The 137,458-nt window shown below is 51.0% G+C and overlaps 3 protein-coding genes across 6 annotated transcripts in view; 1 reads left to right on the forward strand and 2 right to left on the reverse strand.

Moving 5' to 3' along the window:
• The window catches only part of Cpz (carboxypeptidase Z), a gene marked incomplete at its 5' end in the record, with an annotated part of 21,656 nt that extends 14,964 nt beyond the window's left edge, over window positions 1-6,692 (reverse strand). Inside the window, 3 exons of the mRNA XM_036200323.1 lie at window positions 542-916; window positions 3,009-3,041; window positions 6,494-6,692. Of these exons, the coding sequence (XP_036056216.1) occupies window positions 542-916; window positions 3,009-3,041; window positions 6,494-6,692 (607 nt within the window). The remainder of the gene's footprint in view (window positions 1-541; window positions 917-3,008; window positions 3,042-6,493) is intronic.
• Window positions 6,693-32,763: 26,071 nt separating this feature from the next.
• Window positions 32,764-53,924, reverse strand: Trmt44 (tRNA methyltransferase 44 homolog). 2 transcript variants are annotated; one of them, XM_036201495.1, is made up of 11 exons: window positions 53,407-53,924; window positions 50,562-50,676; window positions 49,221-49,440; window positions 47,414-47,482; window positions 46,356-46,463; window positions 45,690-45,761; window positions 42,676-42,782; window positions 41,048-41,231; window positions 39,764-40,193; window positions 37,767-37,883; window positions 32,764-33,448 (listed from the first exon to the last, which is right to left on the reverse strand). In XM_036201495.1, the coding sequence occupies exons 1-11, from the start codon at window positions 53,903-53,905 to the stop codon at window positions 33,219-33,221; spliced, it is 2,151 nt and encodes a 716-aa protein (XP_036057388.1). In that variant the 5' UTR covers window positions 53,906-53,924; the 3' UTR covers window positions 32,764-33,218. The 2 variants fall into 2 exon arrangements, with proteins under 2 accessions (XP_036057388.1, XP_036057389.1); XM_036201496.1 differs by lacking the exon at window positions 53,407-53,924 and having other exon boundaries at window positions 49,221-49,411; window positions 50,562-50,623.
• Window positions 53,925-60,436: 6,512 nt separating this feature from the next.
• Window positions 60,437-93,649, forward strand: Acox3 (acyl-CoA oxidase 3, pristanoyl). Of its 3 annotated transcripts, XM_036201112.1 has the most exons (19): window positions 60,437-60,591; window positions 61,232-61,395; window positions 65,032-65,187; window positions 65,539-65,772; window positions 66,195-66,269; window positions 66,655-66,744; window positions 68,239-68,382; window positions 71,323-71,411; window positions 75,465-75,561; window positions 77,493-77,675; window positions 79,135-79,257; window positions 80,551-80,671; window positions 84,372-84,494; window positions 85,012-85,125; window positions 86,651-86,766; window positions 87,626-87,800; window positions 88,408-88,475; window positions 89,119-89,205; window positions 91,746-93,649. In XM_036201112.1, exons 3-19 carry the CDS (start codon window positions 65,044-65,046, stop codon window positions 91,863-91,865), a joined length of 2,103 nt encoding a protein of 700 aa, XP_036057005.1. In that variant the 5' UTR covers window positions 60,437-60,591; window positions 61,232-61,395; window positions 65,032-65,043; the 3' UTR covers window positions 91,866-93,649. The 3 variants fall into 3 exon arrangements, with proteins under 3 accessions (XP_036057005.1, XP_036057007.1, XP_036057006.1); XM_036201114.1 differs by lacking the exon at window positions 89,119-89,205; XM_036201113.1 differs by lacking the exon at window positions 61,232-61,395.
• Window positions 93,650-137,458: the final 43,809 nt, after the last annotated feature.

Here is a 137,458-nt window from a genome sequence, read left to right on the forward strand (position 1 = left end):
AACTACGCCCTTCTCTCTGCTGCCTTCCTCACACCTCCTGCCATCCCACAGAGTCACATAGCCTGTGTCATCCTTCAGGCTCAGCTTTGGCCAGCAGGGCTAGTGAGAAGTTCCCTGCCCAAGCCAGCCCAGTGGCATGGCCAATGCAATGCAGTTTTCTGAAGGAAGCCAGAGCTGAGCACTCTGCCTACCATGTCCATGTCCCATCTGTTTGCTGGGCAAAGTCCTCTCTATAGGGAGCCTCCTTCCCAGCCCTGGCTGGGACACTTCCCTCTTTGGATAAGCTGCCCTTCACCCCCTCAATCTGAGTCCATAGATGCAGGAGCCTTTGGGAAATGGTTCCTCAGCAATGAGATAATTTTTCATATGACCCTATGGTCCCCTTCTATAGAGGGCAAAGACAGCACCAGGATGTGGCTCCTCTCTCTTGTCTGTGCCATCCTTTGTCACCTGGCCCTAGAGGACCCCTGACACCTGCCTGCCCACACAGTAACCCCTAGAGCTAATGTGAAGCCTGGAGCACCCTAAAGCCTTGGCTTACCCCGGAGCTGTTCCAGAGGATCATAGCAACCTTCCTCCTCTGATGCGAAGTATCGGGCACAGTCTAGGAAGTAGGGCCACGCCATGTCGATGGCATCAAAGGCCGGCTGGCAGGCCTCCTGAAGGTTCTCACAGACATGTCGGCAGGGCCTTTGGGTGTGGCCTCCCTCACATCGGGGGACCAGCACTGAGCACCCCAGCAGCCTCAGGTCAGGGTTGCACTGGCCCTCAAGCAGAAAGTGCAGCACACCCAGAAGCATGTACTCAGGGCTGGACTCCACCGCCTCCCACGACCGGTGCTTCAGGGACGTGGGGAACGATGTCTGGTTGTAGGATGCATCGGCGCAGGTCCTGAGATGCAGGTCCACACAAGTGGCTGGAGAAAGAGAGTCAGCAGGTCACATGATGACCCATGCCCAAGTAGATACTACCTAAGACCAGGGCCTGCAATGATGGAGCACTCCATCTGTGGGGAGAAGTAAGGACAGGGCTACTATGGAAAAAATAGGGTCTATGGGAGAGCATGGGCAGGGTGGCTCCTAAACTGACTGCACCCAGCCACCTACCAGCAAATGGACCAGGATGGCAAGAACACCAACAGAATGGGAGCAGGCAGCATGATGAGGCCAATAGATCAGTAGAAGCAAGGATGAGCCTCAAGACAGCTCCAAAGGAGAGATGTCCATGAGAACACATCACACATGGGATGTCCTGTCCTCTAGGGACAAGGTTAAGTCCCCTCAGAAATGCATCCCCAGAACCGGCAGGCCTGGTTCTGTTTTCCTCTTACAAGGACATTGTAAGTGCTGACCAAAGGATGCTAGCTCCTCCGATATTGGACACTTTGTGCTGGACCAGCATGGATGGTTCCAATTGTCCTTCCTCCTTCAGCCCCCATTTGCCAGACGGGGCCTTCTAAACTTCTCCAGGAGCACAGGAAGCTGCTTAGCGCAAGATTGAATCCTCATTCCAATCTCTTTCTCTGCCACCTGTCACCTGTTCCTCCACCCCCATCAGAGACATCATGTGGTGCAGACCTAAGATCTTGCCACTTCACCATATCACAGTGTGCAAAGGGCACAGCTGTTCGAACTCAGCTTTTTCCTGCTCAAAGCATTTTAGATATGTTGATTTTTGTCTTATTTTTTGGCCTTTCGATTTTTTAATTCATTTATTTAGAGGTGGTTCATACCTCAGCAGGATGTCATAGGACAACTTGTAGAAGCCAATTCTTTCCTTCTACCTCTGGGTAGGACCCCGGGGGTTGAACTTGGGTGGTCAGTCTTGTCAGCAAGCACCTCTACCTACTGAGCCATATTGTCAGCCCAGTTTCTTGTTTTGTTGTTTTTGTTTGTTTGTTTGTTTGTTTTTGAGACAGCCCTCACTTTATAGCCCAGGCTGACTTAGAACTTCTATGTAGCCCAAGTTGGCTCTAAATTCATGATAATTCCCCTTCCCCAGCCTCCTAAATGTTGAGGTGACAGGCATGAGCCACCAGCTCAGCTGTAACACGGGTTGTTCTGGGGGGAAATGCTCCATGGTTTTGCAAATCTTCTCCACATAGAATACACCAGATATGCACATCTGGCATCAGGGAGATTTGCCTCTTCAAAAAAAACCAAACTAAACCAAAACAAAAAAAACCAGCTGTGTCCTCAGACCCGTCCTGAGCATTTTAAATGCATAGTTTCATCGAGATGCTCTATACCTCATCATCTCAGGAAGGATGAAACCAAACCTGGGGGTTGTGGGAAAAGACATATCCAAGTCCACAAGACCAGCTGGGCCTGCAGAGCCAGAAGCCAAGGACAGCTTCTCTGCTCTGGGGTGTGGATCAGAACAGCCTGTGCTTTAACATGCTAGAGGCTGTGGGCTCCGTCCTGAATAACACCCCCCCAAGAAAAGAAAAAGAATCTTATAGCAAGAAACAAAAGCAGGACTGGCCTTGGAGGACCCTGAGCATGCCCTGTGGCAGAGCTGGGCAGGCAGGGCGGGCAGGGCAGGGCAGGGCAGGCAGGGCAGGGCAGGCAGGGCAGGGGCAGGTGGGGCAGGGGCAGGTGGGGCAGGCAGGGCAGGGGCAGGTGGGGCAGGCAGGGCAGGCAGGGCAGGGGCAGGTGGGGCAGGCAGGGCAGGCAGGGCAGGCAAGCAGGGGCAGGTGGGGCAGGAAGGGCAGGCAGGTAGGGCAGGGAGGCAGGGGAGGCAGGGCAGGCAGGCAGGGCAGGGTGGGCAGGGCAGGGGCAGGCAGGGCAGGGTAGGCAGGGCAGGGCAGGCAGGGCAGGGCAGGGTGGGCAGGGCGGGCAGGGCAGGCAGGGCAGGCTACCCTTTTGTTTAGTCTAATTTTGCTGCATCTGCTGAGCCTGCTCTGCTACCCACAACTGAGGCCAGCATCTCTGCTTTGACAGCATGGAAGCCAGGGGACTGTGGAGTTTCTACAAAACAAAGCAGGGGTGGGGTGGGGTGGTACCTACCACTGTGTGTGGAGGCCAGCCTCTGACATTTACCTGGGAAGAGAGAGAATCCTAAGTTAGCAACAGACACATCGTCTCTCCCTTCACAGCCTTTGCAGAGTACTCACTGGGCATTAGCCCTGTTCCATTCTCTATCACCTTCACCCTCACTGGTCTGCACTGTTGACATCTAATCTCAAAGCAGCAGGGGCACCTGTCTCCCAGGTTAGGAGCCTGAGTCTGGCGAACTACAAGACTTGCCTAAGAAAGCAGGTGCATTGGTATTGTTCTGGGCCAGCCTGGCACCAACCTAGAGGGCCCTGTGGCCACATCCCCATGGCCAGCCATGCATCAGCTCCCACAGGGCCCTGAGCCATCAGCCTCAGAGTATTCCCATGACTCCCACCACCACCATACTCAGACTGAACATTATTCAAAGAGCCATCCAAACAGACTTCCCAGTCCCAAGGACACTGAAAGAGTGTGGGGTCTCAGAGCTGTGAGTGTTGGGGACTGCCTTTCTAGAAAAGAAAATCAACACACAAAACTATGCTTACAACTGTGGGGTCTCAAGGTCTTCCTAAGAGCCAGGCCTCATGAACTCTCCAGTAAGAACCAGGAAGGGTCATAAAACCCATTTGAACAGCCATGTTCAGCCAAGGCCTTGTTGGGTACCCTGTGCACAAGGAGAAGGTGCCAAGGAGGAAACTCTGCATCATGTTTCAACTGGACTGGCCCTGAGGTAGGGCCAGAAAGGACTTTGATGGCTTGGGAAAGGCCAGAAGTGTAGTGGGTTGACCATGGCCAAAAGGAGTCTCACAGGAGCATGCATGGGAGAAGAGAGAGACTCTGCTAGCATAGGAACGGTGGCAAATGCCTGGACTCTGTCCTGTTCAGGTGTGACCTGCCATGACCAGGAGCCTGGCACAGCACCGTTAGGCTTCTCACAAGATCCGGAGTCATGCAGCCGGTGAACACAGGAGTGAGCCATCTGTGCCTGCTACCTACAGAGAAAGCCGCAAGAGCTCAACCCCACTCTGGTTACCAGAACCCACTGTGCTCAGTGTACCTACTGTGAGTCAGGCTGCCTCAATACTGATCCTACTCCTGGGCTGTCAGGAGACAGGCAGCCTTTGAGACACCGTACCTCTGCCTGGCACGCACAGGGTAGCTCAGGTTTTTACCATCTTTGAGTTTGGGGATTGTTCTTGATAGTTTGGGGCAGGGTCTCATGTAGCCCAGATGGCCTTGTACTCTCCATCTGGCTACAGGTGATCTTGAACCCCTGCCTGCCTCCCTCACACATGCTGGGATTAAAGGAGTGCACATCATGACCAATTTCTACTCTCTTAACCAATGGTGAGAACTCACAGGTTCTTTTATAGTGTGGATCTGGGAGTGTACCCAAGCTGCAAGAAGGCCCTGGCACCCCAGGACATACTCTCCTCCTCCTCACACTAATCATACTGTACAAAAAAAAAAAAAAAAAAAAAGCATCCAGCCCCACGGCTCTGGGTTCATCTGCCCATGCAGTGGGAGCCTGGACAAGTCTGCCTTTACTGTTGGGCAGGTGAGCCTAGGATATATAAGATCAAGCTGAGCAAGCCATGTGAGCAAGCCAGTAAGCAGCACTGCATCAGCTCCTGCTTCCAGGTTCCAGGCTGCCTTGAGTTTGTGTCCTGACCTTCCCTCGGGAGGTGTAAGCCAAAGAAACCCCAAGTTGCTTTTGGTCATGGCATCTATCACAGCAACAGGAAGCAAACCAGAACATGCTCCACTCACATTTTTATTCCAGTGAAGGAATATTGAAGTCGTATTCCTGATTATTGAATTAAATTTTGTATATTTAAAATCAGTCTCACCCGTTTCTTCCCATCCTTGCAGTCCACATGGCTGACCTATATCAACCACGAGGTGGCAGCATTTCTTCAAGGCTGGGTTGGAAGTCGCCCTCAGTCCCACCTTCCCTCTTCGACTGCCCAGCAGGCTCTTGGCTAGAACCCCTCGAACAGAGCTGTCAGAATGCCCCGGGGTACAACAGGGCAGCTGCCCCAGTCACACAGCCGAGGAAAGAAGTCAGAGTAGGAACCCAAACTTAGGTTCCGTGAAGAGCCAGAGTTCTCTGTCAAAGAAAGACCTCGCAGAGAGGTGTATGTCAGGCTTGCTCCAAGCCCCTGGGACATGGAGACGGGGTGGGGATGGGGGGTGGAGTTGTGGCCATCCTTAGGTGTGAAACCTGGGCTGAAACCGTCAGGCAGACTCAGAAGCTTCCAGGATCTGAAAGCCTACTAAACTTCCATGCCTGTCCCTAGGGAGGGAGCTGGACCTGAAGAAGTTACTCCCTTCCTCCTGAAATACTCCTATTGTGATGGTGCTCAGCCCAGCCAGGGACAGAGCTCACCTGCGTGTTCTGCCCCAGTGAGGAAGCAGGTGTCTGTAAAGGAGCCTTGGTCTGGGGTCTGGGGGGCAGTGCTCCTGGCATGGGGCAGGCCAAGGAAGGCTTCCTGTAGCAGTGGTCCCAAACAAGCTTTTAACTCTATGCATTTTCCGAGACACCAGGAGTTCAGAGAAGGGCCCTCCTATGCAAGTTTTAGCAGTGCAATGCGGGCACTGGCTGCACACTGGTCCACACATATGCACTTGCCCAGTTGGCCTGCACTGTCCATTCTGCAGCAGGATGGATCGAGGGCCAGGGGAGACCAGGGGTGGGGTGGAAACCCCAGACAGCAGGCAAAGAAAAGGAGCATTGTGTTCCCAACATCCATTTGGCCAGAGCAGGCAGGCTCTCAGGTGACTATAAAAAAAATCCTGGCTCTTAAAATTCTGCATCTGATATCATGGGCTCTGAAGACCCTGGGGGCTCCAGTTAGACTCAGGGGGTTGCTGTTGAAAGACCCCGAGAATGTGAACTAGATGCACCCCCAAGTAAGAGGAAAACTGGAGCCCAGCTTCTGGAGGGGCAGTGGCACGGGAAAGGAGTCCAGGACTCCAGACCCATCCTCAGGATCCTCAGTTGAGATCCCTGGGTGTCCTTGGTCCCTCCCTTATCCCTGCCCTATCCCTGCAGAAACATTCCACCCTTCTCTGGGTCACTTCCAAAGACAAGTTATCCACATTGCAGCCAGGAGTTTCGAAGGAAGGGTCAGGAATCCGCTGTAGCCAGCACCTCCCCATTCCTGGAAGGACATGGGGACTCAGACTGCCTTGTCCTGAAGTCCTGGCACCTGCTCACGCTGACCTATTCGCAGATCCCACCAGCCCAGGTGCCTGCTCTGCACTGAACTGACCCTCCCAGCTCTGCTGTCTCCCTAGGGTCTCTGGCTCAGCTGCTGAGAAAGCCTGTAGCCCCAGCAAAGTTCTCTTTACTGCCTAAGGGTCACACAAGGTGGCACCCTTTGGACATTCTACCCAGGTGGTAGTTCTGAGACCCACAGGGAGAGAAAAGATCCCAGGTGGGCTGAGGTGGGTTTGTCTAAATCTACCCAGAGGGGTAGCTGGGACCTTACCGGAGGAGTCGCGTCCAGGCGAGCAGCTGGGGTTCGCTGCAGCGGCCAGCGTGGCCAGGGCAGCCAGGAGCAGCAGTGGTGTAGGCATGGTGGGCGCAGATGCGCTGGAGGGTGCAGTGATGTGGCACTCGCGGGTGGCGCTGCTGGGCCAGGCGGCTTGGGGGTGGGAGGGGGGCGAGGAGCAGGCGCAGGAGTCGGGTTACAACCGGCAGCGCCAGACACTGGAGAAGGGATGCTGGGGAGGAGGAGGAAAGACAGATAAAAGCCAACCTGACCCCTACCCTTCTGGGAGCCCCGCCTCCTCCAGAAAGGGACTTGCCTTCCTGTGGGAGGCTCTGGGGAGCTGATCGTCAAATCCCTGAAAAACCTTGATTTGTGGGTGGGTGGAGACTGCACCAGAAGTGGAGATGGGTCCTGGCCCAGAGTTGACCCCAGCTGGAAGTGAGCCAGGCCCTTGGTCAGAGCCAGTGAAAAGAGGTCCGTCAGGCCTCTCATTCCAATCAATTCCCAGTGTAGATTCTCTCTCAGGGAAGCTGTTTGCAGAGCAAAGGTGGTGGTACCATGGCACCCCTGCCTGGGTGCTGGCACCGCTCTGATCCTCTATGTGGGGCTGTGGTCCAGACAAGTTCCCCAGACTTTGAGTCCATCCCTTCCAGGGCCCAGCAAGCACCTGACTCAAGGACCCTCCTGGAGGATTGTGTATCTACCCCTGAAGGTAACCTGTAGGCAATGTCATGAGATGGGGAGGCAGCCCACTGGTGACCAAACTCCGGGTTATTATCTGGGAGAAATAGTACCATCCTTCCTATACACCTGGTCCCCCGGCCCATGCCTTCCCTACCTGTAGCTTCCTGGGTAGATCCCCAGGGCTGCCAGCACACAAGTAAAAAAAAAGATGGCCTGGAGTTCCATATGCTCTCCTTCTGGGCCTCACCATTTGGTGCAGGACAGACCCGGGTGTATCTATATGCACATCTACCTGCCAGCCACTTCTCACCACCCCACTGTCCCACTGCTGTGGTCCAGTCAGTGTGCACATGTCACAAGCTTGGGGACAGCACCTGTGAGACACCAAGGTAGCACTTAGCTCTGTCTGCAGCTGAAGGATTTGGCCCAGATGACTTTTAGGGGCCATATGCCTTCATGGACATCCTCTATCAACCCATCCTGGACAGCTGGAGGCTTGGACAAGCCACTTAGCCTTGGATGAGAGGTTTTAGTCCCTCTATGGAGCAGACCCACCCCTAGGGAGCACGGACCACTTCCACAGCTGCTTAAGTCAGAGCCCTGCAAGGCAGCATGAGTGTCCACCTGGGCTCAGCCTTGCCCTTCAAGGACACTCGGGTCTGCCCACCAGCCTCCTGAAACCCCACCTTTGGCCTTCCCTTTGGAGGCTCCTGGCTCAGTCTCTTGTCTCTGAGTCCAGCATGCAGGCTAAATGCTATGGGAACTGTGGGTCTGCTTCTTTCCTGTTCTGCCAGTAGGTTTGATTCTCATGCACACAAAGCATGCAGCTCTCAGTGGGGGCTTATTCTTTATCCTCAGTCATGCATAGGAACCCACGCAGCTTAGTGTCCACAGCCATTCAGACTTGAAATAAGTTCCATTGGGCTACCACCACTCTTCCGACCCCAGTTGTGCTGGGGCCAGACTCTCCCCTTTAATCCAACCTTGGCTCATCAGCAGGAGACAGCCCAGTCCTCCACTAGGTGATTCTTCATGGGGAAGTCACAGACAGGGATGCACCTTTCCAATGGGGAAGAGGCTGCCTCCTCTCCATCTGCCAGAAGCCCTGGACCAGACCGGGCAGCCACAACAGAGGCCTTGAGGCATAAAGCTGCATCACCAGGATTGAGCTGAGTAGCCAGATGCTACACAAGACTCAAAGCCTGGAGCAGGGAGTTAGATCCCACAGAGAACATTGCCACTGATCTTCCAGCTTAGTCATATCCCCAGTGAAGGGACCCCCAGTCCTGCTTGGCCAGCCTGGGCACCGTCCACTGACAATGGCATTGGTGGCCTTCTCTGACTTAAAGTGATGGGCACAGCAGCAAGTAGGAGCACACAGGTGGGATGGGTCACTCCCTGGCCCCAGTGATGCTGGTGTGATGTGTGACCTCCAGAGTGCTCATATCAGGGCAGGTACCAAACAAAGCCCTGGGCAGGGGGGTGCAGAAAGCCCTTAAACAACAGCCACCAGGCGGCAAGGGAGGTTGTTAGGGTATAGGTGTCCATGAGAATTGCCTGATACCGAGGTTGGGGGCTCTGAGTATGGCCAGCTGGGAAGGTGCTTGGTACACACAGGAAGAAGGGAGGTGGCTCCTCCAAAGAAGGCCAGAGTCAGAGCCCCTGGAGAGGACTGAAAACCCTGACCGCAAAAGCTTTAGTTAGAGAAGGGCCAGGTGATCAGGAATGGAGTGGGGGAGGGCTCCCCGTGCACAGCACAGCTCTCTCCCCAAAAGCAACAAGAGGAGGACTACACTGGAGCCACACTTGAGTGACCATGACCCAGACCGCACATCTAGCTAGGAACAGTTCCATGATGTTTTTGAAATTACAGAAAGTCACCAATCAAGGTTCTCACCGCATGCCTTGACAGTAGGTGGGGAAGTCTCTGCTGTGGGTCTCAGATGCTGTCTGGCATTAATAACCCTATTACCTGAGGGCTGGTAGAAGCTAGTGGTCTCTTAATACATTCTAGAAGGTTTCACTGGTAGTCACAAAGTTGCTAGGTCAGACACAATTGGGCAACCAATAGCCATCAAGGGAGCTAAAGATAGTTCAAGATAATTGGGCTCGGCACTTGCAACAGTCCAACTCTCCAAAATCAATAATTTTTAATCAGTAAATCATCCTCTAACCTTTAACACAGGTGTAGCTTTTTTCCCCCTGGGGACTTCAGTTCACTGGACAGAGAGGAAGGGCTTTCAGGCTGGGTGATGGAGTGGGGCCAGAACTAGCATCTTGAAGGTCTCCAGATCAGCTTATATTAGCTGAGTCTCTGTGGAGGCTGTGACTGTCCATGGGAACCCCAGATGAGGCTCAAGGAGGGCTGGAGTGAGGTGCACCAGGAGACAGGGTGAGACGTGCTTGCTATAGGCCCTGGTAGCACTGGAGACTTGGAGAAGGGACTGACAGTCTCAGAAGGCTGAGACAGCCTGCATAGGAAGAGTGCCTCTGGTTCCTCGGTCCTTCTGCCCCTGACAAGGAGATTCAGTGGCAATACCTGACCCCCAAATAACTGAGCATGGATTCTGTGAGGCCTGTGGGTCTCTGCTTCCTGCTGTCAGCAGTGATAGGAAGGAGACCCAGTTCTGTTGCCCTCAGCAGCCTGAGGAGTGTTCCCTTGATCTTTCAGGGACCTCAACTCATGTAAAACTGGATCCTTGGCCTTGGCACAGAAAACAGTTTCAGCTTAAACCAATGTGAAGCAATCTGGGGGTTATTAAAAGTGGGAAAGCTAGAGAGATGGCTCAGAGGTTAAAAGCACTGGCTGCTCTTGCAGAGGAGCAGGGTTTGATCCCCAGCATCCACATGATGGCTCATAGCCATGTGTAAACTCCAGTTCTAGGGGGTCCAACACCTCCACTTAGGGAAAGGAGGGACCCTCTGAATGAACACTGCAGCGCAACACACATGGGTACTGTTCTAGTCGGTGCTTTGTTGTTTTGTTTTTTCTTGTTTGTTTTTGTCAACTATATGAAAGCTAGAGTTTTCTGAGAAGAGAGAACTACAATTGAGAAAATGTATCTGCAAGATTGGCCTGTAGGCCAGCATGTGGGGCCCTTTCTTGATTGCTGTGGGAGGGCCCAGCTCATGGTAGTCGGGTTGACATGGGGTTCTATAAGAAAGCAGGCTGAACAAGCCACAAGGAGCAAGCCAGTAAGCAGCACTCCTCTGTGACCTCTGCATCGGCTCCTGCTTCCAGGTTCCTGCCTTGAGTTCCCGCCCAGGCTCCCCTCCGTGATGTTACTTGTAAGTTGTAAGATGAAATAAACCCTTTCCTCCCCAACTTGCTTTTGAACATGATGTTTCAGCCCTCACTAAGACATCTTTTGACGACACTGATCATATGGAAGGGTAAGTGAAACCCTTTCCTTCCCAACTTGCTTTTGGTCACGGTATTTATCACAGCAATAGAAACCCTGGCTATGACCAATGTGCATGCAAATGGGGTTTTCAGGTTAAAAGAAGAGCCAGCTTGAGAGAAGGAATTACCAGGTTCCATGTGAGGAACATGCATGCCCATGATCTGTGAACTTTGCTCCACGGTCCTAAGTCTGGTGAATTCTGATTGTAAAGAGTTAAGATGGAGCCCAACAGGACAGAAGATCCTGACATGTTCATTAGAGATCCCCACAGGAGACACGTGTCCCCTCCCAGCCATAGGTAATACACCAGTGTCCTAGGGAGACAGTACCGTCTGAATTCAACAATCTCAAGAGAAACCTGCATGAAGATGCCTTGGAACCTGCCTGGTGCCATGTCCTGGGTGTGAGGTCAATGGGGCTGAGCCCTGTGACACATTCCTCTTGAGGCACATTAACCCAGCTCCGTAGGCTGAGGCCTGCCAGCTTTCCAGGAGCAGCTTCTGCTAGGTAGTCTTCTGCTGTGGGCAGATGTGAGAGAAACCACAAAGGGGCCTGGCTGCTGCATGGGCCTGGTCACAAGCAAGAATGCCAAGAGTCTAACATGGAGAATCAGAGCCATGCTGCCCTTGTGGGCACGGGACAACAGCACAAGGCTTGTCTTTAGCTAGCCCCTTTTGACTCTCAGATAGACCTGGCCTGAAAGGTGTGTAGGTCAAGGGCTCCAGGGAAAGGAGCCGGGGAGTGCCATTGTCCCCCTCAACATGGCTTGTCTCTGCCTCCCACCCACAGTCTCCCAGTGCATGTTGGGAGATGTGGCCTTGGAGGCATGCTAGCCCAAGGTTACCTGATTGACTCTGGAAGAATCCTACCTTGCAAAAAGCAAAGTGCTTGTCCACACAGACTGCACTGACCTGTGCTCAGCAACACATCCCTGTACAGGGAGGTTCCTCATTTATGAGCTTGGATATGGGGCTCGTTCTGTGACCAGATACAAGACAATGTCTCTGGCACCTCAGACATGGAAAGAGACCCGTGAGTGCCAGCTTCTCTCCAGATCCTTGGCTGGGAACCCCCTGAGGCCTGTCATCTGAGCCTGAGCCCTCTGCTGCTCTGAGGGCTCCCAGAACAGAGACCTTTCCGTTGGGACGCCCCTGGTCACAATGTAGGGGCAAAGCAGATGATGAGCCAAAAGAGGTGCTGATCTTCCAGCCACTGGTTGGTGGTACCTCTTCCACTCACTGAGACATCGTGGCTGGAACACAGCAGGGACAAGAGGCAGCAGTCAGGGTGATGGGAAGGGACTAGGCAAAGCCTGGGCTTGGAGCCCAGAGATGGGAGTATGAGGGGCTAGGGAAGATGCCCAGACTGAGTCTGAGGATGGCAGACACCAGGATGAGAGGAAGCAATATAGAAAGGAAGCATTAACTCTCTTCTTGTTACAAAGACAACATGGGGAAGGCCAGCTCCCCCTCTTCACACTGGACACACACACACACACACACACACACACACACACACACACACACCCTGTTCGCCATACTGGCCAGCCCTCTACTCATTCTCTATGATCCACCTGTAACTTCTCACTTCTTTCGCCTTGTGCAGAGAGACATGCTGGGCTGCCATCCCCTGGGAGGGAGAAGCCACCTCAGAGCACCCCCTGGGGCAGGACAACTAGCAGCACACCCAGGGAGACAACTGTGAGCAACAGTGACACCTGCTGGAGAGTCTGTAGACCAGGGCATGCCAAGAGGTGAGCAGACCTCCCACACAGACCTTTGAACGGCTTGCAACCTCAGGCTGGCAATGACAATGGGTGAGCATCTGGCAGCAAAGATGAGTGTTCAGACCCATCCCTACACATACCAGGAAAGGAATGGCTGACTGCCTGAGCCCCGGGAGGACTCCTGCTGATCCAGGCCTCTGCTTCTCCTGAAGCCCCCTGTGTCATGTGCTACGAGGCACTTATTCCTCCAGTATGTGGTCAGAAGCAGAGACCAGAAAAGAGTCAGCATGGAAATTCATGGTGGCCAAATGACTGGAGTAGGGTGATACTGTCAAAACAATGCCCACCAACTCTTGCAAGCTGGCAACCAGAAGGTTTCAGTGCACAGACACAGTCCCCGGGGTGACAGGCCACATGCTACCTTGGGTACTGGTCCATGAGTAGTACCGGCACCTCCACAGCCACAACACTGATGTGTCTGCCAGTGGCTGTGCCCCATCCACCACACCTTGAGTGGCGTGAAGCAGAGCATGACCTGTGGCGACACAAATCAGGTGACAATAAGCACAGTAGCAAGGGTGGCAAGGCACAGGGCTCAGCGCCAACAGCATGCACAGCAAACAGGACAAGAGCAGGTGGGTGGGGGACTGAAAAGGGCAGAGACTGGCCCCATGCACAGTCCAGCAATAGACAACTATGAGCATGATGAGAAGTCCACAGTCGGCTCCCCAGTGCTCAGCATAGCAATGGATGCCAGTCAAAGTCCAGAAAGCCAATGAACACAGCCTATGCAGCATTATGAAGGGAATGTCCAAAGCAGCCAGCAGCAAGCGTCTCAGAGGCAGCATCTCCTGAAGCTCTGCACTGTGGACCCAGCAGAGCAGCTCTGGAGCATTGGATAGCAGCAATACCACCAACGCCAGGTTGCCAGGAGCCCCACAGGGGGTAGCAGGACTGTGCTCCTGCTTGGAATCCAGGAGCTGTCTGCAGTGGAGCAGACACTGCAGCTTCCCAGAGATTCCGAGCCAGGCAGAGTCCAGAACAGCTCAAGTGTGGGGTCTAGGAACCCAGACAGGATGCTGCGTATACTATGTGGTGTTAGGTAACTGGCACTGCTGGGAACAGCCACAGGTTGTGGCGCTGTCCTGGGTGCTGAATGTAATGCCCATCCCTTTGCCCGGGGCACTATCCCAATGTGCAAGGTAGTGGGAGGATGAAGGGAAGAGCTGCTGGAGAGCCTCTTTGATGCCACCTGTCTTTTTGACCCCTCTGACATCCCAGGGAAAAGATCTCTGTGCCCTTCTACTGTCAATCAGGCTGGCCCCTGAAGTAATCATGCCTTCCCCACCATTGGGCTTGTTGGGTTCTGAACATACAGTTGAGATTGAAGCTGGTAGGAACAGCAGTTGGATGCATCATCCTTTCTTCTCATATTCCACACCTTGACTTTCACCAGCTGGCACCAAACCTCAGCCACCCAGTGGTTCGTTGTCCAGTGGTTGGAGAGAGAACGAAGTGGGAGGTTTGAGAGGGACATTCTCAAAGGGATACCACATGGGGACAACCCTGGGACACAGAGCCTTTCAGCTCGGTAGCTCTTGATGCCTTGTGTGTGGGAGAGAGGGTCTCTCTCCACTCACTGTCCTCTCTTCCTGTTCCTGAACATAGCCCTTTGTGTCTTCCAACTCCTGGTGGCCAAGTGACAGAACTGAGAAAGATGAAGGTCTGGAAGCCGCTGGTTGCAGAGAGATGTTCGGATGCTTCTAGCATCTCCTCCTTATATACTTCTTCCCCAATGCCCAGTCTGGCCTGCAAGCTCGTGCCTGCCTTTCTCTTCCTTAGGAGAAGATGGACTCAGTGTCGGGGAGAGACTTCCCTGTGCCAATGCTTGATGGCTGGACAGAAGACAGATGGCCCTGGAGAAGGACAGGCTGGATGATCTGATCTCTTCCTGTCCCTAGTTGCATGGCTTTGAGTATATTGGTATCTTGAGGGCAGATGTGGGGGGAGGCCAGGGTGGCATCGGACCCATCCCAGTCTCCTAGGAGAAACGATTATGGAAGAAGAGTAAGATCCAGAGGAGCCAGAAGAGCTAGTTAAATAAGAAGGATGAGGGCTGGAGAGATGGCTCAGAGGTTAAAAGCACCGACTGCTCTTCCGGAGGTCCTGAGTTCAATTCCCAGCAACCACATGGTGGCTCACAATCATCTGTAATGAGATCTGGTGCCCTCTTTTGTATACATAATAAACAAATCTTGGGGAAAAAAAGAAGGGTGAGGGTAGATGGACCAGATCTCTAGGCCGTGGGCTGTGTCTGGGGCAGGCCCTAGAGTGCTCTGGCTACGAGACACCAGGAACTAGATAAGGTTCTGGGAGCTTTGGAGTGCAATGGGGGCTTGGCAGGACTAGCAAGGAGTGGAGTGGATCCTCCATCTTCAGATGTATCCCCAGCACAGGAAGCTCAGACCCCAGGTGACATACCCTGCTGGCCTCGGCAGTAAGAGGCTGGCGGGGCGGGGGGGATCTGGAAGCCTCCGTTGGGAAGAGACACTGGATGCGAGACCCTTGGGACTGACTCTTCAGTCAGGGGCTATTGGTAGGGCCTATCAGGAGAGAGTGCTCGATGCTTCTGGCTCTTTCCTGCTCCCTGTGCAGGCTTTGACTTTCTGAGCCTCACCATCTTCTTCTCTGAAGTGGAACCGTGGTACCCGTTAGGAGGATTAAATGAAGTCATGAGTATCAGCACCTGCCTCAACACTCACCCATGGGCAGTGAGGTCAGAGGGGATAAAAAGGAGACTCTTCCCTTATTCCATAGGCACCTGCTTCCAGGAGGGGCGCTGCCCAACGCCCTGAGGACAGCAAGTGTTCCAGAGGGTCAGGAGGAGGGTAGAGGGTGCACAATCCTCATAGGCCATATTGCCCTGAGGATCCACTGAGAAAATGTGGATGTCATGGTCTGGATTGAGTAACTGTTGAACTCTGCAGTGGGAGCAGCTATGGACACCAGTGTGTGAGGACAGACATCACCCCCTTCCTCCCGGGAAGGGAAGTAGCAGTGAAGCTGTGGGATGAGGCCCTGTGGAAACATGCTGTAAATGCTAGAGGCAACTCGGACCTGGTCACACATCCTAAAGGGCTCTGCAAGGATGGAACGATGCTGTCTATCCCTTGCAGAGGCTTGGCTGGAGGGAAGTTCAGCATATGCCCTTCCTTAGATGCTGCCAAGATGGCTGCCTCGATGATGGCCTGGGATCACGTGGCAGAACCTGAGCGCAGATGGAAAGTGGTGTGAGTCAGACGGTGACATCAGCAAGCGGGTCCGTTTCCATGGAAATGAGTTCATGGAGGGAGCAGAGACAGGGTGGGCAGCCCTCTCCTGCCCTGTCCCTCCACACTTTGGAGACAGATGCCACAGAGTACCACTGTGGAGAAAGAAGGTGGCACAGTTGGTGGGAGGGGATTTCTTAGGACCCTCACCCCCCCCCAGCTCAGTTCCCCTGGAAGTACAACTTTAAACACATATCCCCTTTGTCCCCTTACCCACTCAACATGTGTGGCAACATGTGTGGCTGGGCTGAGGGTAGGAAGGAAAGCCTGTGGGTTGGGGTACACCTATGCCCCATGCCCTGAAGGATCCTGCCAGCCAGGGCCAGAATGAGCAGGCCAACACAAGCAGAGGCCCCTTCAGCATAAAGTCTTCAGGCACCCCAGACAAAGGCACCCCTGCTTCTCACCCTGTTGACAGTTGTTCTAAAGGCCATAGCACCAGCCAGCCCTTCCTGGGGTTCAGGTAAAGTGGGTGAATCAGTGTCTTTCTGTGGCTGTGATAAAAATACCCTGACAAAAAGCACCTTGGGGAAGAAAGTTTTTATTATTGTTTCTTTTATTTTTAGCTTAAAGTTCCAGAGTGTTAGAGTCCCTCCTGGGGGGGGGACATATATGACAACAGACAAGGAAGATGTGGCAGCAGGATCCGGAAGCTGGCTAATCACACACAGGGGTCAGAAAGAGAAAACCGGAAGTGAGGTGAGACTACAAACTCTCAAAGCCCATCCTCAGTGACATACTTCCTCCAGCAAGGCCCCTCCTCCAAAAGGATCCATAACCTCCCCAAACAGCTCCACCTACTGGTGATGGAGTGTTAAATCATGCGTTGATGGGGGACATTTCTCACTCAGACCACCACAGAGGTCCTCCGCTTCTGATTTTGTCAACAGTTGTTCTAATGGTGATTACCTCAGCCAGTCCCTCCTGGGCTGCTGTCTTGCCACATGTCACGTTGTCCATCATCCCAGAAGCCAGGCAGATGTGGGCTCCATCTGCCCAGGCCCCAGGGCCCATCCCTAGGAAGTAGATGCTATGATCTCTATTTTAAAGTTTGGAAAACTGGGACACAGTGGCTAAAGATTCAACCAAGGCTGCCCTGGGGTAGTCAGAGCTGAGACAGAAGTTGTTTTCTTCCCTGGGTTGTTACCAGAATGCCTGAAGCCAGCAGGGGAAGAACAGGGTACATGGCACACCTAGGCAAAGTTCATAGCCCAGGGCACACATGGCTGCTCCAGAGAGGAAGCAGATCGGGAGGTGACTGGACAGCAAGCATAGGCCAGACCTCCATTCATCATGCAGGGAGCACTTACTGAGGGCAGCTCAGGGTAGTGACTCCTAGGAACAGAGTTTGGCCTGTGTCAGTGAGCGGCTCTGGCTATGGACTCCTAGGCATGGAGGACCTCTGCCCCACTCACGCCAGGTGCCAGCTCTTACTGGGAAGAAGTGCAATATGGTGTAGTTGTACCTGTCCCCAACAGCTCAGAGATCAGTGACCTTAGTAATTTGACATGGGCTGGAGGAGTTATTTGCCCACCCAGGTTCCCAAGTATACATTGACAAGGCCCACAACAACTCAGTCCCCAGCTATCTTAGGGTTCCTATTTCTTTGATAAAACACTATGATCAAAAGCAACTTGGAGAGGAAAAGGTTTATTTCACCTCATAGTTTCTAAGTCTCTCACTGAAGGAAGTCAGGACAGGAACACAGGGTAAGAACCTGTAGACAGGAACTTAGAGACCACACAGAGTGCCGCTTACTGACTTGACCCTCATGGCTTGCTCAGCCTGTTTTCTTATTGCAGCACCCAGGACCACCTGCCCAGCGGTGGCACCACCCACAATGGGCTGGTCCTCCCATGTCAATCACTAATTAAGAAAATATGCTCACCCACAGGCCAGTCTTATGGAGGCATTTTCTCAGCCATGATTCGCTCTTCCCAAATGACTCTAGCTTGTGTCAACTTGACAAAACACTATCCAGCACACGGGCCCTCCCTCCAGCTGTGGCTGCCTCATGTCTCAATCCCATGCAGCCCTAACACCAGCAGGCTACAAGAAAACTGGCCCCAGACCTCATCTACAACATCAGAAAGCCAGATGCTAGCCTCGAGGCTGCTCAGCTGCTCAGCTGTGTGGGTGGGAAGGCAGAGAGAGGCCGTGCGTCTACCACTTGCCTTAGAGAGCCTTTACTTCAGTGAGGTGGTCACCCCATTACAGACAACGGGGAAGTGCACTTCAGGTAGGAGAGAGGGAAAGGGATTTTCAGGGTGTGATAATGAGTCCTAACTGTCAACTTGAGGGACTCACCATGGAAAGTAACCTCTGGGCCTGTCTGTGAGGGAATCCATAGATTATTGACTCTAACTGTGGGTGGTACTGTTTCATGGGCTAAGGTCTCAGTCTGGGGAAAAAAGGGGGGGGAGGGAGTCATTTGAGAGCCAATCATCTCCCTCCACTTTCTGACTTTCTGACCACGGACATAGTGTGACAAGCTGCCCTGGGCTCCTGCAGCTGAGGCCTCCCTGCCTCGACAGACCACCCTCCAAACTGTGAGCCAAGACAACCACTTCCTTCCTTCCGCTGCTTTTCTCAGGTGTTGGTCGCAGCCATGAGACAAATAACTAATCCACAGGACCTGAATGGCTGTGACCTGATGCCGGCCTCCTAGGCAGCTCCCCAGATATACTCAGAGTTAATCTCAGCCCCCCAGACAACATAGTGGCTCTTGCCTGTCCCTCACCCAATGACTGCTGGCTTGCTTAGTCATAGACTGTTCCCTGAAGTAACAGTGAAGGCCGTGAACTCCTTTTTTTTTTTTTTTCTTTTAAGATTTATTTATTATGTATACAGAAGAGGGCACCAGATCTCATTACAGATGGTTGTGAGCCACCATGTGGTTGCTGGGAATTGAACTCAGGACCTCTGGAAGAACAGTCAGTGCTCCCAACCTCTGAGCCATCTCTCCAGCCCAGCCGTGAACTCTTACCTCTGTTGAATTCTGGGCCCCTTCAGAGTCTGCACAGGATAAACATGAAACAAAAGAGCATTTTTAAGGTGTTCCCACCACTCAGTTCTGACAACTGAGACTCTGCACCATCCTTCCTTCACCTGAGGCGAGGGGCTGCCACCATAGTCGTGGGTCAGCTGGAGACAGACCTGAGGTTATTTGAGGGGTCTAGGGCCAGGTGGCAATCAGAGTCTGTGGAGCCAGCTGTGGAGCTAACTGGAAAGAAGTCTATGACAGCGGTGGCTAGAGCAGCTGACCTCAGACTACTTCATCCATTCTTGAGGCCTCTCCATAGGCTCCTCCCCCAGTGGTCCAGAGTGACTCCCTTTACTGAAGCCAACTATTTGTAGGCCTTACCCACACCCATGCATGGACGTGTGATGGAATCTGAAGTACCCTGCTGGATGACCACTACCTGCCAAAAGTGTTAGAGAAAGTCACCGTCCCAGCCATCACCAGGCATAGCCAGTTATGGTGTTACTGACATTTTACAGGACAAGTGGGATATACATCTAGCTGTCTATCATTTGTCCTTCCCTCTTTTCCTGGACTTAAGGGGGTGCCAGAACACATAGCTGTCCCAGAACATATGGGCTGGTAACCTCTGTCTGAGTCCCTGCACTAGCAGGCAGCAAGGACTGAGGTCTCTGGCTTGACTGACCCTAAAACCATCACCCATCAGATGAGGGGGCCCTGAGTACCTGCAGCATCTATCCACTGCCCTTTACCAGGGCCCACGAATGCATTCTGATCTCCAGGCCAGGCCTGGCTCTGCCCACTGCTTGAAAGTTACAGTGAGCCTGTGGCCTGTGCACCTTCGCAGAGGTTCAGGACCCAAACCAGCACAAGGTACAGATGACCAGCTTCAGGCAGGGCTCTGTGGCCAGAGAGACTCTCAGTGCCCTTATTTCTGAAAGAAAATGGCCCACAGACCACCCTGCCCAGCCTTCACCCAGCATGCCAGGAACCTGCAAGATGCTTGTCTAGAGAATCCTCCTCTCTGCCCTTCAGCCTGGCAGTGGTCAGAGCCTGGGCTGACTGAAGCATTCTCCAAGCTGAGACGCTCATGACCAACCACAGCCAGTGCCTACTGGGTCAGTTCCATCCCCTCAGGTCAAAGTCCGGGTGGGACGCAGCCAGCTCCATGCTCAGGACTCCAGGTCAGGGACAGACAGCTGTGGTCTGGTTCTCTTCCAGGCTCCCAGGGCTATGGGCAGTATTTAGTTTCTCAAGCTTGTTGCCCAGAGCTTGCCCTCAGCAGCAAAAGCCCTTTAAAGATCCTGGCCATGGACCCCCTTGCATCCTTAGAGCTGGGCACAGAGAACACCCCCCAGGTACGTTCCTCTTGGGGTGGGAGCCTGGGCTCTTTGGCGACTTGACTGATTAGGCCAGACCCACTCAGGATGGACCCCCACCTTTCTTAAAGTCAATTGTAGCACGGGACATGTCCTGACTGAAGGAGAATTCCACCAGGGCCATGGTTCCCACCCACAGTCCAAGGGAGTTGGTAATTCCCGGCACACATGGGAGGGCACAATTGTGGGACTATCTAGGAATTCTGCCTACTCCACTCTATGCCTCACTAGCACTCTCAGTCCCCAATTGTGGGACTATCTAGGAATTCTGCCTACTCCACTCTATGCCTCACTAGCCCCACTCTCAGTCCCTGTCAGGGGAGACCCACAGCACCTCGAACCCCGACTCTGAGACCTGTCTGGGTTTGCTGCCACATGGCCGTGACTTGCAGGGCTGTGGCCAGGACTCTTGAGTCTCCCTTGGCTGGTCCCAGCTGCTGCAGAGCTGCCCACACAGTTCCATCCTGCCAAGATACCAACTGCTGCCAGTGCTGAGCCCGCCCAGGCCTGCCAATGCCCCACAGTGGGGACCCAGGAAGCCAGGGAGCCAAGGGGAGGCCAGGCCCCTCCATGAGGACTTGCCGGAGCCTCACTTCCCACCACCGGCAGCTCATGGCCACCAGTGGCTGCTGGGCCAGCCTGGAGCTCCCTCCCACCTCAGGAGCTGGATGCTGTCCCAGAAGAGGGAGGGCAGCAGTCAGCACAGGAAGCAGCTATTCTGGAGACTCAGTCATGCTGGGCACAGCTGAGGTGGCAGCCCGTGCCACATGGGCAGCCTGGCCCAGACTCCAGGTAGTTGCTCAGTCCCTCTACCAAACTCCACAACCCTGCTCTGCAGCCCAGAGCTAGACCACGCCCAGCTCTACAGTACTGTTATGGAAAGTCCAGGGCCCACAACTCAATTTGCATACAGGGAAAATGGAGTCTCAGCATTTCTTCCATGCATTTTTCCCATGTAGACCCCAAAGGAGAAGGGGTCCTACCCCCACCATGCCTACTTGCTTGCTTTTTTGGTGTGTGTGATGTGAATGGGTGCTTGTATGTTTGTGTGTACAGATACACATGTGTGTGCAGTGTTGGTGGAGGCCAGAGACAACCTCAGGAATCATTCTTCAGGAGACACAGACCTTGTTCTTTTGGACAGGGGCTCACTGGTCTGGAATTTTCCAAGTGGATTAGGTTAACTGACCAGTGAGCCCCACATGTCTGTCTCTCTTTGCCCAGTACTGGGTTAACAAGCATGTGTTTGGTATGTATACAGTATTCTGCCTGCATGTGTCCCAGCAGGCCAGAAGAGGGCACTAGATCTCAATACATGTGGTTGTGAGTCACCATGTGGTTGCTGGGAATTGAACTCAGGACCTCTGGAAGAGCAGTCAGTGCTCTTAACCGCTGAGCCATCTCTCCAGCTAAAAAGCATGTGTTACAACACCCCACCTAGTTCTGTCCACATGGTAGAAGGAAAAGAGCCAACTTCCTCTGACCTACACATGCATGTTATCACACACACACACACACACACACACGCACGTGCTTGCACACACACACACATGCACACCTGTACTCACCCACAATGGATAAATGAATGAGTGAATATAAAAAAAGACATTTTATGGGGTTGGAGAGATGGCTCAGAGATTATGAGCACTGGCTGTTCTTCCAGAGGTCCTGAGTTCAATTCCCAACAACATGGTGGCTCAGATCCATCTACAATGTGATCTGGTGCCCTCTTCTGGCATGCAGGCATACATGTAGAAAGAACCCAGTATACATAATAAGTAAATCTTTAAAAAAAAAAAAAAAAGACATTTTAAAACCTAGGCTTTTGGCTCAGGGGTCAATAGAAGGAAAGATACTTGGAGGGAACATGATCTGTGTCAGCGTCTCCCAGGCCAGTCCTGTTTAAAAAGTGGCTCAGCATTGGCCATGTGCATCATTTTAATGGCTCTCTGATTACATCTCCAAAAATTGCTAAGAATTCTGAGACCACCCAAGTGGCTCTGGGAGTGTGTTAGAGGGGACTCAATCTGATAAGATGAAACCATGGTCACCAGAGCCCACAAGGGACTTCAGACTCATTGTTTTCGGTAAATGGAGTTCCTGGTGTGATTCCCCTAGACAAGGGCAGCTGGGATGGAGCAGAGCACAGCTCGGGCTGTAAGCCTGGCCCATCACTGTTTACATTCTTAGAAAACAGACACCGTGCCTGTGTTGGCAGCCCTGACAGCAGATGGTGCTGATGTTGTCTTCCTTGATGCTCCGCCATGAACAGAATTCAGCCAGACTCAGGGATGAGGGGCTCTCTTCTTTCTCCTGGTCCCCAATTTCCCATGTCTTTCTGTCTGCCTCACTCACACTGCTGAGTTCTACTCACCATCAGCAGCCAAGACAAGATGACCTGTGGCCGTTTAGAACACCTTTGGTGGGCCAGCGAGATAGCTCAGTGGGTAAATGTGTTTGCTGCCAAGCCTGATGACATGAGTTCGATCCCTGGGACTCACAGTAGGAGAGCATGAAATCCTGGAAGCTGTCCTCTGACTTTCACACACATACTGTGGCCTTTATGCACTCATCTGTGTATGGTGGGATTCACACAAATAAATAAACATTTAAATAAAATAAAATGCCTTTGGCAAGACTGTGATGTGGCTCAGAAAGTAGGAGACACACACATGGTCACAGTGACTTAGGCAGCAGTTTTTCTGCCCCTGAGGTGTGGAAATGAGGAAACATCTGAGAGGAACCGAGTTCAGGGCTAGTCACAGAGCAGAGTGCTTCCCCAAGATTGTGCTGGTCCCCAGGTCAGAAAGGAATGAACTGGTCCCCAACCTAAGTGCTTATGGTGGGACAGCTGTGCCTGGCACATGGCTCTTGGAGGAAGGAGTGGGTACAGGGCCAGGAGGCCCAAGGGCATCAGCCAGCCTCGATGATATTTTCCATGTGGCGCTCCACATCCCTGCCTCGCCTGCCTGATTTGCAGTGTCTGGATGCTGCCGACTGACCCATTGCCTTTCATCCTGAACCTTGTAGGAATTTGGTTCAGACTGGCCATCTCAGAGGCTTCTAGCTGCTGGCTCAGAAGGCCAAGTCCACATTCCTCACACTGGAATGTTTTGGATTCCATCAGGGACTCTTGAACCTCTCAGAAAATAACTGCCTACCCAGCAAATTCTTGAGCCTCCTTTGAAATGTTATCTTTTCCACTGTCCCGAGTTCTCTGCGCAGAAGGGCCTCTGAGCTGGGCCCCTGGGATAGATTCTCTGCCTCCACTCCAGGGACCCTGGAGGTGGGGAGAGGCTCCATGAGGAAGGACCCTAAAGCATGTCTCCTAGAGCTACCCCTCCTTGGATACCTACATCCCAGCAAGCTGTCCTGGGCCAACATCCTCCTCACCCCTACTCTGTCCCCTCTCCATACCCATCCCTGGCACTCTCTGTGAAACTAGCACATTCTCTCAGCAAAGTAAGTGAGCTTGTGACTATTTCTAAGCACAGGGTTCCCCTGCAGTAAACAGGGGCTAGCAAGCTAAGGCCAGACGTGGCTTTGTAAATAGTTTCCTTAGAACACAGGCATGCTCATTGGTCGGAGTTATCCACACAAACAGATGTGTACAGGAGTTACAAGAAGATTTCCAGTAACTAACGTGCAACAGTGTGAGACCTATAAGTGTCTGCATGGACTCTGCCTTTGTTGTGGTGGTCCTGTTATGGACATTATGCAGACAGGCCCATCTGTGACCTGGATTCACACTGACAGGACACCTCACTTGTGGGGTGCCAGAGTCATGCCCCTTTCCAACCCATCTTCCCTAAGAGCAGCAAGGAGATTGCTGAGGAGCATGGTGGGAGAGGGAAGATTCACATTCTCTGGCTCTCTACAAGTACGCTGTAGCTCTGTGCTTAGACCTGTCTGTCCCCAGCTGTGCGTGTGGCAGGCCTTCTCCACTCCAGGGCTGCCCGTGCATTTAGCTTGGAGGATTCACCACATTGTGGGGAAACGCTGGAAGATGACATTTAGGTCCTGGATGGAAAATTGTACTTTGGGTCAGGACTGTGAGAACTTTCTCCAATGGACCTTTCTGGATTCATTTTTAGTTTCTGTGTATGAGTGTTTATCTGTATGTATGTATGTATGCATGCACAACATGTGTATGCAGTGCCCCAGAAGGCCAGAAGAAAGTGTCAGATCCCCTGAAAGTGGAGGTACAGATGGTTGTGAGCACCGTGTGGATGCTGGGAGGAGAACCCGGGTCCTCTGCAAGAGCAGCAAGTGCTCTTAACCACTGAGCCAGCTCCCAGCCCCCAGTGCATTTTTAAACATTTGGCTTTTGCCGTTACAGTTAGTGCTTTGAGCCATCCAGAGGAGGCAGAGGCAGGCAGATCTCTGAGTTCGAGGCTAGCCTGGTCTACAGAATGAGTTCCAGGACAGCCAGGGTCACACAGAGAAACCCTGTCTCAAAAAACAAACAAACAAACAAAAGTTTTAAGTCCATTTTATTGATGGCCAGACAAAGAGTGGGTTTGAGCCTCCAAAAAGTCTCCTGGTGTCTAAGTTCAGGGATACAGCATTTTTTTGTTTTGTTTTGTTTTGTTTTGTTTGTCCATGGGCTGAGGCAGGGAGACGCTGCCAGCTGCCGCCATGAGAAGACGTTAAGATACCAGTAAGCCAAGAGCCACATGGCAACTTATAGATTAATAGAAATGGGTTAATTTAAGATTTAAGAACAGCTAGCTAGAAGCCTGAGCCATTAGGCCAAACAGTTTAAATAATATAAGTGTCTGTGTGTTTATTTTATAAGTGGGTTGTGGGACTGCCAGAGCTTGGTGGGAGCTGGAGAGGAACACTCCAGCTACAGTGCCCAGCTTTGCTGCAACTCATCCATCCTTTTATTTGCTCTGTGCCTTGATTTCCCCATCTGTAAGGTGAGCAGTACTCACTGCACAGCAAGGCTGTGTGTACTATGGTGTGAGGAGTCAAAATTAACGATGCTGTTTGTCCTGATAAGATTGAGACAGGCAGACAGGCGTGAGAGGAAAGCCCACCCACTTCTATCCTCCTCAGACTGGTCCACCCACATTCAACAGCCTGGACCATGCCTTTGTCCAGAGTATCTGTTAAGTCATCTAAAGTTATCACTGCTTCCATATCCTATGCCCGTGTTCACATACAGGATTGGACAGTATTTGTGGCTTCTGGTGCCCATTAGTGTCTTGGCACACGCTCCCATGGATAAGCAGGGACTACCATATCAGCCTTATTTTTTTTATTTTTAAGTCAGGTTTTGGAAACAGCTCAGATGCTTCACTAAGGTTTTCTTAATACTGGCTGCCAGGCTAGATCACAGGCAGTTCTGGCTGCCGTGCTCCCCATAGGGAATGCCCATGAACTTGGCCCTGGGCTTAAATGGTCTCACTGGACTCGGAGTGCACCAGCTGCAATGAAGGAGGGGAACTAAGTCAAGCTGAGAGGTGGGGAGATGGCTTAGAGGTTAAGAGCACTGGTTGCTCTTGCAGAAAACACAGGCTTGGTTCCCAGCATCCATATGTCAGCTCATAACTATCTGTAACTCTAGTGCCAGGGAATCCAATGTTCTCTTCTGATCTCCATGGGCATTGCATCCATGTGGTGCATAGACATGCATGTAGGCAAAATACCCATGTGCATAAAATTAAATCTTTAAAAAAATTTAAAAAAAAAAATAGAAGTGAAGCCATTGTCACCTGGCAGGTGTAATCCCCTCCCAAAGGGGCTAGCAGCGGCAGGGCTGGGGCTGGGAAAGTTTAGGTGATCTCTCAGTAGGAACCCCTGTCCAGAGGAAGGCTCATTCCAGCAGGCTCTGCCCACCTTACTCCATGCAAACAGGGCTGAATTAGCCAGGGTGGGCTGGTGGCATGGTTCGGCAAGAAAAACTGTTTGCTTCCAAGCCTTAGAGAGAACTGACTTCACAGATTGTCCACAGATGGTCTTATGGTTCCCAGTACTCCAGTCCCTGCTCCTCCCATGTCAAGTTCTTCCCTAGGTGCTGTAGTTTCAATGTGAATCCAATGGCCATTTCAAGTTCCAAATTTACCGATCCCTGATAGCAGATAGAATCTTGTTTCTGTGTGTCTCTGGCCATAAAGACAGTGTTCCTCCTTTGCATCTTTTTGGTTTTCTTATTTTATTGTACCGCCTGAGCCTGCAGTGTGATGTGAAGTGCTGGGTGCTCACACCCTGGGCTCACCCCCACCTCTAGGGGCACTGGGAAAGAGGAAGTTCTCTTCCACTCCTGGTGAGTGAGGGGGAGCTTTGGTTAGGGGCAGATGCAGAGCTGGATGTGGTGCTGCAGACCTGTGGTCCCAGTGCTTGGGAGGCTGAGACAGGAAGCATGTGTCCTCAGGTCATCCTGACCCACATAGTGAAACGTTGCTTCAAAAACAAAACGCTAAACAAAACAAACCACAAGTCAATATTAAGAGACAGGAGGACTTCCAACTCAGGCAAATCAGGGGCTTACAATGAGAGCCTGTTTGAATTACAAATGTGTACAAACATGTGGATGTCAGATGAGGCAATTCCATGGAGCCTATCTGATAATCAAAGGGGTTTATTTTGGATTAATTTACAACAGGCCAAAGGGAGTTAGTTGGCCATGGAGTCCAGGAGGGGTGAGGTGCGGTCCAATGAGGTTCTCTGGAGAACTCTGCCTTAGTCTGCAGTACCAGCATCCAGCATCCAAGACCATGAAGTAGCAAAGAGAGCGAGCACATAGGCATTCCAGGTCTTGAGGGGTCCCCCCTTGGCCACACTGGGGCGGGGGGTACCTGCTGCCTGCTAGGGGTGGTGCTTCAGGGGTAAAGCACAGGCAACCACCCCTACAGTCAGATTTTATCAAATCTTTTCTCATGATTATTAAAGTGATTTTGTAGATTCTTGCCTTTAATGTATTAATGTAGCAAATTATATTGATTTTTAATTTAAATTATTTATTATTACTGTGTATGATGGGGATATCATACATGATGGGCACATACATGCATACGTAGAGGTCATCGGACTTTAGTCCTAGTATGATCCTTGTCTTCCTTGGGCTCAACTGATTCATCTGAAAACTGGGTCAGCAGTGCTTGTGGCAGATGGTTGCCTTGGCAACTCAATGAAGTAGTGTCTTAGGGTTACTATTGTGATGAAACACTAAAACCAAAAGAAAGTTGGGGAGGAAAGGGTTTATTTGACTTACACTTAGACATCATTGCTCATCATTGAAGGAACTCAAACAGGGCAGTGATAAGTTTTAAATCTCCAGTTGCTGGGTTCCAGCCGCCACTGATGTAATAAGCCAAATCAAACTGAATTAATAAATGCAGGGTTAATGAGCAAAGCAATTGAGAAGGCTGGGGAAGGGTCACAGGGGAAGAGCTACATGGCAAATATGGCTACCAGCCTTAAGTACATTATAGGTGTGGTCTTGAGCAGCCCCAGACAGGGGCTGGCTTTTGGTGGGCTTTGAGGGTGCGGGGGGGTCTAGAATGGGAGGGCAGCTCTAGGGGAGGAGCTGTGTTTGGTGGGCTTTGAGGGGGTGAATTTGGGGAGAGAGATGGGGGAGGGGAGTTGAGGTGGAGTTTCCACCAGAACATTCCAGACTCCTTGGTAACAGGGGTGCTGGTTCAAGTCTAGCTACTTCCTGTGGGCATGGGATGACGTAACCTGTATGTGTCTGTAAAACAACTGGAACGGACTTACATCTCGGTGTAATAGGGCAAAAGGGCTAAAAAATCCATAGAAATTTAAGGGCTCCTAAAAACTGTGGTCAGTGCTCTACCAGTCTATCAAAACTGCATTTATAAACCAGTTATCCTGTATGGAGTCTGTGAATGAGGCATACCTGTCTGTATTTTTAACAGGAAACTTATTAATGAGCTATCAGGGTGCTTGCAATCTTGGGATTGGGCTGTTAAACTGTTACTCTAGTCATCAAACATCGTCGGATCTGAGCAGGATTGATTTAAGCAGAAGTGAGATAGTCTTCCAGGCACCCAGGCAGCAATCCCAAGTCTCTCTGTGGTCTTTGGGGGACACAAGCCCCTAAAGCAGTATTTGCCTTTAGCTAGCTGCCAAGCCCAGAAGACCTGACAGAATTTTTGTAGGGTAAGAATTTGGAAAGACTGGCCCACCTTGACTTTGTAGCATGGGGCAATTGATGCCCCACTGTTCCATTTATTTAGTCTGGACAGGATCTCAGCAGCGGTGTAAGGCAGCTTTTCACTGCATGGCCCAAAGCAATGCCCCAGGTGTAAGTTCTTCTGTGGCCATCCGTCTTCTTGGAGAAGATACAGGATGCTGCCAAGAGCTGACAAGTCTCTTTATCATAAAAAGCTTTTTTAAATGCCATATTCTCAGGTCTCTAAAGGTGTTTGACCGGGGGAACAAAATCTGCTAGGTATATCATCAGATTCAGCAAAGTAATAATCAGCTGAGCTATAACCAAGACACACAGAACACACAAATCTGGACATCCAACACAAGTTAAAACAAGCATGCAGTGACCATATATTTATACATTTCCATTCAGGCAGGAACCTGGAGGCAGGAGCTGATGCAGAGGCCATGGAGGAATGCTGCTTACTGGCTTGCTCTTTGTGGCTTGTTCAGCCCGCTTTCTTGTAGAGTCCAGGACCACTGGCCCAGAGGTGGCCCCACCTACACTGCACTGCACCCTCCATCAATCACTATTTAGGAAAAAGTCAGACCTTATGGAGGCATTTTCTCAATTGTGGTTCTCTTTTCAGGAAACTCTAGCTTGTGTTAAGTTGATATAAAACTAGCCAGCACAATTAGTAAAGCTTAACCCCTCACAGGAAGAACACTTCCTTCACAAGGCAGGAAGAAGGAATACTCCAGCAGTGAGGTCTCAGTCAATCTAGAGTGACATCCAGCCCGTCTCCCTTCCCTGTGGCTGGAGGGTCATTTCAGCTGGGGATACAGCCTCAGGTTCCCCGCCCCTGGGAGTAGGAGACCCAGGCTGGCAATCCTAGCTCAGATTCTTAGAGGTCCCTGCCAGCCAGGCCTAATTCCCTGTCCTGTCTGGAGCTGCAGCTCACCGGACTAGGAGGACAGGGTCAAGGCAGTAACCCCATGGATACAGACCTAATCCCAGCCCTGTTCCCAGAGAACTGCCTGTGGGTTATGGGTGGGTCCATTCTAGTGCCCTTTCAACTCAGCATGTAGGAGGGAAGGAAGGGCGGAAGAGAAAAGGAGGGGAGGAAACATGGAGGAGGAGATGGCTTCAGAACTCAGCCTCCACGGATGGCTCTGGATGGCTCTCTGGAGTCACCCTCTGCCTCTGGGCCTCCTCCTCTCACACGCCTCCTTTCTGGGCTTCGCCTTGTTTGCCCTGGCGTGCTCCACAGCAGAACAAATCATTGCCACATGGCCCAGGATTTCTGAAGAGTCGAGCAGCTAGAGACATTCTTCCTTGTTCACTTCCCAATGGAGATGCTGCCTGGCTGGTGGTCAGGGACTCCTTCATGCTCAGGGAGGAAGAAAGGCCATAGAGCACTGTGGAAGCCAGCCTCACTCATGGGAAGGCACGGCTTGTCTCCAGCTCCTTGCTGGCTCGGTGCTGGAGGTATCACCAGGGTAGTGGGTAATTGCTGGTCCTGCAGGTTAGACAAGAAGCTGGTGTGTCCTGCCAGGCCACAGGCTGACTCCTTGACGGGTTGCCATTTGGGCCCTAATGTGGAAGCTCCTTCCCAGGCCGGTTCCTGTTCCTCCCAGCTGCCCTCTGCAGGGGAGCTTCAGTGGGCTGGGCAGGCAGGCATGCCCCACCCAACCAGGCTAGCATCATCTCCATTTGGAGTTCCAAATGTTTCACTCATCCAAAAACTGGCTTGAGGTCTGCAGACGTGGGCCCATTGGAGCCTCCCTGTTGGAGAGGCTAAGAGCCAGGCCGGCAGCCCTCTTCCGCCTTGGCCTCTCTGCTCACACAGCAGAATTGCTGTGTCCCTGGCCCTGGCCGAGGGAGTAGAAGGGACTGGCCAGGTCACATGAGGACCCTGGGATGTAGCAGAGCCCAGAATCAAAGGCAAGCTGGGTCAGTGGGCACCGAGTAGTGCAGGATCCTGTCCATACTGTGTACTCTGGACCTGTCTTGCTTCTGCCTTGTGTGGGAAACGGCCCTGGCTTGCACTTTGATTTTAGCTGACCCAAGGCCTGGCCAGGATGCTAGCTAATGGGAACAGTTAGAATGCCCTGAGGAAGCTCTCTGGTTGGTCTGCTCTAAAGCAATCTCTGCACCCAGTGCCTGCATGGTGTTGGGGCTGCTCAAAAAGGAGGCTTCACAACCCCCTGAACCTGTGAGTCTCAGGCAGGCCCTGATTCACTTGAATGCCAGAGCACATGGGCCTAGGCAGGCTTGGGCTCCAGCTCTGGTGATGTAGGTTACTGTGTGGCCTTGAGCAACTGCCTTGCCATCTGTGTCTGCAACTTCCCGTCAGATGAAAGGGTAACAGCAAAGACACTATACTACCTCTCAGGCCATCCAGCTGGTGCAGGATTAAGTCTGCAATGGCAAGGGCAGGTCTGCTTCCCACCTCTCTCAGAACCTAAGATCCAGGTCCACTGACACTCTGCTGGCTATCTGGGGCCTTGACATTGGGTATTCTTGCACTGTAGGTCTCCGAGGCCATGCTTGTATATGTGGGGAGGACAGATCACTAGGCCATAGTCCCCGATACTGGAATGACCTCTAGTCCCCCACTCAAGTCTCAGCAGATGGTATTCTGCCCCATGTGATCTGCTTGTGCCAGCTCAAAGCCAGCCAGTGACTGATCCCAAGTGACCTCTGAAGCTGTCTCAGGTTCTAGGGTGTCTTCCCACCTCCTCCAGCTCTTGAGGGTGTGTGTGTCAGGATCCCTGGCTTGTAGCCATCACTCATCTGTTTCCACAGCCTCTTCCTGTATCTGGATTCATCCCCAGGGAGACTCACTTCGTTAGGATCCACCCTAACCCCACATAACACATCATAATCTACGAAGGCTCCATTTCCAAACCAGGTTATTTTTGAAGTTATGAGCATCTGAGCTTTGGGGGGACCTGATTCACCCACCTGGGAGTGAGGTGGTGTCAAAAGGAGACTGTTATGTGTGAATGTGCATGTCCCCAAAGCTTGTGTTTGACAGGTGGTCACCACTGACAGATCCTCAGGTGCTTGGATGTGGGACAGTCTGGATATGGGGTGTGTTGGCAGACACTGGGCCTCGATCCTTACTCATTGGTACTCGTGTTTGACCAGCCTGTCTGGTTGTGGGCAGGGCCTGCCTCTCACCAGTAACAGGCCACTCATCACCCCTGTGATGTGACATGGGTGGGAACTGGCCTGCTGCTGCCACCAGCTGGCCTGTGGAGAGGGCCACGAGAACACGGACATGGATCCTTCCCTAGTCTAGCCTCTGCTGAGACCTCAGTCCTGGGCCTTAACTGGTCTGCAGCAGGAGGGACCTGAGCATGGAGGCCCACCACGGCTGTGCTTGTCCTGCTGTGCTGCTCTAAGTCCCCAGGTTCACAGCCATTTGCTGCACATCTAAAGACAAATCATCTGAGGGTCCCTCCTTGCTGACCCGAGGCAAGGAAGATGCCCAGGGCCCTTAGTGGTAAGTGCTCTGAAACACAGCAGCCCTCACCACCAACGCTGAGTTCTCATCTTGTGGGTCACAACAATTTTTGAAGACTCAGAAGCCAAACGTCTTTGATGGACCTAAGGTGGTCACACTCCAGGCAAACCCTGAGTTTATGCACAAGTGTGTGTTTGTATGCAGGTAGCCTGGGATGCATGCTCACCAGCCATTATTGCATCATGACTTTGGGCATTTCCTCTTCACCTCTGAGCTCACTTGCTCGCTTACCTGCCCCTCTGGTCCTGTCACTAATGTGGTAGAATATAGGTTTAACAAAAAGTCCAGTGCAGCAGGCCTGTCAAGGGACACAAGCATGGCCCACCTCCTCCATGCACACTTCCCTAAGCCTACTCACATTCTTCCCATGCAGGGGCTTCTGGAAGCTGTCCTCACTGAATGCAGCCATGGGGAGAGAGCGAGCCCATAGCTCATTCTGAACGAGTTCTGCAGTATCTTCTCCCCAGAACCCAGGCATCAGCGTGAGGCTTTGTGAACTAGAAAAGGTGGAAACCTAAGACTGCTGTTCCCCCTCTCAGTCTACCTGCCTTAACCTGGGGCTCCAGTAAAATCTGAGGGAGGGCCAAACCCACTGCCAATGGGGGCCCTGCCTTACTACATCCTTGAGGACCATGGTCAGATTTCCAGGCACCTGCAAGGCCTGAGACCAAACGCTGCCTCCTCAGACACAAAGCCAGGCTGGGAAAGGGCTCCACAGCTTCTGGGCCCCCATGGACCAATGAGGACAGAGGCTGCCCCGCTTTGAGGGAGCCCTGGTTCCTGAGGACACAAAGCCCAGCCCGTCTAAGAGAGTGGTGGCGATACTGCCTGGGTGCAGATCACCATCTCTGCTCCAGGAGTTGCGGCTGCCAAACTGGCAAGGAAAGAGGCAGGAGCAAGCCCTGTGGGTTCTCATCAGCTGGGCTCAAGACTCCACGGTGGCCGCCCTGCCCCAGGACGCTGCAGAGCCCTCAGCTCTCGGAATAAACTTCATTCTTTTCACTCAGATGACACTGGGATAATAATTTCTACCACATCAAGTTTCAGAGGCCGGTCCCCAGGACAGTCAGCAGAGATAAAGCGAGTGCCACCTTTTGTGCAAGACCAAAAATAAATTTAAATGGAAATCATTTTTTTTTTCTCAAAGGAAAAACTGTCCAACACTTCTGGGGATAGGGTGCCAAAGAGAAGGGTACGGACGAGGCAACGCTCACTGAGTCCTGCCTCGGAACACAGGGTGGCAGAGTGTGACTCTGGAAGCTGTTCTCTCTAGGACTCTGCTAATGGCCTCACAGCAAGTCTTCTACCTCTGCTTACAGGAGCCTGGGATCACCCTGCAGCAAGCTCCCAGGCAGAGGGAAGCTGGGGCACAGAGCCCTGAGAATAAGGCGGCCATGGGTTTAGAAGGTGACACAGTGGCTCTGGCGTCAGGGCGGTCCGAGAAGGGCTGAGCAGGCTCCACAGCCTGCAGAAGTGTGTCAGTGACTGATGGTGGCGATGCACAATGACAGGGGAGACAGGTAGCAGAGCCACAGAGCCACCAGCTAGCGATCACCGAGAAGTGACTCAGGGAGCCTGCCTCTGCTTCTTCGAGGTTTGAGACAGGCGCAGCTCCTCGGGGCCATGGGCAAAGGGGCAGTGGGCAGCAGGCAGCACGCAGCCATCAGGATGGTGAGTGAAGAACCAGCAGATGCGCGTCTTGAACACCTCTGCAGGCAGGCTCCGCTTGGCTTCAGGAGGCTTTTCCCTCTGCAACTCTCGCTGCCAGTCACGGATGTGAACTCGCCCATTCCTAACTGAGGGTTAGAACAGAAGGCCTGAGTATCATTAGTGTACAGAGACTGAAGAGCACCAGCTTGTGGGGAGTCCTGACAGAGGGGTGCAGGGTCAAGGGGAGGACTTCCAGCCATGAGTCCTGCTGGACAGGATCTGGGTGTACAGAGTACAGTATTCAGGCCAGGGTGGCCCACTGCCCTCAGCCACTCCATTGTGAGAAGCCAACGGCTCCATGTGAAACTCTGCCAAAGCAACCAAACCTCTGGCCTCCCCAGTGCCATAAAACTACCCAAAACTACCAGCATGGCGGGGGAATAAAAGTGCCTCATTGAGGAAGTCTGGCTCACCGACTTCCAGAACTGAACTGAACTGAGTGTCTGAGTGAGCACAGCTTCCTGTCGGCTCTGAGATCCCCTGTGGTATGGCCCCAGTGAGCCTGGCTGCTTCCATCAGCAGCCTGGGAGTAAATATTTCCCTTGGAAACCTGAGCAATGAGTCCTGAGAGGACCCTATGGACCTAGAACACCGGGAGGGGTTCATCATCAGGAATGGATTAAAGCCCCAGGGTCAAGTGGCACCACACGCAACCACCTCCCTCAGGCTGAGGTTGATCTTCCCTGAACTAAAGCCCAGGTTAAAGTCACTTCAGGACACTTAGAGACGTTTCCCAGAGAAGAGCTTCCCAGTGTAGCACAGGATACAACTTGAGTTACTGCGGGCCCAGAACTCTCTGAACTGTGCCCAGAGGAGCCTCAGGGGCATCTTCCAGAAACAGGACACCTGACTATAAGTGGCCAGGAGTCCCTGTCCCTGTTGGAAGTTTTGACATGTTTAAACAATCTGAAGCCAAGCCACAGTGGTCATGAAGCCTGCCCTCAATGCTGGTTTAGGCCTTCTCTATGGGCATAGTGGCCAGCAGGGGAACCTCCCCAGATGGCTATGAGCTAGTAGCATGCCTAGGCACACTTTTGGTTGCTATTTGCAGGGTTATGTGATCAGGCCCAATCATAGGTATAAAGACCAAAAGGGAGCACTAATAATAACACAGGAATCTGGAGAGGGCAGTAGCCAGGCATCAAGTATACACAGCGTGCCAATGTGCCCAGTTTATACCAGGATGCCAGGCAGCTCCCTGTTGGCCCCACAGCCATCACTCTGGGAAAGATGGTGTCAGGCGCCAGAGGGGTGGCCCTCCAGGGCACATGCCAGCCATTCAAGTCAGACCACCAACAGCTCTCCTCTGGGAAATGTGCTACTAATTTGAAATGGAATCACAGGAACAAATTTGCTGTCTTCCCAACCCTCTAACTCCTGCCTCCTGCTGGGAGCTTGTGGGACTGCAGAGAAACAGAACTCTCCACCCATTAGCTGCTGGACAAAGCAGCCTCTGGCTAGAATGTACTGAGACGCAGGGGACAGGAAGAGCATTGAGGGTGTGCCCTGTCTTCAGGAGCATCAACGCCAGGGGCTCAACTGGCCTGGATTGTCAGCCTGGCTGGAGATCTTGGGTAAGTCACCAACTCCTCTGAGCTATGTCCAATCCTCTAGATGAGGAGGCTGCTTCACCAGCAGACAGGAAGAGACAACTATGCAGGCCCTAGGAAGGGGCGGAGCTGAGGCGCTCAGTCCTGACATGGCATGGACACGTAGTGTTCACAAGAGCTGACCTAAGCTATCTGAAAGCTGGCTTCCTCTGGAGCACACACTCCTCCAGATGACCCAGAGTCATAGTAGCTAAAAACAAAACAAAACCCCATCCAGAGATAAGCCCCAGCTTCAGCACATACTTTCTGCATGACTGCAGAGAGAATGCTCACGTGGCTCTGGATCCCTAAGTCTTCTACTCAGAAATGATTCCAAAACTAACTGTCCCCCAAAGGGAACTGCACAGAGAAGCAGTTAACCCCACACATACATATTTACACTGGACAGGAGCGATGGTCCTTCATGAAATCAAAGAAAACATGTGGGAAACAGAGAGGCCCCTCAGGCTATAGTATTTTAACTGATTAAAGCTTTGTAGGTAAGCACAGATTCCAGGCACTGGGCAGCTCATCTGGACATCTGGGTGTGGGGCTCTGGGTTTTAGCAACACCTCCAAGGGGACTATGTCAGGCCATTCCTGCACCCGCCCGTGAACAAAACTCATCCAAGTGAAGGCCAGTCGGCCGGACAGAACCATATCCAACTTCCCAAGGACAATTGGACCACCAAAGGGCAGGTGTGTAGACCTACACAGCCATGCCCTGACATGGAAGAGCACTTGACACCAACATTCCCAGGTGTACACACACAGGCAGCGAGTACACACATGTTCAAATACATTATTCAGGAGCACCTGACCTCCATGTTCTCATGTGGTTTTTTTCACGTACATGGGACAGCACATATCTGTGCTTGAATATGAGGCAGCACATACCTGTTCTCACAGATGACAACAGAGAGGAGCATGGGACCCTCTAATCCTTAGTCTAAGATCTAAGGTAGAAACAACTGTTTCCAACACCTGTGTCCCATCAAGGTCCCATCCACATTACCATCAGTCCTTCGTGGATACAGATAGGGCTGACCCCAACCTGCCTCAAGTCCCAGACTGTTAGGATGAGGTGCACAGTGCTGGCCTCTAGGCTTCTGCTGACATACCAAAGAACCAGGGCTGAACTGACTGCATCTCATGCCATCACCTAGATCCACTGAGCTCAACGCTGCAGTCTGGGTGCTAATGGGTCACAGGTCCCAGAAGCCGAGACTAGAAGCCTGGCTGCTCCTTCCCAGGCCTCTTGGGTGTCAACCCTCTCTGCTAGTCACAGAAGCCACAGTTCTCTGGCCACTGCATCAGCAGCTTACTACCTAATCCAGACCCTCACATATACCATCCCACTGACCAAAACTCCCCTGGACCTCTTCACTTCTCAGACTCCTCTCCTCCTGGTCCCAACAGGAGCATCACCTCCTAAGGAAAAGCCTTTCTATGTAACTAAGTCCAAGTGGATACCTGTGCCGAAGGCATACTGGTGAAGCAAGAAAAGACAATGCCTGTTGTGTTTAATGCTGTACAAGGAAGCACCTGGGGTGAATGCACTCCAAGTGGGCTGTGCTGGCTAGTCTTATGTCAACCTGACACAAGCTATGGTCATCTGAGAGGAGGCAACCTCAACTGAGAAAACGCCTCCAGAAGACTGGGCTGCAGGCAAGCCTATAGGGCGTTTTCTTAACTAGTGATTGATGTGGGTGGGCCTAGTCCACTGAGGGTAGGGCCACCCATGCACTAGTGGTCCTGGGTTCTATATAAGAACGCAGGTTGAGCAAGCCACTGAGAGCAAGCCAGTAAGCAGCAATTATCCACAGCCTCTGCATCAACTGCTGCCTCCAGGTTCTGCCCAGTTTGAGTTCCTGCATTGGCTTCCTCAATGGACTATGATACGTAAGGCAAACAGACCCTTTCCCCCAAGTTGTTTTGGTCATGGTGTTTATCACAGCAATAGCAACCCTAACTAAGACATGGAATGTACTGTAGAGGGAGACGCACACTCCATGAAGCAGGAGTGGCCGTGGGAGGGCTGGTGGGAGGACTCAGGCCCTGCAGCTCTTCCCGTCTTGTGTTAGTCCTACACGCTCATGACCTCATGGCACTGTCTACACTTCAGGCTTCTGGGAGGACACTGTCATACTCCACTCCCCATCCTTAGACTGAACACTCCCACAGGGCAGGGATGGAGCCATGACAAATGAGAGTGCACCCTTTTATCTCTGGAGCTATGGAATCCGGTGCTGAAGCAGAGACAAGCCTCAGTCTACCAGGAGGGCCACTCAAGAGTCCCAAGTCCCTGTGCCAGGCCCATAAGGTGGAGGCATCAAGCAGAGACTAGGAGAAGGCTCATGTCCCCAACCTGCCTGCTGGACTCTACAGCTCCACATGCTTCTTGTTGCAGGAGACAGAGGTAAACAGATATTCTTGTCGTGACACAAGATGCAGCCAGCAAGCTTTGCAACTGACCATCAGCCCTATATGAGGAACAGGCATCACAGAAGCAACGGGGATTCAGGAGCACATCCTAGACAGGAGCCACCTGGACAAGGCACAGGGAGCCTGAGCCGAGGCCAGAGTGTGCCTAGAGAGAAGGATGGCTATGCTACGGCCTCAGCCTAAGATACAGGCTAGTGGTGGCCTAGGTGGGCACAGGGCCGCCATAATGCCCACTTGGTTCTTCTGACATCCAGGAAGCCCCTAAGTATCACAGCCATTGGGGATGGAAAGCAGAATTCTACAGAATACACATGGAGGAACTGCTGGGGACAAGCAGGATAGACAGTGTATGGTGACCTCATAGGTTTTACCTTCAAACACCTGGTGGCTGTTCCTGAGCAGGGTCTGTAGGCCTCCACACTCCCGCTTCAGTCGCTGCAGAGTCTCTGGGTTCAGTTCCGCAGCCACTTCTGCCAGGGAAAGGCTCCCTGTGGAAAAGTAGGTATCCGCAAACAGCACAGATTACGAGCCTGTAGCCAGCATAGACTGTCAGGTCCCAAAGCCAAACCCTATCCTTCAGCTTCAAGGCCCATGCGTGCTTCAGGTGCAGGATCCTGGTGTACAGTTTAATGAAACCACGTCTTACAACCACAGGACACGAGGTGGCAGTCACCCCAGTCACAGTGACACAGTGTGCCAGCATGCAGAACCACATGCTTCCACTGCGCAGGCTGAGCGTCAAGTAAGTTCACCAACACCTGGTGGGTGGTCCAGCCCCCATATTCTTGGTACAATACAAATGAGATATAGCCCAGAGCTGAGGAGGCAGGGCCAACGGGCAAGCCTTTTGTTACGTCTCCTGGCCAAGCTGGCATTAGAGCTTTGCAGGGCACTGCCCACATGGTGGGCTGGAGTGGGAGGTGTGACACAGAATCGCAGGTATCAGTGAGGTCTCTCCCATTCACAATGCTGCTCAAGACCCTGCTCACGTGGAAACACTCTGATCAGACACCCAGTGACAATGAAGTCTATTCCGACTAAAATAACAATGGGTCTCCCTGGTGCTTTTGCCAAGAATCACCTTCCTGCACCTAGCAGCTCATCTATGTCTCCCAGTAAAGCTGGAGGCTAAAAACAGCCCTGTCTCCACAGCAGTCAGGCAGTAGCAGCACTACCTGACCCAGACCTGAGGGACTCCTGCCCAGTGCCCAGCAATGGCTTCCTGAGATGCCCAGGCCTCCAACAGGCAGTGGGGAGAGGCTGTCTGTGGGCTCAGAGGCCCAGGACCACTCCTTCCTTACAGAGATGCTTCTCACCCAGGGGCACCTGAGAGCCTCCAATGAGCCCAGGCCTCTGGACACCTGTCAGCGAAGGTACCCTGGTATTCCACCTGGTACTGGATCTAGGTCAGAAGGAGGGTCCAGCTAGCTCAGGGCTTTCCATCCCAGGCACAGCCCAAACCCCCCCAGTTCCCATCATTTGTTCTGTTAAACCAGGAATCCTGCTACACGGCACACTCAAGAACTTCCACACCATCCCAGTGCCCTGTGTTCTTCCAGCCTTGCTGGGAAACCTTGCCTGCTGCCCTCTGCAAAGACCCCATATTAGCATCTAAACAGGGAAGCTAGCCCCAAACCACAGAGTGATGGTTCTTCAAGTTACACGGTCCGCTGAGCCAAGGCCATTCTGGCCAGTGTCCCAGAGGGCCTCCCAGGATTGGTTAATTCTGAAGGAGAACATACAAGAAGGTCCTGCCATGTCACATGTGGGAGATGAGAGGATAGAGGGAAGAAACCTAGACCCAACAGTCACAGATGTGGATGTGGCATGGGGGATGAGAGTGTTGCCACTCTGCTCTAAGCTATGCTGGGGGCTACTTGCTCCCGTGCAGGGTGACAACTAGACAACATCCACAGCTTCTGGGACAACCCTGGGTCTAGTCAGCAGATGGCCCCATACTGCCCTCTGGTGGTCACAGGTGGAAGGAAGGGGTGCAGCTGAAAGCTTTGACAGCCTCAACTTTGCATGTAAGAGCAACCCTACTCTGCCTGTTTCTCTCTAACAGGCAGGTTCCAGCCAATGAGCAATCAGATGCAACTGTCCCTTCCACGGCAACAGTCTTGTATTTAGGGATTGCAGAGAATGAAATATTGAATTTGCATTCAAGGAAGTGGGGCTTTGGACACTTGGTGACCTGTTCTCTGGTTGCATCATTTCTAAGGATTGAACACCAGCAGCCCTGGCCTCCACCTTCCTCCCCTGAACAGCAACTATGGAGGGCTGTTCACTCCCAGCCTCGGGGTATGCCGAGCTACAAAGACCCACAGTCTACACTGTAGTGAGCCTGCCCTGGAGGGTGGGGCCTTACCTCCTCCATTCCAGGTCTTCAGACCCCCATCCTCAGAGCTCCCCATGTTTAACTTCTTTCCATCTAACAACAAATTTGCCACTTGTAAAACCACTTGGTCAATGAAGTCTCGAGGGAGGGCAGCACAATTCCTCACACGCTCGGCCTTTTCTCTAGGGCAGAACCCAGGCATCCAGAGCCCTGGGGCTGGGGCTGCGCCTCCCTCAGCAGCCCGGCCACCAGGCATGCACTCAGCTTCAAGGTCAAAGGTCCTGTGACTATCTTGATGATCAGCATCATGGGCAGCAACCTGGGGTACAGAAGGCGCATGTCCCTCAGCAGGCGAGCTCTGGGGGTGGTCCTGTCTGCTGTGGAGGTACCGTGTCCTCTGCTCATCCATCCAGACCTCTGCAGAAGGCAGGTATGTTCTGGATTTCCCAATGAGGCAGACCTGTGTTTGAAGAGACGCTATATATTACAACATATGCCGTGGAGCACTTTTGTGCTGAAGAACAATTCACACTAAAGTTTTAGCAATCTGTCACAAGAAGAAAGAAATCCTTATTTTAGCCTTTTGGTTGTACTTGGGATGGACTCCAAGGCCTTGCGCATGCTGGGAAACATTACCCACTGAGGTCTACCCTAAGCCCTGAAATACCAACAGAAATGATTTAAAAATAAAAAAGCTAACAATAAGAGCTGGTAAGGAATGTGAGTGCAGATGTATGGAAGGTGCAAGTCAGCTCAGGGTTTGAAATCCTTCACTCTGGTGGTCTTTACTAGGCTTGCCTTTGCCCCAGGGGTGACACAATTTACCTCTGAAAGGCCCCAGGGATCTGTGCGAGAACAAGCTGTATGTTAACCTGCTAGCACGACACTTGGAACAATGCAGGTGCCCAATGCATCTAAGGAACTTCCTCTACACTCTCCTTCTGGTCATTAACTCCAGAGTTAGAGTGCACACCAGCAAAGGGAGCCAGTGGAATTCCATTAGGGTCACCCAGCCCTGCCTGCCATGTTCTCTGGGTTTTGTTTAGTCCCCAGTCCAGCACTTACTGGGCACCTCCCATACCACCCAACTGTAACACTAGGTCAGAGACTGCATGAGCTTCCTTGGTTATTCATGGTGAGCAGTGAACACAGGTGCAAAACACAGGTCTCGACACCCCAGGCTGAACCTTCTCCAACCCAGAGGAGCAAGGCTTGCCAACATGGTGCCAGCCTAAGGATAAGCTCTGAAGGAAACTTCTGAAGGAGCCCCAAGCAGAACCTACTCCCTGACCCTGCACATGCCCTGGCACATACCCGCTTGGTGGAAGGAATCCTGAGGCAGTCCTCCTGCACGTGGAAGCCACAGGAAAGCCCCACCTCCAGCACGAAGTCCAGGTACTCTCGGTACTGTGTCTTCCTGCTCTGCCGCCGGCAGTATCGCCCCACAAAGTCAAAGAAACAGCAGGGCAGGACGAAGAACCGGCAGGTGTAGGAAGACCTGGAGGAGGAAGAGACCCAGGAAGTCCTCAGGAGCCCAGCACAGACCCAGGAAGACCTTAGGAGTCCAGCAGAGACCCAGGAAGACCTGAGGAGCCCAGCACAGACCCAGGAAGACCTTAGGAGTCCAGCAGAGACCCAGGAAGACCTGAGGAGCCCAGCACAGACCCAGGAAGACCTTAGGAGTCCAGCAGAGACCCAGGAAGACCTGAGGAGCCCAGCACAGACCCAGGAAGACCCTAGGAGCCCAGCAGAGACCCAAGAAGTCCTCAGGAGTCCAGCACAGACCCAGGAAGACCTCAGGAGCCCAGCACAGACCCAGGAAGATCCTAGGAGCCCAGCAGAGACCCAAGAAGTCCTCAGGAGCCCAGCACAGACCCAGGAAGACCCTAGGAGTCCAGCAGAGACCCAGGAAGACCTGAGGAGCCCAGCATAGACGCAGGAAGACCTTAGGAGTCCAGCAGAGACCCAGGAAGACCTTAGGAGTCCAGCAGAGACCCAGGAAGACCTGAGGAGCCCAGCAGAGACCCAGGAAGACCCAAGGAGTCCAGCAGAGACCCAGGAAGACCCGAGGAGCCCAGCAGAGACCACAGCATGCACAAACAGCAGAAGACCGAGTATCTAAGCTGCTCCTGGCTATTCTTACATCTAAAGCAATGGGTCTTTCTTATTTACTTTTTGAGGCCACAGGGCAAATGCACTCAAATGCACTACTTATTCCTGACTTCTGGTCTCCACCTTCAATGTACTGGGGTTACAGTCACAGTCATCACACTGGGATTGTTTCCCATAGATCTCTAAAAACCATGCCACACATTGTACCTTTCAACAAAATAGAAACTGAATTAATAAAAAATAATTTCCCTGTGCAGTTACTCTGGCCCACTGTGACATTAGCTTTCTGGAGCTGGAACTTCAGGTAGGAATCAGAAACCAAGACAGGCACAGCAAAGGTAAGTTCAGACTTGACCTGGAGTGGAGCCAGGAGCACAAACAGCCAGAGTCCTGGTGGCAGGAGAGGCCCGAGGGCAGACTAAGGGAGGTGGGGCTGAAGGTACACGCGTGTCTCACACTCGTCCAAGAGCCGTCTAAAGGTGCGGACTGCTGCAAAGGATCTAAGGAAAGACTTTTCCTTGAAGGCAAACCCTCTAAAACCAGAACACTTTCCAAAAAAGTATGTATCTTTCGACATGGGATAGAAATAGTAACCGGGATCAGTGTTGGCTGACAGAACATGAGAGGAACCACCTGTGTGGTTCAGGTTTTCAGTAGTCCCAGTTTCAATAGAAAAGCAGGTAGATTTAAATTTACTCAATGTATCTATGCTACTGTCATTTCAAGACTCTGAGTTACCATGTCAAATGCCACACTGCCACAGTGGTGAGGGCTGCCATCGTGGACATGATGTGCACAGGAATGCTGTGCCACCTGCCTTTCCTACTCACCTGGCTGCAATGACAGGGATCCAGGGAGTGAGCTCATCAGAATGGTTACCAATCAGCCAGTCAACACCAGGGAACAAGGTCTTGTCACTTGGGGTGATGGAACCTTCCTTAAGAATGGCACACAAGATGACCCAGTCAGTACATGCACCAGAAGCTCTGAGCCATGATTCACAGTCACAGTCCACCTACCACATGATCCTTCCAGGCCTCCACTGTGCCCAACTTACTAAGAGGAGATGACTGTCCTAACCATAGTTGGCCTCCAAGGATACAAACCACTGGCAACTTTTGGGACCCCCAAAAGAGCACTTTTTCTGGGTGATGACTAAAACTTGCCCCTGTATAAACACAGAAAGCAACCAGCAGAGACACAGCTGGTGACTGGTCTCCTCTGAGAAGAGAGAAAGTCCTCTCAGTTCTGGGTTATTCTGTCACTATGGTCAGGGGACTCTCAGCAGTGACACCTTACCCACCCTGCCCTTCTGAGTTTCTGCACATCACCCTTCCTGGCAGTCAGCAGCCACTCTCGAATAAACAAGTGACATCTTAGAGAACTGACTGGAGAAACAGAGAGGAAGGAGGTGCATCCTGAGATGGTGCAGGATAGACCCCAGGGGATGGCGTGCCGCTCTGACCATGCCTGACTCTCCAGCCCTGCTCTCTGCACCAGTCCTTACTGTAGGATTGTTAGCGCCCCACAGCAGCCTTCACGGAAGAAGCGTTACAGCAGCTCTGGGGCTGTTGACAGACACTGAGACACTGAGCATACACTGGCCAACCGCTAAGTGCACAGTCACATGGGAGAAGAAACCTTTAACAACATCTATTATCATTTCACTCACTCTGCATTTAAATCTGCCCATGTATCTCTTCATGATTCAAGACCTTAGTTATACTTTGGACTGCCATTATCTGGCTACATGGACCTGGAAATAGTCAGACTTGCTTCACTAAAGGCCTTCTAATATAGCAAATTGCAACCGTGCTGTTTGATGCACAAACTTAATACAATCTGAGATCATCATCACAGCACCATATTAACAAGGGATTCCAGACACACTTGCACTGAATAGGGATTAGAAAGAAGCTTAAGCCAAGATGGATGGGATTTCTAGGCAGAGCTATCACAGACATCACACAAATGCAGCTGGAAACAAACTGTTTACTAGAAATATACCAGCAGCACGCAGCTTCCAGAGAAGCCTCAAGGCCACAGGCTCAAGCAGAAAGTGGAACAGAATCACAGTCGACTTCCCCCTGGAATACTCAACACTAGAACCAGTGGCCTGTGGCCACTGAGACTAGAAGGGGTTCCTGAGTCAGGTGACTCACTGACAGCTCTGAGGCAGGTGCTGGAGACCCCTAATCAACAGCCAAACCTCTATACAATTCCTGAAAGCCCCTCACACCAACTAGCCCTTCCTTCAGTCAGGACTTACTAGACGGACAGTCTGAAGTTCATCCCAAGCAGGGTTAAGACCCGGGGCACAGGGATGCTGACATCGCCAAATTTCTCCAGCTGATTATCGTCTCACACACAATCAGAGCCTTAGGCACCAGGCATGAAGATCTATGGACTTAGATCTCACCCAGCCAGCTGCATGACTCTATGAACCTGCCAGCTTACCAACAGTTCTCAAACTCAAGACACTACAAGCATTTCTTTCTTTTTGGACATAAGGTCTCACTCACTATTTAGCACTAGCTGGCCTAGAACTTGCTCTATAGACCAAGATGGCTTAGAACTCAGTCTGCCTGCCTCTGCCCCACAAGAGCTGAGATTAAAGGCTATCTCACCATGCCCACTCCTAAAAACATTTCTCAATTTTCTTTCCTTTTTGTTTTTTTTTTTTGTTTGTTTGTTTGTTTGTTTTTTGAGACAGGGTTTCTCTGTGTAGCTTTGCACCTTTCCTGGAACTCACTTTGTAGACCAGGCTGGTCTTGAACTCAGAGATCTTTCTTTCCTTTTTTTAAGGTCAGGGTCTCATGCAACCCAGGTTGGCCTTGAACTCATTATATAGCTGATCCTCCTGCTTCTACTTCCAAAGTGTTGGAATTACAAAAGTTCACCTTCTTGCTTGGCAAATTTTCCTATAACGTGAATCTACAAGCAATTAAGAATCCCTGGGAAAGCAACCATGAACACAGAAGGAAGGGCTGAGTTGCGGGGCTGGCAGGGAGCTTCCTGACCCTCAAGTCTTTGTCATGTTATCTCAACTTGAAAAAGAGATATGATGACAGAAAATGCAAGTCTCTAAAGTTGTACTTTTTGTTGGAGATGAAGCAGTAACAACTGTGGGCAGTGTCTGGGGGTAGGGAGTGGGCAGTCACTGTGGCAGCTGTGGGCAGTGTCTGGGGGCAGGGAGTGGGCAGTCACTGTGGCAGCTGTGGGCAGTGTCTGGGGGCAGGGAGTGGGCAGTCACTGTGGCAGCTGTAGGCAGTGTCTGGGGCAGGATCTGGGTAGACAGTACTGCAGCAGCTGTAGACAGTGTCTGGGGCAGTGGGGGCACACAGGCATAGTGGTAGTTGCTGATGAATACCTGGTGCTCATCATGTTGAGATGGTTAATCTTGACTGCCAACTTGACAGGGTTTAGAGTCACTAGGAAACACACTTCTGGGTCTGTGAGGTTATTTCTAGAGAGGTTTAACTAAGAGAAGACCTTCCTGGTAGGCTGCTGTACATCATCACTCAGAGTGGGTATCTGAACAGACTCCTGCAGCAGGCTTTGAAAGGGGGAAAAAGACATCTCCACCCTGCAGACCTCATGGAACATCTCACATAGGTGCACAGCACAGCTCAGGGAAGAAGGCCTCCAGACAAGGTCACCATAACCAGAGGCTGTGCTGAAATCGTCCCACCTCTCTCCTTCCTATGTCAGAGCACCCAAACTAAAGTGAACACTTGCAGTGAGAGCTGACGGAATCCAGAGCGCTCCTGCCAACAGCTGACTCTAGGGGACAAGTCTTGCTGGAGCTTCAGAGAATGCGTGGAGTTACGGGGGAAGGCAGTACCTCCAGCTGAGTTTGGGGTCCGTACATGTCCCAGATCTTTCTTCTTCGGACATCAATCCCTCTGCCTGGATGCTGAAATGAGCAGTTTTGAAATCGTGGGTTAAGTTCAGGCAACTAAGTTGCCATAAGTTGGCATAAATAAATCTGCAGGCACCTGCCACTGCCACATAGGAAGGGCAGGTCGTGCCCGGCATCTGTGGGAGGCACAGCTCTCAGCTCTTGGCAACACTACACATCTGCATGGCTAGTGAGAACTTGCACCCTACCAGTGATCACCATAGATCTTCAAAAGGAACCACAGTGGCCTGTGTCCCAAGACAGTGCCCAGGGAACATGCAGGGGAAGGCAAGCTTGGATCCGCCCCACCAAGGTCCCTGAACCCTGGCTGCAACCTTATTCATTCCCCTTGGGTAGAGGGCTATGGAATCTTCCTATCAGCTCTACACCCAGCTTCCAGGTCTTCACAGGGATACCACTAAAAATGCCTCCTTTATAAACACCAGGGAAAGCTCCAGCTTGAAGCTGTGGGCACCACTCTGAGCCAGGCTGACTCTGAGTCCAGGCAGTTGGAGCTGGGTGTGGCTGCATACTCTGGAGAAGAAACACAGGGGCCCCCTTCGTTCAACCTAGAGAAATCTTAAGAAAAGACAGCAGAGCCATGCTCACCCCCTCACTGCTCAAGATGTGGACCAGGAGGCCATTTCCGCACCCCAAGTCCACGAAGGACTGCTTGGTGGTGACTCCCATTTCGGCCCTCTCCTCTTCCCATAGGATCTGAGGAAAGAGACAAAGTAGAGACAACCCACGTTAACTCATTCTGTTCCAGAACAAACCTAACAGAGCAAAGGCACATGCCTGTGATCTTGGGAAGTCGAGGCAGGAGGGCTGCAAGCTCAAGGCTTGCCTGGGAAAGCTGGTGGGGTCCTGGTGGGGTCCTGTCTCTAGACTTCAGAAAAGGAGTTGGTGACGAACGGCTCAGTGGTAGAGCACTTGCCTGGCATGGGTGAGGCCCTGGGTTCCAGCCCAAGTATACAAAAGAGAAGGACCCAACACTAATGCCACTGGGGGAGGGAAGGATGGAGAGACTTCTCCCAAGGCCCCAGGGATCCCAGGCAGGTGACACAAAAGAGCAGAACAGATGGGATCTTTGGCCCGAGGGCACTGCCCCTCCACCCCCACTGTTCTCCCCTGATGCTGCATTCATTCAGGCCTGAGACAGTCCAGCACCAGAAAAATGGCATCCATGTCCAGTGGGCATCTCTCCTCATCTGTTAACTTCTGCATGCCTTGACAAGCAAAGTAACCCTGTTTTCTAAACTAAACTAAGAGAGCTACAAGTTTAATGGAAACTGGGAAGTTCTAGTTTAAACACTTTACAGATAAGAAAATCAAGAGTACTGAGTTAAAGAAGTGTCCAACTGAGCTGGCTAGCTAGCAAGTTAAGGACAGACTGGGGAGAGAGGCCCAGCCCACAGCTGGCGGGCACTGGATTGCCGGTGCCTCCAGACAACTGTGTCTCAATGACTCCTGCCCCACCTGCCCTCTTACACCCCAACTTCCAATTCACACATGCTCTGTGCTCATGCAGGAGCCATGCAGGATGTGAAATCATTTCACAGCAGGGCAAACCACAAGTCCTGACTGGTGAATGCTCTACCTCCAGCTAGTAGCGTCTGCCAGAGGCAAGCTTCACATACTCTCTGAGTGTGAACAAGTGCTCTTACCAGCAGGTATGTGGCAATGGCCACGTCTTCATACACAAACTTTTCAGGATCTGTTACTTCAGGCCAAACCTAAAATGTTTTCAGGGAATCAGTAAATAGCTGTGAAATTACCTTGAACACCTTAAAGTGTCTCTAAACAGCCTAAGTCAAACCAAACTAACCATATAGTAAATACACAATTTTATTTCAAAGGCACGAACTCACAGTTGATCTCTTATAATTAAGTGCTTTATACAAGAACGGAGTTACTACACTGCATGTACGGGACAGAAAATGTCCTGGACAAAGTGATCCAAACTATCAATGATATAGTCTAAGATGTTTGACACAGAAAAAGTCAGCTTATCTAGATAAAGACAAGGACTAATGAAATAAGGAAGGAGGGCAGGGCTATGGAGGAAGCTCAGTACCAAAGTGCTTGCTTTGCATGAAGGTAAGAGTTCAAATCTCAGCACCCACATAAAAAGCCATGTATGGCCATGTGGTTTGCTGTAGGCCCAGCCCTGGGACACTGGAAACAGGAGGGTCACTGGGACTTGCTGACTGCCAGCCTAGCTCCAAGTTCAGTGTAAAACCCTAGTGATGGAGCATGGCACATGGCACTCTCCTTGGACTCTGCATGCGTATGCACTGGTGCATTCATCCTCACTCACATACATGTGAGCACTGACACAAAGGAATGATGTGAGTGGTTGAGTGGTGCAGACAGACACAGACTGGGTCTCAGGAGCTGGGCCAGCTGCTCAGAGCCAGGCTCTGACTGACAGGCAGGATGATCAAGGCACCTTGAGAGTCAATCATGTACAGAACCGACAGGTCTGGTGAGTGATATAATGGATAAACCATGTCCTGGGAACAATTTAAAAGCTGAGAAATAGGAGCACCTTCTTAAAGGTATGGAGAGTCCACAGGGGCACAGAAGACCCCCCGGGCCAGGGTCTTCAGGAGAATGCAGCTCAGCTGTGTCCAGACAGACCTGAACCACATCTCTATAATGAATCACTATGGCTCCAAGCCTGGGGCTTTGGCTACTTTGCCTTATAAGCGCAAGGTCTAACTCAAGGTCATCTTGTCATGAAGCACGCTGCTTTTTGGAGCACTTGTCGCAGAGACAGCTCAACGGTTAAGAGAGCTTACTGCTCTTGCCAAGAACCACCCAAGGCAGGCAGCTCACCACTACTGCACATAACTCCAGCTCCAGGAACTCTGGCACTATTATGTTTCTGTGGGCAACTGCATGCCTGAGCACATATTCCCACAGACAGGCACACATAAAAAAAATAAAAAATTTTTAACTAGGCAGGCCCACATGGTGGCATATGCTTGTAATCTTAGCACTTGGGAGGATAAGGCAGGAGGACCATGAATTTCAGGCTAACCTGGGCTACAGAGATATCCCATCTCAAAACAAAAATAAAATTTAAACAAAATGTACACTTTATAATACAGTAACTAACACAATGCTTATTATTTATTATTTTTAGAATAAAAATTTAGAATAAAATTTCCCTTTTGAGTTCTTGAAAAATATAAAAACTCCTGGGTTTAAAAATGTACCAAAACGGGTTGGGGATTTAGCTCAGTGGTAGAGTGCTTGCCTAGCAAGCGCAAGGCCCTGGGTTCAATCTCCAGCTCAAAAAAATAAAAGTACCAAAACATACACTTGGCTTACACTGTCTGCACCCACAGTGGGTTTTCAGTGTGGTACCTTAACTTGATAAGAAGTCTATAGGGAAGAGTCTCCCTGGCAGGCACTGGCCATGTCACTTGTTAAATGGGGGGATGTCGGACGCTCCTTTGCATTTACCTTTACCATGTCTCGGTACTTCTCTTTGAGCTCCTGGTACATCCTGCTGTAGCGCAGGATGGACACCAGGGAAAGCGTGCTTTTAAATTCACTCTTCCTGTTCTCCACGGCCCACCTGGCCAGCTTGGACAGCAGTTCTTCTCCAAGCCAGGCAGGTTTGGGATAGACAACGCCATCTGAATGCCACATCTCTGGACAGAAAATTAAAACAGATATAAACCTTCAAAAATAAGAGAAATACCAGTGAGAAGAGCTGGCTTCAATTCTTATTCTTTTTTTTTTTTTTTTTAATTATAAATGCTTGGCCAATGGCTCAGCCTTCTTATTACTAGCTACCTCTTAATTTAAATTAACCCTTTTCAATTATTATTCTTGAGTTACATGTTTATCTCCTAGAAGAGGGCAGCAACTAAAACATCCTTTCTCTCTCACTGTGTGTGTGTGTGTGTGTGTGTGCGCGCGCGCACATGTGCTGCTATGGTCAAGCCCTGGGTCTGTAGAGGCACACAATGGGCAAGAGTTCCACCACTGAGTAACAAGCAGGGCTCCAAACTATGACAAGACATGCCACCCACTCCTCTGGACCAAGCTATACAAACAGCAGCATGATGATGGGATTGGAGTTCCTATCAATTTGGTCTAGATGTGAAAGGCCTTCCGAAGGCTCCTGTGTTCAAGGCTTGGTCCCCAATTCAGCCAAGCTCAAAGGTGGAGCCGTTGGGAGGTGACTGGACCTTGAGAGGACCAAGCTCATCAACCGGCTAACTCTTCGAAGGACTCAGCTTATGGGCTACTGGGAGTGGCGGGAGCTTTAGAAGGTGAGGTTTTGTTGGAGGAGGTAGGGAGCTGGGGGTGTACTCCTGAAGGGTATAATCTGTCCATGGCTCCCTCTTGCTGACAACTTCCTGGCTGCCCTGAGTGAAAGGCCTGATGAAAGCACATGCTCCTCACGTCAGGTCCAGATACCAAAGAGGGGAGCGACCACAAATTAAAACCTCTGAGACCTTTGAAAAATGATATACGTGTGTGTGTGTGTGTGTGTGTGTGTGTGTGTGTGTGTGTGTGTGTGTTTGCATGTGTGCATGACAGAGGACAACTCACAGAACATGTTGGTTCTCTCCTTCCAACATGTGGGTCCTAGGGATCAATCTCAGGTTGTAACATTTGAAGCAAGCACCAACCCAGGACCTGCACCAGGAACCAGCAGGGTGGTGACTACAGTACACATCTGAGAGCATCCCACCAACACAGGACCTGGGCTCTTCTGCCCCCCAGAACCTTCCAGCTGCCCAGGGATAGGACATCACATAGCAGTGCAACAGAGCGGAATCCGGCTCTTACCATTCGCCTTCACTGTGATGGAGCCGGAGCTGATACACGTTGCTCACCTTAACCTCCAAATTCCCCTCATCATCCTCTTCCAAGGGTAAAAAGGTGACACTACCATAGGTGACATCTGAGGGAAAAGACAAAGCCAAGAGGTCACAACCGCTCTAAACAGCTCATTGGAAGTGGAGCTGAGCAGCAATGAATATGAGGAGGACGCTTTCCAACCCTCAGTGGCTGTCCAGTGCTGTGGAGAAGGGCTCTGCACTTGGTACACTATTCAGCCAGCACTTAGAAAGTACAAGGCCTGAGTCAGGTGGTGGTGGGGCACTCCTTTAATCCCACCAATTGGGAGGCAGTGGCAGGCGGATCTCTGTGAGTTCGAGTCCAGTCTGGTCTAACAGAGTAAGCTCCAGGACAGCCAGGGGTACACAGTGAAACCCTGTCTTGAAAAACCAAAACAAACAAACGAATGAACAAAGAAACAAACAAGGCCAGGACCAAAGGCACTTATTGCCATGCTTGAAGTTCTATCACTGGGACTCACGTAATGGAAGGAAGGAACTGACCCTTACAAATTGTCATCTGACCTCTACAAGGGTGATTTGGGACACACATGCACGTGCACATGCACATGCCTACAGCAGAACCAGTGAAATGTCTCAGCAGGTAAAGGTGCCTACTGCACAAGCCTGGAAACCTGAGTTCAAGCCTCAGAACCACATAATGGTGGAGAGAGAGGAGCGACTCCACAAAGTTGTCCTCTGACCTCCATATGCATGCCAAGGAGATCATACATACACAACAGCAATAAATAAAAGGCTAAACTGTCCACAAACAATCTGACAGTGACAAACTCCTGGAGAGCAAAACTGTCCCTGGTGGAGACCCTCTGCTGTAGACGAAGAACCTGGAGAGCTATTGTACACCGGGGGCCTCCTGCTTCACCAACTGGTAACCTTTGCTGGCTGTCTACATCAAGATGTCTGTCTCTCTTTTCTTGACAAGGTCTCACCATGTAGTTATAGCTACAGCTGGTCTAAAACTCAGAGATCTGCCGCCTGGGTACTGAAGTTAAAGGCGTGAACCACCACATGCCGTGAATTGTTTCTTTTGTTTTGGTTTTTATTTTATTTTATATTTATATAGAGGTTTGTATAGTCCAGACTGGCCTCAAACTTGCTATGTAGCTGAGCCTGGCTTTGGACTCCTGATCTTTGTGCCTCCATCTCCCAGTGCTGGAACGACAGGCTTGTGTGCCGGGTCCATACTGAGAAGTATGTATCATGTACCACCAGCCGTTTCAAGTACTTTATAGTGAGCAATTTCACTACACTATCAGTATTCAATTTTGCAAACGAAGAAACGGAGGCACAGAGTTATACAGCTAAAAATGGCACAGCTGAGTTTAAAGCCATGCCATGGGGGGCCCATGAAGTTGAATACTGTGATGAGTCTCCCTGCAGAAACCTGAGGAGAAAGCAATCCTTATACTAGCACTGCTGATGGAGGGGTGGTGCCTCTCTGAAAGAAAGGAAGGTTAAGTTCTGTCTGGCCTCCCCCTACTGAGCAGCCAGCATACTTCCCTTCCAGACACCTCCCACTTAAGCTTGCTCAGTAAAGATAGTTGGGAGATGGAAAAGAATTAATGCTCTGACATTAATGACAACAGGTGGAAGAACTACGCTCGACCAGAGGGTCCAAGGTCCAGAGCACAGCACTTGGGATGTCTTGGGAAGGCAGAGAGACAGTCAATAGTATGTAGGAAGCAACATGCATCTCCAGTGACTACAGCCCAAGAGAGCCACAGGGGTCTCCCAAAGATGTCCACACCCTAAGGCTGAGTACTCAGGAGTATGTGGTATTATGTGGAACATGACAGACATTATAAAGGAAAATACTCTGGGCTACCAAACTCAATCCCATCAGCACCAACTGGCAGTGAACTATCTTCAGGTGGATGGATGTCAGAGAGATCCATTCAAAGCATGCAAAGGGCCACGCACTGCCACAGGCATAATGATGTAGCGGGCAGGACAAAAGAATCAAAGAGGCCTCTAGGAGCAGAACACTGCCCCAGTTCTACCACCCTAAGCACTGGACCCTGACAGCCTGGATGTCCGGTCTTTCCTTAAGGTCTTGGAGGCCCCGTCTTTCCCATAGACTCCCGGGAAGAGCCCTGTCAGCCAGCTTGTGGATTTGGACCTTGCGAGAGTCCAGTGCTTGGAAACCAGCAGAGTCCACCAGGATTCTGACCCATGGAGCTTTGAGCAAGGACCAATTTGCCTGACCAGCCATCACATTTGCAGTGATCTGCTACAAAGGTAACTAGAAAGTCAACACATTGTGGCGGTTAAGTTCAAAGCAGGGATCCCCTGACATCTCAAGGCTAGGAACACTCAAAGTTCATGTCTGAAGTACAACCACCACTGATGAACAACAGGCTGCCATCCATCCAGGCTCAACTCAGGAATATGTGGTATTCACTGGGCTCAGTCACAGGTCATCTGTCCAGGAACAGCTTCCCCTTCAGCTACCTCTACAGATGCTAAAGTATCCTCCAACACCCAGCCCATCCTTCACCTGTCGCTGAAGCCTTCCAGACCCACAGCATCTGCTCAACAATCCCATTCTCTACTGAGGACACACACTCCCACAGATCTCTTAGAGCCACGCAATGACCATGGCCTCTGTACGTTGCACACGTCATTAATCCAAGCACTTGAGAGGCAGAGGCAGGCAGATCTCTGTGAGTTCAAGACCAGCCTGGTCCACATAGCAAATTCCAGGCCACATATGACCCTGTCTAGAAAAGCGAACGCTTTTCAATCTATTCGCGCTCTTCCCACTACGCTCCCACCTTGCACCACCAGTTCTTTCTTTGGCTCTGTAAGCGGGCAGTGAGGGCTCGCTTTCGGGATGACGGTTCTGAGAATCAAGTCGAGCTTCTGCGGGGCTTCAGGCTGAGAATCCAACGCGGAGCCAGAGAGGAAGGCCAGCATTTCCGGATTGTCGTGGACGAGGCTTTGAGAGACTCGGTCCCACAGAGAGTCTAGGTCAGCTGCGGAGGCGCCGCCTTCGCGGCCCGCTCGAGGTCCTAACCCTGGCTCTCTCGCGGGAGGAGCTTGTCCGGGTTCTCCGGCATCATGCTCCTCCAGCCCGGGTCCCTGTCCCCGCTGCGGTCCTTTCTCCGTCTGGGCGCGGGGCCGGAAAGCGCTCCCGCGGGCCTCCGTGCGGGCGCCGCACAGCCGCTTGTTGGCCACCTGCGGCCTCTCCAGCCACACGGCCACGGCGGCCCAGAAGCCCGTGGGAAGCAGAGCACCAGGGTCGCACAGCGGTACTCTGCCCACCTCCGCCATCTCTGCGTGCTCGGCGCGCAGGGATGACGCATAGGCAGCGCGCTGACGTCACGAAGTTAGAGCCGGAAGCCCACGCTGTTTTGCACAGTGGGCGGTACCCTCTGGTGGGGCACCTGCACCTGGCAGTGATGAGGGCTGAGAGGAGCATCCGCCTCCTTGAACTGAATCTCTAGGGATCCTCTCCAGCTGAACGCTCAGCCCAGGCCCTCTCCTTGTCTTGCTCTCTGACATGCTTTCCTGGAGCAGTACGTCCATCTTATGCCCCCCAAATAAAATTTGGCCCCATAGGTCCTACCTCTCCCAGGGCAAAGCTAACAGTAACACTGAGAGAAGTATGGGGAGGGCGTTGTTCCTTTAGCAAACAAGACGTAACAGAGACTCACAGCAGAAAGTCACACTTATGTGGAGGATTCTACAAGGCTGGGTGACTAGAATTTCGTGATTGTTTAGAGTTGGAATGCAGATCCGAAGCCAGCATTACCTAGAGTGATTATTTGGTCCTTTCATAGCCATAGATTGCTTATCTCATGTCTGAGCCCAAATCCTTGACTAAAAGTAAAAGCTCTGAAATATATTAACTTGGCAGAACATTAGCTTCCCAAAAACTAAGGCTGTCATCCAAAAACATAAGAAATCAACAGCAGAGGCTTGTCACCTGAGGTCCCCAACAAAATATTTGTTAAATCCTTTTGGAATATACAAACTATTTATTAGCTTACACCGACTTGAAGGCTAAGAATGTCATCAGCGATTTCCCCACATTGTTTTAACCCACCTACCTGATCATACTCGCAAGTGTATTTTAAAAATACTTTTTGGAGTCTGTTACTATAAAAACGGCATGAAACTCATCACGTTGAACATGGTATTTAAACCATAGTCACTCATATTTGACTCCAGACTAAGCTATCTCTTACCCCTTTAAGGTGATAGCTGTGTTTTTGTTGGAACACATTCAACAGCGTGCCTTTTGCTCTGTGGTCCAAAGAGCTAAGCTCTCACCCCTCAGCCTCGCCTCTCAACCTGTTGGCAACACCCATATGGGCAAATATTTCACCTTGTTGCTGCTCCTGAGTTTCATAATGACCCTCAGGGAGCCAGGCTGATCCATGGAGGCTTTGAAGCAGCTACACAACAGTTCCAATTGCTAGCTGCTGAAGCAAATTGCAGCTCCTGGAGGAGACAGTGGAGCAGCAGCCATGACAGCAGCAGGGGAGCTGCAGGAGTGGTGGAGTGGAGCTGTGGGAACAGCAGAAGGGTGGCAGGAGCTGGCAGTGGGTGGGTAGCAGAGAATTGATGGTGGTAGCAACTGTAACAGCACTGCAGTGGCTGCAGTCGGGACAGTGGTCATAGGAACAGAGGTATCTGAAAAGTCAGAGGGTAGCTGGGGCAGAAACCAGAACATCAGCAATAAAGAGTGTGTGCAGAGTTGAGGCTGAAGGGTGGAAGGCTATAAAGAGCCAGAGGAAAGCTAAAGGCTGCTTGAAGAATTCCAGAGAGCTGTTGAGACTTGAGAGCGAAGGGTCTCAGACACCCTACACCCAGGAGCTGTAACACTAGTGCTAGGAAAGATGTGGAATTCTGACACTCTAGACCTATATATAAGGCTATATAATACCTGTCATTGTAAGACTCAGGGTCCCAGTCCTACACATATGTAACACTAGAGGGCGCAACCTGGTGCTGCTCATGCTGTGTGCTGCCATAAACTAACTGTTAGCATAAACTAAGGGTATACAAAAGTGTTTAGTTGTGCTGTAACAGCCAAAGATCAATGGTGACCAATGGTAGCTGTAGGTGTGCGTGGGACTGAAGAGACAGAGCTAAGCAGACTGTCCCTGGGAAACTTCCAGCTGGCAGAAGAGGCTGACCCACAAGTCAGGATCCATTGAGCCTGGAAAGTAAGGTGTAAGGTGTGTGTGTGTGTGTGTGTGTGTGTGTGTGTGTGTGTGTGTGTGTGTGAAGAAGGGATGCAGAAACACAGAGAGAAGCTAGTGACTCACTTTGGCTCCCCGATTTTCAAAGGTGCTGAGAGAGACAACTCAGTGACAAGTAATTTAAAGAGAAAGCTGTGCCTTTTCCCAAAGTCCAGACTCCAGAATACCCGACTGTCCAGGTCACGGCAGCTTTCACAATGGGGAACCCCAGCTCATGCACATATTTGTTGATATTGCCAAAAGTAAAGGGCAAAGCTTTCTGGAGGGAATGAATGTTTACAGAAAAGGCTTCACTGGTGTGGGGCTGCTGGTAAAATTGGCCATCACTTCTCATTTTAGTTGCTATTAGAATATAAATCAGTTATTTGTTATTTGGGGATTTTGTCTGTCTGTTTTTGAGGCAAGGTCTTTCTGTTGCCAAAGTTTCCTAGTAACATAACAGGCCATGTTACTAGGGCCTGGATGTCCTGCTACCTCTACCAAAACAAATTAAAAGAGACCAAAATTGGTGGATCCCAAGTCATGGTTTGGGAAAATGGGACAGAGGTTAGATACTAAATAATATAATATATAATATGACACACAGCAAAGCAAAGTGTGGTGCTGAGGGTGAGCACCACTGGCAGAATAAACAGACACCCAGTTCAGTGGGATAGTTTCCCATAAGAAACCTTCCCAAGACACCAGCTCACATCAATTGGATGGCTTTTCCTCTTCCCCAGACATTGACTTCTAAATTTCCAAGCCTAAGCCTGCAGGGGTCTCAGAGCTCTTTCCCACCGTTTTGACATGCAGCAGAGAAATTGGAACTAAAAGATGGTGTGGTGACACACCTAGAAGCCCTAGTTGACAATTGTTATTTTGAGATGGAGTCTTCCTGTGTAACTGACTGGCTTGACACTCACTATGTAGAACAAGCCAGCCTCAAACTCAGAGATCTGCTTGCCTCTGCTTCCTGAATGCTGGGCTTAAAGGACCATCTCTTCCGTTGTCTGATAGTCAAATGAGAGAGCACAGATTGATTGATTGATTTTTATTTATTTATTTTTTTAGAATATCTTCACTCCTAAGGGATGATGAAATGTTTTAGCTGTTAAGAGCACATGCTTCTCTGCAGGGTCATGGTGGTGCAGGCCTTTAATCCCAGCACTCAGGAGGCAGAGACAGGCAGGTCTCCAAGTTTGAGACCAGCCTGGTCTACAGAGTAAGTTCCAGGACAGCCAGGGCTACACAGAGAAATCATGTCTTGAAGAACAAAACAACAACAATAAAAACAAAACAAAAGAATATTTGCAGCTGGGCGGTGTTGGTGCACGCCTGTAATCCCAGCACTCGGGAGGCAGAGGCAGGTGGATCTCTGTGAGTTTGAGGCCAGCCTGGTCTACAAAGCGAGTTGCAGGACAGCATCCAAAGCTACAGAGAAACCTTGTCTCACAAAACCAAAAAAAAAAAAAAAAGGAATATTTGCTACTGAATCATGAAGACTGGAATACTGGAATACAGATTCCAGTACCAATATCTAGCAGCTCAAAAACACCTGTAACTCTAGCTCCAAGGGATTGGATGCCTTCTCCTGGCTTCCATGTGCACTTGCACTCATGCATATGTGCATGCTCACAGGCACAGACAAAGGCTCAACAATACATAAATGAAAACAAAATACCTTCACTCCTGCCAGGCCCATTGCATTTCTCCATAAGCTGACCTCAAACTAGTGAGCCTCCAGCTTCCTCCTCCGGAGTGCTGGCATTACAGATATTTTACCATCATTTAGCCCCTATTTCACTGCTGCATATCAAAACAGTGGCAAAGAGACCTGAAAACCCTGCAGGCTTAAGTTTGGAGCAAAGTTTAGAAAGCCAGAAGCCACCCCCTGGGGAAGAGGAAGAGCCATCCAATTGATGTGGGCTGGTGTCCTGGGAAGGTTTCTTGTGGGAAACTATCCCACTGAACTACATGTCTGTTTAGTCTGCCTGTGGTTCTCATCTCACACAGTCCAGCTCCCTTTCCAACCCTGCTCCTGGGCCTTCTTTCTCCACCTGCTGCTGAGGCCTGCCACATGGTCTACGGTTCTTCAAACAAGCCAGGCACACTCCAGCATTGGGGCCTTCCTTCCTTCCTTCCTTCCTTCCTTCCTTCCTTCCTTCCTTCCTTCCTTCCTTTTCTTTCTTTTTGGTTTTTCGAGACAGGATTTCTCTGTGTAGCTTTGGAGCCTGTCCTGGAACTCACTGGCCTTGAACTCACAGAGATCCACCTGCCTCTGCCTCCCGAGTGCTGGGATTAAAGTTGTGTGCCACCACCGCCCCTTTCTTCTAGATTATACGTTTTTGGATCTTCTGTTCCATTAGGAGTCTGCTGAACTGACCCTCCCCTGGCAGGGGCTCCAAGCACCAACTAGACACCTCCCAGACACTTCTCCCACTGTTGTGCTCTGTCTTTTTATACCCGATTTTGTTTGCTTCCAGTCCCCTCCTTCTAGAAGGGGCACCATTAACTTGCAGCATCACAGAACTAGGATGCTTTGTGGTACACAGGAAGTCACCAAGGTTAGGAAGTGTAACGGGAGAACTGCAGAGCACAGAGATGTCCTGCAATGATTCCTGGGGAAGTAGGTCCTACCCTTTAGGGGAAGAAAACCAGCAAGGCTAGACAGGGGTCTGAGTACTGCCTGGCCAGCACCAGTGTGGCCATAGTGGTGGTGAGGAATTTTTCTGTCTGCCCTCTTAGGATGCCACTGGCCAGGCAGGCAACACATTCATTCTTGGATCTTCTTTCTGGGCCACTTATCAGAAAGTGCCCAGAAATAAGGAGATCCATGTAAGACAAATTGCTGAGTGGTCTTATTAATAAAAAAAAAAAAAAAACAAACCAAAAACAAAACAAAAACCCAGAGCCAGATATTAGGGTGAAACTTGGAAGATCAGAGAAACAAAACAAGCCACAGCCAACCTCACCATACCAACTCCTCAGCCTCCAGAGCAAGACTTCCTGTTTTCTCATGCTCTATATACCTTTCTGCGTCCTGCCATATTACCTCCTGAGATTAAAGGCCTGTGTGTTTCCCAAGCAAAGGCACGAGATCTCAAACCATCTGTTAAAAGAGCTTGCTGCAGGATTTGGCATTAGCTCATTGGTCAAGATATATGATGTGTTTGTGCAGGATGTTTACCTGGATTTCTGCAATCTTCTCCCCATAAGCCATGCTTCAGGCAAACTCGAGCAGGGAGGAGGGAGGTGGGAAGCCATGCCTTTTGACATAGAAGTGATAGGAACTATGAGAAAGCCCAGAGCAGCATGGCAAGGATGGTTAGGCTTTTGGCCAACACTCAGTGGAGAACATGGGGTGAGGATTCAGCACCAACCATGGCTGGTGACAGCTCTGCCAGAACCAGCCACACCAGCCCTCTTTTGTTGTGAACTCCTGTACACTAGGGTGGCCCAAAAGGGTTCTGGGTTGTGAGATGCACACACAAGTGTTGAGGTGCACAAAAGAGAAGGAAAAGAAAGAAATGCTTTGTGCCAAACCACAGATCCGAGTTCAGTGAGTTCTTGTATCTCAGGACCAAGCGTTGCAACAGGGACACAAGGCCAGAAATGGAAACAGAATCAGTGTATTTTAAAAAGGGAGAAGAACTGGAGAGATGGCTCGGCAGTTCAAAGTGGGTCTGTGGTGATATTTTATTTGTGCACCCCAATAAAACTTATCTGGGGATCAGAGAACAGAGCCAGTCACCAAATTAGACATAGAGGTCAGGCAGTGATGGCACACACCTTTAATCCTATCATTAATGTTATCGCTCGGGAGGCAGAGATCCATTCACATCTCTGTGAGTTCAAGGCCCCACTGGAACAGAGCCAGGCGTGGTGGCACACACTTTTAATCCCAACACTTGAGATCTCCTGTAGGTAGTAGACACTGCTAGGTTGCTCTCAGCTTAATCAGCCAAAGAGTCATCCCACCTGCAGCAGGGGGGGGGGGGGGGGGGGCTTATCAGGAAGTAGCTAATGAGGCAAGGGAAAAACCCTTTCTTTCCTTCTGATGACCTTAGTACTGTCTGCACCCGAGGAAGGCATGGTCCAGTTCCTCCTCTCACCACCGTCCTGCAGGCTCATTGTCCCTCGGGATCAACACAGAGGTGTCCAGTGAGTTAGTTCTCTGTCACACACAGGCTAGGCAGTGTCCTAAGACCCAGGAGGGGACCACAGAGTTGGGAAGAGCTGGAGGACAGGTGGGTAAATGCTACCAAGAGGTCTTGAAGTAAAACAGGTCAGAGCTGAGAGACACAGACTGATTTATTTACTTGACATGATCTTGTCAGCCAGCCTGGCTTGAAACTCATGATCCTCCTACCTCGGCTTCCCTGGCGCTGGCACTGCAAGAAAAGTTAAAAATTACACTCTCAAGGGCAGTTTCTGAGTAAGCGCGGGGGCTCTAAGCAGGTCGAGGACGACCGCGACGAAACCTGTAACTCCAAACCCGGAACCGCTGCTGAGCGGACTTCCAAAGAACCCACATTTCCCTGGCTACGGGTCGGCACCGAATGATGACGTAGCACGAGCCTGCCGCGACTTGGAGCGAAGGGAGGAGAACGGCTTAGAGGGATGACGTCACGCTCCAGGATGGGTCGGGGGAGGTGGGGCCGGCTTCTCCAGCCTGCCCCGCCTTCAGACACCAGGACACTCCTGATCCACAGAGTGCGCTGGACGCCGGGGTGACTAGCACCGCGGACCCCAAGCTGGATCCCGGCGGTGAGGACATGCGGGACCCGGGAGGTTCAGGACAGGACGGGGGCCTGCTGGAGTTCGTACTCTATCCGGAGGTCATGCTCTCCAGTGAGAGAAAGAGCTGACTGCAGCTTTTAGAATCTGCAGGGGGCTATCTTAAGACAGAATTTGAGCAAAGTTAAATGTAGATTGAATTTGTTTGTAGTGTTTACGGACTACACTGGGCCTGGGCAGGAAGTACTATTTGTACTTCTCATGTGCATTGAACTCTGGACTTGAATTCTTAGGAAGTGGACTGCCACTGTACACCCGAGACCTTAATTCTCCCTAATGGTCTCAGTTGCCCAGGCTGGCCTTGAGCTAGATCCTCCGTGGCCCATGAGTCTTGGCAGTAGTCAGGACAGTAGACTAGTCCATTATGCCCAACATGAAACTGAATTTTAAAAGCAGAAACAAGAGGAACAGGATAAGGAACAGACTGGTGAAGGTGGAGTCACCAGCTACTTTGTTGAAGAGTGAAGCACAGAGGAATCTCCCAGGCGGCCTGAAAGTTTCAGTCTGATAATGCATCGTGTGATGTTAGTGTTGGTTGGGTCTGTTCTGTTGGGGCTGTACATACAGGACTTCAGACCAAAACTAAGGCCTCATGTTTTATTTTAAATAGAGGGAAAGACTGGAGGAAACTGAGTCAGAACAATGATATCGAAGCTGCCATTTATCCCAGAAAGCATTCCCAGTGCCTGACTTGCATCCCAGGAAACTTCTAGGCAAACATTGCCCTGTGTGCCTATATCCTTGCTTCTGAGAAACAGGTGGTGAAGAAACTCGGTAAGGTCACTCACTGTATCATTGGGATTGGAGCCAAGGCAACCTGGCTCCGTGGGCTGTGTTTGTGACAGCTGTACCACAGTGTAGCTGTGTTGGTGACCTCTGGTGGCACGGGACCTCTGGGACTTGGCCAGGATCTGGGATCTAGAGCAACGCATGTTGTTCCTTTGTCACAGATGTTTCTAATTAAGAAATCCACTTTCTCTTGTTGCCTGTGATGGCCTGTATCAGTCAGGGTTCTCTAGAGGAGAATAACTGACAGCTTTAGCAGACCCAAACGTGGCAAACGTGATGCCAACAGGTTTTGCCTTTTACCCTTCTCCCTGTTGCTAAAACCCAAGGTCTACACTTCTATTTGGCCACTTCTTCCCCCTGAGGTTGACTACCAAGGTCCAGCTGTCAAAGTATTGAAGTCCAGCAATCAAAAGCCCCCTTTTGACTACCCTAATTAACCTGTCCAATCAAAATAAACACCTCATCCTAACACAGGGTTTCCCTTTTCCAAAACCTTTATAAACTGCCGTTTGTCGGTGGGCCACATCTGTATCCTCTCCATCTAGAGCAGTCCTTTGTGCAAATATCCCTTCCCCCTCTCTCTTGCCCATTTTCTTCCCTCCCCCTTGTCTCCTATCCCCTGTCTTTGTCCCTCTGGGGCAAATAAACCTCCTTTGTGTTGAGAACTTGGTGTGTCCTGTGCCGAATCCAGTCCTTTAAATAGATATTCATGTGTGTGTGTGTGTGTGTGTGTGTGTGTGTGTGTGTGTGTGTGTGTGTAATTTATTAGATTGGCTTACAGGACGTAGCCTGGATAGTATAACAATGGCTGTCTCACTCCAAGAGGCCAAGTATCCAGTCGCTGTTCTATCCACAAGGCTGGATAGCTCAGCAGTTCCAGTTTGGGGTTGTAGTCCTGGAGGATTCCTGGGGAGCTCCTGGTCTTTAATCTTTGTTGGGATTCTGAAAAAGCTGGTTCTAGTACTGGGGAAGAAATGCCTCAGCAACAGGGTAGATGAACTCGCCAGTAAGAGTAAGAGCAAGCAGGGAAAAAGAAGTTTCCTTCCATGTCCCTTTATCTGGGAGGTGCACCAGAAGGGCTTCTCTTGCTTCAGATGATCTGAACAAGAACATCCCTCACAGGAATAACCAGAGGCTTGTGTTTCAGTGGATGGTAGATGCAGTCAAGCTGGCAATCAGGATTAGCCATCACGTGCCTTAGCCAAGATATTTTGTAAAGCTGAAATTGCAGAGATTGGCTTCCCCATCATCTTCTGAGAGTTTGATGTGTCTAGTTTGTACATGTGGATCTGTGCCATGGCAAGGTAGTGTTTGTGTCTGTGAGACCCTTGTCCTTTCACATGGAGCTCTCCACAGTTGTTGGAAGGACTGCTGCTTCTCACTGAATTACTGTGACGTGCTAGGCCAGGAGCCAATGCCAGCATGTGCAAGGGTTGCTTTTATTGAGTCATGGTCTCATGTAACCCAGACTGACCTTGGACTCAGGTAACCAAGGCTGGCTTTTAACACCAGATGATCCTGCCTCTGCCTCAGAAGTGCTGGGGTTACAGGTGTACAGCCCATTCCTGGTATGGGATGTGTGTGTGTGTGTGTGTGTGTGTGTGTGTGTGTGTGTATGTGTGTAATATATATCATATATATCATCATATATGTGTGTGTTCACCTGTGTGTATGTATATACACCATGTGGGTAAGACATCTTTTGGAATGATCTCTGTAATGTGCCATTTACCTATGTTCCAGACTTCTCTGGATTTTAGTATATGTCTCTTGTTTGGTGTTGTTCTTGTTGATGTATTTCATCTTGTCTAGGTCATTATCCCTTATTCCTCCTGGACAATATTTGGTAATCATTCCTATTGTATATAGTTTTGTATTAGGTCAGAACTTATTTTTTAGACAAAAGGAGGGAGATGTAGTGAGTAGCTGTTCCAGCCTTGACCTTGACCTTATACTACCCAGGCTATATCCTGTAAGCCAATCTAATACATACATACATATATATACATGGAGAGAGAGAGAGAGAGAGAGAGAGAGAGAGAGTTTACATATATATTTAATGCCCCTTGTGTGACAGCAAGTAACTGCCACACCTGCCTATGACCTACCCCTGGGGGGTGGTCGAGAGGAGACCCCTTAAGATCCAAGGTACATACATGCTTGGCTCGCTCGCTCTCTCTCTCTCTCTCTCTCTCTCTCTCTCTCTCTCTCTCTCTCTCTCTCCTGGATCCTGTAACCGACCCCTTATTGGCTGTAAGCTTCCCCAGAAATAAACCTCTTTTGATTACCGGATAAACTACCTGGAACTGCCTTGTTGATTATAGCAATACTGGAAACCAAATCTATGTCCTCTGCAAGAATAGGAAGCACTTTTCAATGCTGGGCCGGCCACCTCCCAGCCCTGGCTTCCTGTTTTAACCCATACATTCCCTTTTAACCTTGTGTCCTTTTCCACATAGCATATGTCGATAACTGGTACATATTCTCCGTGGCCTCTTTCCTCTTCCTGTCTCTGTGAACTAGCTCCTACTTCTGTGTGCCTGTCATGCCTCCAGTTTGTGATGGGTCCTGATGTCCCCTCTGTCTCCTGACCAGAATCTGAGCTTTCTCTTTCCTGGGAGCAGATGGTGGAAGCTTTCCGTCCTGTCAGTCTTTACAAGGACATAGTTTTATCCCTGGACTTACTCTCTTCTCGCCTTGCCTCTCCTTTGGGCTTTTGCTTGTCTTTGACTGTGTTTCCTCCCTCTGGCCTTGGATTGAGTGGCTCATGTTTCTGTGGGGACCACCTTCTTGGCTCAGAGTTGGGGAGGGTCTTGTAGGACTTGATCTGTGAGGGCGGGTGCTCAGCCATGCTATGTCCCTGCTCTCTCTGTCACATGACCAGCACTGTGACCTCCCCTGGCATCCAGCCCTGGATCATTTCAACAGTCCCCTCAGTGGATCCCAAAGGTGCTTGGGCCTCCTTGCCTGGATTTGACTCTCAGATTCTCGTTGGCCAGAGCATAGGTCCTTTGCCTCTGTGCTATGATGAATCAGATTTCTGCAAGAGGACCCGGTTTATCCAGAGAATTCCAGAACAGTCCTTTGGTGCAAAGCATCTGCCTGCTCTGTGAGTGGGATGCCTAAGTATTGAGTATAGACTGACAGGAGTCCCAGCTTCTGTGTTCAGTGGCCTGTGTCCGAGTGAGCAGGGACATTGTGTGTTATAAGTGGCTGGATTCCAGAGGGAAAGCTCCCTGGCTCTGAGCCTAGTGATCCATGAGGGACCTGAACTTCCTGCTTCCCCAAAGACCACAGTGTCCTCAGGCAGGCAGTTGTAACAAGAGAGTGAGCTGCAGGCGGGACTGTCCACAGCTACCTGGCTTGTCACAGCCTGTTTACCTGGCCCTCCTTCCCACTCCTGCAGGTGGCTTGGCTCTGCCTTGTGTCCTCACTGCCTATTCAGGAGTGCGGTCCAGGAGAGGAGTGCTGCCTCACCCTCCCTTCTGGACATCGGTGCCTCCATGCTGATGCTCTGCCACCCCTGCTGATGTTGCTTTGGAACTGCTGGCTTGGCTCTTGTTCTGACATGGTGTGGCTGTTCACAGTGGTGTCACACGGCAGGTTTGGTTCTCTGTGCAGGTTGACAATACCATGGGATCCGCCCCAGAAGGAAGAGACAGTGCTTCATGGCCAGACATCCCCAAGGGCCCTCTGAGTGCCTACCGAGCAAGAGCTTCCTTCAGCTCCAAGGAGCTGCTGCTATTCTGGGATGGCGAGGATGTGCTCCAATTCAAGGTGAGGTCCGAAGGGAGTCTGGTTGTGTCTTTATTCCCCACCAGAAGTGACATTGGAGTTCCGAAGCCTGGTTGCTTTTCTGCCCTAATAGCTCTGTAGGATGGGTAGGTCGTGGGACAGTGTGGGTCTGTCTCCTCTTACCCCACACTGAGCCCCAGGGTGCCAGAAGGAAGGAGTGGACAGATTTTGGAATTCCTGTGTCCTCTCAACTGGGATGGAGGTTTTCATCTGGGGGATTCTGGGTCAGACTGGGTCCCAGGCAGCCATGGCCTCAAGAGAAAAGAAAAACGTAAGAGCACGTGAAACCCCACCTTTGGCCTTCAAGTTGGCACCCTGTCCCCTGTGTTACAGAAAACCATCTTTGAGGCTTTGGAGAATGACCCTCTCTTCGCCCGCTCATGTGGGACTGATCTGCCTCTGGAGAAGCAGCGGGAACTGAACTTCCTTCGCTGCAAGCGAGTCTTTGAGTATGGCTTCTTCCACATGAATGACCTGTTGAAGAACCCCCTGAAGATCCCAGCGTTGATTACCTGCCTGGGCATGTACGACTGGTCCCTGGCTAACAAATGTGTCCTCCACATGTTGGTGAGTGTGTGGCAGAGATCAGGGAACCCATGTCCACCCAGGGCCACACACATCAGGCACAAACCGCAGCCACATGGCTCCTAAATATTCAGCATTTAAGATTCAGTGACAAGACCAGATTTTCAGCTTTCGGTGCAAATTTGTTCTTGGATAAAATATATTTATCCAAAATGTACAGTCCCGTAGGAAGAGGTGAGGTGAAGAGTATATGGGGTAGGTGTGAGGAAACAGCAAGACCTCCCCCACCTCTGCTCCCACCCCCACCTCTGCCCCCACCCCTACTCCCACCTCTGTCCCCACCTCCACCCCCACCTCTGCCCCCACCCTCACCTCTGCCCCCCACCTCTGCCCCATCCCACCTCTGCCCCCACCCCCACCTCTGCCCCCACCCCCACCCCCACCCCATCTGTGTTACATTTCAGGTTTTTGGATCCACAATTTTCAATTCTGGTTCTGAGCAGCGTTTCAAGTACCTTGAGAAGATCTATAACATGGAGGTGAGTCGGCCATGGTGAGCTGTGAGACCAGTGCCATCACCATACTTAGCAGGCCACAGGAGAGGCCTGGGAGGCCTGGCCCTGCTTTTCTAAGTGCTCTCAGGCTGGCACTCTTCCTGGTCCACTCCGCCTGGCTGTGGACTTAGCTCTCCTGTGAAAGTCTTTGCAGCCTATACTAAACACAGGCTGCTGCCAGCAGGTAGGAGTGGTAGCCAGTGCAGCGGGGTGACTCGGTCTTGCCACAGTCTGCTTACAAAGTCAGGAAGAGGCGTGCCTGGGCTCCCGGCTTTAGTCCTCGGGGATGCTGGTGGGAAGATCCCTCCCTGCAGGAACACAGACAGGAGCACTTCTCTCCCCTGGCGTCACTTTGTGCTTTTATGTTTAGATTTTTGGCTGTTTTGCTCTGACTGAACTGAGTCATGGGAGTAACACCAAGGCCATGCGAAGCACAGCCCACTACGATCCTGCCACCCAGGTAGGCTCCAGATTCCCCTGGACCCTAGGAGGAGCACATGAAATGTTGTGAATGAACAATAATGAATCAAGAGTGTTGTCCCTTTACACACTCTCATTAGGGGTCAATGTCAGATGCCTCTGAGAGCATGCCTTGTGCTGAGGCATGAAGCCTTTACCTTCTGTGCTGAGCAAATGGGTATGAGGAGCTTAGAGAGTCAGATACTCACGCTTCATGAAGTGTTCCAAAGGAGGGTAGTTCTTCCCAACCTCAGCCCTGGGACCTGCCTTGCCTATATGGTCACAGGCTTTAGGTGGCTGAGCAGCCTGTCTGCCCATTGCTGCCTAGATCTCTGCTCCTTGCCACGTTTCTGGCATCCTTGTGATGCCTATGTTGCTGACCACTGGTGGGGCATTGCTGGGCACTGCTCTGTGTGTGCACTGCCTTCTGCAGGGAGACACTGTGGGGACAGGCCACGACCAGTTCTCTAGGAGCTCCTAGTATGCAGGGTGGGAGGGATGTGGGTCTCAAATGTCGGGTATGGTCGGCACCTCATGGGGTGTGGAAGCCCCCTTCCTCCACTTGTCTGAGGATCATGCCCCGCTGCTTCCTTTGGGTGCTGTTGGGAGCCTCCTCCCTCTCCCCATTAGCTGGGGTGTGGTAGAGAGGGTCTGCGTGCAGAAAATGAAGGTCAGTGTTCAATGTTTGCTCACTCATTCATCCACATGGCTGATCAGCCTGAGCTGCTGTGTGGTGGAAGTGGAACAGATCATACCATGTGCGGCCCTGCCAGGGCAGGGACAAGTGAGAGAGGGACTGCCATGCAGGCTGTCATACCTGGCAGCACATAGGCCCCATAGTTTATTGCCTGCTTCTTGACCAAGATTTCCCTCTTGGTCTTTCTGACTCCTTGGCCCTGTCTGCTCCCACTATACTCTGGTGCCTGTGCTTTCTATGGATCTTCTATGGGTGGGAAGCCCGTGCTGACCGGTAGCAGAGGGCCCCGGGGCCCTACCTTAGGCTGTGGGGAAATTGCTGACTCAACAGAGCCAGAGACACCCCTGCCAATGACGTGTGGCCCTAGCTCATGTACCAGTTGATGCCTCGCTTGTTATTTCCCAAAGTTCCTTTCAAAGGGACAGTGCTCTCTGCAGGTGCCCATATATTCAAAGCGACAGACAGAAAGCTGGCACCGTTCTTTAGCAGTCACGAGGGGATGTGGCAAGAAAGAAAACAGATCTCTGCTGGCAGTGTGGCCAGTGTCAGCCTCCGCGGGCGACACTGTGTGAGCCAGCAGTTCACTGTGTGAGAGACAGCCTCATTTTTTCATTTCCTCTGTAAGGTGACCCTGGAACAAAAATAAAGTCAGCTTGGCCCACACAAGAAATAAAATGTTCAGTCCATTTTCACTGTTGGCTCAGAGGCTTGAGGCATAGGAGGAGTCAGCCTGGTGCAAAGGAAAAGCATTTCTCTGCTCTCAGCTGCTCATTAGAACACTGCCATCTTCCTTCACAGGAGTTCATCTTACAGACCCCGGATTTCGAAGCTGCCAAATTTTGGGTAGGCAACATGGGCAAGACAGCGACGCACGCGGTGGTGTTTGCTCAGCTGCACATGCCGGATGGCCAGTGCCACGGGCTGCATTCCTTCCTGGTGCAGGTAATGCCTGGGTGGGGCTGGCCCCAGGTAGACAGTTCCCTGCAGCCACAGGTATAGAGGTGGTGTTGTCAAGCACAGACTTGTACTGCTGGGTTTGTTCTGGTACTCGGCTTCCCGCAGAATGCCTCACTTTCAGACCACAGGGCTGCAGCGCTGCTGGAGTCTCCGTGAGTGTGCTACTGTCGCCATGGTACACATCTGTAATCCCAGCCCTCGGGAGGCTGAGGCAGGATTGTGAGTTTGAGGCAAATCTGGCCTGTGTAGAGAAGCTCAGTGACATCTCACCACAGCCCTCCAGCAGAGCGCCTGTACTCAGGGCACCTTGCCATTTCTCTCCAGCAGAGCACCTGTACAGAGGGCACAGCCCATGCTCCCCTGCAGGGTTGACACTTATCACGGGAAATGGACAGGTGAATGTGCACAATTAATATTTATGAGTTAAGCTGGGTGGTGGCGCACGCCTTTAATCCCAGCACTCAGGAGGCAGAGGCAGGCGGATCTCTGTGAGTTCAAGGCCAGCCTGGTCTAAAGAGGGAAATCCAGGACGGGACCAAACTACATGGAGAAACCCTGTCTCAAAAAACCTATATATATGAGTTTAGCATGGCCTTAGATATTTGCTTTCCACTTTGAAATTCTTTCCAGATGAACTGGAAATTGGCACTAGTCTTTTGTTTGTTTTTTGGTTTTTGAGACAGGGTTTCTCTATGTAGCCTTGGTGTCTTTCCTGGAACTCACTCTGTAGCCCAGGCTGGTCTCAAACTCACAGAGATCTGCCTGCCTCTGCCTTCTGAGTGCTGGGTTTAAAGGTGTGTGTCACCACCATCTGGCTAGTCATATTTTTTTTTAAGATTTACTTATTTATTATATATACAGTGTTTTGTCTGCATGTATGCCTGCAGGCCAGAAGAGGGCACCAGATCTCATTACAGATGGTTGTGAGCCACCATGTGGTTGCTGGGAATTGAACTCAGGACCTCTGGAAGAGCAGTCAGTGTTCTTAACCACTGAGCAATCTCTCCAGCCCTAGTCATACATTTTTTTAAAAGATTTGTTTATTTTTATTTTATGTGTCTGTGAGTGCTGTGCACCATGTACATGCAGTCCCTGTGGAGGCCAGAAGAGGGCGTCAGATGCCTTAGAACTGGAAGTAGAGTTGGTTGTGAGCTGTCTGATGTGCGTGCTGGGACCCAAACCCTGGTCTCTGCCAGAACTACTGAGCCATCTGCATCTCCCACTAGTGGGTTTGTTTGTTTCATTATTTGAGAAATGCCAACTGTTTCTGCCCTGTTAGTTGCTCCTCTGTTAGCTTTCTGCCGCTCTGACTGAGTTCCTAACACGACACCTTCAGAGAAGGAAAGGCTTATCCTGCTCAGTTTTTGAAGTGTTGGCCCTAGTACTGGCGCTGCTGAAGGCCTGCGGCAGCCCATCTATGTCCTGGCAGGGGTATATAGATGAATAAACTGTGTCTGGGGACAAAATGAGAAAAAACAGGAAATGGCCAATGGCCAGGGTCTCAGTAGCCTCTTAAAGGACACACTCCCAACGGCCTGATTTTTTTTTTCCCATGTCCCACCTTCCCACAGCACCATGGGCTGATGACCAAACCATTTACCTCTGGGGATCAGGAGCCAAGCCTTGGCTCTTCCTGGTCATCTCCACCATCTCTCTAATTGTTTGGTTTTTATGGCATTTTTCAAAAGGTTTCTAAAATGTTTGTGTCTAAATCTTTACTGTAAGATTATAGAAAATTAAAAACAGCCTTATGGTTGAGTTCTAGCCTTAATATTTTATATATATATATATATATATATATATATATATATATATAAAAATTAGATCCACAAACTAAAAACTAGTGACTTATACAAATAGCTAAGTACCACATGCCTAGATTCAACCAACCCACCCTCCCACTCTCCCAGTTTTTTTCCTTTGGTTCTGGGGTTTGGATCCAAGGTCTCCCACATTCTAAACCTATACTGTATCCTGGGCTGTGTTCACAGACTCCAAGTGTCTTTAGAGCGGGGTGTCCCCACCCACCCCAGTGCTTCTGGCCTTCTGGCCTGAGATGTCCTGTGTTTCCTGGGTGGGTAAGCAGCAGCTGTGGTTGCTCTTGACTACTGCGTGCTGACAGTGTCTGTCATCTAGAACAGCAGCATCTCTAGACATTGCCCCATTCCCTGGAGGGGAGAGAGGCAGGGGGACTCTGCTTTAAGGCTGGCAATCATGCTTCGCGAGGAATGAAACCTGTCTTCTTCATGGAGCCCCTAGGTCAGGAGTCTCCAGCCAGGCATGCCTGCATTCCTGTAGGGATGTTTAGTGGTCACCCACTGGGGAGATGAGACTGACGTAGCTCATCCTGACATGTGTGCGCAGCCATTTTGTTGTTTGCAAGAACCCCACTGTGGGTCCTCTGTCTGAGGCATGAACAGGATCTCTCTGTGTCCCCTAAACCGTGTGAGCCCTCAACCCACCCTGTGGCTGGTATAGTGACACACCATAGCCAGGACTAAGCCACAAGAGCCACTGGGCTCTAGAGCTGGAGTCAGGAATTGGTGTACTCGTTGACGGCTCAGGAGGCTCTCCCATACCTCCCTCAGCTGCTGGCTTCCTTCACTGGTCACCATGTCGTGGCAGCCTCTGCCTCATCACCACACTGCCTCTGTGAATCCGCCCCCTTTTGTAAGGACACCTACCATGGATTTAGGGCCACCCAGGAGTCCAGGTGACCTTGTGTTGAGGTCTCTCCCTTATTATAGCTGCAGAGGTCCATTTTCCACAGAAGGCTCCATCCTCAGACCTGGACATATCACTCCAGGGAGCCCAGTGTGACCCAGAGCTGTTCAGAGTCACTCCTATCAGTGGTCAGCTTGTCTGGACATGCTACCTTGTCTGCTGAAACACTAACTGGCCATTATTCCCCATGGCTTTGTACAGATTCGTGACCCGAAGACCCTGCTTCCCATGCCAGGGGTGCTGGTCGGTGACATAGGGAAGAAGCTGGGGCAGAATGGCCTGGATAATGGGTGAGTGCCACTGGCCTCATCAGACGAATGCTACCTCCCTGGGGCTCTGGGAGTTTTCCTAAGCCACAGGCCAGAGCTGGCTACCGAGGAATGTAGGCTTCTCAGGGCCTGGCTTGGCTATGGTAGGGACCAACACTGAACTACTTTGAGCAACAGCCGTGGCCTGCGTAGTCTCAATTCCCAGAGGTCCACCTTGCCCTAGCACCCCATGGGTCAGCTTCTCAGAGTGTGACTCTCCCAGCTCTCGGGTCAGTCTAGGGCTGCCCCCTGCTGCCTGGGGAAAACCTCAGGCTGGACGGAGTGGGGGGGGGGTGCCCAACTATGTAGGACCTTCCTTCCTCTGTGAGGACTCTTGGTGGTTGGTCTTAGTTGTTCACTGTGAAGTCTGCTGTGAATATTTGCCTCGATCCCCTGAGGCAGTAGTTGGCAAAGTGCTGGGAGTGTGACGCCCATCCTCAGGCCGCTCAGAAACAGGGCTGATCTGTAGCAGTGTGCACTGAGCACTTGGATGAGAGTGAGAACCGTGGGCTGGACTGAGCCTAGAAGGACTTCTGTTAATTCCTTAACCAGGCTGGGTCCCAGTGGTCAGTAGGACAGCTATGGGTTGTTTGAGCTGTATGGTATCCCAGATGGAGGAGTAGTGGTGAAGCCAGCTCCAGAGGGTTCTCAGTGTCTCTGAGCATCTGTCTCTGAGACCCAGGTTGGCCGCAGCAGCTGAGTGGCAGCCAACAGGCAAGGCTCACTCTCATCCATATAATTTCTAGTCCAGCTTCTTTGCCTAGCCCTCAAGGGACCTGCGGAGCAGCCTGGGTTGTCCTCCTGCTGTCTCCTGGGTCAGTGTGTACAGGCTCCACCCAGCTCCAGGATGCCTGTCCGGTGCACTCAGACCCCTCTCTGTCCACGAGATAACTCGTGACTATGGAAGAGGCCAAAATAGGGTATCCGCAAGCCTTGTGTCCTGTGCTGTGTTAAGGGTGTTTGCCTCCCTCAGTTCTGTGTGTATTTGGGTTCTCCTGGGCACTCCACTGTCTGCCCATCACCAGAAGGCTAGGACAAGGCCACAGGAGGGTTTAGGCCTCCTGAGTCTGCAGGTCAGCAGCAGACAGTGTGGAGGGGGCCAGAAGCACCAGTACCTAGCAGAATAAACTTAAGGAGGAAGATCAGGGCTCAGAAGTCATAGAGTGTCACCCTCTCTGCTGAGGACTTTGTGTGCAGCCTGCCTAACCTTGGCTTGTGCTGGTGGTGCATTGTAACATGTAGCCAGTGGCCCCAGGGCCTCTGTCTGCTGTTCCTCCTGGCCTGCAGATTAGAGCAGTTAGAGTAGCTTTGGAACATAACAGAGAGCTTGCACTTGACCCTATCACAGCAGCTCCCGTTTTTTAGAGAACCGGTAGTCTCCTGGGACGCATCTCACAGGCACCAAATCAGACGTTCACAGGAGCCTCAGCATATAGGTGTGGCAAAGTCTCGGTTGAGAGTCACCATGGAGACACTGCAGGGCAGCCTGAGCAGCTGTTCCAGCAAAGCAGGCTAGTCCAGTGGCCTGTTGTGCCCTCTCTGTCTTGGGCCACAGGAGAAGCTTCTGGGTCCTTGAAAGAAACTAAAGCAAGCTTCCTGCCTGTACTGACTGCAGGCTACCAGCAGAGGACGCTAGAGCTCCAGAACTGAGCAGCTGCTCTGCTGGTCTTAGGCCTCAATTCAAAGAGCAGCACTGTAAGTTAGTGCTGCTTTTAAACTGGGGTCCATTTCTAAGTTAACTTTTGTCCTTCCTTGAGATTCCCAAACCTGTCAAGACTATCTAGGAATCCAGAGCAGAGTCAGCTGCGTGGGCACTTTTAATCAAACACGCTAAAGACAAGGATCTTTCCAGGAGACACTGAGCCAAACCCTCAAGGTGCTCACAGTAGTTAGCATAGTGAGGCCGTGCCTTTGGGCCTGGGGCGTCCTCCTTGAAGAGGCTGAGGAGCCCAGGCTGGGGATCTGCTCCAGGTTCTCGAGGGGCCCCCAGAGAAGGAAGTTGCTGGAATTTACAGCAGGACACCCAGGGCGGAAGTTACATGATACAAACACTCTCTACACCCTTCCGGCATGCCTACCACACTCCCACCACCATGTGCCCCGTGTTATATACATGTCGCGCGTCACTGCCCTGTGCTATCCACACATGCTTACACCACTCTCCTAGCCCCCCTGCTTCCCTCTTTCCCCATACCACATGCCTTATGTCACAGAGATATCCTGTGTCACCATCCTGTTTTATACACACACACACACACACACACACACACACACACCTACTTGAACCACCTCGTGCCCTTTATCACGTGCACATCCCATACCACACATATGTGCCCCCCGCCTTGTGCCACACACTCCCTGTGTCCCCCTGTCCCACTCTGCTGTCCACACGTCCCCTGTCCTCTGGAGATCATAATCGCGGTGTGCCAGGAGCCCTCCAGTTGGACCCATCTGGCCATTTCTGTGGATATAAAAGTGACCCAGAGAACACTTGTGAGATTTGCTCTCTTAAACAAGAGTGGAAACTTCACAAGCATGAGTGTGTTCAGACTCATTCTACCCCTGTGGCAGAAAGGGGGAAGATTTTCCACTCCTTAAAAAGTGCTTTCCGTTGACAACCTCGTACTTGAAAAGCATTCCTTGGCTTTCAAGTAAACAGTTGGAGCACCTCGGGCTTGGCACCGAGGCTGGGTTTTCTTAAAAATGGGGCATTGTGTGCGGCCTGCAGGCTGGGTGCAGGCCAGGTGCTGCCAGACACAGCGCACTCTGTTAGCTGGGTGTACTGTGCTGAAGTCTGCCACCCCGGGGCTCAGCTTAGCTCTGTCCTCTGGGTACGGGGAAGGGCTGCTGTGTCTTCCTGGGACATGGTTTTGTGGGGATGGCCCCTTCACCTCGGAGGATTCCCTTCTACCCCAACACTCCATTCCTTTTCACTAAGTTCCTGGTAGGGGCCAGGTACTGTAGACCTGCAAGAAAAACATGGTGACTCCAAGAATCTGCTGCAGGAACATGGCTTCCTGGGGGACAGGGATAGCCGAGTGATTACTCTGAGTAGGACTACCCACTGGTGTCCTGGAGAGAGGTCTGCCTTGTGATCCTTGCAAGATGGCTAGAAAATGGTGTGAACTTCCTAGAGGAGATGGCAGCTTGCTTCACTCTGAGGGAGATCCAGGGTTCTCGGGAAGAGGCAGGGAGGGCCACAGGTCAGCAGAGAGCCTGGCCGGGTGGAAGTGTCATAAGCATAGTAGTCTTGAGTAGGGTGTGTCCTTTTTGAAATACTTTGCTTTTGCTTGGTTTACTGAGGGCAACTCAGGTGGAGGGGGGCTGCCTCCAACCAGGGACTAAAGGAAGTCAGATGTGGGTGAGGAGCAGCAGGCTGCCTACCATCATCACAGATGGTAGCTGGTGACTGATGAGGTCCTCTGTGTGTGCCTAGCATCTTAGCCACCAGACACGATGCTGTAGGGACCACTGAGATTTTCAAGTGTGTTTTATTTTGAAGCTGACATAGATTTGTAACTTTGCACAAGCTTCTTCCTTAAACCATTGTAAAAACATCTTGGATTGTCAGTGCCCAGTGTCCCTAGCAATGCCTGTTGGACCCTTTCCCCAGCTGCTCAGCGGAAGCAGAACACTATTCTGAAGCAGTAGACTGGACTGCAGGCTCTTTGGTTTCATTTAGCATTTTTAAACCACCATCTCCTGGTTTTCTCTCTCTGTACTGGGGATTCTGAGGACCAGTGATGACTGTCTTTAGAACCAATTCCAGTCCTTCTGTCAGTGGTGTATGACCTTTGCTGTGCACAGGTGGATAGTGGGTATGGAGCTCTTTGCCAGTGACATGGGAGCACCTCCATCCTGGAGAATAAAGAGCTGGGCCATGATGAGTCACACATGGCTCCATCACACATGCCCCTTGTCTTTGGGGGTGATGTCACCTTCAGCTGCTCTTGAGGAGAAGAGGAAAGCTCAGGAACCATGTTACAGGCTCTTGTAGGACTTGCATAATGGAAGCCCACCTTTTCTCCTGCACAGATTTGCCATGTTCCACAAAGTTAGAATTCCTCGACAGAACCTCCTGGACTGGACTGGGAATGTCACCTCCGAGGGCACTTACAGCACCCCCTTTAAGGTACCAGTGGGCTGTGGGTATCTGTGGACAGAACTTCTCAAGTGTCTGACCTTATGTGTTGGCGATCACCCCAGGAGCAGCTGGCCCTAGGTAGACCACACACCAATCTTGGTTGGTTTTGGTGCCCTCAGCAGAGAAGGAACTTAGCCAGTGTTGGTAGGCAGGGGTGTCCTGGATCTGGCAGCATTTTCTGGCTATGCCTGGGTATCCATGTCTCCTTGGGTAGGGGGCTACTCTACCAGAGCATCTAGACGGAAACTGTCTTGGTTACTATTGCTGTGGTAAGACACTATGACCAAGACAACTTATAAAGAAGGGTTTAATTTGGAACGTGAGGTTTCAAAAGGTTAGAGCCTGTGGTGGCAGAGCAAAGGTGTGTCAGCAGGCACAGCTGAGAGCTCACATCTTGATTCACAAGACAGAGAGACACACACTGGAAATGGTGTGAGTGTTTTAAAACTCCAAAGCCTGCCCCCTCAGTGACACACCTCTTCTAACAAGGCCATCCTTCCCAAACAGTTCCACTGATAGTATTCAAACATATGAGACTATGGGGGCCATTTTCATTCATAGCATCATAGGAGGCCACTTGTAAAGCTGTGTACAGATGGGGTAACCAGATGTGATGATAACGGAGAGTGGTCAGGCTATGGATGGAGATGAACCATGGGGCAGCCCACAGCTCGGGAGAGTGGTAAGCACATGGGCTGGTGGCTGACCCTGAGAACAGAGCTCCAGGAGGAAATGTTTTAGGAGGATACTCCCAGGAAGGATACTCCTCAGACAACCCTCACCCTTTGCCTGGTGGGAATGCAAGAATGAATGCAACTAAATTACTTGAGAGAAATTAGCCCATGAGCCAAGAAGCCACATAAGACACAGAACAATATAAAAACAACCAATTACAATTACCGTAATGTCAAAGGCTTGGAAGGAAGAATGCAGTGGAAGGTCCTGGAGAGATGAGTGTTGTGCCTACCACAGCAAGGCTCAGGGAAGAGACAGACAAATGTCCCCAGCTAGGGAAAGAAAGACTTCTGAAGAGGATCTGTGTTGTTCCAAAGAGAAAATGAAGGAAACACTATCTACTGACACACAAGGAAAAAAATAGGGTCATTAGAGAGAAGGTTCAGAAACCATGCTGTCGGATGCAGGTGAATAACCACCATGTTACCTCTATCCCTCTGGTGTGCCACTGAATGTGAACGTTTTGGTTGTTTTGTTTTGCTTTTTCAAAACAGAGTTTCTCTGTGTAGCCCTGTTTGCCCTGGAACTTACTCTTGTAGACCAAGCTGGCCTCGAACTCAGAAATCTGCCTGCCTCTGTCTCCCAAGTGCTAGGATTAAAGGCATGTACCACCATCACCTGGCAAATTTGAACACTTTCAATGCCAACAAAACTGTCTTCTCTACATGAGAGTGTGACAGACGTTCCCTGTCTGGAAGACTGTCATACACACACTACACTATTTTGGAAGAAGGACCCAAACAGTAACCCAGAGCGGCAGCAGGGGACAGGGAGCAAGGACACCGGACTATCCCACAACACCACTGAGCACAGTTTCTGCCTAACGGTGAAGAGCAGGATGGATGTGGAGTTGACAGTGACAGGAGCTTGGCAGCTGGGTCCAAGGAGCCATTGCCCCAGCAGAGTGCCTGGTGGATGTGGAGCCCCCGCTGGACCACCTTGCATTCTGGTGCCCATCCAGGAAAAGGCAGGGCACAGTGCCCTCAAGTGGACAGTTCACAGGTCACAAAGAAAAGGAGCCCACGTAGCTCAGTCACAGTACTTCTCTCTGAGAGCTCCTTCCTTGGGCAGTTTGGAGGCCTCTCCTGTACTCACAATGCATCTGGGGTATACCTTCATCTTTGGGACATTCTCTGAGGCTGCATAACATCTGGCTGACACGTGACACTGCTTTTCTTCCCCAGGATGTCCGGCAGCGTTTCGGAGCATCCTTGGGCAGTCTGTCCTCAGGACGCATCTCCATTATTGGCATGTCCGTGGTCAACCTGAAGCTGGCAGTGTCCATAGCGATCCGATTCTCAGCCGTGCGGTGTCAGTTTGGACCCACAGATGAGGAAGAAATTCCTGTCCTTGAATATCCACTGCAGGTACTGGCCATCTGCATCGTTTCCTGCTCTCTCCTCTTCTTGATCCCTGGGAGTTGGTGAGAGTTCTTAGGGGCTGCCCTGAGAATCTGACAGTGGCCAAGAGTGCACCTGCTGGGCACCAGGGCCTTGGGGTGGCTTTTAGTGAAAAAGGCATATGTATGCTCAGAAGGAGGCACACCGGCGGAGGAGAGCCAAGTGGCAGGTGCAAACCTGCTGAATGTACAGATGAGGTCACCCTGCTCTGGCAGGTGATGCTGTTCTGGGTCGGGCTACATTCTTTGACTTATCTGTCCCATCCCTAAGAAATGGCCCCGAGGAAGTCATTTCTGGAAGGCAGCAGGTGATGAGCACAGCCCTTTAAACACTCTGGCGTTTGAAGCAGAAGTGGTACCCAGCCTTGCATCCTCAGAGGCGGCAGCAGGACAAAGCAGAGAGGCCACAAGTAGAAAGGGGCGCATCACAGCCACCTCATCCCCACTGCATGCCCTGTGCAGGTGCCCTGTGCAGCCAGAGGGACAGTCATGGATCCACTTTATGGGGACAAGGGTCAGGGAGGGTGACCTGGTTGCTAAATCTGGCTTAGGTCTTGTGCCGAGTGCTGCCTTAAGTAGGTGTCTGAGTGACGGTCCAAGGAAATGAGACAGAATTACCCTTGCTCTTCACTTGCCTCATGTGTTGGCAATGTGCTGTTTAGGAAGCAAATATTTAAAAAAAAAAATGTACCCCCATGCATGGGTGGGCCACGTGCTCTACTATGCTGTCAACCTTGTTCCCATGTTGACTACTCTGGGTGCCAAGGGCAGCCCAGTGGCCAAGGAGCTCTAACCAAGGCCCTTGCTGATGCTGCCACTTCCTGGGGCTGCAGAAGGCTTACAGAGTTGGCTCATAGAAACCACTGGCATAATGCCTGACACTTTGCACACGTGGAACAGCCGTGGTGGCAGCTCATCGGGTCCCCTCCAACCCATTCATCTCTTCCTCCATTTGTCCATCCAGAAGTGGGTATAAGCCATGTGTGTCAGGTGCTGGTGTGTGCCCCCCCCCCCCCCCCCGCGCGCCCCAGGGTGACTGATCATCTTTCATGGATTCAAGAAGTATAGTGCAGGGGCTGAAGAGATGGATGGTTTGGTGGCTTAAAACACTTGCTGCTCCTCCAGAGGACCTGAGTTTGATTCTTAGCACATTATCTGTAACTCCAGGTCCTGGGGAAATCTGCTACCTTCTTCTGACCTTGGGTACCAGATGCACATGAAGTGCATATATATAGTAAGTGCAGGCATGACATTGGTGCACATAAAATAAGCATAAAAAAATTGACACCTGTCTTGAATTGAACTGGCACCAGCAATGGGTTTCCTTCATTCCTGAGGAAGCTGGCTACAGGTTCCCAGGGTCAGTGTAGACTGGCTGACTGGGCCAGCCCCTCATGAGTACCTGTCGTGTGTCTTGTTTCCCTCAGCAATGGCGCCTACTTCCATACCTGGCAGCTGCCTATGCCCTGGACCACTTCTCTAAGACACTCTTCTTGGACCTGATAGGGCTACAGTATGCCCTGCATAAGGGAAACCACAGGGCCAGTCAGGTGAGCATCCGTTTTACCATTGCCAAGGTTGAGCATCCCCTTTTCAGCACTGGAGCCAAACAAAAGCAGCTGGGCTGTGGGAAGAGAGCCCGTGTGAATTCCTTCAGCTGCCCCACCAGCTCAGGGTTTGGCTTGCCCAGTGGCTTGCAGTTTGGGCTACATCCATCACCCCATTTCCTAGGGAGGTGCTGGCAGAGCAGAGCTCCCAGCTTCTGAGAGCACGATGTTTCCACAGTCTGTGTTGCCACCCTCAGAGGATGCCTCTGCTCTTGTCTTTCCGTAAACAACTCTGCAGAGTTCTGAATCCACTCTCTCTGAGTTGACAGCCCAGGGTTTGTGCCAGAAGTGAGCATGCAGCCCCACTGGGTCAGCTGCTCCACACAGGGAAGTCCGTTGCTGGCTTTCATGTTGGTAGCCTAGGGTGTTTGGCCCCTCTTGTGCTACCCCGAGTGGAAATCAGAGGTGAACCAAAAGACATGGGTCTGAGAAGTGCTCCAGACTGGGGCTTCATACTCTACCCTAAACAGTCTGTCAGAAGAGCTGCATCGGGACGCCCAGCACAGATCTGAAGTGAGAGGTGGAGCATTGCACATGCTGGCATGGTTCTCTGGGAAGGCACAGGCTCCTTAGGGGCACTACTAACAAAATGGGGCCACAATGCTTTCCCTAGTGAGTCTGTAACCTGCCTGTTTTTTCTTTCTGAAACCATGTGGTTGAACCCGGCCAGGCACAGTAGCAACCGAAACTCTCCTCACTTGAGACAGACAGTGCTGGCTAATTTTGTGTAGCAGGCATTGCATTCAGCGAAGTAGAAATGAGGATGTGTATGAGGCAGATGTGAGCTTCAGGAAGGCAGGCCCAGGAGTGCCCAAGCTGCCAAGCCATCACCGAACACCGGCATGAGCATGGTCCTAGCCCTCCCTCTCCTCAGAGGGCTGCACTGGTTGTACAGTATTGTGCCAATCTCTGCCCCTGATTTGTGGCCCTCTGCAGATGGTCATGGTCTGTATGCATCCATGAACTCTGTGGGAACCAAGCCATAGGCATTCTCCAGCCGTCTGTAGTGGGTATGCGGCCCTTGAGACAGATTATCCATACAGAGGAGAGATGTGCTTGTTTTCACGCCATGAACCTGTGCCTTGGGGTGCCGTCCCCCAGTCTCTGTTCTTAAGTGCGTCCTGACCCCTTTTTAGTACAGTGGGTTTCCTTTCTTTGACACTAGTGCTGAAGCTGGGGACTGACTTGCATTGTCAGAGTCTGTCTTCACCTCTTCTCACTGGGTTCTCTCCACAGGCAGAGCTTGGACGTGAGATCCATGCACTGGCATCAGCTGGCAAGCCCCTAGCCTCCTGGACAGCCCAACAGGGGATCCAGGAGTGCCGTGAGGCGTGTGGGGGACACGGCTATCTGGCCGGTAAGTTTGGGGCCATTTTTGAGCCTCACTTCCCTCCCCTGGGCTGTTAGGCCAGGGTTCCACAAAGTGCAGCCTATTTTTCTGATAAGATTTTGTTGGAATGCAGCTATGCCCACTCAGGCACACACTGTCTCTCAGCCATACCCACTCAGGCACACACTGTCTCTCAGCCATACCCACTCAGGCACACACTGTCTCTCAGCCATACCCACTCAGGCACACACTGTCTCAGCCATACCCACTCAGGCACACACTGTCTCAGCCATACCCACTCAGGCACACACTGTCTCTCAGCCATACCCACTCAGGCACACACTGTCTCTCAGCCATACCCACTCAGGCACACACTGTCTCTCAGCCATACCCACTCAGGCACACACTTTCTCACAGCCATACCCACTCAGGCACACACTTTCTCACAGCCGTACCCACTCAGGCACACACTTTCTCTTACAGCCATACCCACTCAGGCACACACTTTCTCACAGCCGTACCCACTCAGGCACACACTTTCTCTTACAGCCATACCCACTCAGGCACACACTTTCTCTGGCTGTTTCCACACGTAAGTGGCAGTACTAAGTCCTCATGACAGAGACCTGAACTATTTACCCTATGGCCTGTCACAGGGCAAGTTCACCAACCCCTGCCCTAGTCAGATCCCACTTTTGGAGGCTTCAGGCTTCCTGGTCAAAATTTGGAATAATGAGGAAGTGTGAAATGTGTGTGATCCCAGCATGCAGCTGAGTGGAATTAGCAGGTGATTTCAGTGCGACATGTGGCTGATGACTCGGTAGGAAGTTGCCACTGGTTTTCATGTCGTTCTGAAACCTGGATAAGACGAGCCTTACTGATGCTGAGCATCACAGCACACAGGCAGCTAGTACATGACTGCAGGTGAACAACCAGCTGGTCCAGTCAGAGCCTGGCATGGTCTCCATGGTAACGGGACAGGTTACCCTCACTATGTCTCAGCTTTCTTTATATATATATATTTAATTATTAAATTTTTTTTCATTTTACATACCAACCCCAGTTCCCCTCCCTCCCCTTCTCCCGCCTCCTCACCTCCCTCCCACTCTACCCCCATCCACTCCTCAGAGTGGGTAAGGCCTCCCATGGTATTCAACAAAGTCTGGCATACCAAGTTGAAGGAGAGCCTAGCCCCTCCCCATTGTATCAAGGCTGAGCAAGGTATCCCACCATAGGGAATGGGCTCCAAAAAGCCAGTTTATGCACCTGGGATAAGTCCTGGTTCTGCTGCCAGGGACCCCACAAACAGATCAAGCCACACAGCTGTCACCCACATTCAGAGGGCCTAGTTTGGTCCCATGCAGGTTCCCGAGCTGTCAGTCCAGAGTCAGTGAGCTCCAACTAGCACCGGTCAGCTGTCTCTGTGGGTTTCCCCATCATGATCTTGATGCCTTCTTCTTCTTCTTCTTCTTCTTCTTCTTCTTCTTCTTCTTCTTCTTCTTCTTCTTCTTCTTCTTCTTCTTCTTCTTCCTTCTTCTTCTTCCTTCTTCTTCTTCTTCTTCTTCTTCTTCTTCTTCTTCTTCTTCTTCTTCTTCTTCTTCTTCTTTCTCCTCCTCCTCCTCCTCCTCCTCCTCCTCCTCCTCCTCCTCCTCCTCTTCCTCCTCTTCTTTTTTTTTTGAATGCCGAATGCTGATTATTGAAGGAGGGAGGAAGTCTTAAATACAGGCTTACAGCATAATGGGAGAAGCCCGGAGGGCAGAAATTCGCTTCTGATGTTTTTTTGTTTTTGTTGTTTTTGTTTTTGTTTTTTTTGTTTTTGTTTTTTTTGTTTTTTGTTTTTATGTGTGTGTGGAACTGAGGATCGAACCCTAGACCTTGCGCTTGCCTAGCGCTCAACCACTGAGCTAAATCCTCAACCCCGCTTCTGATTTTTTACAATCTTGCATCTAAGCTGTTAACACCCAATATGCTGGATACCTAGACAAGGAGCTTCCCTTAAGCATTCAGGAGGGTGGAATCTCACAGGGAATTAGCATAGGGAGGATATCAAGGTCAAGGTCAGCAAGCAAGGCAACAGTTACCCAAAATGGGGGCCAGGGACCTACAGGTTCCCCCCCACACTTTTACTAAAAAATGAGCTTTTGACTTAGGTTGTGTGGGATGTCAGCAGGTCACCTTACCCGTCATGGAGACACCTATCCAGGCCACACAGGCATTCTGTCTTAGGTTGGTGATCACCCTCCAGGTATTACCCATCTCTGAATACTCATTATCATACAGGCTTAATGGTGTGAGAGCTGCAGAGTTAACTGTTGCCAAAGATCTCTAAGTGGCGCTGGGCTTGCAATCTGTGTTCGACACAGAAAAGACCAAAAGAAGTCTTAACCCACCCATAGCCGGTAGGCTAAAGGCAACTGTGTCTCAGCTTTCTTATTAGAAGTTGGTGGAATTATACACGCAGCATGTGGGTTCTTCCAAGGAGTTAGTGCATATATCCGATTAGAAGGCCTGGCCTATAGCACTGTAGTATACATTACTAACTGTATCATAGCAGAGAAGTGGCCTGGTAATACTTCTCTACAATTAATTCAGAATGGTCACTCTGACCTCCATGCTCTGCCACTCACCTGCAGGACCTCTGCTCTTCACATCAGAAATGACTAATAGCTAGCTGCTCAAAGATGGCCACTGGTGATGCAGACAGTGCAGAACTGCCAACCCTTCAGTGGCCAGAGAGATGATTCAGGCTGCTGTGGAGCTGTGCATGTTCCTGTGACAGTCTGGATTTGATGCTCCCAGTAGCCTGCCCCTGCCACACAGCATGTTCTGGTCTGGCCTCCACTCCCCCACACACTCTCTCTTACTGGCACTGACTCGCAATGGCCATGTGTTGAGTTAGTTGTGTACATGTTTTTGTCCTTTCTGCAATGTTCTCGGTAGGGCTTTTATTTGTTGTTACAACTCACAAAAACACATAAACAGTTTAGCCGTGTTCTGATTTTAAATAGAATAAGGAAATTACATCTTGAAGCACGATAGACAAACTTGACTGACTCATGGCTCATGACTTACCAGGATGCAGGGACCAAAGTCAACAGGAATGTAAAGAGTCACATCAATGTTACGTGTCAGCTATCTGGTTCCCCAGGAGTTCACCCCAGACTTTTACCTCGTGTGTTAGCCGTAGCATGGAGGAGCCAGGAGCTGGGCTGGCTCTTCCATCTTCCTCAGAGGGAATGTTTTCCATCAGAGGAAGGGCTGAGGGGTTGCAGGCCCTGGGCAAAGCACATCTTACGAAGTGCGCACAGGCCCCAGCTGTTTGCATAGCAGGAGATAGTATGAACGTAAGAGCCATCTCAGGTTAGACATCGGCTTTTTAAGGCTTCACTTAGCTATAGAAGAGTAGCCCCATGACCTGTCTCTGGAGTGGTCCCCACACTCTGGGGAAGCTCTGCTAGGAGATTCCTCAGGTAATCCCAACAGGCAGGAAGGTGGCAGTCCTAGGTCCTTAGTGCCACCAACTGTACTGAGTGTTCTTGTGCTGTCCCACAGCCTTCCTGGAGGCGACTTTTCTTCCCTAAGGCTGGGGAACAGCCAGGGCACAGCCAGCAGATGTGGGCCAAGGGGCAGGGAGGCGAGCACTTCCTGTCCCTGCCTGGGTGGGCCTGTGGGAGGGCCGCCTCTCAGAGCATCTTAGTGACAGTGTGTCTTTTTTTTCCTCCTTCAGTGAATCGGCTTGGTGACCTCAGAGATGACAATGATCCAAACTGCACCTATGAAGGTGACAACAACGTCCTGCTGCAGCAGACCAGCAACTACCTGCTCAGCTTCCTGGAACGCCGTCTCCAAGGTGGGCACCTCTGTGGGAGGCTGAGCTCAGCAGGCACAGGACTCTCAGTCTTGGGGGATTCCAGGCTTGTGTCAGGACGTGTCCTCAAGCCAGGCATGGTGGCATAGTCCCATAATCTCAGTACTCAGGGGGCCAAGGAGGGAGCATCTCAAGTTAGACTTGAGGCAAGACATTGTCTCACCTGGCAGTGGTGGCGCACGCCTTTAATCCCTGCCACTCGGGAGGCAGAGGCAGTCGGATCTCTGTGAGTTCGTGCCGAGCCTGGTCTATAGAGTGAGTTCCAGGACAGCCAGGGCTACATAGAGAAACCTTGTCTCCCAAAACCAAACCAAACCAAAACACTATCTCAGAAATAAAAAGCTAAAGCAAAGATGGGCCATCTGCAGGGTGAATAAAGGACATCACCTGGTAACAGGCAGATGGAGGCACCTAGCCAGAGATGGATGAGCTAGCAGGCCAGGCTCTGTGGGTGGGGGCTCCTTGTCTTTCTCCTAAGTCACAGAAGTGTGTGCTCTAGACGGAGTTGCCTTCACAAGCCCTCTCAAGAGTGTGGACTTCCTGGAAGCCTATCCTGGAATCTTGGGCCAGAAGTTCATGGGCTCCAGCCAAGCTGACTGGTTGGACTCAGCAGGTACTAGCCTTCTCCCCTCCATTGCCTGGCATTTTCCTTTTCCTGCCAGGAGTACATCTGGCCACAGGGAGGGACTGTGGCACTTACCCCTGGGTGACCATTGATGGGGGCAGGTGCTTTTCTGGCTTGCAGTATTTCCTTGGTTTTGTTGCTGACCATAAGTCTTGGGACGGTGTCTGTGACACCCACCTTTCCTGCTGCCCAGGACTTATCCCTTGGGAGGAGCTTGGGAAATAGTGAACCTCATGTACTAACAATGGATGGGCAGTACCCCAGCCTCGGCTGTGGCCTCCAGAAGTTGATGCTGGTGTTTTACATGCTACGGATGACATTTAAGGTTCAAGGGGGGCCATCAGGCAGCCCTGGATCCTGTCCTGAGGCTGTCTGGGTATTGAAAGGACCAGACATCCACTGTCTTACCATGTAAAGGTAGACGTCCAAAATCAAGTTTCCTTCCTTGCCTCTCCCTGATCCTGAGGGTCCCAGGCACCCTTGGTTTGTGGCCGTGACACTCCACCCTCTGCTTCTGTTGTCACAATATACCCTTTGTCTCCACATAAGGACCCTTGTCATTGGACTTGAGGCCTGCCCTAATCCAGGGTGACCCCTTTATTAGCTACTTCTTCCCACCTGCACAGACCCTTTTTATAAAGCTGATCACAGGGGTCAGAACCCGGAGACATTTGGGGACCACCTGTTTGTACCACACCTGGAAGGACCCTGAGAAGGGTGTACCATCCTAGACCCCAGCCCTGCTTCACCTGCTCCTTAGAACACCTGAGACTGAAGTCACAGCATCCCACCTTTCCGCTGCAGCTTCCCTCTGCATGTAGGGTGTGGAGAGCATAGACCCCACCATGCAGCTGGTCAGAACCTATTTCCAATCCATGCCTGTGTGCCTGCACTCACTAGTGCCCTGTGTCCTGCCTGAGTCATGTGGGAAGTCAGCTCAGGTGTGGCAGGAGGGATAAGCCCCGCTTCTGCCTCTCTGCCATTTGGCTGGCTAGGTCCCAGCAACCCACCTCAGTCCTCCCCTCTGGAGCTGGCTTTCTACTGCCAGTGGGAGCTTGTAGGGAGCAGCATGCGAGGCTGAGGTCTGGGCAGGGCAAGTGCCAACTTGCATCCCTCTAGCTGACCAGTGAGGCTGAGGATGGGAATAAAGGTGCCCATCCTCTCAGCCCCTAGCCATCCTTGGTAACTAGGCACTCTGATGCCCATGTCGGCCTCAGTGCCCCTGAAAGAGCAGTCACTGTGTCTCAGCTGACTGAGTGGCCCTGTGACCTGCAGTTGCAAAGCTGCAATGACAGTGTGGAAATGCTGTCAGTCACACCCACCCTGTCAACTCCACCTGGTAGAGGGTCTCGGGCAGCTACCCTCAGTACTGGGTTTCCCTGGCTGCAAAACTGCCCGTCCTCTGCCATCCTCATGAAGACCGCCAGGGTTCACAGGGCCAGCAGTGCTGTCTGCCCAGGGTTACAGGTGTGGTGACAGGCGTTCTCAATGGTTTCCTGTGTCCCCTCCAAAGCCCCCCTGGCAGCATACCGCTGGCTTGTCTGCTACCTGCTCCAAGAGAGTCATCAGAAATTCTGTCAAGAGAAAAAGTGTAGAGGCAGTGACTTTGAAGCAAGAAACAACAGCCAGGTAGGCTTGTTTCCCAGTTTGCATCTGTTCTGCTTGCTCTGGTGTCAGTTGTGAGATGTCAGCGTCCGGGCAGTTGCAGGCCCTACCCTTCCACCCTGTAAGGCCATTACTACCAGCCTTGCCGCCTGTGGGAGAGATGAAAGGTACTGTGTTTGCCGTGCCAAGAGTGGCTGCTGGAATCCAGAAGAACAGCAGCTGGAGTGGGGTGTTGGGTGGGGGGACATGGGCCCACAGTAAGGGCCCTCAGTGGGGGCAGTGGCTCCTTAGCCCACCCCTCCTATCCCTCTGTCCTGGCTTGGTGTTCCCCTACACCCCCAGAAACAGCCTGTGTTTGGGTTCACAGTCAAGCCGCACATGTGTGGATTTTAATCCCCTGTGGATTTAGAAGTCTCGGTGAGGCAGTGCACTGGGGTCAGGGAAAGATGTTCTGACAGTCAGTCATCAAATCGGTTTGGTTATCAGAGAAGTCTGCCCAAGGGGTCTTTGGTAGCTAGCCTCCCTAGGGAGGTGACCAGTCTGTGTCTAGAGAGGGGATCCCACAGGACCTGTGGCCACTCACCATTCTCACATGCAATATCAGAACAGGGGCTCTGCATTTTCAGGAGCCCTGGAGAACAATGTAGCATTAGTCCTGTCCAGTAGGACCCGTGTTCCTACACCACCCCTAGCCACACCAGAGGACAGGTCCTGTGCCCTATATCCCCATACTGCTTAGTCTCACAGTACCGACCTAGGATGAGTGTTTGAACGTGGACTTGAGTCTACGGTTCCCTGGAGTCTCTCTTCATACCAGACTTAGCTGTACAGTCGTAGGGATCGGCTGCCTCCAGCACACACCAAGCCTCTGTTCCGTTTGCAGGTGTATTATTGCCGGCCCCTGGCCCTGGCCTTCTTAGAGCTCACTGTGGTGCAGCGATTCCACGTGCACACACATAGCTCCAGCGTGCCTCCATCTCTGCAGGCTGTGCTTAGGCGGCTTGGCATGCTCTACAGCCTGTGGTCCCTGAACCAGCATATGGCCCTGCTCTACCAAGGTGAGGCTGGAGCTTAGACCCCAGTCTGAGAAGGCCTAGTGACCAGGTACCTTTCTCGTTAGTGAAAATCATCACAAATGTAGCTCCTGTCACCAATATATTCCCAGCTGCACAGACCACTGTAGAGCTTCTACAGGAAGACTGCTGTGGGCTTGAGGTGACACCAAGGGGCAGGGTGGGTCTCCTACTCTGTCCCCTGGTGGCTTCAGAGGCCTGCATGCCCCGCACCCCACAACCTCATGACCCCCTTGGCTGCCAGTTCCTCACATCCACCTGGCAGTACGTCTGGACACCTGTGTAGTCTGACGCCGACACCTGCCTACCTGTGTATTCCTCGTTCCTCCTGTGGTAGGATCCCACCCAGCCCCGAGCCTCAGGGCCTTGCCTCCCTCCCAGCTTCTTAGCCAGGCCTGACATGCCCGGGAGCAAGGCACCTCAGAACTGGCCCTGAGCCAGCAGGTTTCTTCCGTGACATCACAGTAGGCTGCTCAGTGCAGTGATACCCTGACACCTCTGGCCAAAAGGCTTAATGGGGCTGAGTGGAAAAGCCACTTCTGATGTGCTGTGGCCACAGGGCAGAGGGGTGTTGACAAGGTTGTGCTTGCAGGTGGCTACATTTCTGGGAAACAAGCAGGAAGAGCGATGGAGGACGCCATCTTGGCACTGTGTGTGCAGGTGAGTCGCCTCACCTCTGCTGGGATCCTCTATGTCCGCACTGTGCAGGTCCCCACCGTTATCCTGAGGCTGTTTGCCCACGTTCTGCCATCACCCAAATGTTAACTTAAACTTCAGTGTGATTGGCAGGAGTTACTTGAAGAAAAAAATGGTTTGCATTTCAAGAAAACCCTTGGGCGTCTCCACAGCAGATTGCTCTGTGGGGCTCCATAATAGTCTGTGCGAGGAAGCGGGGGTCACAGAACAACTGCAAGTGTGATAGCTTTCCCAGGAGCTCAGGAGCACTGTTTGCCCCTGTGGCTTCTAGACTTCCTTTCCTGCTTCAGAACAGCAGTGGCCAGATTGGCCATAGGCGGGGATGAGCCTCAGGGGACATGCTAACAAGCTGCACTCATCACCTCTGCCAGCCTCACAGCCTTGCTGCAATAGCAAATGCTGGCCGTCCTGAGTGAATGGCGACATGGTGGAAATATGCAAACACACACCCAGGGAGTCCATAACCGAGACCGTGAGGCCTCAGAGCACTGTGCGCCTGCTCAGGTTTCCAGTGTACTCTAGCAACCAGCTGAGTGGCTCTGTTACTCCATGGTTGCCCTGGAGACCGTAGGGTGTCGCCAAGTGGACGGACTTTGTTTCCCAACAGCTGAAAGATGATGCGGTGGCTCTGGTGGACGTGATCGCCCCTTCTGACTTTGTTCTGGGCTCCCCAATTGGCAGAGCTGATGGTGAGGTAAGGGGAGTGCCCCCTGAGGCCACTGAGGCTTTGGCTGGAGTCTGTGCGGGTCCTAAGGTAGAGAGCAGTCTTAGATGCCTTCCTGGAACTTGTCACACTTGGAGGGCTTTCTGGGGACCCTCCATCAGAAATCAGGTGGTGTCACAGCTCTTTGCTCTGTAGTCTTGGGTACCCATTCCTGATGGCCCTTTACCCTATGGAACCGGGAAGTCCCTCTGCTGCCCTGGGGTGACATACAGTTCCTCTGTGAGGACTGAGGTCTCAGCCTCCTCGTCCCACCATTAGCCACCCTGGCCCTGTAAGATTTTTATTTAGTACACAGAAGAGGGTGCCAGATCTCATTACAGATGGTTGTGAGCCATTATGTGGGTGCTGGGAATTGAACTCAGAACCTCTAGAAGAGCAATCGGTGCTCTTAACCTCTGAGCCATCTCTCCAGCCCTGCTTTCCCTGTTTTAAAGCCTTGAGCATCTTCAGTTTCTCCTCTAGCCTGCCTTCCCACCCCAGCTGACTACCCCTTGGCCATCCCAACTCTGGGGGCCGCTGCACCACTGTGCCTCCCTGTACAGCCCCACAGTCCTCACTTAACTTCCTAATGCCCACTAGCTACCAACTTCTAGAATGCTTTGTGCAGAAGCAGTTCGTGGGCTTAGGTCTCTCAATCCACAGGGTGTCCCACCCGCCAGCAGCCAGGCGCCCTGCACCCTGCACCCTCCAGCCCTGCCATGCCTGCCTATGTTGCTTCTGTCATTCTATACTGTGCTGCTCTGGCCCTCCAACCCCAGACCCCATTCTCCCCTCTGTTCAAGTGCGCCAGGCTGGTTCCCATCACCCTCTGTTCACTCATCCTGGCCTAAGCCCTGTCATCTCTGTCTCCCTCACACAAATAAACATCCATTCTTCTGCCGGGTGGCCCTGCCAGCTCAGAAGTAACTTCCCGTGCGACACCCTACCACAAAGTGATGGCCATGTAGGGAGACGCTCACAGTACCTTGCTTCCCACGGGGCTACGCCCCCATTATTCTGACAACATGACACTGCAGGGTGTTCCAGCCATGTGCTTGAGGTCTGGTGGTTGTGAGCTGTGGGATGGATTTAACTCCTACCCACCCCAGGACCATGGTGGCCGCCTGTGAGATGGAGGGCAATAGTGAGGGCATGGAACCCACTGTCTTCAAGAGCATTGGACTCAGTGCTTCACAAGCCTATGAGGGGCCTGTCGGGGGGTGTTCTAAACCCCAAGATTGGCACACTCAGGCTGCATGTGCATTGGTGTGGGCATCCAGAGAGCAGATATGAGCCGGGGCTGGGCAAAGAGTTCCCAGGTGCATCAGAGCATTTGCAGGCAGGGCAATGGCCCACTGTGTTACCACGCCATTTTTCTAAGAGCCCAGGATACAGAGAAGCCTGCCAAGTGGCCCAGGCACTGCAGAGCCAGTCACAGGCAGAGGTCTGGGCCCTGGTGTTAGAGTTGATGGACAAAGGACTTGGTATGGACAGAGCATCAAGGAGTGGGGCTTGCCTCCCTTGGCTCCCTCCAGGCAGACAGGCTTCTCAGGCATTTGCAAGAAGGACCTGTATTGTAGGACACTCCATGCAGGGGCCTGTCGCCTGCAGAAGGAACTGCAGTACATGCCCTCTGGAACTGCTGGAGGTGGAGAGGAGCTGTCCCTAGTTGGTGAGGGACTTCTGGCTGAGTGCTGTAGCTCATCTCGTAGCCTGAGGCAGTGCCTGGCAGGGTGACTACACACTCCCAGCACAAGGAAGTGGTGCTCTGACCCAGCTCTCATAGGTAGACATGGCTTCCAATGTGCAAACTCAGCTGGGCATCTGAGAGAGCACAGTGCTTAGCATTGTAAAATGTGGTCAAGTTCACACTCTGTGGGGAGCAGGCCAGGTCCGCAGTGCCGGAGGGCAGCTTGTGTGCCTTGGGTCCCTCTGAGCCATCTGCTCTGTTGTGGCTCTGCCCTAGCTGATTGCCCAAGGTGTCCATGTCTGCAGCAGGTGTAGGATCTGGCTAGGTCTCATCTGTACCTTCCTTCTAGGTAGCATTCACTCTTCCTGTTTTCTGTTGAGGAACTGTAGTTAAGAACAGCTAAGACTCTACTAGGGCCAATGGGGACCAAAGCCCCCAATCCTGCCCTGGTTTCCTGGCTTGTGCATCCTGAGCTGTAGGGTAGCTGGGGGACAGGTCTCAGAGAAGACAACATGTCCTGGAAGATGTGGGAGGTGAGGGTACAGGTGGGGGCAACGAGCCTATGTGGATATAGGGGTGGCCACCATGGACAAAGAATTCCCAGGGAGGAACATCTCACAAGGGGATGGTTCCCATCAGAAATGCTTTTATGGCACTTTATAATTAAATTTCCTTAATTACTTCCTACTAAAAAAAATTAAAGGCTTGTATAAATTAAACATACATCATCTTAACATTTCCAAAAAAGTGACAGTGGGGTATTTCCTGTCCTTACAAAACCAGAGGGAATCACATTGGCCACTTACCTCTGCCAGTTACTGCCCTTTGCTTCTCCTTACAGCTCTATAAAAACCTGTGGGCAGCTGTCCTGCAGCAGGACGGTGTGTTGGAGCGTGCCACCTGGTGGCCTGAGTTCACTACCAACAAACCCTTGGCCAGCAGGCTGAAGTCCCAGCTGTAGGCATGGTGGGAGAGGCGGCCATAGCAGAAAAGCTGATCCAGAGGCCTGGACCCAGGACACCAAGACACCCACGCTGAAAACCACGCACACCATGCCTCTTCTGGGTCACTAGTCAACTTCTCATCCCCATCCTCAAATGGGGACAGGTCATGTCTCATGTGCAGGGTCAGGGAGTTTGCACAGTGTATCTCCCTGGGGGTCTTGGGATTTTAGTGAAGGATTTTATCCGTGCCGTCTTGGGATACAGATAGGAAGGAAACGTCAGGGCTTATAATGAAGGCTTCTGCTCAGGGGAACTTTGGGGTCCGTGGGAGATTTTTGCAAAGCTCTATTCTCTGTTCTGCCTTCTGATGATTTAACCCTTCTGTGGTGTGGCCGTACCTCTGTGGACTTGTCACTTACAGATCTGCACCGTGGACCATGAGAATGACATCATTTGAAGGTTTTTATGGGAAAAATGCTTTATTATTTATTTTGATGGCACCAGAAGTTTCCACTGAGGAAGTACCCCCAAAGAGGAAGTGCCCCACAGAGGAAGGGCTCCCACAGAGGAAGGGCATGGTGGTAGGGACATCTAGCCTACTCACCATGACAGCCGCACTGTGTCAGTGACTGGGTGACAGCGGTTTCAGTCCTTTTATTTCTAAAACAGGGGCAATGCCCAGTGCCATCTGTCCCCACCGAGTGTCCCTCAGCAAATTCACACATGGCATGACCCTGGCACATGGCCACAGCCAGACCCTAGTGCTTCTGAACGCTGTGGGGGCCATGCTGCCATCCCTTCCAGCTGTAGGAAGGATCCTATACTCTTAGCCATTCTGATGGGCTGTTCTGAGCCCCAGGTGCTTGCTGAGCCCAAACCTCTTTCTTCAGCTCTTGGTCAACCCCCCGCCCCCGCCCTGGCTCAGCCCCCTCCCAGAGTTCCACTCCAGCCCAGTGGCTTGGGTAGGCTCTGGGGACCGCCAACTGGAGTCCCTGTGGAACATGGGAACCATGTGTTCACAGATGATCCCCTCCCCCTGGACCTGTGGCTTTTCCCAACAGTGAGGACTAAGTCTCAGGTCTCCTTGGGTCCTGCCAGCTCTTGGGGTTTGTGCTTTCCCCCCATGCCGTACAGCGGTCGCCTCAGCCACCTGTCCACCTGACCATAGTTTTGGGTGGGAGCTTGGTTTACTATCCTGTCTGAGTGGAGGCTGACCAGCATGTCACAGAAGTGACTAAGGTCAGTAGCGTGTGGCATTAAGTCACGTGTTCCCGGGGTGAAGCAGTCTGACCGCAGAGCTTCCATTGGTGGCTCTGGTGCCAGCAGATTTGAAGTGAGAGAAAATGTATCAGCAGTGATAACTTCTGGGGGAGGAAGGGTCAGTTTTCCTTTAAGAGTGACCACTGGTGGGTTGACCATGCCCTATTGCATGTTCACACACCCAAGAGCTTATGTGCGGGCACAAAGTGGACTTGATGGATTTTTAAAAAGGTGTGTGTGTGTTTTCTTTTCCGCCCATTGGGTATGTCTTTGTCCCTGGGGCAGAGACTGGCTCTCTGGACACTCAGAATTTGATGGATGTCCTATTAGCTTGCAGGCATCACATGACTTGCAAGGATGAAGCCTGTAGCCTTAGTCATGCGCTCCACTCCTGTTCTGAGGGTGAGGCTGGTGGCATGTGAAACAGGCCTGTGGGCAGGAGCCACATTATTAAGACAAACTTGTAAAGGTCCCTTAAAAATGAAGCATTTATAAACAGCAGTAAAAACTTGAATAATTGCAATAAAGTGTTGAAATTGAAGCCCTGCTTTCTCCTCTTGTGTCTGGGTGCTGTTAGGCAACAGTGGAGTTGGAAAAAGAAAACACGTTCCTGGCGACCTCACACCTTACTCATTTTCTTTGGTCACAAGGCACAGAGTCTGTTCTCTGTGGCTGTTGGCCAAGTTCCCTCCACCCAGGACAAGTTGGAGCAGTAGAAGTGACCTGTGGTCCTCTTGCCTCTCCCAGGGATCTCCATCATCACCTGACTGCATCACCAGGTGTCATGTTAGCCTGCATCCAATTGGATGCTGTGTGTGTTGGGGGGGGGGGGGGTTGTACCTTTTCCCACTTGAAAGGATGGTGTGGCTGTTTCCCCCACCAAGCCACATGGACCTCCAAGGTTATCAGCCTCTTCCTGAGAGACCTGAGTCTAGAAGCTTGTACTCCGATCTCACTGTTGCTGACACAGACACACCTATTATGTCCTTGCATGTGGCTAGCTCAGGCTAGCTCTTAGAAGGGGCTTGCTGGGACTCACTCCGTACCCTCTGCTGTAGGACTTTGGATACCAAGTTGCCATAGAAGAGTAGAGACAGGATGAGCAGTGGCCAGCTGTGCCTGCCAGCTGTGCCTGCCAGCTGTGCAGCAGTCTCACGTAAGGAAAGGCACCTTGTTGCTTGCATTGTGTAAGCACAAACATCAGCACATTGGTGAGAGCTCCCAAGTCAGAGGCTGGCAAGAGATGCACCTGGTCAGCCTCCTCCCCAGCGGCTTCCCCAGGAAGGCAGGAGACTTCATGTCCTCAGGGTGGAAGCATTCCTCAGCAGCCGGCATACCTTCCCACCTGCCCTTGATACTGCCTCAGTGGCTCTCCGGTATGTCCTCTCTCACCTCACAACGCATCCTCATTTGTTCTTGCTGCCCTGTGCTGGCACCTGTCCTTGGATTATTTTGAAAATATTTAGGGGCGTGTGCATTTTGTGTGTGTGAGTGCAGGTATATGTGCACCCTGGTGCACATGTAGAGGTCCGAGGATGACCTCTGGGGTCAGTCCTGGCTTTCCACCCTGTTAGAGCCGCTGTGCACAGCAGGTGAATATGCGTCTCTCCCTGCCACCTTGCTATAGAAACTCTGACTGTAAACACACGACCATGCACAGCTGGATGTGGGCTCTGGGGCTCTGAACCCACATCTCCATGCTTCCGTGGCCAGCCCCTTTCCCACTGAGGCATCCCCTTAGCTCCCGGTTTTGTTCTTTGTCTAAGGGAGCAGTCAAACTCAAGTGTTGTATCTGTAAATTGTTTCTTAGTTTGGTTTGTTTTCAGACAGGGTCTGTCTCCATAGCCCACTCTATCCTGGAACTTGCTGTGTAGAACAGGCTGGCTTCAAGCTCACAGAGATCTGCCCGCCTCTGCCCAAATGCTGGGATTCAAGGTGTGAACCACCACACCTGGCTATCTGTAAAGCATTTTTACATATGGAAAGTAGAAAACCATAGACAGCCTTTGTAAATTCTTTTCCTTCATTTATCGTTTGCCTTGCAATGTGTTAGCTTTCTCATTTTGACTTCAAATAGCATAAGCTTTTAAGTAAGAACTATTTCTACCTTGAAAGCCCAGGAAGCTTGTATGCTCCAGCCTTGGAAGTCACTCATCGGAATTCATCTCAGGCCAGGATCATTTTCATCTTCATGAATTTGTCTTTGGGTACATTTCAGGATTTATTGACAGGGGAGTGGTGTGAGGTAGGGATCAGATGGACTTAGCTGGCCAGCTTGTTGAATCATGCACAGGCCTGAATTCTCGTGTTGTTGAAGGTAAGACTCACTCTCCTGCTCCTGTGCCTCTGTGTTGTATTGTCCTGGTCACATTAGCTGCCCCCTCTTTTGTTGTTTGTTTGTTTTTGTTTTTTGAGAAAGGATTTCTCTGTGTAGACGAGGCTGGCCTGGACCTCGGAGACCTGCCTGCCTCTTAGCATCTCTTGCTTCCATTATTCTGGTCCTCAACTTTCTGTTTTCAGTGTGGCAAGGAAAGGCTCATCTCTTATCTTTTTCAGAAATCCCTTGGGCAATTGAGCTTTTGACTTCTCCAGCTCACAGATCCAAAGGGTTCTTTGGGATTCATTTGGAGGTTCTGCTTACTTGACAGGCCAATGCCAGGAGAAAGTCTGTCTTTATAGGAAGGTCGTCTTTCCATCTCAGGCTGTTTCTTCAGGCTTACTTATTTTTATTTTATTTGTGTATATGGGAGTTTTGCCTGCATGCATTTCTGTGTACCACATCCCTGCCTGGTACCCACAGAAGTCAAAAGAAGGTGTCAGATGCCCTGGAACTAGACTTGCAGACAATTGTTAGCTGCCATGTTGGTACTGGGGATCAAACCCAGGTCCTTTACAAGGAGTAGCCAGTGCTCTTAAGCCGTATCTCCAGCCCTATGGCTGATTTTCCAAGGATTTCAACCTTCTATTTCTCTGTGTTGTCATCATGTGACATTGGAATACCCTTTGACCTTTGCTAGAGGCATGTGTATAGACTAACTTCAGTATCTAGTGGTAGAAAACCTCTTCTAGCTTCACGGTTTGGTGGGTTTGGGTGGCACTGTGAGAAATAAGATAAAATTTCAAGGGATTCTGGTCACTGTCTCAGAGCTAAGGGTAAGCCCAGGGCTTCTGGGTAAGCCATAGAGACCGACTCCAGTGCTGGGATGGGAGTGGCCTCGTTGCTTCTGAGGAGCCCCTTACCTCCCTGTGCCGCCTCTATGGACCTGAACTTGAGCCAGCCAGTGGGACATCACAGAGCAAAGACCGAAACTAGCCCGTGAGTATTGCAGAGCAAAGGGGTAGGACAGCTGCAGGCTGAGGCTCTGAGCACTAGGTCCTGGGGGCCTCACTGACCTGGCTGTCCCCCTTTGTCTGCAGGTCTCAGTTGGAAGGTGGAGAGCATACAGCATTCTAAGAGGGGACATCTGGAGTCCCCATGCTGTACAACTCTTCCACACAGATATTATTCTGCAACTCTTAAACTCAGTGAGCTACATGGTGCCAGAGCAGAGCATCCTCAGAGCCCCTGTGTGATGTAAGGTGGTCATGTCTGGGAGAGGACCCATCTCCCCTGGCTGCCTTACTGAGCCTTGGGTACTAGTGCCCTTGGGTCCTGCCTTCTGTTATACTTGCTGCCTTCAGTGAGTAGCAAAACTTCCCTGCCTGCTTGTGAGTGTTGTGTCTCATTGGAATTGGTTCCTCTGCAGCTGCCTTCTGGCTACCGGCATCCTAGCTGCTCCCATCAGGTGAGCCCAGCACAGGCACCCACAGAGGTGCCTCTGTTCCTTTGGGACAGAAGTATCCTTACGTTCAGTCACTTCAACTGCCTGGTGACCCTGGAGCAGTCTCTACTTTGTCCTGATCTACTCTGCAGCCACTAGCTGTCACTGAAACTTACATCAGGGCATTTCCTTCAGGCTCAGGGCTTAGATCTTAAATCCAAGAGGTCAGGGCGGCTCCAGGGAAGAACCCATCCAGAGTCCCCCGTGGCTTCCCAGGAATGCTCAGCTGCCCTGTTTCCAGACAAGTGCAAGGACTGACTCAAGGAAGTTTCTATATCACCACCTCCTCCACTGCCTCTTGCCCTCATCCTAGCAGCTGCCGGGAAAGTGACTCAGTTTGCCATGTGATGCTCAGAGAAGTTTCCAGTATGGTGGTCAAGGGAGGATCAGCAGGAAAGGCATGCATGCATGAAGGGAAGTCCAAGCATGAGATGGCCCCTGTGCTTACGCTTAGGCTCATGACACTGAGGGCAGCACTCCTTCCTGGGTGGCTTGGTGCTGAGCCACTGGTGCTGGGCTTGGAGTGGAGTATGCTTGTCCTTTTGTGGGGTTCATAAGAGTGTTTTAATACAGTCAAGCAGAGACCAGTGTGTGTTTGCTTTGCGGGAGGAGACCATGGAGAGATTTACAAGGCTGGGTGCTTGAGGGTATGAAAACAAAATCCCAGAATGAGCCCCGCTCACCACCTAATAATCGGTTGGTCACTTTGCTCTGCAGAACTTTTAATTAAGTTTGCAAAAGGCCCTAGTGTTTATTCAAAATTTAAAAATTTGTTAATCCAGAACAAGATTTTTAAACTTTTAGGAGGATTTCTCTATGCTGTCATCCTCTGAGGACAGGATACTGTCCAGGTAGGCATCCTTCCTTTCAGCCCCTAGGAGAGGCGTAGCTACAGGAAGAGTGGGCATGTGGCTTGGGCAGGAGGCCCAGGTCCAAATCCAAGCTTGATACCTTGCTACGGGCACCTTTCTGCGCTTAACTTCCTCTATATTAAAACTACCAAGTGCCATCCCACTGACTAGTAAGGACTGATTGAGATATTATGTATCAACATCCCAAACACAATCTGGGACACAGGGAAGACCTATGGCCCACTGAAATGAACTTGAGCCAGAAGAATGCCCATTCTTTCCACATCCTTGGGCAGTTTGGCTTCCAGGCCTGAATGTGGGGAAGAAGTCAGCAGCCGATGGTCCTGGGACAGGGAGGGCCTATCCTTGGATCTGATGGAGACCCAAAGTAGAGAGATGAGTGCCCTGGCTTGTGCTGTTTTTCTTCTTGTCTAGTACACATAGCTCTGCCCTCAGCTTCCCCTATGCCCACCACGGAGCTGAGCTTCTTCCAGAACCAGAGTTGCCATATGATGTGTTCTGTGTGGTTCCTGCTAAGAAGGCTGTGTCCTGAGGCCTGCCCTGAGCAGTAGCCCTGGTCCTCAGCTCTGTCTCTGGCTGACTGTCATCTCTACACTGATCTTTGAGGAACAGCCTTTCCAGCCTAAGCTAGCACCTAAGGGCCTGGTACACCCCTCACTCCGCTCTTCATACATGTCTCCACCTGTCCTACTCAGCAGCCTTGGGTGGACATGGTTGCAAGGTTATAAGGAAGACCGACTGTCCACCTGGCATCAGAGCCATGGCAGCCCATCACTTTCCTGTGACCCATTAGCTAAAAAGAATTGTTGACATACCCCCTCCAACAACATGGAACACAGGAGCCCATCTTCTAGTTGCTTTGGGATTGATCTCACTGGGTAGAAGTCCACTGAAGTGAGGGTGTGAATCATCTGTCTCCCACAAAAGGCTGCACACATGGGCAGTGCATGTAAATAAGGAGAAGCTGGATGGGTGGGTGAACGGATGAACAGATGAAGAGTAGGTAGGTGAGTGGATGTATGGGTGGTTGGGATAGGCAAATGAGTCAATGGTGCATGACTGGATGGATGGGCGAATGGATAGGTAGATGAGTAGACACATTGGTTGATGGGTGAATGGATTGATGAAAGATTTGTGGGTGGGTAGTTATGTGATAAATGAGTGTGAGTAAATAAATGATTAAATGAATGAATGCACAAAGGAATGAACAAATAATTGGTGGAGGAGTGATGTGAGTGGGTCCAGATGATGGAGAGAAAGGTGGACCACTTTGGTACTGTGCCCTAGGTACACTGTGGTCTCATCATGGAATATGCAAGGAATACATACTCCCCCTGTCATGGGAGACCTGAGCTGTCATCATCTCCCGTGTGTGTGTGTGTGTGTGTGTGTGTGTGTGTGTGTGTGTGTGTGTGTATGTGTCTGCTTTGATGATACCTTCCTCTCTTCCTGGTTGACTATTTTAGCAGGGCAGGGGTTGTATGTAGTCTCTACCCATGCCTGTGCTGCCTCTTATGACCATGGATGGGATGTTTAGTGGTAAGCAGAGGGTAGAGGGTTGGAGCCAGATCTGTAGTGGGCAAGAGGTGTAGACGGCTACAGAATAATGCTGAAATTGGATATGACCTGATGGAGTGTTTGGCCAGGGGAAGATGTGTTTTTCATACTGTTATTGTTGGAGTTCAAATTCTTTAAAAACCATCATAAGGAATGAGAAGCCAAAAGCCGCCTCTCCTTTCTAGACCTATTAAATGAGCAATGTCATTTCCAGAGGGCTTTAAAGGCATCTCTGTTCCATAGAATCTGTGTAGTATGACGGCATGAGAGCAGACCCTGAAATGCTGCAGGAGGCTCTGGTCAGTGTCCTGACCTTTGTCACTGGGGACAGCAATGCTAGCCTTTGGGGACATGTAGAGGCATGGTATCACTGTGTGAATGTGGGCTGTATCCTGGAAGCTACCATGTTGAAGGCTAGGTCCATGATACAGCAGAGTTCAGAGGGGTGTGGCCAAGCAACTGACTCTCAAGTGCTCTCCTTATGAAGGATCCACTGATGATGTCATAATTTGACAGCGTTTTATGGGAGGTGAGGGAAACATTAAGAGGTGGGGCCCAGTTAAAAGAAACGAGTCACTGAAGCATGCTTTTGAAGAATACATCCTGTCCCTGGTTGGTTTTGTTCTAACTCTCTAAAACTTTGGCTAAGGTATAAATCTTACCTCAAGATCTGTAAGCATATTGGGTAAGGTTACAAATCTGAAAAATCTGTAAGACTAGGATTGATACTTAAAAAACCTATTCTTAGGTAATCTTAAAGGATCCATGTGGTGTGATGCCATTTGGGGATAAACCAACCAGAGAGGAAACAACTCCTCCTAGCTATGAAGCCCAAACCAGATGATTCTTCCACTATTTTCTATCACAATAGCGAGCCTCCCCCTTATCATCCTCAACTCACAGTCCCTCTCTTCCTCTGCAGCCTCTCTGGTTTCCCTTTCTCCCTCCTCAGCGACAGGCTACCCACCCAGTCAGGGCTATGTATGTGGTATTAAAGTAGAGTACTTGACTATCCTGTGTAAGGCCCCTGCTCTGTGTTAACCAATCAGGTATTCAATATATTACCCAATCTTACAACCTCACCTTGCATGATGTTTACATGATTCTCATCAACAGCCTTTTCCCAAAGGAGTACGGATGAGTCTGGGACCAAGCTAGGGCCCATGCAGATGAAATCCACCAAACTGATGACACCCACCCAGTTAGGGCTAGGCCAGCCCCTGACCAGGATCCTGAATGGGATTACAGTACTCCAGGAGACATCCTAGCTAGGAATCAGTTTTAACTTACCTCCTGGCCAGTCTCTGCAAGGCCACCCTTAAGGTGGTAGATTATGAACACTCCAAGGGGTCATCCAGGAAAGGCATGAAAACCCATCTCAATTCCTAGACCACCTTCCAAAGGCACTCTTAAAATATACTAATTTGGATCCTGAGACCCCAGATGGGAATCAACTCCTTATGACTCATTCTTCTAGAGTTTCCTGATATTAGGACCAAACTTAAATAGCTAGAGAGAGAACCCCTGACTACACAGGCAGAAGTATTAACCGTGGCCTTCAAAGTGTACCATGAGAGATGAAAAAGTCCGAAAACAAAAATACCTGATGGTGGCTAAGGCTTCTCAGTCAGCCAAGGCAAAAGCCTAGGCTCCCTGGTCTCCAGCCCAAGAACCTCTATGTCCTTCTTTCAAATGTGGTCAGGAGGCTCACTGGGCCTGGGCCTGTCTGAACCCTCATAAGCCACCCAGCCCATGTCCATGGTGCCATCAAGAAGGGCATCGAGGTGTTGATTATCCCCATGTTACTCATGGCATGAGGACATGAAGCCCAGATTGCCCTTCATTTGACTTCCTTGGTCTGGCCATGGATCACTGAGGGGGCCTGGGCTCCCTTGGCCCAGCCACCACCATCTCCGACAGTGAGCCTCAGGTAGTTATCACAGTATCGAGGCGATTCATCTCCTTCCTTCTGGACACTGGGCCCACTTATTTGGTCATGATGGAGTTCTGGGGACCCACTTCTCCTTCTCTTTCTTCTGTTGTCAGAGTAGGAGGACAACCTTACCAGGTTCACCAAACCCCAGCACTTAGCTGTATCTTGAGGGGTATTCCCCTCACCCATCCCTTCCTAATGGTGCCAACCTGTCCTGTCCTCTTGCTGGGAAAGGACCTCCTGGCCAAAGTAGGAGCCTCTATTTCTTTTGTTCCCCATCTGCTTGACCCCAGGCTCGACAGCCACCCCCTTCCTCCCTCTCCTCCAAACCACATGATCTGACACACCTTTTCCCTTACCGACCTCTCAGGGAGATCCCTGGGTGTGGGATACCTAAAACCCCTCTGTAGTCAAACATCACCTTCCTCCCACCATTCGTCTACAAAACCCACCAAATATATAACCCAGGCTCAATACCCACCTTCTCTCCAAAGCCTCTCATCTCTGACTCTTAAAGAATCTTCTGCTCCCCACTTCTCTCTTTAATATCCCCATTCTCCCAGTTAGGGAGGTTCTCCCATAGGTTCAATGGAACCTACTACTTGGTTCAGGATCTCCGACTTACCAACTCAGCAGTAGTTCCCTTTCACCCTGTAGTGCCCATGTCTTATGCCCATTTCAAAATGACTCAGGTTGAGGTTTGACTCTTAAGCTGTGTGCAGACCATTTGTTCTGCTGGCTTCTACCACCGATCATATTTGGTTCCAAATTCTTCAGCTTGCTTCTTCCCTTCACCTGCTCTTAGCATCCATCTCTCCTCGCCTACTTGATAAATGTCCTCTCTCTGGCTCCTGGAGCTGTCTGTACCCTCCGCGGCCTCACCATGTGGGCAGCTCTCTGTTTATTAAGACACTTGCTCCTCTCCTTCTGTTGGGACCCTCTCTGTTTTCTGGCCTCCTTCCCCAGGAGCTTCCTGCTAAGCTCATCTGGGCCTCTGCGACCTTGTCTCTTCTGTCTCTCAGCTCCCTTTGGAGCTTATAGAAAACCCCTCCAGTGGAGGAGTTCATTTTTCAACCCGCCCCCTCTCCCTCCACAGACTCTGATTTTATTAAAGCCTCACTCTGGCCTCAGTGCAGTTCAAATGCAAAACTGGCATGCTCGATTTTCAATGATGACAGCTTCTGCCACTGAACAAACAAATAATGCAAAAAATCTTTTATATCTAAACTTCCTTTCTCCTCTATTTCTTCTTATCTACACCTATCTGGGGTAGTTCTTACAGATGGATGTTTATCATCCAAGAGACCCTCACCTCCAACCAACAGCCCATCCTAATAGGGTCAGTAAACCACTCTAGATCAGATTGTCAGAGGCTGATTCAGATCCCTATACCTCCCTTCTCCATCTCTCCTTCTCTGGGACTTACCTCCTATGCAGAGAGAGGAGGTCTTTGTCTCTTCCTCAGGGAGAAATGTTGCTTCTATGTCAACCAGTCACGTACAGTAAAAGATAAGATCCAACAACTCCAGATGGATCTTCAAAAATGTAAGAAATAGCTTGATGCCTCTGTCCAGAGCATCATTGAGAGTCCAGTATGGAACTGGGCACTACCCTTTTTAACCCCTCTTCTCCTTTTCTTAGTCTTATTAGTTGCACTCTGCCTTATTAACTTCTTGTCTAGATTTCGTCAACAGATACAAAAGATTTCTACAGCTAATATCCACTTATGAGTAAGTACATACCATGCTTGTCTGGGTTACCTCACTCAGTCTGAAGGGGACCCTGAGGCTTTGTTTTATGTAGGAAGGAAGCAGGACCCAAAGAAACTGATTTATTCAAGTTCACTCCAGGGCTACAGCCTCAGTGATACAGCTTCAAGGAGGTGAGCCTATGGAACTTTCTGGGTTTTACTGGGAGACGTATGACTGAGTTCCTCTCTGAAGTAAGCATAGCCTCCTGATCACGGGAGGCCTGAGGGAAGCTTATCTCCATCCTCTGGTGGCTGGGAGAGCAAATGATCATTTCACAACTTGTGCTGGGAAAACCTCTTCAGGGAATTAATTATTGCTGTGATGATGTGGAATGGGGCTCTTCTTGAAATGGTTTGGTATATTTACAGTGACTTTGTGATATTCTTTGGCTCCCGACTGCCATGATACCTTTTCATCAGAAATGCAATGCTTACAGGGCCAGCATGGACAGACTGTCCAGAAAGAAGATGGGGAAGCAAAGGTTCCTAGGGCCCTGGGTCCTCTGTGGACATAGTACAGTGGGCCCTGGCCCATGTCCTTTCCAAGATTAAAGTCTATGGTGGCTGTTAGAGAAGCTGAGTTGTATCTCAGAGTCACACTCAAAAGTCCTAGGCCAAGGCCCCTAGCTGAGTGGCCACAGGGTTTGCTGAGTCTGAATGAGGTCACTAAGTCAAGCCCTGATCTAACCCCACTGGAATCCTCATAAGAAGAGGATGTTCAGGACAAACCCATAGAGGGAAGGCCTTGTGGGGACACTGAGAAGATGGCTCTCTGCAAGACAGGAGAGAGGCCTCTTTAGTAATGTAAATATGATAGGATAAAAGGGTAGATTATTGAATCTACTTTTAAAGAGCAAGAACTTGTTTGAAATGTTTTATTGCTATGGATTTTAGTTTATTGATACAAATTTAAAGTTAATTTTGTTATAGTGTGTATATATTTCTACTCTTGTTTACAGAATTATGTTTATGTAACTCATTTAAAATTGTAATGTATAATTAAGAAACACAGACTAATAATTAGTCCTCTATCACAATCAAACTTATAGTCATATTAGTTAAGTTTTTTAGGTATACAAAGATACATTTTAATTAGGTAGGTAATCTGCCCACCTACCCCTGACTCTTGAACTTCTGTTTTCCAGTCTGTGAGCTGATAATTCTTGGTGTTTATGCTCCCAGCCTGAGGCTCTTTGCTACAACAGAGACAGGCAAGCATAGGAATACCTTAGCAGCCTGAAATTCCACTTTGGTTAGGGCTATGCACCCGCCTCTTCTAATAACACAGTTTAGCTCTATCACCTGCACATTCCCTTCACCATACAATGCATCTAGCAACCTCAGACTCCTCCTGCATCAGGGTACATGTATAACCCTCTCTAGAATGTGAGGTAAGTGTCTCTGCCTCTAACAACAATAAAATGTAGGAAAATTTTATCCAGTGTTCTCAACGTATCTGGGTACAGAAAGGAAAGGTCCATCTAGTCTGAACTGTTTTGAGGTACATGTGTGTAAGGCAAACTGTCTTCAAGTGAACTTTTTTTTTTTGGTTCTTCAAGACAGGGTTTCTCTGTGTAGTTTTGGTACCTGTCCTGGATCTCACTCTGTAGACCAGGCTGGCCTCAAACTCACAGAGTTCCACCTGGCTCTGCCTCCCGAGTGCTGGGATTAAAGGCGTGTGCCACCACCCCCTGGCCTCAAGTGAACTTTTAGGGAGAATCCCCTATTTACCATTGTATGCCTATGCATAATCGGGCATATGTATGATTAAAATCAGATATATTATGGGAGGGGATTGAGCTGTGAGAAAAATGAATATATGACCCAATCAATCAGTCAAAGTAGAGAGACCCACCTAAGCCATGCTCCTTGGTAACCAGATTCTCCTCTTGAAGGTCATAATGGAAGCCCCAAGAATAACACACCTTTGAGCATCCTCACCTGTGGCCTGCTTGTCGCTTTGGTGTGTCCCTCTCGGATCTGTGCTTCTGCTTCTGAACAGTCACTTGGCTTCTTTGGCACATCTGTCAGCCCTTCTTTTCAGTACCCCCTGCCCATGGGTAGCACAACCACCCTGGCAGACTGACACCCAAGGGCCCTGGCTGTCTTACTGGCCCTCAGCATCTCTCTTCAGTCACAATGATGACAATGATCGTCACACTTTTGTAGGTAATGTCACACACCACACACAGGCAGCCTTGCCAGCTAGTCTGGTTGGCCTACCAGGCATAACTGGACAGCTAAGACAGAACTGCTTACAAAGCTGTGACACCAAGCTCAGCCCTGGGGACAAGGGTCCTTTGTCTGCAGCAGGAACCCAGCAGCCTTCAGCCAGCTGTTGGCTTCTGGTGTGTCTGGTCTGTATTTATGCACCTCCCGACAGAGATGCCTGGAGACCCCCTACTGCGGGGAGAGTTTCCTTCCCTGTCCTGCTCCAAATACTGGTGTTTTCCACAGACCTGGCCCTGGCCTGTATACCACTCTCCCTGAGTGACCCCGTGAGAAGGCCGTGGGAGCTAAAACCCTGGTTTCCCCTCCCTCAGCCCCTGCTACCCAGTTTCTACCCCCTCAGTCGACCCCTACCCCCTCCCCCCTCTCTCACTCTGTTCAGTATGTGGCACACTGAAGGGTACCCAGAGCCACTCAGCTCACAGTCTCCAGAGATGACATACCCTAGAGGGAAAGACTGTCCTCTTGGCTTCTCTAGTCAGCGCTTGGCCCTGAGGACTGCTCTGTACAGGCTGACATTGCTGTCAGCAGTGTGTAGTGTGTGGTCTTGTCTTCTCCTTCCCCACTGGTCATCATGTGATGCCAGGTGGCAGAACTCTTGCTCTCTGGCTGTACCATCTCACTATAGAGCCCTTCTTCTGCTGGTGGGCATCAGGTCCCCATACCGTGCTGTGGGGCCTATCAGGTCAGTCAGCACATGGTCTTCCTGTACATGTTGGCTGGGCCTCGGTGTCCCATACATACATTAAGCAAACCTTTCCTGGTGGCCTGCCACACTAGTTGGCTCCCTCCCAGCACTTCTGTACCCCAAATGCTTTTCCTTCATAGCCTCAGGCAACATTCTCCCCTACCCCCCAATGTGACCCAGTTTCCTCATGTACTAAATAAGGCATTTGCACTCACAGCTCTGGGACCAGCATCTAGCTGTGGCCATTACAACACGGCTTCTTTTTCAAATCTTAGAGTAAGTGCTTTATGTAAAATGCCTGAGTTGAGACAAACAATCCCCTCCAGCTGCTCACTCCAGACTGAAAAGCTTGTCTTTGTGGACATTTCACTCTAGGGTTTTTCCCAGGTGACTTTCCCTACTCCTGCAGAAGCTCCTGGTAGGGCAGAGACTTGTGCCGCTGCTCTTCCTTGAAATACAAAGAGCATCTCCAAGGGTAGGGGTCTTCTCCCCACTACTGCTTAAAATCCAGCTACCTCCCCTTTGAAAGCAAGGAATGTGAGCATACTGTCTCCACCTTTGTCTCCCAAGACCAGAATCAAATCTCCTGTACCACCACTGTCCCAGGGTTTGTTCCAGTTAGAGGTTGAGAGTCATAGGACCATATGACTTGGTTACAGGACCCATGAGAAAATGTCAAGTCTATACTACCTAAATGCTCACTAAACTGCAGCTGCTGCAATTGCCATGTGGGGACTATATGGAGACAGACTGGTACATGGAGGGAACCCAAGAGCTGGTGAGGCAGACCTCACTCTTGGCATAAGCTCAGGGTGGCAGAAATCCTAGTGGGGACAGCCTGGTCTGCTTGCCTGTCTGGCTGGGTGGTGGTGGTGGTGAGGATTCATTAACGTCTGATCTGCCTGCCTAGTATGACCAGGCCTGCAGGCCAAGTATAGCTGGATCTGCAAGCCAGATATTGCTGGGTCTGCAGGCCAGATACTGCTGGGTCTTCCACCCCAATATGGCCACGTCTCCCTGCCTAATATGACCAGGTCTGTGGATCCAGAGGAGCTAGATGTGCCTCCCAGTATGGACAGGTCTTTACACCTAACATAGCTGAATCTATGGACCCTGTACTTCCCAGAGCCTCCAGGCTTGCCTGTCTCATATGACCAGGTATGTGGGTCCAGTAATGCTGAGTTTGCCTGCCAAATATGGCCGGGTCTGCCTCTCCAGCACGACCAGGTCTTCCTGCCCAGCACAGCTAGGCCCAGCTCTACAGGTCCAGTATGGCTGGATCTGCTGGGTCAGTATGGTCAAGTCTGTCTGCCTAGTAAGGCTAGGCCTACAGACCTGGTAAGATTGACTAGTACAGCTGGGTCTGTAGGCCTGGTGTGGCTTAGTGTGCATCTAGTCCAGATAGAGCATCCTGTCTAGTGCAGCTGGGTTTCTGGACCTGGTACACCTGGGGCCCCTGCACAGCCATGTATTCTTACTGAGTGTGGCTTAGTATACAGACTCCATACAGTTGTTTTTGTCTTCCCACTACAGCCAAGCCTGCCTGCCAACCATTGTTATGTCTGTAGGCACAGTAAAGCCAGGCCTACAGGCTCTGCAGAGCCAGCTTTGTGGGCTTGGTACCTGCAGAGATCAAGCTTCCTCGCTTGCCTGAGCCTGCAGAGGCTACTGGCATTATGCAGGTTGGGGTTCTGTATCTGGCCCAGAGGTCAGGCAGCCTGGACCAGCCTATGTAGAACCCAGGGGTTTGTAAGGAGTCTTTCTCTGTCCAGCCAGCCAGCCAGCTTCCAAATAAGGACATGGAGACGGCTTAATTATGAAAGCTCAGCCTGTAGGCTTGTTCCTAACTAGCTCTTATAACTTAAATTAACCCATTTATATTAATCTATATTTTTGCCTTGTGGTTTTTCTAACTTTTTGTTCATTCTGTATGCCCGACTCTCTCTGTTTCTTCTTGGCATCTCTTGAACACCCAGATTTATCCCCTACTTGCTCTTTTCTCTGTCCTGAAGTCCTACCTATACCTCCTGCCTACCTATTGGCCATTCAGCGCTTTATTAAACCAGTCACAGTGACATATATTCACACAATGTACAAATATCCCACAACAGTGGTTGGCTCTGCTTGTGGGAGTATTGAGAGGCCTCATCCAAAGTTTGCAAGTTGGACTGTGATATCGGAAGTTTCTCAAAACATCCCTTCCCTCAGCCTCACAGCTGTTTTTCTTTAATACACATATGTGGGTGTACACACACACACACACACACACACACACACACACACACACACACACACCCTAAAACAAGAGGCCAGTACTTAGACGCCTCCAGTTGCCCCCCCCCCCCCCCCACACACACTTGCCAACAGCTGCTCTGAGACACCTCAGCCAGAGAGCCCTGCCTCCCCCTTGGCTTGACTTCACTGTGCAAGGGGTGAGGCCATGTCTCTACCCTGAATCCCATAAGGTCCTTCCCAAACAGAGCAGCAGCTGGGCCATTCAGAACCTTTGCACAGAGTGTTGCTCCCATCATTGGCTCCTGCCTCTGTTCACACACACACACACACCCTTCCCACCCTAAACTGTTCCCTGTCCTACCCCTGGGCCACATCTCCATGTCTCTTTAACCAGAGTCTGTAATGGTTCTTGAGGCTTGGTAATGAGTTGGCAGACCCTGCCCTCTTCCTCCAGGGAGCCCTCCAGAGCCATTCAGTAACGGGGCCTCCTTACATCCTGGTCAGAACATGGCTGGAGTATCTGTTCTTCCTCTGCCATTCCCTATGTGGGCACCAGCTCAAGACCTTCCCAGTTCAGTCAGCTTGAATCTCCATCACTAGTAGCCCGATCCTCACATCATGATGGTTAATACTGGCTGCCAACCTGACAAGATCTAGAATCATCCATGAGACAAGCCTTGGGGCATACCTATGAGGGATTTTCTTGACTAGGTTACTTGAAATAGGAAAATACACCCTCAAACAGGGTGGTGCCTTCTTCTGCCGGTGGCCCAGATGTAAGGATATCTGAGGGAAAAGCTACTGTGTGCTGATGTTCCTGCTTCTCTGGAGTGTTCATGTGTATCCTTTGCTGCTGTATCCTTTACATCAAAACCCAATTTCCTCAGCTGTTTCACTTTCTGCTAGGAATCTTCTATACCTTCCGCACCAGATTCATACAGCTGAGATGTGCAGCCTGGGGCACTAAGCAAATACTGGCTTCTCAGCCTCAACACCGCGCAACCCTTGAATGAGGAGATCTACGGGCCCGGGATTGAGTGTGACAAAGGAGGGAGGCGGCTGAATCAGCCAGTCAGACAGTCCACCAGACCTGCGTGGTGGCTCGGAGCCACAGACAGGGTGCCAAGGTTCCAGATCTTCTGCAGGTCCAGCCCTCAGGACTTTGGGACCACAAAAGAAAAGAGTCATCCAGATGTTCAGCTGGAGCAATTGAAGGGATGGAGGGGTAGTACTTAGATGAGACCACTCCCCGACTGCTGCCCCTTCTGGGATGGATCCACAAGGCATCTGGGAGCACCTCAGGTCCTTCACCTCAGGAATAGATGGCTTCCCACACTGGGGTCCCAGATAATGGGATGAAACCCTTCTCTCTACTCTTCCTACCCAGTGGCTTCAAGAACACCTCCATGTATCTGCCTGCAGACCTCAGGGCAGCACCCTCCTGTCCCACCCTGCCCAAACCCAAGTCTGATTTTTGCTTTTTATCAGCATCCCCCCTCCTGCTGGGTAATAGTGTTCCAGTGGGTGACTCACTAAAGGACACTGGCATGTCAGACTGTGAAGGCCTGGTATGGACCTTGTCCACCATGCAGAACTGGGCAGCAGGCCCTGCCCTCCCCATTCCTCCACCTGCCACAGAGCTTGTTCACAGGGATCTAGTTTGCTGCCTGTCTTAGTTAAGGTTCCTATTGCTTTGATGAAACACTGGGACCAAAGTAAGTTGGGGAGGGAAGGGCATATCACTGTTCATTATTGAAGGAAGTCAGGACAGGAACTCAAACAGGGCAGGATCCTGGAGACAGGAGCTGATGCAGAGGCCATGAGGGGTGCTGCTTACTGACTTGCTCTTCATGGCTTGCTCAGCCTGCTTTCATATAGAACCCAAGCCCAGCAGCCCAGGATGGCACCATCCATAATGGACTGGGACCTCCCCCATCAATCATTAATTAAAATGCCCTAACAGCTTGCCTACAGCCCAATCTCATGGAGGTATTTTCTTAAGGTTCCCTCCTCTTGGATGACATTAAATTGTTTCAAGTTGACCTAAAGCACACCACCCAAGGCTGGGAGCTTTATGCCACCTTTCTCCATGCTCAGGCTGCCACCTCCTGGTAATTCCAGTTTAGGGGCCTCCTCCTCTAGGGAGGCTTCCTTGAGCACCCCCTATACCTACTGTGCCTTGATCTTTCTTTCAGGCTGACCTTGGACTGCATGTCTCTTTCTGTGACATTCAGTTTAGCAAATGTCTCAAGCACATAGTGCTGGCCAGGTTCCACTGAGCCACCGAGGATTTATCCTACTTCTCCAGGGACTTCCCCACTGCAACCACACATGCAGAGAGGACGGAGAGCCCACTCTGGCTCACACTCCAGCTGTCTGGAGTCAGCTCAGATGGATAACCTGGCTCCCGAATCCCATGGCCTCAAGATAGCAGCCCTTGCCAGCCATGCCTGTCTCCGTGGGGCTCCATCTGTCTGGCCCAAAGGAGAATGGTGTATGGAATGCAGGATTTCTCCCTGAAGTACACTACATGGGAGGAAACTGAGGCACAGCCAGTGTGCATGGTTCTTGCCTGTCACTGGAGGCCAAGTCCAGCCTGGAGCTGGCACACACCAAATCCAGTCCTGGCTAGTGTGAGGCCATTACCACGCTTTGCTGCTTTCAGCCTTACACGAAGATTCAGGTGTGAATTAAGCCCTTGAAGGTAGTGAGCCCAGGCCATAACATCCCCAGGCATCCGTTCCAATGCAGAGTCCAACTTGGTAGATCTGAGGGTGTGGCCCGAGAGTCTCCTTTCCAAAGAGCTCTAAGGTGACAGAGTGTGGCCAAACCTTGGATTCCACCCTGGGAAGCAAGGATGGTCCAAGAAACACCCAGCACAGGCTTAAGGGTTCATGAGCCACATCCCTGACCCTTGAACCACTGAGGCAGTCAATAGAGACTAATTTTGCACCAACTGGGTTTTTGTCCCACCTTCCTCCAAGAATGGAGCGAGCAGACAGCCAAGAGTCTAGATGGTAGGTGCTTCATTGTCAGTTCAGGATTAAGAACCTTAAAGGGGCTGGGCGGTGGTGGCACACGCCTTTAATCCCAGCACTCGGGAGGCAGTGCCAGGCGGATCTCTGTGAGTTCAAGGCCAGCCTGATCTACAGAGCAAGTTCCAGGAAAGGTGCAAAGCTACACAGAGAAACCCTGTCTCAAAAAAGCAAAAAAAAAAAAAAAAAAAAAAAAAAAAAAAAAAAACAAAAAAAAAAAAAAAAAAAAAAAAAAAAACCCTTAAAGGGATAAACCGACTTAAAACAGGATTGCCATGCAGGATTAAGTGAAGCAAATTTGAACTCTTGAGTCCTACAGCTCAAAACTCAGAGGGCCTTGAGTGCCAACCAAGAGCTACCCCTGCAGAGCAAGTCAGCCATGCTGGAACCCTTACAGTAGCAGGTCTCTGAAGCGGTAGGCGATCTCCAGTCTGGAGGCTGGAACAAATTCCCCTCCACATCCCAAGTGTGTAGTCACAGAGGCTGAGACAGTCCCCTCAGCTTGAAGTCACATCCAGTCCTGGAGGCTAGCAGAAGCCTCAGGTGCTGGAGGAGGGTTGGGGTTTGTCCTTGGCGACTCTCACCTCTTCTTCCCTCCTCCATTGAATTCTAATGTACCCTGTGCTAGCTGGACCCTGATTGGCTGAGTGAAGAATAGGACCAACCAGGGAAGAGCCCCAAGATCACCAAAAGTTGCTAAAAGTTAGTTCACAGTCAGGTGTGGGGTCTGTCTCTGCAGATACTTGTTAAGTGTTGGCATCAGTGTTGGTAGTCCCTGCAGACAACCTGCCATGTTCCCCTTCCTTCATTTCCTGCTTCCTTCAGCCTGGGATTTGTGTGTCTTCGAGCTGCTGCAGCAACAGTTATCATTCAGGGCTTGAGTCTGCTGCCTGTCAGAAAGCTCTGAAGGGTCATCTACACCTCCCACAGGGTGTTAGGGAGTAGGGGCTTGTGCTTGCCTGGGAAAGGATCGGGGCAGATATGGAGCTTCGCAAAGAAACTGGATCTGCCTGTGATTCAAGGAGAAAGCAAAGCTGTCAGCTGTTGTCAGAACTGGAGAATCTGCCAGATATATGGAGGGAATGATGAAGCCAAAGGAAGATGGGCTGAGACAGCGCTCTGCCCCTCCCCCACGCCCAGGGATGTTTGTTCCGACCAGGGGATGGGGGACCAGAATGTTATCTTGTTCTCAGAGTACAAATGGGTCTTGGCCCTCATTCTTGCAAGCTCCGTGCAGAAAAACATCAGTGCTGGCTTCACATCTGGTTGAAAGCAGGACCAAGTCCCCAGCAGAAGGCAGGATGGCCAGTATATCCAGCCAGTGCAGCTGTGCAGGGCTGTGTACAAAGCCAGAAACACATGGTCACATCCCGGGGGCTCCCTTAGGATCCACTGGTGGAGGCCAGGCCAAGAGGCCGGAACCAGGTCATGCACTCTGTGTAGAGAAAGGTCCCTATCCCTTACCCAGGACTACCATCCTGCACACTCGGGCCTGACCCTTGACTCTGGCATCACTCCGGCCCCAACACACACATGTTTCCTTTTAGCTTGTTTAAACTCCAATTTGCTGTGCAGCCATTCTGAGTCCTAATTCTTTTGTCTTTTAGATTTTTAACTTTATTTTATATGTATGAGTGTTTTGACTGAATGTATATATGTGTACCACTTGAGTGCCTGATGCCCACGGGGGCCAAAGGAGGGCATCAGATCCCCTTCAACTGGAGTTATAGATGGCTGTGAGCCACCATGTGGGTGACAGCAATCAAACCTGGGTCCTCTGCAAGAGCAGCAGGTGCTCTAAACCATAAGACATCTCTCTAGCCCCTGAGTCTTAGTTCTTTATATGTGATCTCTTCAATCAAAGGAGTTATGCAATCCCCTGTTAGACTGTCCCCCACCCACCTACTCTAATTATCCATCTTGGGAACAGCCCTCCCCTTTAAAATTGAATTTGGGAATTTACCTTCATGTTCCTGATAACATCCCTGCATTTCTGTTCATCAGGTTTGCAGCTTAGCATGTCAATGACTTCTACACGGTGACCATGACACCCTCTCCTTCCATAGCTGCTCCCTACCTCTTCACCCCTACACACAAGGACAGGCTGACCCTGCCATCTGCAACAGACTGACTCAATGCACTGTGGCTTCTTCTTTCTTAACTTTTTAACTCCATGAAGATTTTTACTTTTACTTAATTAATTATTAATTAATTTAATGCATATAGTTATTTTATGGTGCTCGTATTGGGTATGGTGCCTAGGGCTTTGTTCATGCTAGGCAAATGCTCTACCCCTGCAGATGTCGATGACCTTTATTACTTTGTTACTTTGTATGTTTAATGCCAGTTCTACTCGGAACTCTGTTGCCTCCTGTGGACACAGTGTGCTCTGTATCTTCCTTGGCTGTGGTGACTCTCCTGTTTTGATGGAGCTCAGCACTGACTCCAGTAAAGGTCAGGAGAGGTGCAATAGCTGTAACCTGACAGTGTGCACATCCTAGTCACAGGCTCAATGAACAGTTGGGCTGGGTATAAAACTCTCATTTAGAAATCATGTGCAGGAAAGGGTAGGAGAGGCCTGTCGTGCAGGGGTTTATCCATCACCTTCTCTTGACCATAACTAGTAGCAACTCAAAGCCACTCTGATTCCCAGATCTTTATCCATACATGGCCCCTCCTTCTCCTGTTACTACTCTTAGGCAAGCAAGTTGGCTCAGGTAGTAAAAGTGCTTGTCATGCAAGCCTGACAACCAAGTTTAATCCCAAGAACCCACAATGGACTCCTGAGAGTTACCTTTTGACTTCCACATGTGTGCTGTGGCGCGCGCACACGTGTGCACACACACACACACACACACACACACACACACACACACACACTTAGTAATGAATAGAAAAATTTTAATATTTTATTTTTAAAGTGTGTGTGTGTGTGTGTGTGTGTGTGTGTGTGTGTGTGTGTGTGCAAGTTCCTGTAGAGCTCGAAAGAACGCACTAGATTCTCCCTGGAGCTGAAGTTCTGTAGATACTTGGGAGCTGCCCAGCTTGGGAGCTGGGCACTGAATTCTGGTCCTCTGCAACAGCCATGTGCTGTCACTTACTACAATATCTCGGTAGCCCTATCAATTGTTTAAGGATTAAAATAACAGTGTCTTGAGAGGTCTTATTTAGTGCTTGTGTCCGCATGCTTTGAATGAGAGAAGTTGTGGATTTACACGTGGTCACGAACAGAACTAAGTAGTGGCACTGTTTACCTTAAAACATCATCCATGAAGGGCTGGTGGTGTGTCACTGTGGAAGGCAGGGGTATACACAGTTTCTTACTGTCACAGTGTCCTCTGGGTTTGCTGTGAGACTTGGATGAGCTGTGGATGCTGAGCCAAATGCCTGGCAGACAGTGGGAGCCCGGCTGGTGCTACTTCAAAGCTGACTTCTGTAGCCCAGACCCTTAGCCTGCCCACCCACCTACAGCAGGTGGTCTTCTAAGTACACCTGCCCCTAGCCCTCCCTACACCGGCACCCTCGGCACCCAAGCCTTCAGCTAATGGTGTGCTGAACCGGCTCCGGATCCACACAGTAAGGGTGGGCTGGGAGCATCTCTTCCCAGGTCCTCACCCAGAGCTGCTCACTAACCATTTCCCTGAACAGCACAGAGAGGCACAGAACAGTGCTTGTGAAGTAACAGTGAAAGAAAGCAGGAGGACTGAACAGGCACCGGTGGCTGTGCCAAGTAGGCTGCAGGTGATGGTGGGCTCCGGTGAAGCCCTTACTGGATTCCTGGTCTTCAGTGTAGGCATCAGAGGGAGAGGAGGAGGGAGAGGGAGAGGGGAGAGCTCACCCTGTAGTACCCAAAGGCTTCTGTAAGCTGAGAGCTGAGAGCTGGGAACTGGGAAAAGTACTTCCCTTCTTAGGCAGGCTGAGCTCCTGTGTGAGCAGCACCTCACTGTGGGTGGGGAGACCCTCTTACTCATCTGATTGACAGGTTCTTCTGCAGTCTGGGACCACCTGCTTTGTAGCTCAGGGTCAACATGTGGTAAATGTGGTGAAGAAGAAGCTGGGTCCTCGTACCTTTGGGACAGGAGCCGAGTCTCTTCCCTCTTTACAATTCTAGTGACTGGAGAGATCTGTCCCAAGCAGAGCCCCATCTTGTCTTGGAGTGTGGATGAGGGGAGGTCCAAAGCAACAGAGAGGAATGGCCTCAACCCAGTTGAATCTTGAGGCTAAATTCACCCCAGATCCTGTGCCTTGCTCTAAGAAACTAGGGGTGCATGAGGAAGCTGCCAGGGGTCCTCCAGCCTCAGAGGCCTCAATGCTGCAGCTCACCCTCTAAGGGGACGCAGACTCCTTCCTCCCATCTCCTTTGGGTTTGAAGTGGAGCAGTCCAGTATAAAGGCTCAGGCTATATATAACGTTATCATAAACACACTGGAGACAATCTTGGGGGCTTTGTCACCTAGGGCCTTGTGACCTTGTCTGTAGGGGAAAAAGAGGCTGTGAGGACTAAGATGAAATGTGGCTGGATGACCACTCAGTGACTCCGGGAAGTTTTCATACTTGTTATCACTCATACCACTAGTTGTCAAGTTGTCTGCAAAAGAACCGAGGCCCATGGTGACCTGGACACAACACACAAATCCCTTAAGCCTCTGCTTGCGGCAGGCTCCAGACTTTTCTCTGAGAAGCCAGAGCCCTCTGCAGGCTGCAGGTCCTGTGACACCAGTCTGGCATCAACACACTATGGGATGCCGGAGAGAGCCTGCCAGCCACCTCTGGTTCTCATTAGGAGGCATCATGTCCCCTGCCATGGCCCTGTCGGGAAGTGTCTCACTCTCACTGTCCCCTGGGGACCTCACAGCCAAGTCCAGTGTGCTTGCCAGAGTCAAGCGAAGGAGTCCATGGCTTCCAGAAAGGAGGTGACAAGAAGCCCAACCTGTCTGTTCTGGCTCTCAGAACAGACATGGACATGGATTTCAGCAATGGAGCTAGGTAGTCTTTACCATACATGCACAGGTGGAGTCGGCGGTGGTGGTGGTGGTGGTGGTGGGGAAATTCCTTCTCCTGTGGACCCTTATGCGTAGCTGGAGGGGGGCAGCCGATGTGTCAGGATTCCTGGGGAAGGAGACAGCCCTTTTTCCAGAGCCAGTGCTGGATGGTATTGATTTACTAGATGTGTGGCTAGGGGAGCCAAGGAATCCTGATGGTTTCTGGGTATCTAGAATGGGATTAATGGATAGAGATTGCTGTCAGGTCACTGAATGCTTAGTGAGGTCTTAGGGCCTTTTTTGCTCCCAAAGGCTGTCTGGGACACCAAGATTGCTCCCTTCACCTCTCCTCTTGGGCTCTTTGCCCTGACTTTCCCTTCATGAACATGCTCTAGCTTCGCTTCACCACTTCCAAGGCTCCTGCACCATGAGCCAATGCGCAGCCTGGTCGTGCATTGTTTGGGGGGTGCTTCTGGGTGTCTGTATGAGAGCCAGAGACCAGGTGACTCCACAGCTGTTTGTGCTCACAGGTCTGGAGAACAAAGGAGACAGCTGCATGCAGCTGCAGGGACCTTTCCTCCTGGCTTGCAGGTGGCTGGCTGCATCCAAGTCTTGTCCTCATGGGCAGAACCAGGGCAAGAATGTGCTGGAGTCTTCTTCCATAGTGCACAGCTGGGCTAACAAGATGGCTCAGTGGGTAGAAGTGTGTCACAGACGCCTGATGACCTGAATTCAATTCCCTGAACCCACACAAAAAGCTGGATGTGGTAGTGTGCATCTGTAATCCCAGCACTCCTACTGTGAAATGGCAAATGGAGACACCTGGAATCACCTGGAAACTCTCAAGCCAGCCAGGAGAAGATGGTGTAGCAAATACAGGAGAGATCCTACTTCTACAAGGTAGGAGAGAACTGACTCGCAAAGGTTGGCCTCCATACATGTTGCGTGTCAGGTATGTGCCCCCCCACATCAATTAATAATAATAATAATAATAATAATAATAATAATAATAATAATAATATGGGGATTGGATAGGACACCAGGGTGGAGTCTCATGATTTCATCTTGGTGGCTTTGGCTTTGTAAGAAGAAGACACACATACACACACACTGCCATAATATCTTAAGCTACTTCTAGACTTTCCCAACAAGAAGGCCATCACCAGATGTTGCCTTTGACCTTGAGCCAGGACTGAGAACCAAAAAAACAAATAAATCTCTTTTGTAAGTAAGTCTTCAGTCTTGGGCATTTCACTATAATGAGGGAAAACAGGCTAATACAGATGTTTTCCCCATCATATGGATCCACCCTCATGACCTCATCACCTCCTGTTTTTATTGTCAATTGGACATACTCTAGAGTCAGGTGGGAAGAGAGGGCCTCAATTGAAGATGGGCCTGTGACCATGTTTACGAGAGACTGATTGATGATTAATACAGGAGGGCGCAGCCCACTGTGGGCAGGACCATCCCTAGGCTGGTGGCACTTGGGCTGTAGACAAAAGCTGGCTACGCCTGAGCCATTTAGCAGTCCTGTAAGCATTGTTCTTCCATGGTTCCCGCTTCCAGGCTCCTGTCTTGACTTCCTGCCTTGACTTTCCTCTTTCCCCAGTGATGGATTGTGACATAGAAGTATAAGCCAAACCCTTTCCTCCCTAAGTTGCTTTTAGTCAGAATGTTTTTTATCACAGCACATGAAAGCAAACTAGGGCACCCCTAGATGCCCCACCCCCTAGCACCATCCCATCCAGAAAGGATGCAGCATAAGATTCTAGAGGAACATAGACTTGTTTGTTTGTTTCTTTGTTTTTCCAGACAGGGTTTTTCTGTGTAGTTTTGGTGCCTGACCTGGATCTCACTATGTAGACCAGGCTAGCCTCAAACTCACAGAGATCTGCCTGGCTCTGCCTCCCCATCTCCCCAGCAGGATAGAGACTCTTTATCCATAGTGGCAGTTCAACTCAGGGGACCCTGTCTGGCCTAGAGCAGCATACCCTCAGGGATAACAGATGCAACTAGAAGGCACATCATGCAAAAGATGTCCATGGGACTGTTAGCACCCCTCCCTGAAATCAGAAGAAAAGTCAATACATAATAATAATAATAATAATAATAATAATAATAATAATAATAATAATAATAATAATAATAATAATAATAATAATGTCAAAGAAATCCACACACCCCATGCAGTTCTGCTCAGGTGGGGACTAGCCAGCCACAGTCCAGGAAGGGAAGGCATCCATGGGCCCACCTGGCACCTTTTGGCTCTGAGCAGGTGGGTCCCACTGTGATGAGCAAATATGTGTAGAGACATGGGAGAGAAAGAGAAGCAGAATGGTTCATGTGCCGTGGAAAGAGGCCAAAAGGAAGACATGAAGGTGATGAGGAGTAGGCTGATGTGGGAAGCCTGCTTGTCACCTAGGGCCATGGTGATGTCTGGGCTAGGCTGCTGCCAAGGGCTATGTCTGGGTCCATTGTCCTACCACAGCCAGTGTCTAAGTCGACGTCTGTGGCTCCTGTTGCAACCAAAAGCCATGTGGTTGCCCAGGGTCTGATCAGCCATCTGGGACCATGTTAGTGCCCAAGGCCATGCTGCAGCTGGGACCATACAGATCTGAGTGGCACATACTACTGCCCGGTGCCAGGGTGGAATGTCTGGGTCCATGGCCCTACTGCAGCCAGGATCTGTATTGATGTTTGTGGCTCCTGTTGTCATTGAGGGCCATATTGATTCCAGAGGTCTGGGCCACCACCTGGGGCTGTGTTGGTGTCCAGTAGTCACACTGCCAATGGGGCTGTGCCAATCTAGGTGGCCTTTGCCACCACCTAGGGCCGTGGTGACATCCAGACCTGGGCTGCTGCTGCAAACGATGTCTGGGTGTGTGGTCTTACCTGTTGAAGTCTGTGGCCCATGTTGCCACCAAAGGCCACATGGAAGCCTGGGGTCTGGACTGTAACCTGTGGCCTTGGTGTTTGGGGGCCATGCTGCAGCCAGGACCATACAGATCTAGGTGGCCTGTGCTGCCACCCGGGGCCATGGTGTCATCCAGACCCAGGCTACTGCTGAGGACTGTGTCTGGGCCCTATAGCAGCCAGGATCTGGGTTGACATATATGACTCCTCTTGCTGCCAAGGGCCATGTAGATGCCCAGGGTCAGGTCAGCCATCTGTGTCCATGGTAGTGTCTGAGTCCTGTGATGCAGCTGGGGCCAAGCCCATCTGAGTGGCCTGCACTGCCACCTGGGGCAGTGGTGACATCTAGACCCAGCTGCTACTGAAGGCCATGTCTGGGTCTGTGGTCCTACCGTGGTTGGGGTCTGTGCTGAAGTCTGAGGCCTATATTGCCACCAAAGGTCTCACAGAAGCCCAGGGTTGGGACCATAGCCTGTGGCATTGTTGGTGGCCAGGGGCAAAGCTGCTGCTTGAGCCATCCTGGTCTGAGTGGCCAGTGCTTCCACCTGGAGCCAGCATGTCATTCGGGCCCAAGCTGCTGCTGAGGCCATGTCTGGGGCTGTGGGCCAGCTGCAGCTGGGGTCTGTGTTGATGTCTGTGGCCCATGTCACCTGAGGGGATCATAGGAACCATGTGTGATGAAATCAGAGGGCCATGCTGGGCTAGCCCTGTCCTTCGATGGTCCAGGGAAAGCTGGCCCTGCCTCTTGATGGACACTGCAGCAGGAAAGCTGGCCCCAACCCTCATAGGAGAGCTGGACCCTGCACTTGGGAGAACTGGCCCCACCCCTCAACCACAGGAGAGGGAGAACCAACCCTGATAGCATGGCACTGGGGAGCTGGTTCTGCCCCCTTGCCTGAGGCAGGTGGCCCCAATGGCCCAGACTGACCATCTCAGCTACCACCCAGGCCCACAACCAAGTCTTGAGTTGGCCCACCCTAACATCTACCCCATCAAGGACCTGCTGGAGCTCATGAAGGGACTCATCTTGTGGGTCAGTACCCACAGGATCCTCATGACTCGGGGCAGCCATGGGATATCCCAGATAAGTTTTGGTGAGGATCCAGTGATGATGATGGACCAGAAACCAGAGGCCTTGGGCCAGACCAGTGACTGGTTGCAATGAGCATTTGCTAGTAGCGCAGATGGGACAGAAGGGTGTGCTGTGTGGCACACTGCTCCCAGTGCCACTGGAATGAGTGAAGGAGTGCTGGAGAGGGAGGAAAGAAGTGAAGAGGTTTTTGTTTGTTTGCTTGCTTTGTTTTGTTTTGTTTTGATTTGATTTTTTTGTTTTTGTTTTTTTTGAGACAGGGTTTCTCTGTGTAGCTTTGCGCCTTTCTTGGATCTCGCTCTGTAAACCAGGCTGGCCTCGAACTCACAGAGATCCGCCTGGCTCTGCCTCCCGAGTGCTGGGATTAAAGGCATATGCCACCGTCGCCCGGCTTGATTTGATTATTTTTATTTTCTTTTGGGGGGCACAGCAGGGGTGAGGGGAGGATGTGGGGGGCCCAGCAGATGAGTGGAGTTTGGGTACATGATGTGAAATTTCCAAAGAATCAATAAAGAAATTATATTTAAAAAAATAATAATGTCTATGTAATAGAGAACCATGCCCATCTTTGTGCCAACACATCTGAAAACCACAATTAAATTTGCTTCAATACAGGCAGGAAGAGGCCTACTGAAACAGAGGAACCTGGGCCCATGAGGCAGCTGTGGCCCTGGGCTAGCAGGAAAGGGAAGAGAGTAGCTCCAGGGGATTCCAGGCCACAGGGCTCATTCACACGTCACTACTCCCACAATGCAGAAACTTCTGCCACCCCGTGGTCCTCTGATGCAGATCCTTCCATGGTGGCTTTCAGACAAGAACACTGTGACATATGAACACTGGGTTCATATGGACTCTTGATCACATGGTGCAGAAACTCAACTCAAAGGAGCTGAAGCCAGAAGGAAAAGAATTGATTCTGTAACCTAGTGTCTGTGGGCGTGCTGATCCTGATTCAGGCATGGCTGGCTCCATCGTTTTCAGTTATCCACCCCCAGCACCAGCCCAGCTGCAAAAGTGGCAAACACCAGCCCTTCCTGTCTCTGGACACAGCTAGTTGGCAGTGGAGAAGACATTTGGTTCCCAGGGCCCTCACAGTGGCCAGCACTGGGACAACACCCTGGGGGATGCAGTCCTTGACCTTGCCAGGTGTGAGCTGGCTCACTGTGTCCTGACAACATTCTGCTAGCCACGGGTCAGGTCTTGGAGACCTCTGCAGAAAGTGTCTGTAGATTTTGGATGGGAGGTGGCTTTAAAAGTCCTGAAACACCAGGATAGGCCCCAGTGTTCTGTTGAAAGGGACATGAAGTTCTCATTCCTTGTTCTGGACATCAGAGACTCAGAGACAGGGAGGAGGAAGCATGTTGTCACTTGGCAACCGGACAGGGCCTGTGCAGCTACTGGAGAGGTGAGCAATGTGGTTATGTGCATGGGAGACCAGCATGTGTGTGTGAGCATGCAAGTCACAACACAGGGCACTCTTCTTTCATGGCCTCTGCCAAGACTGCAAGATGAACCCAGGTCATAGGGTGCCCCTGCAGACACCTTCCTTTTGCCCCACATGGGTTGGTGGTTCTTTCTATGGATCTTGGTCCTGTAGCCTTCTTGATTTTGTGTCTTCTGGTATCCATGGGAGGTAGAAGCCCATGGTCTCTGGCTCTGCTGCTGCAGCTCTGAAGTCTGCTTGCCTGTGGCCTGGGGTGTCTCAGGCAGTGCTCAGCTATAGGATCAACACTACTGTGTCCCTTACTCAGAGGCTTTGACCTCATCTGGCCACACAGAGTCTGAGGCCATGAGACACAAGTCCTAAGCTTCACACTCCTTGCAGGAGTGAGTCTGTGTGCCACAGTCCTTGCTGCCTGCAGCCTGTGCAGATACCCTAACTGGCCATTAGGTCTTCTCCCTCTCTGACCCTAGATCCATACCTCATTGGGCCACCCTCTTCCCACAGGTGTGTCTAGGCTTGTTTGAGTTCGAGTACCCATGACACCTCAGACTAGGAGCATTTTGCTGTAACCAAGTGACTTTTACTTCCCATAGCTTCCTTAGACTGTCTAGCTGGCAGAATACTAGGTGTATTGATGGGGTCTGGGGCTCTCCTACCCACATCCTGTCTCACAGCACAGGCCAAGCTGTGTCCTAAGAGGAAGGAGCTAGGCACTCTCCATGCTCCTGTCTGGGGAGCTGGTTCTCTCCAAGGCTGCTTTCTACACTGCCAGGATCTGCATCTGTGCCTTGACACAGAGCACCAGCCACTGCCTCATAGACTCTAGGGACCTTAGCAATGTCCAGCTGGTCAGTCTAGGCAGAGTTCCCATCTGATGGCCGTGTTCTGGAACACTAGGAGAGTGTGTGCAGCTGCAGCCAGCCAGCTGTGTGATTCAGCTGTGGGGCTCCCCGTGGACAGGGAAGAGGAGAAAGTAGAGTATGCAAGGAGAAAGAGTATGCAGTCCTGCCTTGCTGAGTGCAGACGTGTGGCACCTGCCCCAGGTGGCCTTGGAGAATGCCGAGATCAGGCTGTACCCCGAGTTACCCAATATTATGTAAAACAGCAGTCTCTCAGACGCTGCCTTGCCCCAAGAGACTCCATTTTACAAGCAGCTTTTGACTCCATTTTGAAGATGGAGGATGACTGTGTGTCTGAGTGAACTCACCAGCTACATTTCTATCTGGCATCACCTATGCAGCCCAGACTGATAATTGATTTATTTCTGGGAGTAGGAAGAAATCAAAAAGTTATCATAGTGAACTGAGACTGTGCAAGCACGTGAATATATTAAAATCACACAGCTGGGAACCAGGCCCAAGAATGTATCAGACACAGAAGCCCAAAGAAAGGGTGTAACTCCCTTTTCTGGACCCCGTAAAGAAGTGGGCACCTAGCAAAGCCATGGCAATGGCTCCCTACCATCCTCACCTGACATCTGGTGTGTGGCTCACCATGGATATAGAGGCAGAGAACTCCCTGCCTGCCCTGGTGGCTTCAGCTCTGTATGTTCCCTGCTGTTCATGCAGTCTGTTCAACCGTCAATCACCCAACTACCTACTCATGTCTAGACCTGAACCTACCATTCCTGCTCCAGACCCAGGTTGGTCCTTTCCTAGGTGGATTCAGCTCTGCTTCTTCCTCCCAATCTTAGCTCTGAGTCTATACTCTCAGCCTCAGCTCTGCAGTCTACACTCTCCATCTCAGCTCTGCAGTCTACACTCTCCATCTCAGCCCTGCATCTACACTCTCCACCTCAGCTCTGCATCTACACTCTCCACCTCAGCCCTGCATCTACACTCTCCACCTCAGCCCTGCATCTACACTCTCCACCTCAGCCCTGCATCTACACTCTCCACCTCAGCCCTGCATCTACACTCTCCACCTCAGCCCTGCATCTACACTCTCCACCTCAGCCCTGCATCTACACTCTCCACCTCAGCCCTGCATCTACACTCTCCACCTCAGCCCTGCATCTACACTCTCCACCTCAGCCCTGCATCTACACTCTCCACCTCAGCCCTGCATCTACACTCTCCACCTCAGCCCTGCATCTACACTCTCCACCTCAGCCCTGCATCTACACTCTCCACCTCAGCCCTGCATCTACACTCTCCACCTCAGCCCTGCATCTACACTCTCCACCTCAGCCCTGCATCTACACTCTCCACCTCAGCCCTGCATCTACACTCTCCACCTCAGCCCTGCATCTACACTCTCCACCTCAGCCCTGCATCTACACTCTCCACCTCAGCCCTGCATCTACACTCTCCACCTCAGCCCTGCATCTACACTCTCCAACCTCAGCCCTGCATCTACACTCTCCACCTCAGCCCTGCATCTACACTCTCCACCTCAGCCCTGCATCTACACTCTCCACCTCAGCCCTGCATCTACACTCTCCACCTCAGCCCTGCATCTACACTCTCCACCTCAGCCCTGCATCTACACTCTCCACCTTAGCTCTGCAGCCTGGCATCTACAGTAGCAGGTTCCCTGCAGCCGGTTCTAGCTTCGGCTCCTTTGCTCTCTTTCTAACACAGAATCTATTTGTGGTTCTACCCGCCCACTTCTGAAACCTCTTAAGCACTGCCATAGCCTCTCTAGCTTGCATCCATCGTGTACCCCACAGATACACATACGGATAAAGATGTGTTTACTGCGTGGTGTGTGACATGAGAGTTGATATTAGTAATTAAGATGAGAAAAAAATAAATGTGGCATTTATGTATGATATTTCCAAACAATAAAAAAATATTATGAGCAAACAAGAAAAGATGAGGATCAAAGAACCTGCATTTCCTTGGTCAGCTTACTAAAGGAGGCAGGATTCTCTGCAAAGTGCTGTAACTTGGGACTTTGCTATTATTCAATCAATTCTGACACTGTGGGGAGACATAAATGTGTTTATGTTTCTGGAACAATGTGCTATGGCAGACTCTCTGATCCCTGAGCTGTGGATTCCCAGATCCAATGGGTGTGGAAACTGAGGCCTGAAAGATTGAATGGATTTGGGATCAGGCCATGTTCCAGGGAGAGGCAGGCCATGTCCTTCTGTTTCCAATCATACTCCTTTTGTGACACCGAGGGTCCCAAGACCTCCTGGCATCCCGTCAATGACCACTGAGTCTAGAGGAGCCTTTCTCATGGTGAAAAACCCAAGCAGGGCTCCGAGACTGCCTGTCTTGGGTGGCCTGGGAGCCCTAGGTGGAGGCCTGAGCTAAGGAAGCTAGCACCAAGGTGGTACACACTCTTGGCGTGACATTGCACTTTTAGCCTGCTTCAAGGTACATATCTGCTGTCCCCAGGTCACTCCTGGGACCTAGCTGCCTGGAGTTCTTAATGAGGCTGTGCTGGATGGGGAGCAGAGAACAGGGCTGAGGTCTGGAAGACCAACGCCCTTTTCAAGATGGAGGAGGTGAGCCATCTCTCCCAGGATTCCTCTAGCATCCACGTTCTGGAGTCAGACCCCTGCTGACCTGTGCTTCTAAGTTTCACCAGCAGGCTGGCATTCTTATGCTCTTCTGATATTTAGTGGGGGTTGGGGGGCCACAATATTTAGTTAAATACAATTCATTCTTTTTTTATTATGTTAGAAGTAACCTGTTTTCATCTTATATAGCTGAACAAGATGGACATTGATGCGTGTAAAACCCATGGCATGGAGCACATGTATTTGAGAGACTGCTCTATGTTGTGACAGAGAATTTAGAAAATCAAGACAATGAGAAGCTGTTCCACAGAGGCAGGCACCGTGTGACCTGTGGCCTGGGTTTTCATGTGTCCCCTGAGGAGGGACAACTTTAAGGCTGCAGGAGGAGTGTCCCAGTTGGAAATTCTTTTTAAAATTCTAAGACCCCATGGTCCTAGATGCTAAGGATTCCAGGAAATCCATCACTGCCCTCTGCTCTGCCCCCACCCAGGTATGCTAGGTTTCTGGCTACAAAGGAACAGCACTCCACTGGCCTCAAAGGTCCTGTCACGAGGTTGTTCTCTCTCACAGGAGCTCCAGTTTAGTGCATAGCAGTACACTGCATGGCTTTGGCTTTGGAGGTGGGGGGCCTGAGTCCTTGCCTAAGTAGGCTTCAATGGCTCTGCAGATCTCCATTTCCCAGATCATCCCTCCCACCCCACCATCCTGTTCAACTGGACCTCAATAAAAAAAAAGAAAGGAAGTGTGAGCAGACTAGGAACAGGAGAGCCCCACCTCAGGGCTTCCCACTTCCAGGAGTATCCTGAGACTCATAGGTTCAACTCGACCCAGGCTGTCTGAGCTGCTGAGTGCCTAGCCTGGGGAAGGACCCCCTGTGAACTGCAGGGTGTTGAACTTACCTCCTCTCACGGAATGCCAACAGCATCACTGTGTGACAACCAGTCTCAGCTCTGGACATCTTGGAGCTTTCCCTGGGGGACATTGCAGCTGCTGAGGAATCTTGACGAGGTCCTCGGGTACTGGCTGCTTTTTCCTCTTTGTGATCTGTCCTAGTTCACAGCATGTGTCAAGCATTTGCCAAGCAGCACTTGGGGAATCAGTGCTCATCTCTAGGTGTCTTATTAAAAGAACCATAGCTGTATTAGTCAGGCTTCTCTAAAGTAACAGAACTTATAGAATGAATCTCTGTATTGTGTATAGTAAGGGGATTTATTCGAACAACTTACCGGCTGCAGTCCAGCTAATCCAATAATGGCTGGCTAGGAACAGAAAATCCAAGAATCCAGTAGTTGTTCAGTCCTTGAGGCTGGATGTCTTCAGTAGATGCTAGAATCCCAAAGATGTAGGCTCTGATGCCAGTGAAGGAACAGACTTGCTAGTGAGGGTGAGAATAAGCAGGCAAAGACCGGGGGGGGGGGGGGGGGTGTTCCTTCTCCCGTGTCCTTTATAGAGGCTGCCAGCAGAAGGGGTGGTCCAGACTAAAGGTGGATCTTCCCACCTCCAAAGATCTGGATTAGGGGTGGATCTTCCTGCCACAAAAGTTCCAGATTAGAAGTGGGTCTTCCAGCTGGGCGGTGGTGGCACACGCCTGTAATCCCAGCGCTTGGGAGGCAGAGGCAGGTGAACCTCTGTGAGTTTGAGGCCAGCCTGGTCTACAGAACTAGTCCAGGACAGGCTCCAAAGCTACAGAGAAATCCCTGTCTCGAAAAACCAAAAAAAAAAAAAAAAAAAGAAGGGTCTTCCTGCTCCAAATGATTTAAGAAAAAAATCCCTCACTGAGCAGTGGGAGCACACACCTTTAATCCTAGCACTGGGGAGGCAGAGGTGGGTGGATCTCTTGGAGTTTGAGGCCAGCCTGGTCTACAGAGCAAGTTCCGGAACAGCCAAGACTACACAGAGAAACCCTATCTTGAATATATATATATATCCCTCACAGATATGCCCAGTCATTTGGGTTTCAGTTAATTCCAGATGAAGTCAAGTTGACAGCCAAGAGCAGCAATCACAAAAACAAGCAAAGATGAAGTTCTCAGGGCATCTACCAACAGAGCTCTGAGGGTGCCAACAGGGGAAACAAGCCCCCCCGCAAAGAAAACCCCCAGGGAAAGCATGATGATAAGACAGACCTGCCCCAGGAGGAAGCTGGCTCTGTGTCCTCGGGCTGGTGTTGCATAGGTACAAGGAGCTGCTGCTACAATCTCAAGCATTTAGCTGACGCTTGAGACTCAAGTCCCTTAGTGCCTGGCACCCATAAGGACTGAGCCACGACACTGAGTCAGTGCCAAGCACTTGTGAGATGGTGGCTGGTTGAGTGTTCACCAGCCATCTTCAGAGCTTTTTTTTTAATATATTTTATTTGTGTGTGTGTGTGTGTGTGTGTGTGTTTGCATACATATCTCATGCATGTAGCTCACAGCACATGTACAGACAACTTGCAAGCACCTTTACCCCCTGAGCCTTCCTACCGGCCCCATCTTCACTCCACAGGCTTTGAAGTGTCAGGGAACAAGATGGGTGTGTTTTCACTGTTCCCATTATTCATGGCAAGTTGGGGGGAGGGAGAGAAGGGGAATACAAGGCCGGGGAGCGGTTATCTGTGTTGTTATCATATCTGCATGCATTGGAAATCTGGGCATAACTAACAATGTCTAGGAAGAGATCGAATGTCACATAGTGTATGACAGAGAGCAGGTGAAGCCTGCTTGGATAATACTCTCAGTGCAACAAGATGCCTATGTAGACAAAACGCTGAGAAATCAAGATGCTCTGTAAAGGAAGAGGTATCCCATGTTCATGGACAGAAAGACTTAGTGTCATCAGAATGTCAGCTTGGTCACCTTTACCTGTAGCCTCAAGGTCAACCCAGCCAAACCCCCAGCAAGTTACTACGTGGTTGTATCAAAGCAACAGGCAAGGCAGGCCTGCACTTGGACGGCCCTGTGCATTGTGTGACAGCACACGCTGTTGCTTGTGCCGTTATGAGCAATCCTAATTTTTTTCCTCTTTGCTTATATGACTTTTACGCCATGAACATGTGTTACTTTTAACATTTGAGAAGAGTAGTAAATGTTACTTTTTTATTTTAAAGGAAAAAAAATGCAGAAAGAGCAGAAAGCAGGCCCAAGAGGGGGCCGGGCAGATGAGTTTAGCAGCCGAATCTTCTCAGAGTGGTCTGGATGGGGCCCAGGAGTGTCACAAAGGCGGCTGCCACACGTCTCCTTCCTGGAGTCTGGCAGCCCCTCCTGTCCAGAGTTCTTACAGGGAGGTATCCTGGGGTCCAGGCCCCTCTGTGATTCTCATCTGTGGAGATGGAAGGCCTGGGCAGCTTCCCATTTTCCATGGCCTAGATGGGTTGGGGGGATTATTTCTCCAGCTGGGGTCCTTTATTTTAAAATGCTCATAAGATGAACGATGGAACAGAGATTAAGAAATCCAACTGCAGTGTCTCAGAGTCATGGCCTCCTGTCTGCAGAGCCCGTAGTGGGAAGGCCCTGAGGAGGCCCAGGATGTGCAGATCCTCACACTCTGTTCAGCCCTCAACGCCTGACTTTCGAGGGCCACATCCCCCAGGAAGCAGCTCTGATTTACTGAGCCCACAAAGCTTGCTCCCTCACCAATCTTCCACCTACCCCAACTTGGGTTCCTGAGCTCCTTTTCCCTGGCAGGGAGGTCTGTAAAGGAAGGGGAGCAGGCTGGACATGAGGCCAAGTGGCTTTTCTGTTGCTTCCTGGTTCTGGAAGAGGCTATGAGTAGACTCCCCCAAAGTTGACCAGGGACGAGATGATCTCAGGAGGCCCTAGTTGGGAAGAGAAGTGACTCGGGGAGTGGAAAAGGACCAGTCACACACAATGTACCTGGGTCTCTCTGGACACTGTGTGGGACACAACAAAGCTGGTGTCATCCATTCACCATTGTCCACCTGTGACAGAAAGCCACCATGGGCACTGCTTCCCTATCACAGGACATACCCCAGGCTAAGTCTTGCTCCTGTGTCCTCTGACCCCTCAGGGCACTGAGCTGTACCCAACATCCTATCGAAAGGCAGCATTTGTTGAATGGCCTGCTGAGGAGCCCGGGAGTGACTAGGTAGGTGAGGCTACCCAACTTTTCTCTTTGGGCCCAGAGCAGGCACTTGGGGAAGTTGGAAGAAGAGCAGAGACTCAGGGAGATCTGTGTCAGCTCCTCCCAGTCCTAGAGGTGGCAAAAGCATGCATTCATTTATTCAACACGTATTTATTGTCGTCTGCATCTGGCTGTCCCCAAGCAAAGCCACCCCGAAGCTGGCAAAGGCACAGGAGCCCCCCCCAGATCTAGAGAGAGGCCTCTGCTCATGGCACGGAAGGCCAGGGCTGAGGACAGGTGTGGCCAGTACAACTTGGGCTTTAGAATCCTATAGACTGAGGCTCGCGTTTCAGCTCTGCCATCTTTGTGTTACACACTCAGGAAAGTACCTTTGCCTGAGTGTGTCTCCTCCTTTGTAAAAATAGAAGACAAATATGGTTCCAGGGTCACTTGAGGATTTGATGATATCATGGACAACAGTGTTTTCAGTACAATGCCTTCCACATGTGAGTGGTCAACACAGCGTTGCCATGGCAACAGTGGTTAGATGGGCGTCTTGTGCCCAGAATTGGTGTCCCAAAGCAAAGAGTGCTAGATCACCATGCTGAAGGAAGCAGCCAGAAGGTCTCAGGGGTGGGATTAAGAGTGGCTAGGGTGTTCTGTATGTGTCAGCCTTGGCCTCCGCTGGCGAGGTAAACATAGCTGTTATGCTTGAGTGGGGATGTTTGGGCACAGCTGGCTGGCAGCTGAGTGTTTCCTTCCCAGCTTGGAGGAGAGGAGCAGGCAGCTGCCACACCAGGTGCAGTCTCAGCCAGAACCACCCCTTGCCTAGTTGAAGAAGCTACAGTCACGAGGTGGTCACGGTCGTCCTTGAAGAGCATAGTGGGGTCAGGTGCCTGTCTGGTGCTCCAGCAAGGTGGCTGCAAAGAAAACATGTGGAGGGTGGGATTCCCCAAGCACGAGCCAGAGGGGACAACCAGCTTACCTAAAGTCACCCTCCTCTCCACAGAAACTGAGTCTAGGCCTGGTTAGCAGCTGGGGACATAAGGCTCCCATTGGCATGGCTCTTCGTGTCTCCGTGAACACGTCTAGGACAGACTCAAGAAACAGGATCGCTAAACCCAAAGGAACAGGATCGCTAAACCCAAAGGAACAGGTGCAGAAACCTCCTGCAAGGCAAGTGGAGTACTCCAAGCAGAGAGGAAGAGTGCCCCATGTGCCCACAGCCAACCATGACAGACAAGGAGTCTCTTCAGGGCCCTGACTTCCCAATGCAGAATGATTGGCTCAGTGTTGGAACACTTTGGTTTCCAAGTTCTGAAAGTGGGATCTCATGCCTTTCACCTTGCAGATGGGAAACTGGGGTTCAGGAATGGGAACATGGTAGCTAACTCCTTCCTTAGATCCCTGCTGGCCCAGTCTGATTGTCTGGCTACTCTGGGTATCTGCATTTGGTAGATGGAAGACGTTCCCATCTTAGGTCAATGGAGGCCAGAAGCAACAGAATAAGAGGATGGGCAGAGTGCAATTTAACAGCCACCTCTGGCCATTTCCATGGTGTAAATGTTCCTGCTACTGCCAATTCCAAGCTGCCCACTGAATGTCCAGGAGCATGGCATTGGAAAGATACACACTACCTGCGTCTGGTGGGCACCACTCTGATCTCTCTCTCTCTCTCTCTCTCTCTCTCTCTCTCTCTCTCTCTTAAACAAATCTTTTTTGTTGTTTTTAATTTATTTATTTTTATTTTATGTGCATTGGTGTTTTGCCATGGATGTCTAGTCGCCTGGAACAGGAGTTACAGACAGTTGTGAGCTGCCATGTGGGTGCTGGGAATTGAACCTGGGTCCTCTAGAAGAGCAGTCAGTGCTCTTAACCACTGAGCCATTTCCCCAGCCCCCAATGTCCTCTCTTATAGTAGCCCCACTTATACTCAACTGTTTCTGTTATAAAGACAATAAGAGGGGCCAGGAGTGGTGGTATACACCTTTAATCCCAGTACTTGGGAGACAGAGGCTGGTGGGTCTCTGGGAGTTCTAGGCCAACATAGTCTACATAGTGAGGTCCAGACCAGCTAGGGCTACATAGTGAGATGCTGTCAAAAAAACCAAAACAACAACAACAACAACCAGCTGGGACACTATGGGCACCTCACCCCAAATGTGGTTTCTTTGGGGTAGTAAACTGTTGACAAAAGGGAGCTTAGGTTGAGTGGGAGCACCTCTCCATATGTGGCACCCACTGAGCTATCAGGGTCTGCACCTGCCTCACCAATCTCTGGCAAACGTGGAACCTTCACGGAAAACTCTGCAGGCTGTTTTCCTTAGAGGAGTGTTATAGACCTGCCTGGTGCACAACCTTCAAAGCATCCAGGCGGCCATCACAACTGCCACCGTCTAGGCTCAGTAGGAGACCACCCAGGTCCCACAGCCAGTTCCAGGCCACTTACTAGAAGCTCAGAATGAGAAATCTGGGTGACTTGTTTCCCATGGTGGCTACTTATTAGGACCCAGTCACAGGGTGAGTGTGACATCTCCAAGCCTTAGCCCCTTCTAGAAACATAGGGCAGGATGCTATACATCCAGGATTCATCGTAGTGTGAGTAAACAGGGTGATATGAGTGGTCCTGTTTTCTTAGAGACACCTGGACACCATGGAGCCAGGAAAGGCATCTGTGGCTACTGAGCTGAACCCTATGCCACTCAGGAGAGAAATTTGCTGCAAAACAGGATGAAGGACTCATTGTGACTTGAAGCTCTGGGGCTCAAAAGGTGAAGAAACAGGTGGATAAAATAGTCCTCCAGTGAGGGTCCTGTGGGGATTGTACCCTACTGTGGCGCTCTGGGGTCTTTTAGGCCAGTTGCTGAAATGCTGCTGTGGTGGATTAGTTATGAACATCCCCACAAGGGTCATGCGCTGAAGGCTTGAACCCCACCTGTGGTGCTACTGAAAGGCAGTTGGATAATGAAGTTGCTGATCTTCAGTGGAGTCACTAATGGACTAGACCCTGAGGAGATGGGGGCTGGTTGGATGAAGTAGGTCAATGGAAGCAAGACTTTGAAGGGTGTGTCTGTTCCTGGCACTTGGTGGTCATGATGATGGTGCTGCTGCTGGTGGTACTGATGATAGTGATGGTGATGCTGCTGATGGTGATAATGTGATGGTAACAATGATGGTGATGATAACAGTTATGGTGGTAATGATAATTGCTAACATTTGGGAACACCAAGGATGAAGCAGGTTAGTTTAATTTCACCTGAATTAGCCCATTTAATCATTAGAAAAACCTCTGAGGTGTGTACTTTTATGGTTCCCTACATGAGCCTGTCATGTCCAAGTGATTCCAGGCAGAGAGCAGCTCATGTGGGGAGTTGAGGTTCAGGGAAAGAGAGGAGAGGATACCTGGATAATCTCACCCTCACTCCCATGAGGTAGGATTGCTGTCTGCTTTCCAGACCTAAGCCCAGACCTAGAGAGAGTGAACAGCTTGCCTGAGATCAGTGGAGACCAGACAGGACTCAGGTAGGTTGAAACTCAGAGCATTCGCGAACACACAGGCCAAGTGTGGAGGATGCAAAGCTGAGTCAGGTGTCTGATCTGCTGGGAAGACAAATTCATCACATGACCAGGAAAGGATAGGGAAGCCCTCCAGCCAAGGGGCCAAAGGAAGTCCTATTAGAGGAGGTGACATTTAGTCCTGGGGAGGAGAGATCTACATTCAAAGCTTGGTTATATTGAAGCCAGTGGGCAGAGCCATGCACACATGTGCAGCTTTCAAGCCCTCATCCAGGTCCTCCAAGCTCCCAGACCCACCACTGGCCAGGCAGGACTGTGGCCTCAGCAGCTGCCTCACACAGGCCTATTTTTAGGTCAAGTTCAGCAATGAAAGCAAATACATTGTCAAGATCGTGGCCAGCTTGGATCCCACCCACGAGCAAGCCTGTCCGTGACACCAAAAGACAAAGTAGGTCTGTGTTGGGGTGACAAGGACTTCTGGCAAAATCTTTGGCTTTCCAGTGGTTGGAGGCCAGATCCCAGCCCAGCCCTTGGGTGAACCGGAAGCATCAAGGCCTCCTCCACATCCAGTATAAAAATGCACATAAACAGTGTGGCCATTCATCTTGTGAAATGGCCACTTCCCACCGGGTGTGACCATGGTGACAGGGGAGTGGGCCGAGAAGCCGGGGTGGGGTGGTGGTGGGGCGGGGGTGGGGCAGGCATGGGGATGGGTGGGTCCTGCTTGCTGAAGTGAGTTTGCTGTGGACCCTTCGATGATGCTTCATCACTAAGTTAGTAGCCGTCAGCTATTGGATGGGGGTCCAGCAGGACCTGTGGACCACGTCAGCATGACAGTCCTAATAGCCTCCAATGACTCACCACCTGCCTCGGTGTGAGAGATGTATATACGTCCCTCTGCATCACTGCCCATTCTATAGCTGTGAAAGTTAAAGATCAGAGAGGGCAAGTTGTCCAGGATTTGAACTCAAGTCTGTTATGGTTTGGATCTTTAATGTTCTTAAAAGGCCCATGGTTTCCAGGCTCTGAGAGATAGCAGAACATTCAGGAATTGGAGCCGAGAGAGAGGAAATTGGGTCATTGGAAGTGTGCCCTTTAAGAGAAAATTGAGACACCAGCTGCCCCCACTCCTGGCTACGAAGATGTAAACAACCTCTTCCGCCATGCACTCCTGAGGTGCAGACTAGGGCCACCACAGGCCCAGTGCAACAGGGCCTATTGACATGGGCTGGAATTTCCAAAACCGTGAGCCCAAACAAACCCTCCCTCCTCACAACTACAACACTTCCCGGCAATGAAAGTCCAAAGCAGCTTGGTCTGTCCACAGTTCCCCTCCCATCTGTCCAAAGACGAGCTCCATCTCTCCATCACTCCAGAGAGCATCCTATCTACCTGGCTGGGTCAGATGCTTCCTCTGTTTGAAGAGAGATCACACTGAGACAATACCCCCACCAGACAGAGTCCTTTCAGCCAAAGATGGTGTGTGGTCCTCTCTACTGTCCCTTGGGTCCAGATCTGACAACTTCCTCAGGACAGACATGGTATGCAAGCTGGAAGAATCAGGGGGTGAGTGTGGCCTTTCATTCTCCAAGGAAAGACACCAAGGCCCAAGGGTGGGAGGGTGGGATGGGCCATGCAAGGTGGAAGTCAGTCTTGGGTTCCAGGGTCAAAGTGACCTAGGCAGCACTCCTCATGCACGCTGCCATGGGGCTGTTGGGCCTGGAGGGTTGGTCTCCACACATGGTCATGATGCAAGCTGTGCCCCACCCCCTACCATGAGCTCCAGACTGAAGACCAGGCCTCCTGGCCCGAGCACAAGCAGGGCTGCCCTAGTGATTGATGTCATAGCTTGGTACCCCTCACTCATGCTGTCTGCATAATGGCTGAGCCAGTGCTCCAGGGGTGGCTTCTTTTTCCTTCTTAAAATTGTGGTTTAAAAAAAACACATAACATGAGCTGGACAGTGGTGGTATGTGCCTTTAATCCCAGCACTCGGGAGGTAGAGGCAAGCAGATCTCTGAGTTCGATGCCAGCCTGGTCTACAGAATGAGTTCCAGGGCAGCCAGGACTACATGAAGAAAAACCCTGTCTTGAAAAACCAAAATCAAAATCAACCAACCAAAAAAAAAAAAAAAATCCACACACACATAACATAAAATGTCTTATGCTCACCATTTTAAAGGCAATGTTCAGTGACATTCCAAAGCACTTGCTAGGAGCATATGGTCACCTCTTGGCAGGGGGAAGGAAGGGCTGGGAGAAGGAGAGGATGATGAAAGAGAGAGAGAGAGACAGACAGACAGAGACAGACAGACAGAGACAGACAGACAGAGACAGAGAGAGGCCAAGAGCTGAGTACCAAGGACCTGGCCCCAATACCTACTTTCTCCAGCAAGGCACCACCTCCCAAAGAAGCACCACCAGCTGGGAACCCAACATTCAAAACATAAGCACATGGGGGACATTTCACAGTCAAACCCTGACAGGGTGAGCACATCGTGCGCCTGGTGCCTGGTCGGGACTTGTTTTCCCAGCCATCTGCCATGGATGCCTGTGCTGTTTCCAGGAAGTGGTTTTAGTGACTCCGTCAGGGAATCTGTCAGCTGCTTGAAGAAAATTCAAGAACAGTCCATTCATGGTTGGTGTCCAGAAAATCAACAGAGGTCTCTTAAGCACCTGTGTGGGCTGGGTCTCTGGTGCCCCCAGCTCTGCGTGGTGTGTGACTCTGCACATGTGATGTATTTAGGGACACAGCATAAGTAGATGTGTGTGTGTGTGTGTGCGTGTGTGTGTGTGTGTGTGTGTGTGTGTGTGTGGTGCTGAGCACACATGCCATGACGGTTATATGGCGGTCAGAGACAATTTGTAGGAGTCAGTTCTCCCCTTCTCCTGAATGGGTCCCAGAGATTAAACTCCAGTCATGATGTGGCAGGTGCCTTTACTTGCTGAACCATCCTGCCAGCTCCCCGCTCCTTCCCCCCCACCCCCAGACAGAATTTTCTGTGTAGTTTTGGTGCCTGTCCTGGATCTTGCTCTATAGACCAGGCTGGCCTCGAACTCACAGAGATCCGCCTGCCCCTACCTCCCAAGTGCTGGGATTAAAGGCGTGCACCACCACCGCCCTGCTCTTCCTCCCCCTTTTAAATAACCTCCAAAGAAATATGAAAGCCACTGATGGCTCCTTGCATACCTATCCTAATAAAGGGTTTGGGGACCATTTAAGGGAGGTCAGACTCTGGCGACAGGCGACCTGGCAGGGAAAATGCCCAAGCATTCTCAGAATCCTGGGCAGATGGGTTCACAGAGTTCCAGAAGAACACTGGGTTTGGGGGCAAAGTCTGCGTCCCTTGCATGTCAGACATAGGCACAGAGAGTCCGACAAGAAATCCTGGTCCCAGCTGGGCAGTGGTGGTGTATGCCTGTAATCCCAGCACTCGGGAGGCAGAGCCAGGTGGGTCTCTGTGAGTTCGAGGCCAGCCTGGGATACCAAGTGAGTTCCAGGACAGGCACAAAGCTATACAGAGAAACCCTGTCTCGAAAAACAAAAAAACAAAAAACAAAAAACAAAAAAGAAAAAAGAAAAACAAAAAACAAAAGAAGAAGAAGAAGAAGAAGAAGAAGAAGAAGAAGAAGAAGAAGAAGAAGAAGAAGAAGAAGAAGAAGAAGAAGTCAGTAAGAAAGAAATCCTGGTCCCCTCTAGAGATGGAAGCTGCTGGTCAGCACTGCTGAGGAGCACACGGGGTGCTGTCTTCACAGCTGTGTTAGTGCTGGTGTTACTGAATGTGTGGGTCACAGCTGGTACCACCCCAGGCTTGGTTCAGTCACCCATCACCGATAAGTCAGTTCAAAGATTCAAAGTTATGATGGTAAACAGAAAAGGGAGATTTCTTCAATGTGGCCACGTTGGAAGATGGACTTGGAAGGATTGTCACTAAATGTCTTTGTCCCACTCCCAGGAACCTGGTAGGTTTTAGTCAGGGGACTCACTGGACAAAGGCCGGGACTGGGAAAGAGCAACTGCAGGCTCCAGGAAGGCCTGAAGACCAAGAGCCCCGGTCTGTGTGAGAAAGGAGGGTGACAGGCAAGACAGAGAGCCGTGACTAGATGGTAACTGTGTACTGCTCAGGTTGGCGTCGGGGTGGGGGGCACAGCCCAAGGCCCTTACTTCCCTCAGCTGGCAGGGAGGAAATGATGAGTCCTGAGGGTCTGGTACAAGGCCACCCTGTGCTCCTTACTGAGGAGTAGTTTGTCCTGTAGCAGCTGCTGCCGTGGCTAACTACCTGGGGATGGGTAGAACCTGGCCAGGTCACCCAGAGATCAGCCATCCGTTCATGTATGACCTGGAACAACCCTCTTCCTCTCAGGGCCTCAGTTTCCCCCCTATCCAGCAGGGTATTGAAAGGCAGGGCCCCATGCTGATTAGGCTGTTTGTGAATGGAGTTCCGAGTTGCAATGGGGTAGCCTTGTGAACACCCCTGTTTATAGTCTCATGGGACTCACGATGGAGGGCGGGTAGGAACTTAGCTGTTGGGGCTTCATGGGAACCCGAAGAGTTGCACAATGCTCTGGCGGCAGCTGGCCGACTCTGGAAAAGTTGTTTTTCACAGACTGCAGCTGGCTGAGCAGCTGAGGGTCAGCCCATTTGTCTGGGAGGGGTCAGGGACCACTCTCCCAAGGCTGGGAGAGGAAGGGGCTGCTATGGCCACCCACACAGGGCCCTGGAGCGTGGGGGACTGGACCCCGGCATT

This window comes from Onychomys torridus, chromosome 10 (assembly GCF_903995425.1).
Source record: "Onychomys torridus chromosome 10, mOncTor1.1, whole genome shotgun sequence".
Taxonomy (NCBI): Eukaryota; Metazoa; Chordata; class Mammalia; order Rodentia; family Cricetidae; genus Onychomys; species Onychomys torridus.

Coding starts and splice junctions, on each gene's coding strand:
- Acox3 (XM_036201112.1), top strand. CDS start 65,044: ATGGGATCCGCCCCAGAAGGAAGAGACAGTGCTTCATGGCCAGACATC. Junction 88,476..89,118: donor TCTTGGCACTGTGTGTGCAG/GTGAGTCGCCTC, acceptor GTTTCCCAACAG/CTGAAAGATGATGCGGTGGC. Junction 89,206..91,745: donor TTGGCAGAGCTGATGGTGAG/GTAAGGGGAGTG, acceptor TTCTCCTTACAG/CTCTATAAAAACCTGTGGGC.
- Trmt44 (XM_036201495.1), bottom strand. CDS start 53,905: ATGGCGGAGGTGGGCAGAGTACCGCTGTGCGACCCTGGTGCTCTGCTT. Junction 50,677..53,406: donor GAAAGAACTGGTGGTGCAAG/GTGGGAGCGTAG, acceptor CTTTTCCCTCAG/ATGTCACCTATGGTAGTGTC. Junction 42,783..45,689: donor GACCCCAAACTCAGCTGGAG/GTACTGCCTTCC, acceptor GCCATTCTTAAG/GAAGGTTCCATCACCCCAAG.